The sequence below is a fragment of the Rhinolophus hipposideros genome, assembly GCF_964194185.1.
Source record: "Rhinolophus hipposideros genome assembly, chromosome: 19".
Classification (NCBI taxonomy): domain Eukaryota; kingdom Metazoa; phylum Chordata; class Mammalia; order Chiroptera; family Rhinolophidae; genus Rhinolophus; species Rhinolophus hipposideros.
The window spans coordinates 9,954,009-10,098,187 of NC_138065.1; the positions used below are offsets into that span (position 1 = coordinate 9,954,009).

At 34.8% G+C, this 144,179-nt stretch overlaps 4 protein-coding genes across 11 annotated transcripts; 2 read left to right on the plus strand and 2 right to left on the minus strand.

Annotated features, from left to right (window-relative positions):
* Positions 1-10,639: 10,639 nt before the first annotated feature.
* Positions 10,640-97,181, minus strand: SYCP1 (synaptonemal complex protein 1; the record flags this gene model as incomplete). 3 transcript variants are annotated; one of them, XM_081025970.1, is made up of 32 exons in its annotated part: positions 10,640-10,777; positions 10,870-10,959; positions 11,669-11,812; positions 20,485-20,664; positions 24,130-24,189; positions 34,861-34,935; positions 35,446-35,538; positions 36,676-36,786; positions 37,211-37,327; positions 40,385-40,447; positions 40,616-40,678; positions 42,466-42,528; positions 44,889-44,970; positions 47,555-47,625; positions 48,428-48,545; positions 49,893-49,996; positions 51,105-51,209; positions 62,505-62,566; positions 68,444-68,511; positions 69,905-70,089; positions 70,580-70,674; positions 78,310-78,418; positions 82,514-82,587; positions 83,174-83,243; positions 85,082-85,140; positions 89,544-89,617; positions 93,173-93,240; positions 93,950-94,114; positions 95,357-95,413; positions 95,578-95,621; positions 95,805-95,889; positions 97,074-97,181. In XM_081025970.1, 32 exons carry the CDS (start codon positions 97,179-97,181, stop codon positions 10,640-10,642), a joined length of 3,000 nt encoding a protein of 999 aa, XP_080882096.1. The 3 variants fall into 3 exon arrangements, with proteins under 3 accessions (XP_080882096.1, XP_080882097.1, XP_080882098.1); XM_081025971.1 differs by lacking the exon at positions 42,466-42,528; XM_081025972.1 differs by lacking the exons at positions 34,861-34,935; positions 42,466-42,528.
* Positions 79,260-80,590, plus strand: LOC308487566 (growth hormone-inducible transmembrane protein-like). Its single transcript, XM_081025980.1, has one exon. It carries the CDS (start codon positions 79,310-79,312, stop codon positions 80,345-80,347), a length of 1,038 nt encoding a protein of 345 aa, XP_080882106.1. The 5' UTR covers positions 79,260-79,309; the 3' UTR covers positions 80,348-80,590.
* Positions 97,182-99,981: 2,800 nt separating the features above from the next.
* Positions 99,982-110,043, minus strand: LOC308487476 (bile acid receptor-like; the record flags this gene model as incomplete). The annotated part of the gene is made up of 10 exons (XM_081025752.1): positions 109,971-110,043; positions 107,284-107,646; positions 105,524-105,664; positions 104,028-104,167; positions 103,830-103,934; positions 103,592-103,691; positions 102,945-103,067; positions 102,376-102,501; positions 102,097-102,210; positions 99,982-100,226 (listed from the first exon to the last, which is right to left on the minus strand). The coding sequence occupies exons 1-10, from the start codon at positions 110,032-110,034 to the stop codon at positions 99,982-99,984; spliced, it is 1,521 nt and encodes a 506-aa protein (XP_080881878.1). The 5' UTR covers positions 110,035-110,043.
* Positions 110,044-134,326: 24,283 nt separating this feature from the next.
* SIKE1 (suppressor of IKBKE 1) lies at positions 134,327-141,243 on the plus strand. Of its 6 annotated transcripts, none has more exons than XM_081026459.1 (5): positions 134,327-134,583; positions 134,798-134,903; positions 135,791-135,933; positions 137,107-137,220; positions 138,989-141,243. In XM_081026459.1, exons 1-5 carry the CDS (start codon positions 134,425-134,427, stop codon positions 139,088-139,090), a joined length of 624 nt encoding a protein of 207 aa, XP_080882585.1. In that variant the 5' UTR covers positions 134,327-134,424; the 3' UTR covers positions 139,091-141,243. The 6 variants fall into 6 exon arrangements, with proteins under 6 accessions (XP_080882585.1, XP_080882584.1, XP_080882583.1 ...); XM_081026458.1 differs by having other exon boundaries at positions 134,327-134,595; positions 138,989-141,239; XM_081026457.1 differs by having other exon boundaries at positions 138,187-138,992.
* Positions 141,244-144,179: the final 2,936 nt, after the last annotated feature.

Below are 144,179 nucleotides of genomic sequence, written 5' to 3' on the forward strand. Positions count from 1 at the left end.
GCTGGTAGGAATGCAACATGGTACAGACACTTTGGAAGACAGTTTGGCAGTTTCTTATAAAACTAAATATATTTTACCATAAGATAAAGTAATCATGCTCCTTGTCATTTACCCAAAGGAACTGAAAATTTGTATCCAAACAGAAATGTGCACATGGATGTTATTAGCAGCTTAATTCATATCTGCCAAAACTTGGAAACAACCAAATGTACTTCAGGAGGTGAAAAGATAGATAAACGGTGGTATATCAAGACAATGGAATATTATTCAGTGCTAAAAAGAAGGGAGTTATCAAGCCATGAAAAGATATGGAGGAGGCCTAAGTGTATATTACTAAGTGAAAGAAGCCAATCTGGGAAGGCTAAATACTGTAAGATTCCATCTATATGACAATCTGGAAAAGACAAAACTATTACAAAAATCAGCAGTTACCAGGGTTTGGGGATAGGGAAGGATGAATGGGCAGAGCACAGAGGATTTTTTAGGGCACTGAAAATATTCTGCATGAATATTTTCTATGAAAAATATTTTCTATAGTATTTACTATGATAGTGGGTACATGTCATTATACATTTGTTAAAACCCACGGAATGTACATCAAGAGTGAACCCTAATGTAAACTGTGGACTTTAGATAATGATGTATTGATAAAGGTTCATCAGTTATAATAATTGTACCACTCTGGTGCAGGATGTTAATAGAGAGGGAGGCTATGCATGTGTGGGTGCACATTTTTATGGAACATCTCTATGTTCCACTCAATTTTGTTATGAATCTAAAACCATTCTTAAAAATAAAGCCTATTAATTTTTAAAAAGCCACTGGTGAAGATAAAATGGAATCATGCCAATATTAAAGTAATCCAAAGGAAAATAAAAACCTAGAAAAAAGGAACAATGAACAGATGAAAACGAATATAAAAAAAATGGCAGGATGGTAAAATTAAACCTATCCATATCAATAATTACATTAAATGTAAATGGTTTAAACATTCAAATAATAAGATGATTGGATTAGATTTAGAAATCAAGACTGACCATATTCTGTCTACAAGTAACCCACTTTACATATAGAGACACATATAGATTGAAAATAAAAGGATGGAAAAAGATATACTATGCAAACATTGATTTTTAAAAAGTTGAAATGGCTATATTAATATCAAAGTAAACTTCAAAGCAATACACATTCTATGAATAAGGAGGGACATTTTATAATGATAAAAGGGCAAATTCAAGAAGAAAAGCAATCCTAAATGTGGATGCACCTAAAATCAAACTTCAAAATATGTAAAATAAAAATTGATCAATTAAAAGGAGAAAACAGATAATGTACATATGATAATTGAAAATGTCAACACTTTTCTCTCAGTAACTGAATAAGTACACAAAATATCAGAAAGGATATAGAAAACTTGAACAACCCTATAAACTAACATACTAATTTACATATATAGAACATTTTACCCACCAAAAGTAGAGCGTATATTCTTTACAAATGCACATGAGTGCACATGGGACAGTCACCAAGATACACTATATTCTGGGTCATATAACAAGTGTCAAAAAAATTTTAAAATAGTGTAATGATACTGAGTATAGGTTCTGACCAAAATGGAATCAAACTAAATAACAACAGAGGATATCTGGAAAACCCCCAAATATTTGGAAATTAAACAACATACTTTTAATATTCAATAGTTCAAAGGAAAAATCACAAGAGAAATTAGAAATTATTTTAAAGTAAGCATAAATGAAAACACAACATATTAAACTTTGTGGAATGCAGCTAATGTAGTGCTTAGAAACAAATTTATAGCCGTAAATGTAAAAACTAGAAAAGAACAAAGGTCTCAAATCAATTATTTAAGCTTCCACCTTTTTTTAAAAAAAAATTAAAACCAAATTAAGCAAAATAAAGGAAAAAATAAATATGAGAACACAAATCAAAGAAATAAAAAACAGATAAAAATCAATAAAACCGAAAGTTTTTCTGGAAGAGATCAATAAAACGCATAAATGTCTAAGTAAACCGCTCAAGAGAAATAGACACAAGTCACCAAAATCAAGAATAAAAAAGAGCCCTCACTACAGATCCTACAAACATTAAAAGATAATAAGAGAATATTATTAACAGCTTTATTGGAAATACACTCAACAACTTAGAAGAAAAATACGTATTTCATGAAGAATACAAATTATCAAAACTAGTTCAAGAAAAAATAGTAACTCTAAATAGCCACATGTTTATCAAATAAGCTTACTTTATAAATATATTACCTCAAAGAAAACTCCACTCCCAGATGATTTTGCTGGTGAAGTCTATCAAACGTTTAGGAAAGAAATAATACAAATTTGACACAAACTCTTTCTAAAAATTGAGAATGAGGGAATAATCCTCCACTCATGTTATAAGGCCAGCATTACCTTGAAGCAAACCAAACAAAACATACAAAACAAGAAAACTAGAGACCAACATCTTTCAAAAACATAGATGCAAAAATGCTTCACAAAAATGTTAGCAAATGGAATGAATCCAATACAATATAAAAATAATAATATATCTTGACCAAGTGGGGTTTATCCCAGGAAAGCAAAATTGGTTTCAGGTTTAAAAATCCATGTAACTCATCACATCAACAGACTAAAATTGAAATGCCACATGATCATCCCCAAAAATGCAAAAAATGCATGAGAAAATTCAACGTTTATTCATGATAAAACTTCAAGCAAATTAGTAATAGAATGAACTTCTTTGACCTCATAAAAGCTATCTAATATCAATTTATGATTAAATAATTGGGGAAAGGTGAGGATGCCCTCTTTCACCTTTTGTATACAACATTGTACTAGACATACTAGCCTGCGCAAGGCGGCAAACAAGAAATAGAAAGCATATTGGTTGAAGACGAAGAAGTATAAATGTCTTTATCCATAGATGATGTGATAATCTACACAGAAATTCTAAGGAATCTACAAAAATGCTACTGGAACAAATAAGTGAGCTTATCAAGGTTGTGGGATACAAATTCATTAGACAAAAATCTTCAACACCCCCCCCCCCAGATATCATCATCTTCCCCCTGCCACAGGAGGGGGGAGGGCCAGACCATGCCACACCCTTGTCCCCTTTCTGGATCCTGGGTGCCGTAGACCATGCTGCCTGGGCCTATCCTTGGGTCCAGCCCCCTGCTGGCCTGCCAGCTAACCTGACTTGGCTCCATGCACCACACACCGTTCCCTGACGCCTCTAACACAGATGAAGACTGCGCAAGGCAGAGAGCACTCAACCAGTGGAGCTGGCACCAGTAGACCAATACTCCATGCCAAACGGGCCTTTCATACTGTCGCCAACTATTACTGGCCAGAACTGCTCTGGGGGAGCCGTCACGTGTGCATTTGTAGGAACTGCAACCTCCAAGCTAACATCAGTTTTCAAAAAACCTGGGAGAAGCACGTGGGTGATAATAGCTACTGGTGTCTAGCAATATGGGTTCTGCTGACACTTCAGGTACTTCCATGACAAGAAGGAGGCTTCTAAGGATGGGGAGAGACCACAGGGCCAATTTGGAGCTAGGGATCTCCTACAGTCCAGGTCCTCCTTTTTCACTCTCCCTGTTGAATTTTCACCTTCATATAGTAAGTCAAATTCGTTAAAACCCACTGAAAGCCTAGCTATCGTGGGCATTCATAACACTGATTTTATTACTAAAAATGAGAACTATTATTAGCACTTGCTTTGTGCTAGACCTTTCAAAATGTCTATTAACTCATTTTCTCTAGTTATAATCACTACCATTTTACAGACCAGAAAACTGAGCCGCAGAGAGGTCACTCAGAACTTGAATGGCAAAGCTAGGATCCCAAACTCAGCCAGTCAAACAAACCCCGTATTTTTAACTGACACACCCTACCTGTGGTCTGGCCTGAAGAATTAGCTTGGAGTTCATTAAACATGATAATCCGATAAACTATACTTGTGATTTAGCTGATAAACAAAATATACAAAATTCTCAGGTACTATTATAAGGGCTAGAGAACTTTTAATAGCTGTTAATTTCATATATGCCGACAGAGGATTCAGCACCGGCACTATGAACAATATTGTTGGTAAAAAGAGAAATTCTCTACTTATTGAGACTAGGTCATTTAATACCTATCAATTTACTGGGAAAGTCATTGGGAAAAAATGCTGCATTTTACTTTCACAAATCATAGTTCAGACAGAGGCTTCTTTAACTACAGACAGCCACATCAAGCAAATAACAGCAATAATTTAAAAAAATATATGGAAATTAGAATAATTAAATGATCTATGCTACAGTTTATATCACTTATTTAGCAGTTGTATAAGAAAATAATCTTTAATTTGTAGGATATATCTTTATAATAGAACATATTTTCAAGTTTTATTTACATAATGATTTACACATTTAATATATATTTCCACACCAGTGATTATATATTTTACTATCACTCCTAGGCAACATTTTATATAAAATGTTTAATATATATCTATAGGTCAATGAATTTCAAAATTAGCAATTTATCCTCTAGAAATAAAAGCACTAATATTAGCATTGTTTGTAGCGCAGAAAACTGAAAACTGAGTTTCCATTCTATTAGTTAAGATAGAATAGGTTATGCCAACAATAACACACAACCCCAAACTCTCAAGGGCTTAAGATCACAAAGTCTTACTTCTTATTCATATCACATGACCATGATGGATTAATGAAGGAACTTTATTCCATGTAATTTTTACTCAGGGACCTAGGGATAACAGAGGTTTTATCATCTGTAACATCACAAATTGCTGCAGCTGGAGGAAGAGTGTGATAGAGGGTCTCACGCTCTTAATCAAATACTCTGGCACAGAAGTAATTAATGCACATCACTTCCACCTAGAATCCATTTGCCAGAAGTTATCATAGAGCCTCATCAAAGTGGAGAAGTGTAATCTTCTCCTGTGCCTCGAAGGAGAGAAGAGCTAGATATAAGTGGTCATAAAAGTTTCTCCACACTCTAATAAATAACTAAATTATGGTATCTTCATGAAATATTACACAGCCATTCAAAAGAATGAATCAGAACCATAACGTTTTAGAGATTTCCGTAAGATACTAAGTAAAGCAAGACTCTTAAAAGTATTCATTATCCCATTTTTGTAAATTAACCGTGATCAGAGAACACTGTGTATATGCATGCATATGTAAAAATATAACTAAATACATTACATTTATATCTACATCTGTCGTGGGGAAAAATGGGAGGATACAGCCTACGTTCTTCTCAGAGGTTACCTAGGAGAGGGGAATTTGGTGGAGGGGAACCCTGATGTGTGTGGAGATGGCAAGAGCGTAGGTAAGGAAAAAAAGGAAAAGAAAAAGAGGGCACTAAGATTTTATGTGATTATGCATTGATGTAAATTTTGTATATGAATACAGAAATTAAGTCATTTTTAAAACCATCTTTTCCTTTTAATTTTTATTGCTTTTATAGGCCTCAAATTATCTATTGAAATTAAATGATCTTTTTAGTTCCCTCCAACTCTAAACTCTATTATGATTTCATAACTTAAATAATGTTGTCTTATCTACCTCCTCCTGTTTGTCATTTCCTATTTCTAACCCACAGTTGACCTGCCCTGATTAAAGTTCCTGATGTACTACTAAAGCCTGTGGGCTATTAATTATACTGCATTCTGGTTGCCTGAATTATGAATAATTTATTTCTAACCTTTATATCAACCAAAGCAACTTGCTCTTGACATCACTAATTTTTACATTTACATGAAGTAGATATTTTAGTAGAGAGATAAAGTTATTGATATTTTTCTTAAGACAGATATTAGATCTAATCTAAAAGTTTGGAACTTGAACTTTCAGCCTAAGAAATGTTTCCATCTCTCACCTGGACTATTTCAGCAGCTGCAATAGCCCATACTTCATACCAATTTATCTTAAATGATCTTTCTAAAAGATCTTTCTTAAATGATCTTTCTAAAACAAAAGTCTTTTGCAACTGGAGGGATAAATGACAGAGTTTGGAGACTTTATACTTAATACCCTTTTGTAAAATTTAAATTTTAAAATACCATATTTGAGATAATAAAGTCTTACTTTCCTTGCTTAAAGTCTATTCTATTTTCCACACCAAAAAAGTCCAAGCTTTGCAATATAACACACAACACCCTGTATGAAGAAACCCTGGTCTGATATTCGTAACTATTCTTCATCTCATTCTTTATATTGCTATTTCTTCTGGTTTGATTTTCTCGTCCTTTTCTTTTTTGTGGCAGTAACATTGGTTAATAACATTATGTAAGTTTCAGGTATACATTATAATTCAAGATCTGTATACACTATGGAATGCTCACCACCAAGAGTCTAGTTTCTATCCGTCACCATACATTTGACCCCTTTTGTAGATTTTGCCCTCATCCCACCCTCCTACCCCCTTGGAGCCTGTGGCCTACAGGCACCCTGAGGTGCTCATTTTTGCTTCAGACAAAACTTATATACCATTCATTCAAGATCCAGAACCTACAATCTATTTCTATAAAAATGGAATTCATATACAAACAAAGCTACCATAGATTACAGTGACCCACCAAGTGGAAACTTCTATGGGTCTCCTGTCCAGAACATAACCACCAAAGACACATCAGAGGTTCAATATTAGTATGTTGGTTAGCTCCCTCAAATTCCACTCTATTTCCTTCTCAAAATATTCTACCTACTAATCAAAATACTGGGATTTGCTAATACTCTCCTGAATTAAACTTATCCCCTCACTAGAGGACTACCCTTCCACCTGCAGGGACAAAGCCTGCCCTGTAAAACACAGCATGGAGCAAATCATGTGCCCTCTGCAGGAAGCTCCACACCCAAGAAAAAAGAGAAGCTTGCGTTCCATATGCCCGTCGATCTGATTAAGTCACTCCTTCAAAGAATGACTCAAGGACAGCAAGAGTTTCCTACCAACCTAAAAATAGGCTATGACAGCAAGAAGTAATCTTTTAAAATATAAGAGCCTTAACGAACTCATCCTGTGTTAAAGTAAGGATATTTGAAAATGTAAAGAAGTGTAAACTAATTATGACAGGTTGGTTAGTTGTCTACCTGACCCTATTCCCTGATCTCCTGAGGAGTAACTAGAAATGGGCCAGACTATCTTGAAATCGGGTGTGCTCCTCTGACTTGGTCCCAGAAAGTGGAACGTGGGTGGGGAAGCACATCCATTTCGGATCCGGATCGTTAAAAACTTCCCACGTGGATCCTCCACGGTGTCCCCCTTCGCAGCAGCCTTGGAAGCCAGTGACTGAAGATGGCAGAACTGGAAGGTGGAAGGAGCCAGGGTTCCTGAATCACTGTCTGGAGGAATGCTGCTCCCTAAATAGGAATATTTATATTGGACTTCAGACAGAGAGTAGTTGATGAAAGATTAGCCAGAGAACCTAGTATTAACTGATACAACTGTCTTTATTTTTAAATGTTTGACAATATGTAACTTTATATGTGAAATATGTTATCAAGACTAGTAATCCTCCAAGAAAATACCTGCTCAGGAGATTAATTATAAAATTCCAATTAAGAGAATAAAGAGATTAAGAGAATTTCAATTAAGAGAATCAAAAACTAGAAATCTCAAGACCATAGCCAGTAATCAAAGGCATACAAATTGAAGGAGGAATATAATTTCTGTAATGTTTATAATTTCTGCATTTCCATTTTTTCTTGGCTAATCTTTCCTACAAACACAATTCCCCACAAAAAGGGAATTATAATTCTACTACAACAAAATAGTTATTTATAGACAACTCTAAAACTATTTTTATCCATTTCTCAGTTGTTTTTATAAAGTCCATTCGCTTCCCTATTTTATTAGATGATGCCTACTCTTCTTTCCACAACTTCCAACATTTTTCCCTCCACTAGGAAAATTGAAACTATGAAACTAAAACCTCTACAAACTGCCATCCACTTTCCACTGTCTTGTGCCACATAGTATTCCCCTCCTCTTGTTACTATAGACTTCTATTCCAGCTAAGGCCCAGCACTTTAGTTTTCCACTGGAGTTCATCCCTCTTGCCTATTATAGGACATTCTACAAAAACAAAAAAGAAATCTTCCTTTTCTCTCCTCCATAATCATTTCCCCCTATCCGGAATCTTTCCTTAATTATTTAAATATGCTATTAATTCTTATAGCTTAAAAAAAACCTTCTCCATGTGGTTCATATGTATTAGGTTGGTGTAAAAGTAATTGCGGTTTAAAAGGTTCAAAAAAAAATATTGCGAAAACCACAATTACTTTTGCACCAACCTAATACAATGGAATATTATTACTCAGCCATGAAAAAGAATGAAACGTTGCCATTAGCAACAATATGGATGGACCTAAAGATTATTATGCTAAGTGAAAAGAGTCAAAGACAAATACCATATGATTTCACTTATACATAGAATCTAAAAAAACAAAATAAATGAACAAACAAAACAGAAACAAACTCAAAGAGAACAAACCTGATTCTTGCCAGATGGAAGGGGATTAAGGGGTGGGTGAAAAAGGGGAAGAGATTAAGATGTACAAAATGGCAGTTACAAAATAGTCACAGATGTAAAGTATAGCAGAAGGAATATAGTCAATAATATTGTAATGACTATGTATGGTCTCAGATGGGTACTAGATTTATCGGGGGGGGGGGTCACTGCATAAGTTATATAAATGTCTAAATCACTATCTTGTACACCTGAAACTAATAAAATATTGTATGTCATCTGTAATTGAAAAGAAATTTATTTTAAAAATCTTCTCTTAACCCCCTCCCTTTCTAGGTACTGTCCCATTTATCCTTTTCCCTTGAGTTTCTTACTCTTGATGAAGATCACTGTCTCCACTTTCTCTCCTCCCCTAATCTCCTTAACTGCCTCCTCCAATCCAATTCCAGTTCACTGAAACTGCCATTGTTAAGATCACCAAAGATCTCCGCATTAACAACACATTAATCAATTTTACTTTATCTCTGCACAGTATTTAACACAATTTATCTCTTCTTTGAAATACTTTCTTACTTCACTTCACTATCATTCTGGTTAATCTTTTGATGGTTCTTTCTCATCTTATCGTTTCTCTTTCTAGGTAATGTTACTCTCATGACTATACATGTTCTCATCCAGTCTGATAGCTTTAAATATGTTGTTGACTCCCAAATTTATATCCCTACCCTGTGGACCTGTCTGGAAGCCAACTTACCATCTCCATTTGGATGTCTAATAGGCATTTCAAACCTAACAAGTCCAAAACTACATTGTTCAGGCAAAAAATACTCACGTTACCCTTGGTCCTTTCTCTTTCTTATCACATCCCACATCTAATCTTCAAAATAGATCCAGAAGTTGACCACTTTACTCCCATGCTGCTCTCACCCTTATTCAAGTCACTACCATCTCTCATATGCATTATTAAAATAACCTCCTGTTTTCTCTGTTTTAGCATTTGGTCGTCTTTTCATAATCTATTCTCAGTATAGCAGTCAGAAAGATCCTGATGTTAAAACATGACTCAGAGCTCTTCTTTGCTCAAAAAAATCTATCAATTTCACATCTTATTCAGGGTAAAAGCCAAAGTTCTTACAGTGGCCTACAAGCACTATAAAATCTGCCTACCCCAACTTCCCATCCTATTAACTACCACGTCTTTTCTCCTTCTGCTCTCCCTACACTGGCCAAAAATATTTTCCCCAAGATAGCTACAGGCTTGTTATTCAACTGTTATATCAGTGAGGACTACCCTACATAAAATTTCAACCCCCTTCATACTCCCTAACACTTACTCTTCCCTGTTTTATTTCTCCTTAGCAATCATCATTAACCAATATATTACTGTATGTTTTGCTTATTTACTTTGTTTATTGTCTATTTCCCTCAGTAAAATGTAAGCTCTAGAAGAACAGGGTTTATTTATTTTTCTGTTTTGTTCACTGCTGTATCCCCAGTATCTAGAACCATGCTTCATTCTTAGTAGATACTCCTAAGTATCTACTAAGTAGATACTAAGTAGATAAGTATTTGCTTAATGAATGTTGAATAAATGAAGTAAGTTAAGGAATCATACTGGTGTGGCCCTTTTTCGGGCAACTAAAAGCCATCTGTCAATTTTATAAATAGGTAAAGCTGCTTCAGAACTGTGAAACTTGGCTAAAAGGATCTCATCTCAAGATTTTAAAAATGAATGTTAATGATTAGCTATCCAGATGACCTCACAGAATCAAGGAGAAGAATTTATTTGCATCCAAACTATTTTAATAAAGAATAAAGAGTATATCTCAATAATTTGTTCCTAACATTCAATGGCTAATTTTACTAATTTGAAAACTTAGCCAAAACAGTTTTCATGAAAACAAGAAAAGATAAAGACAAAATATAATCATATAATTACCTGAATACAATTACAAGTTTTCAGATAACATGTGGTTATTTCACATTAGGTCAAAATATAAATATATAAATAAATAAATAATTTACGCAAATATCATAAAAGTATCAATTTCAGAAAAAGTTTGGCTCTTTAGAAAATGAGAAAAAATTAACTATAAATTTTGTTTTTAGGCTCCATAATCATAATAACTCTTTGAAATTAAACAAATAGCTTTTCTGCTTCTTTTAGTTTCCTTTTCCTATCCATTTTAGCAACTACAGCCCAACGGTCCTCCTGCATTTTCTTCATAGCTCCAAACTTCTGTGTAGATCCAGGGGTTGTTAGAGATGAAAGGGTCTGAATACAAAATAAAAGCAAAATATGTTTAATTAAAAAATAATAATAAAGCCCCATTTTTGAAATTTTCTGAAATAAAATTTAAAAGCTACCCTTTTTGTTGTTCTGGCACAAAGATGAGAAGTTGATGAATTATTATTCTTGTATAATTTTTTCAAAGTCTCTTCCTCTGAAACCAGGGTCTTAAAAAAAACACAAAAACATAATTTTGGGGCTGCCATCATTAATATTAATGTTAATCATTAATATTATTAACATTCTGTCTACCTACCATATGCGGAGGTAGAGGAGGAAGGAAGAAAAAAGGAGAAGAGGATGGAGAGAGAAGAAAGAAGAAAGATGGAAGAAATAAAACTATGACAAAATAACCTCAATCTGCCAAACAAAGACTGTTATAATTGTCAAACAACAATACCTTGATAAAGATTTCAACCAATAAGTGGTATAAAATAAAGGAACATGTAAAATTATGCAAAATCAAGAGAGGCTCTGAATAACAAATGTGGCTGCAGCAAGATTAAAAAATTTCACCTATTTTTTCTTAAAAGAAAAAAGAAAGAAAAGAAAATGTTGTTAAAACTACTTTATAACACACTGCTGAAAAACAATATAGTTTATCTCATATGCCAACTATGCTGCATCAAGTATTTCAAAATGCCATGTTTTTTGAAATTTAGAGAAATTATTTGAACCCTAACTTTTAAAAAAAATGCTGCAAAAGCATAGAATTCTGTTACAGTAGAGCTCTACTCTACTGTATTTCAGTATTGCAATACAGTATTTCAGTATTGCAATGATAGCTATCATGTACACTTATTATACATATATATCAAGAAATAAAGTAGACAAATAGTGTAAACAAATAATAAATGTTATTTGCAATATTTTTACCAGAAGATCAGTAGTTTCCGAACTATCTGAATTAGCATCAAACTCAAAGACCATTCTTCTCTTTTTATTACTTTCTTCAATGGGTACATTCCTGTTTTCTCTCTGCTGAACACTTAGTTTTGTTGGTGTCTTCACAGTATATGCCTATCCAAAAAGAAAAGAAATACATTATCACATCAAATAAAACATACATTACTAATAAAGCAAGTTGAGTCTTTAGTAATCAATAACTCTCCATTATTATTGGCAAGTATATGAAGTGTGAACTTTGGATAAAAATTTAATTCAGATGTCCTTGGTAATAAAACTTTCGTAAGTTTCTTCAAAAAATATACAATAGTGGACTTTCTTTCTTCTTCCCTTGAACTTAAAATATGGAAAGGGGAAGAAGGATAGAGGGAGAAAAGGAGAGGAAGACACTACAGTTTCAGCAGTCAAAAATCTTAAGGGGGACTTCAATTTTTGTAACTAATAATACCAAAGAGCTGAATGAACATTGCTCTTTCTACAAAAATCCTTACTGATTTATAAGAAAATACGTTTGCTTATGTTTTGTTGGAAACTTAATTCACATTAGTCAATATTTCATATTCCATATTACCCAGTAAGTTTAATAATTTTTTTAAAAGTATCTCTAAAAAATAAGGTCAGTGACATGGGCAAAAATGGCAGAGTAAGTCGCCCCCAAAATTCACTCTCCCAGAAAGCAAAGAAAATATTGATAAAAATGGTATCAGAACTTTCGTTCTGATACTATTTGGCATAACCTGGAGATTATTTTTTAAATGGCTGAACATCTGTAAAAACAGCAATTTTATGGTATCTTAACTTTTCCTTCCCATCCCCCACTCTAGCTCCACATTAACCTTAAAAAAATAACAGCTCACATTCCTGATCCATCTTGGCAGCCACTAGACCGAGCAGAACAGAACTAGGAGTTCTTTCAAAGCTTTATTCCCAAAGAGTTGTCATTACTTGACCAATCTAGTGGTTCTCTGGAAGACCTCACTCATAAGGCAGTCTTTATTAGACCCGTCTCAGAGTTCACTCACTACAAAAAGTTTTCTCCTTGGTGTGTGTGGGGTAGGGAGTAACATTTGTCAAAAACAATTATAGGTAAGTGTTTCATCTTTGCAGCTCCCTGAGATAATGATTAACAGTTGGGGCAAATGACAGATTAACCAAAAACTTTAAATAAAAGGATAGCTAGTAAATGAGATGTCCATAGGGCCATAGAGTCTTTGAAAAGCTCTGACATATTGCTGGAAATATAAAAAGCCATGCACATGCATAGAGCTGTAAGTTAGTATAGTAAAGACCTGAGAAGGCCCTAAGCTCTTACCTCTGGCAGATCTTGAGGGTCTACACAAGCAGAAATCGAAGGCTAAGGCTGAATTGTCAACTGTCTAGCTGAGTGTTAAAGGCATACCCTAAAACACATTTATAGTCCTTTGACAACGTTTGGGAGATTTACTGGTCCAGCCATTTAAGGAAATCACTGTGAAAATATTAGCTGAACATTAAGCTAACCACGTAGAGATTTCAGTGGCACTCAAAGAATACAAGCTTTATGGAAATAGCTTAGAAAAGTAACTGAACAATAACCATGACAAATAACCAAGTAGAAATAACAACAAACCCTGAGGATAGGGAAGAATCTGATTTCCTGAGCTGTCACATTATTTTTAAGGTTCAGATTTCAAGAAAAAATGTTAAGACATGCAAAGAAAAACAAGCAATTATGGTCCATACATCACAGGATGAGGGGAGCAATCAATAGAAACTATCCCTAAGGAAGCCTAGTCATTGAACTTTCTGGACAAAGACTTTAAACCAGCTATTTAAAATATGTCCAAAGACCTAAAGAAAATCATATCTAAAGAAATAAATGAAAGTATGAAAACAATGCCTAACCAAGTGGACTATCAATAAAGAAATAGAAATTTTTAAAAAAAAAGAAATTCTGGAGTTGAAAAGTACAATATGTGAAAAGAAAAACTCATAAGAGGGACTGAACATCAAATTTGAGCAGGCAGAAGAAAGAGTCCATGAACATTAAGCTGGTTCAATTGATACTGTCCAGTTAAATCACTAAAAAGAAGAATGAAGAAAAATGAACAGAGCCTCAGAGACTTGTGGTACACCACCAAGCATACCAGCATACACATAATGGGAGTCCTAGTATGTGAACAGAGAAAGGGCAGAAGGTATATTTGAAAATATAATGGCTGAAACCTCCCAAATTTGATGAAAACATTAATCTACACATCCAAGAAACTCATCAACATCCAAGGAGATTACTAGTCAAAGATAACCACACTGAGACACATCATAATCAAGTAACTCATCACATACAAGGGATCCTCACTAATATTTAACTGCTGACTTCTCATCAGAAACCATGGAGTCCAAAACACTGTGGGTTGACATATTCAAAGTGCTGAAAGAAAAGCAACTGTTACCAAATAATTATATATCCAGCAAAATCACCTTCAAAAATGAAGGAGAAATTAAGACATTCTTAGATAAACAAAACTATAGAATTATTACCAGCAGACCTTCCTTACAAGAAAACTAAACTTCATGCTGAAATAGAAAGACGTGACACTCAAATACATGAGAAAAAAATAGTGTTGGTAAAGGAAACTGCATAGGTAATTATAAAATATAGTATAAATATATTTTTGTTTGTGACTTTTTCCTATCTGATTTAAAACACAAATATATAAAGCAAAAATTACAATAAAGCGTCCATGGACTTAAAATGTACAAATATGTGATTTGTATGACAATCATAGCACACACAAAAAGAGGAAATAAAGATATATTGGGCAAAGGTTTTGTACACCATTGAAACACATTGGTATTAATTCAAGATAATCATTTTATGATGTTAATTGTATTCTTAGGTTATCACTAAGAAAATTAATTGAAAAAGCATACTAAAAACACAAAAGGAGGCCGGCCTGGTGGCTCAGGCAGTTGGAGCACCGTGCTCCTAACACCAAGGTCGTCGGTTCGATTCCCACATGGGCCAGTGGGCTGCGCCCTCTACAGCTAAAACTGTGTGAACAACAGCTTTCCCTGGAGCTGAGCTGCCATGAGCAGCCAGAGGTTGACGTGAGCTGCCGTGGGCTGCTGAGTGTTGTCGTGGGCTGCTGTGGGCTGCCATGGACTACTGTGTGCCGCCATGAGTGGCTGGTGGCCAGAGTGAGTGGCCGGCAGCCAACGTGAGCTGCTGTGTGGTGCCATGGGCTGCTGTGTGCTACCATGGGCTACCATGTGCTGCCATGAGTGACCGGTGACCAGCATTAGTGGCTGGCAGCCAGGGCAAGTGGCCGGCAGCCAGCTTGAGTGGCCAGCAGCTGGCGACAGCTGCTGTGAGCGGCCAACCAACGACTGGCAACCGACTGCTTCAGACAGGGGGAGCACAAGGCTCATAATACCAGGACTGGCCAGAGAGCTGTGTCCTACACAACTAGACTGAGAAACAATGGCTTGAACTGGAGTGGGGAGGGGGAGGCGGAAGAAAGAGGGGAAAATACTTTTTAAAAAAGGTATTATAATGGAAGGGATTATAATGGTATACTAGAAAATACTTATTTAACAAAAAAGATGGCAGTAATGGAGGAATATAGGAACAAAAAGACATAAAACACATAGAAAAGAAAGAATAAAATGATGGGCATAAGTTCTACCTTATTAGTAATTACAATAAATTTAAGTTGATTAAATATTCCAATCAAAATACAAAGATTGTCAGAACGAATGATGAAAAAAAGCATGATCTTACTATATGAGGTATGATCAAACAATACGGTGAATGTTTAAATAAAAATAAATTTAACAGTAAAAGACACATTGCTATTAATCCCCCTCAAAATATGCCCCCTCATTTCGAACACACTTATCCCATCATTCTTGCCACTTTCTGAAGCAGTTCTGGAAGTCCTGTTTTGTGAGAATCTTCAGTTACACTGTCATGGCTGCCTCGATATCCTGAAACATTTTGACTTTCGGGAAGAGCCAGAAGTCATACAGTGCCAGATCTGGTGAATAAGGTGGATGAAGAAACACCATAATGTTTTTATTTGACAGAAACTGCCGTATACCAAAAGCGATGTGTGACACAGAACGTTATCATGATGGAAAATGATTTACAGCACACCTTAAAAAAAATTTTAAAAAAAAAATTACGTGTTTTTTTTTAAGGAGGGCACAGTTCACAGTGGCCCATGTGGGGTTCAAACTGGGAACCTTGGTGTTATCAGAACCACGCTGTAACCAACTGAACTAACCAGCCACCCCTACAGCACACTTTGAAACACACCTCTCAACCATAGCTCACACCCAACTGACTGCACCGAACAAGCTGAAACCTGTCATACACTGTTAATAAGGTTTGACATGCCACTTCCTGTATTGAAGATCCCTGCCTTTCTGTTGGACGGCACTCAGCAGCAGCATTCACTGTATTTTGTGATCACAACAGAAAGGCTCTGTGTCACACATCGCTTCTGGTATGGCAATTTCTGTCAAATGAAAACATTACAGTGTGTCCTCATCCACGTTATTCATCAGGTTTGGCACCGTGAGACTTCTGGCTCTTCCCCAAAGTCAAAATGATCATGAAAGGTAAATGTTTTGAATCGATTCAGGACATCAAGGCAGCCACAACAGCACAACTAAAACAAAAGAGGACTTCCAGAATTGCTTCAGAAAGTAGCAGTAACAATGGGATACGTTTGTTTGAATTGAGGGAGAGTGTTTTGAGGGGGATTAATGGTAATGTGTCTTTTACTGTAATTTTTTAATTTAAACATTCACCGTATTTTTCAATCACATCTCATATATTGTTTACAAAAATCACATTTTAGATTCAATAACAAGCGTAGGTTAAAAGTAAGAGGGTGGTAAAAGGTCAACCATACAAATAGTAAGCAAAAGAGAGCTAGAACAGCTATCCTAATATCAGACAAAATAGACTTTAAAAACAAAAAATGTTACTAGAAACAAAAAGAACATTTTATAAGGGTAAAAGGGTCAATCCATCAAGAAAAGATAACACTTATAAGTATATATACACCTAAGAACATAGCCCCCAACTACATGAACCAAAAACTGGGAAAATTAGATAATTCAACAATAATAGCAGGATACTTCCATACCCCCACTTTCAATAATAAAAAGAACTAGACAGAAGCTCAGTAAGGAAATATAATACTGGAACAACACTATAAACCAACTAAGTGGATACTTAGGAAATTCACAAATGTGGGAATGTGACACACTCCTAAATAACCAATGGGTCAAATAATAAATTACAAGGGAAATTCGTACTTTGAGAATAATGAAAAGAAAAACACAACATTCTTATGGGATACAGTGAAATCAGTACTTAGAGAGAACTTTATATCTGTAAATGCCTATATTAAAAATTAAGATCAAAGGGTGAACGGGTGGTTCAGTTGGTTAGAGCTCAAGCTCTGGGCAACGGGGCTGCTGGTTTGATTCCCACATGGGCCAGCGAGCTGCGCCCTCCACAAGTAGAATGAAGTCAATGAGCTGCCGCTCAGCTCCCAGGTGGCCAGATGGCTCAGTTGGTTGGAGCGTGGGCTCTCAACCGCAAGATTTCCGGTTCAACTCCTCCACTCCTGCAAGGGATGGTGGGCTGCGCCCCCCGCAACTAAGATTGAACATGGCACCTTGAGCTGAGCTGACACTGAGCTCCCGGGTGGCTCAGTTGGTTGGAGCGCAGGCTCTCAAGCACAAGGTTGCCAGTTCGACTCCCACAAGGGATGGTGGGCTGCGCCCCCTGCAACTAGCAACGGCAACTGGACCTGGAGCTGAGCTGCGCCCTCCACAACTAAGACTGAAAGGACAACAACGTGACTTGGGAAAGTCCTGGAAGTGCACACTGTTCCCCAATACAGTCCTGTTCCCCTTCCCCAATAAAATCTTTAAAAAAACATTACGATGCAGACTAAGGAGACGTGACAGGTAAATGCAGCATGATGCCCCAGGATGGGTCCTGGAAGAGAAAGAGGACATTGATGGAAAACTATAAAACCCAAATAAAGTTTGAAAGTTAGTTAATAGTAATGTACTTTTTTCTTAGTATGTTTCTTAGTTTTAACAAACGTACATGGTAATGTAAGATATTAACAATGGGCAAACTGGATGAGAAATATAAAGGAATTCTCTGTACTATCTTTGTAACTTATCTGTAAATCTAAAATTAACTGTAAAAGAAAAGTTTATGTTTTTAAAAAAGCAAGGTCACCACACCCACCAGAATGGCTAAAATAAAAAAGATGAAAAATACCATGTGTTGGCAAGTAGAACTCTCATTAGTTCACTACTAGCTAGAATGTAAATTGGTATTATCGTTAAAACAAACAAACAAACAAACAAAAGAAAAACCCACAAAATTTGCTGTGCAATACAATAAGAAATATATAGTTGGTCTTTGTCGCTGGTTTCTGACAGAACTTTTAAACCCTAGTAGTTTCCTGAGTGACAGGGGAGCTAAGAGCAACTTTTGGTATAATATTTGGTTTTTGGCCCCACTAATGTGATGAGAGAGTGTTTTGTTATTCATAATGAGCTCCTTTCAACTGTACCTGATTTTATGCTAATAACTAGTGATAAGGGGCTCCTAGATAGCTTCAGGATGGTGAGTAGTCGCCAGAAAGACCAAGGTATGATTAGAAGTTTGGAACCTTCCAGCCCTACCCCCTGATCTCCTGGGAGGGCAGTGATTGGAGAATGAATTAATCACTGAAGGTCAGTGATTTAATCAATTGTGCCAGTTGAAGAACTTTCATAAAACCCCTAAACAATGGGGTTCAGAGAGTTTCCAGGTTGGTGGACACATGGAAGTACTAGGAGGATGGCACTTTCAGACAGGGCATGGAAGCTCTACTCCCCTTACTCATACTTTGTCCTACATGCACTTTTCCATTTGGCTGTTACTGAGTTGTATCCTTTATAATAAACTGGAAATAGGTAATTTCCAGAGAACCGTGAGTCATTCTAGCAAATTACTGAACCAAATTATAGGGAGCCCCAATTTATAGCCAGTTGGTCAGTAGTACAAGTGGCAAGCCAGTGCTGCCCCTACTTGTGACTGGCCTCTGAAGTAGGGGCAGTCTTGTCGGACTGAGTCCTTAACCTGTGGGGTCTACATTAACTCCAGATACTATTAGAAGTTAATTAAATCGTATCACAGCCAGTTGGTGTCAGGAGAGTTAGTGAATTGGTGAATTTTCATGTGGCGCTAAACACACACACATTTTGTAGCAGAGTAAAAACCGCTCAGGCAGTATCTATTAAGATGGAACATATTATGTATAACCCAGCAAATTCACTCCTAGGGACATACCAACATGTAAAGCAATAAAATGCATATATGTTAAGAACTAGAATTCTTATTGCAACACTATTCAGAAAGCCCAATCTGGAAACTACCCATGAATAATACAATAGCTAAATAAACTGTGATGCAGACACATAACGGATTACTATCTAGAAATAAAAATAAAGAATCTACAACTTCAAACAATAATATGGATGAATCCCACAAACATAACATTAAGTGAAAAAAGTCAAAACAAAAAAGAATATAATTCTATTTATAAAAAATGCAAGAACAGGTAGTTCATCTAATATTAGAAGTTGGGACAATAGTTGGCCTTGGGGGAGGGTTAGTGACCAAAAGGAGGAATAAGAAGCTCTTCTGAGATGATAGTAATATTCCATGTTTTAATCTGAGTGCTGGTTATAATGTTATGTGTGGTTTATAAAAATTCATCAACTTGTATAATTAAAATCTGTGCATATATTTCAATAAAAAGATTTTAAAAAATGTTTAAAGGCCATTCTTTAATAGAGATCATTTCATACTCTGAATGATATAATAGTAAATACAACAAAATAACTTTATATAAAAGCTTCTCTAAGCTATGTGGACTAATTTTTGTAATTTCCATGAGGTGAACAACATAGATATAACAGGATGTGAGTGGGACTCTTCCTTTTGCTCTAGAATTGTCAATGGAGGGACAAAGCTGAGGGGAAATATGTTAGCAACCCATATTCTAAAGGAAGCAACCTATGATTAAGGCCAGATCCTTCTCTAGGTCTTACTAAAAAGTGGTCAAAGCAGGCCCTACAATCACCAAACAACTCCCTTCTTCTCAGTTATTTAAGAAAACAGGGAGGGGAAGACAGGAAATTTCATCTTAGAGGGGTAGAGACAGGTGGAGATAATTTTCTCCTCTACTCCCAAGACAAGTGAGAAGATAACTCTAACAGCAGCCTTGTAAAGACTAGGAGTGCCTTCAAGCAGGGAGCATTCTGCACTGCCATTTATCATGGAAAGGTTGAATGAATTCCCCGAGGATTAAATGGACATGTGGAAGATAGCTAGAACTGAGCTACTCTGATAGTCTCTGCTCTACAAGAGCAGACTGCTAAGTAAAGGATCCAGTAGCAAGATGATGTGGAATAAACAGAAGATGGAGGTAACTAGGGTGAGACTGGAAACTGTCAAGTCAGAACCAGATTTCCCACATCAGAGACCTAAGCACTGGTGAATGCTAGAAAGTTATGGAATCTGCCCAAGATGCCATCAAGTTGTAGACAGTGATTTAAGAAAAAAGAAACCATTTCATGCTGGTATCACAAAAAGTTGAAACTTTCAAGAAATTGATTTTCTATCTATGTCTGATACTAGATATTTGGTAGATGATACCAGAACTGTCTTTTTTAATTTAAAAAAAATCACTACTTTTTTTGAAATGTTAGCAACCAACCTTTGGTAATGGTGTAGGTAAAGTACTTCTGGCAGGTGTCCATAGAATGTCTCTTTTATCTTTGGATTTGCCTTGATCAGCTGATGTGAAGTTTTGAGATATATTTTGAGGAGAAGCTGCTTTAGAATCAAATTTCCGGTAACTAGTTTCACGTGTTTCCAATAAAGGTGTCTGTGTTTTCTATATTGAACAACAGAAGTGCATAAAATCATCATTAAATGTCATTTTAATTAAAGGGCAGCAACTAGTAGATGTAACACTGGAATAAACTGGAATTTACCCCAAAATTTGTTATTGATTCGATTAATTTTGAATAAATTACATAATAACTAAATGATTAAATAACAAATTAAATTTCTTTGTCACTTTAATTTCCCATTTAAGTTAAAAATGGTGTCTGCCCCTCTCTTTCTTGAGAGCTGCTGTGAGAACAAATATATTTCAACTCTCTGACCAAAAATTGAGGATTCTCTAAAAAAAAAAAAAAAATCTCTATTCTTAGTGGCAAAACACCTTAATCTGTGGTTCATTCCAATAGCCTAAAAACCAGAGGGCAATTTATTCTCATTTCTATTCATTCTCTTTTATGCTTTCATAGGTTCTCACTTACCTATTTTTAAAAATCATCCTTTTCCTATCCACCAGCTTTACTGCCTTCCAAAAAAAAGGGGGGCGGAACAAATATTATGATAGTAAAGAACTAGAGAAATTTTCAGGAAAATAAATGGTAAAATGGCTACTTGCTTCAATTCTGAAAATAAACAAATTACAAAATTACTCTAAGTACTTAGATATTATTTGAACTCAAGTTCTTCAGTTCTCTTTCTATCTTTATATATATTTATTTTCCTTCAGCACCTGACCTAGCTTTCCAGTGAAATCTAGCAATAGTTGATTTAGTGGAATCCTACGTGAAACCCATGCCCATCACATTTTTTAAAATTAAAGTTTATTGGGGTGACTTTAAAGTTTATATGGTTAGTCAAGTTACATAGGTTTCAAGTGTACAATTCTGTAAAACATCATCTATATACCACATTGTGTGTTCACCACCCAGAGTCAGTTCTCCTTCCATAACCACATATTTGGTCCCATTTACCCTCATCTACTACTCTTCTCCCCTTTTACGCCCGTACCACTTTCTATTTTACCACTTCCTTTGGTCACCACCATATCCATGAATACAAATCATGGCAATCACTCACAAGAAAGAATACAGCACACGTGTACACGTACGCGCGCGCGCACACACACACACACACACACACAGAAGGCTACTTTCAAAAGCTTAGTGGTTGAATCTGCCATGAGTTTAAATCAGGAGGATACAGGATGCAGGATTGCGCTGTGACCACGCATGCTATAAAAAACATAGAACTATGTGTCAAGTAATACACTCTTTTCTCTGGGATCTATTACTACCTTGCTGGTTGATTGTAAGTAAATCTCCAAATATCTCCAGGCTTAAATTTATCCACCTATATAATCAAGGAGCTAAAATGAGGTGATTTGTAGATTTTTTCCCCCAGTTCTAGTAATCTCACTTCAGTCCTTTTTCCAGCAGGTATGAATTTTAGCAGCATTTTTTCAGTTACATTTATGTATCTTTTTTCATAAATATTTCTACATTATAGTTAATAACACAATTTTGATGAAAACAAATTTATTCTGCTCTCTGGCTTTGTCAGGAGTCATCCTCGGAATCTTCAAAATTTAACTGCTTTCATGGACAAATTTTTCTCCCCCAAAAGGACTGAGAATGGCAACTACACCACCTTGTGGCCATGTGTGAGAATTAACATTTCCCTGGTAGACAAAAAAAAAATGTACCCCTCATTCTAAAATACTGAAATAACCCTCTTCATAACACATCATGGAAATGTATGCACTTTTCTACAATTTACATTCTTTTCTAAATGTTACATTTCCAGTGATACATATATATAAAACATTCAGGTTTTCCTCTTATTTTTTAAACAAACACTTATATGGCGTTTCCCATGTGCCAACAAGCATTATTTTAAACGCTTTACAAATATTATCTCATTTAATCCTAACAACAACTTTAGGAAATAGGTACTATTATTAACCCTTTATAGATGAAGAAACTGAAGCATGAAGAAGTAATTTGTCCAAACTCAGAAATGTTTGATAAACCCAATGATTATTATATAAAAGGCTTATGATATTTCAATATTTTTGGAATAAAGTATAGCAAGTGAAAGCCTGTTTAAATTTTTCATTTCTTTTTTCATTTTCTCATTATTTGCAACATATCTATCCACAACACCAGGTAAAATTAGTAATCTACTTGATAGCAGATAAAAAATAATAGGCACATATTACTGGAACTATACACAAATCAAAACAACTCTATAACAATATGGGATATATACTTTTATGATATATTCTATATTTAGAAACGAATACTAGAGTTTAACCAACTGATTTATCTTCATCAGACACTTCCCTTAGACTGTATCTAACCCTGTTGGCTAATTTTAATATGATAATAATTCTCCAAATATGTTTTCAAGTGCCTACCACAGTATCTGGGACATACGAAACACTCAATATTCACTCACAGAAATATACACTATTTCTTTCCTTATGCTCTTTCTTTAAACCCAAATGGAAAATATTGTAGCACTGTCTATACCTAACAAACTATTGTGAACTACTCTGTCAGTTTTAGTTTATAGGCAAAGCAACCTCTGTGGGGACTTAGAAGACTACATCACCATACAAATAGTATTTAATCATTTTAACTGTAATTTGCAATTAGAATTCTACTGTAATAATCTTATATTACCAAATGGATTAGAGGCTGACGTACTCCTTTTCCACACACCTGGTTATTTCCTTTCATGGGGAACACCAGTAGGGTAACATTCCTAACCTCTGTTTCCTCAGGGAAGAAGCAATGACTTAATGGGATTGGTGAATTTGGAAGGAGAAACTGGGCACATATATAGTCCAGACCCTTCCTGACTCCTCCTCTTGGGTACCAGAGGAAGCACAAATTCTGCTGTGTTCCTTTATGCCATATGCTTTACAAAGGCAAGCCATTAAGTGTATAGATTTGTCCCAGTCCAGAACTACCTGTGACAAAGGAGGTAAATTTGTCTAATTTGGAATTTCAGGATTAAGAAATCCTTTTGCCTTCAAATATAAGCTAAATTTTCCAATACTAGTTATCAATAATAAAGATATTATTTTGGTTTTTATTGTCTTTCTCAATTGGTTCAGACTTAAGTGGGGAAAGCAGAATATCATTTACTTAGCCCTCTCAAAACCCAAAATTAGCCATAATCTAAACATAAGCTTTAGAATGTATAATGAAAATATTTTTCCTCTAACACTGGAAATTTCCCCAGAAACACACAAGTACCTAACTAATTTAAGATAATACTTCTGTAATTAAAATTACAGAAGATTGAAATCTCTAAATCTCCAAATGACAAATGCTTTAAATTTTTAGCTAATGCTTTTAAATTAATAAGTAGCAAGAAACATGTAGGAAATGAAGTTGTGTGATATAGTTTACATGTTCTTTTCCTTTTTATGAACAAAAAAATTTGTCTAAGATGTTAGAAAAATGAATTTGTTGAAAGAAAAACTATGAGAATTATTTAAAATTCTTACCTTGTCTCTTTTTTCTTTGAGAGTAACTGTGTTTCCTTGTGCCTCTCTTTTGAGTTTTTCCTATGAAAATAAATATCAAGTACATAAATGTAGTCATTACTATTATCACAAATGAATGCTCATATTATCAAAATCTTTCTTAAGAAGTATTAACAAGAAAGAGTACTGACCTCTAAATTTTATAAATAACAATAAAAAGAAAATAGAAAAATAAATTAGTTCTTCTCTATAGAAATATGTTATTTGGTTTTAAATTACCTTTTTTAAATTCTGATAAGTCTCTAGCATGTATCTGTGGAATCTTAACTAAGTCTTGTAAAACTCTGAATCTCAACTTTCTCATTCATAAAATGAAGTGGAGAGACTGGAATGTAAAGTAAGGGATACACACAAATAATTAACAGTGAAGAGCTGCAAACAGATCCAAAATATTATGGGCCTTTAGAGGCAAAATTCACTTTTTATGTATGTGTTGACCTTGTATAATGAACTTTCAACATGAAATTAACAAAGATCAGGGATAAAAAGAAATTTACAGAAAAGTACAAAATACACAGGAAATAATATATCACCCTTGCTAGGGACTAGGGTGTGTGTATTCAGTAGTAAAAAGAAAAGAAAAATTAACCCTGGACTATAGAAAGAATATGTAGTATGCTTTAATATGACAGTCATATAGAAAACAGAACTGGTACAGCCCCCAGGGAGCCGTACAGTTCTCAGAGAAGGAAAAGGTCCAATGCACAGAAGATTAGGAAAACTTGCCTTGCTTGCCTATGATGCCTGTGCTAATATCTATCTTCACTGAATGCCTTGTGTACACCATTGTATCTCTTCCACTGTGTTGTTCCTAACCAGAGAACTCACTTCACTATGAAAGAAGATGGCAGAAAGCTGATATAACAGTAGTCACTGTTCTTATATATCCTATCAACCACCAATGGTTGATCTTCAGAACTACAAAATAGCCAGAAAAAAATTAGATGGCATTAGTAAGTCCTTACCTAAAAATAACTACTTTAAATGTAAATGGACTAAATTCTCCAAGAAAAAGACACAGAGTGGCTGAATGGATAAATAAATATGACCCAATAATATGCTGTCTATGATAGTATGCTGTCCTACACGTAAGCTTTAAAGACACTTATAGCCTGAAAGCGAAGAGCTGGAAAAAGATATGCCATACAAATAGAAACCAAAAGAGAGGAGTTGCTATAGATATATCAGACAAAATAGACTTTAAATCAGAAGTTGTAATAAAAGACAAAGAAAGTCATTATATAATGATAAAGGGGTCAATTCATCAAGAGAATATAACAATTGTAAAAATACTTGCACCTCAGAGGAGCATCTGAATATATTAAGCAAATACTAATATTTCTGAAGAGAGAAATAAACAATAGAATAATAGTAGGGAACTTCAGTACCCTACCTTCAACAATGGATAAATCACAGAAATCAGTAGTAAACACTGGACATCAGCTATACTTTAGACCAAACAGATCTAACAGATACACCTTTCTATCCAACAAAACAATATCCATCCTCAAATATATATGGAACATCTTCAGAATAAATCCTATGTTAGGTCACAAAACAAGACTTAATAAATTTAAGAAAACTGAAATCATACAAAATATGTTTTCCAACTGCAATTATATGAAATTAGAAATCACTAATAGGAGAAAAACTTGAGAATTCAAATATGTGAAAATCAAACAACACAATCAATGAACAATCAATGGGTGAAAACGAAATCAAAAGGGAATTCAAAAATATCTTGAAACAAGTGAAAATGGAAACATGACATACCAAACCTTACTTTCCTGTAAGCAGTTCTAACAGGAAAGTTTACAGCAATAAACACCTACATAAAGAAAAAAGAAGAGAGAGATCCAAGATAATGCAGTAGATAAACACCGTGCCTGCTTCCTTCTGTGAACATATTAAAATTACAACTAAATTATACAACAATCAACCTGGAGAACCATGTGAAGTCTCGCTGAACAGAAGTTTTATAACTAAGGATATAAAGAAACCACATCAAGGCTGGTAGAAGTGCTAGAAACGAGAAATGGGCTAGCCCCAAACCTCCGTGTGGTGGTTGAGAATCAGGAGGGATATCTTGGCTGCGGAATTTCCCCCCAGAAGAGCAAGGAACCTCACCTCCACACCAGGATCCCCAGCCTGGAGAACTGGTACCAAGAAGAGGAGCCCCCACAACATCTGGCTATGAAAAACAGTGAGGATTCCGACAATCCGGGTGGGACGGAGGACTGCAGGAAACCAAGATGTCCTCACCAGGAGCCCATGCACAGATTCACTCACTTGCAGGCACTCACCCTGGGCTCCAGCAGAGGGACAGTGACTTTGGAGGCATTGGAGGCATACAAGGGGCAGACTGAGGTATCTGGCCTCGAGGCAAGGGTTGGAGGACAGTTGCCATTTTTCCTGTGAGGGGCCCATCTCCTGTGCAGTCAGCAGGGGGGTGCCATCTTTCCTGTGTTGAGTCCTCCCCCACAGTATGGCCAAATCTGAATATGAATTGGTCTGATGAGCTCTGCTGGAACCCAGCCCCACCCAACTCCCCTAATGCCAGAGACACTTTCTCACCAAGCAGCCAGCCCCGCCCACATTGCACTCTTTCTTGGAAAACTATCAGAGTCTGCGGGCCCCAGGTGGGTGGCGGCTGGTCTTGGTATGCTCTGAGACTTTTCCTGCGTAGCTCCAGACTCAGCACTGGCACCAAACAAGAATCTACATTAACCTGGTGACCACAACTCTTCCCACTTTAGTGACTTCCTGAGACCCCACCTACTTCAACTTCTGTACCACACGAGGCTTTGTCAGTTGATGAACCTCAAGGGAGCCAGAAGGTGGCAACAGGTCTCAGGGTGTCCTGGGGCTTTTTACAGAGCTACCCCTGGCCCAGCACTTATGGTAGATGTCTTCAGTTCATAGTGCGGCCTCTCCCACACACCTCCAGTTTTGGCACAGGGAGTGAACAATTGCGGATTGCTTTGTAGCTCCTACCAGGTAGTCCCTGCCCAGTCACAGGCAGTGGGTGACCTGGGCTTGCACCGGAACCCCTCCCAAGAGGCCCTAGAACCAACATATTGGGTTGATGCAAAAATAATTGCAGTTTAAAAGGTTAAAAATTGCAAAAACCACAATAACTTTTGCACCAACCTAATACTTGGAGGTTTCAGACCACAGCAGAGGACGACACAATTAGCCCTACAACTGGCACACACAAAGGGAAGTCTCAACAAGCAGCAGAGCCTGCTGGGGCAAATCCCATTCAGTGGGGTAACCACCCCCACACACACAGCAGCCTGTTGATGTGGCCAAACCCCACAGCCAATCAGCCTGAGGGTCAATACCACCTATTGATGTGCTGATAGCAATAAAAGCTCAACTATAATAGGAGAGCATACATAACCCACACAAGGGACACTCCTGTAGCACCCAGAGCAGGTGACCAGAAAGACTGTGCCAGGGCCACAGAGGGCACCTACTACATAAGGTCTCCTGGCCAAAACTGGGAGATATAGCAGATAGACCTCAGACATGGACACAAACAGGGAGGCAGCCAAAATAAGGAAACAAAAAGCCACTTCCCAAATAAAAGAACTCCAGAAAACTCCAAAAAAAGAACTAAACAAAACGGAAGCAAGCAACCTACCAGAGACAGAGTTCAAAACAATGGTTATACGGACACCCAAGGAATTTACTCAGAACTTCAACAAAGGGATAGAAAGCATAAAAAAGGACACAGAAACCATAAAAAAGAACCAGTCAGAAGTGACAAATACAATAACTAAATGAAGAGTAGACTAGATGAAGCAGAGGGTCGAATCAGTGATTTGGAAGACAAAGTAACAGAAAATACCCAATAAGAACAGAAAAAAAAAATTCAAAAAAGTGAGGATAAGAGACCTCTGGGACATCAAGCTAACAACATTTGCATCAGAGGAGTACCAGAAGGAGAAGAAAACAGGGATTGAGAACCTATTTGAAGAAATAATGACTGAAAACTTTCCTAACCTGGCTTAGGAAATAGACATAAATGTCCAGGAACCACAGAGAGTTCTAAACAAGATAAATCCAAACAAGCCCACACCAACACACATTATAATTAACACGGCAAAGATTGAAGACAAAGAGAGAATCCTAAAAGCACCAAGAGAAAGGTAACTATTATATTGGTGCAAAGGTAATTGCGGTTTAAAAGGTTAAAAACTGCAAAAACCGCAATTATTTTTGCTTCAACCTAACAGTAACTTATAAGGGAGCTCCCACAAGATAGTCCTGATTTCTCAACAGAAACTTTGCAGACCAGAAGGGATTAGCAAGAAATATTCAACGTGATGAGAAGGACCTAGAACCAAGGTTATTCTACCCAGTAAAGCTATCATTTAAAATCAAAGGACAGATAAAGAGCTTCCAAGACAAGAAAAAGGTAGAGGAGTTCATCACCACCAAACTAGTATTACAAGGAATGTTAGAGGAACTTCTTTAAGATGGAAAAAAAGATCAAAATTATGAATGATAAAATAATAATTACATACCTATCAACAATTACTTTTACTGTAAATGGATTAAATGCCCCAATCAAAAGATACAGAAGGGCTCAATGGGTAAGAAAACACAACCCTTACATATGCTGACTACAAGAGAATCACTTCAGATTGAAAGACACACAGAGACGGAAAGTAAAGGGATGGAAAAAGACATTTCATGAAAATGAAAATGAAAAATAAACAAAAAATCTGGGGTAGCAATACTTATACCAGACAAAATAGACTTTAGAACAAAGGCTATATAATAAAAGACAAAGAAGGACCCAATAATCCCACCTCTGAGCATTTATCCGAAGAAATCCAAAACTCTACTTCAAGGGGACATGTGCTTCCATATGTTCATTGCAGCATTGTTTACAATGGCCAAGATGTGGAGGCAGCCTGGGAGTCCATTGACGGATGAATGAATAAAGAGGAGGTGATACATATATATACAATGGAATATTTCTCTGCAATGGAAGAGAATGAATGGGTTCTTGCCATCTGCGGTAGCATGGATGGACCTGAAGGGTGCTGTGCTGAGTGAAGTATGTCAGACAGGGAAAAACAGATGCAGTGTGATTTCGCTTATATGTGGAATCTAAAGAACAAAATAAACTAACAAACAAAACAGAAACAAACTCATAAACACAGAGAAAATTTTGATGGTTGCCAGATGGAAGGGGGTTGGGAATGGGTGAAAAAGGGGTAGGGATTAAGAAGTACAGATTGGTTGCTACAAAGTAGTCATGGGGATGTAGGGTATAGCATAAGGAATATAGTCAATAATGTTGTAATAACTATGTATGGTGTCAGAGGAGTACTAGATTTATTACAGCGATAGATAGAAGGGGTGTTAGTTAGATAGGGGACAGGGTTAAAAAAGATGAAGGCATTAAGAAGTACAAACTGGTAGTTACAAAACAGTCATGGGATGTAAAGTAAAGCATAGGGAATATAGTCAACGATATGGTAATAACTACATTTAGTGCCAGGTGGGCACTAGACTAATCAGGGGAATCACTTTGTAAATTATATAAATGTCTAACCACTATGCTGTATACCTGAAATTAATATAAAATAATATTGAATGTCAACTGTAATGAAAAATTTTAAGGTGGGGTTGAGGTTGAGGGGAGTAAGAGGTTCAACTTTCCAGGTATACAACAAGTAAGTCACAGGGATGTAATATACAGCATGGGGAATACAGTCAATAATATTGATAGCATAGTACCATGTCAGATGGTTGCTGGACTTAGGTGATCACTTCTTTACGTATATAAATGTTGAATAACTATTGTGTACACATGAAACTAATATAACATTGTATGTGGGCTATATTTTAATTAAAATCTTATTTTTTTTTAAAAAAGGATAAATTCGTAGAAACATAAACTTACCAAGACTGAATCATGAGGAAATAGAAAATGTGAACAGACCAATAACAAGTAAGGAAAATTGGTATTCAAAAATCTCCCAACAATAAAGTCCACAACCTGATGAATTTACTGGTGAATTCTACCAAACATTTAAAGAAGAATTAATGCCAATCCTTCTCAAAATCTGCCAAAAAATTTCCAACACTTCCAAATTCATTTTACAAGGCCAGCATTATCCTGTTACCAAAGCCAGAGAAGGGCACTACAAGAAAAGAAAATTACAGGCCAATATCCTTGACAAAAATAGATGCACAAGTCCTCAACAAAATATTAGCAAACAGAATTCAACAGCACATTAAAAGGATCATATACCATGATCATGTGGGATTTATCTAAGTGGAATGAAAGGATGGTTCAATATATACAAATCAATTAATGAGATGTACCACATTAACAGAACATAGGATAAAAATCATATACTAATCTCAACAGATGCACAAAAAGCATTTCACAAAACTGAACATTCTTTCATGATAAAAACTCTTAACAAATGAAGTATAGAAGGAATATATTTCAACATAATAAAGGCCATATGTGAAAAGCCTCCAGCTAACAGCATACTCAATGGTGAAAAGCTAAAAGCTTTTCCTCTAAGGTCAGTAACAAGACAAGAATGCCTACTCTCACCACTCCTATTTAACATAATACTGGAAGCCCAAGCCAGAGAAAGCAGGCAAGAAAAAGAAATAAAAGGCACCAGATTGGAAAGGAAGAGGTAAAATTGTCTCTATTTGCAAATGACATGATTTCCTATATAGAAAATCCTAAAGACATCTCCAAATATCTGTTAGAACTGATAAACAAACCCAGGAAAGTTGTAGGATACAAAACTCACATACAAAAATCAGTAGCATTTCTATACACTAGCAATAGTATCTGAAAAACAAATAAATGATCTCATTTACAACAGCATCTAAAACCATAACATACTTAGGAATAAATTTAACCAAGAAAGTGAAAAATATCTACACTGCAAACTACAAGACATTAATGAAATAAATTAAAGAAGACATAAAAACTGGAAAGGTATCCCGTGTTCATGGACTGGAAAATTAATATTGTTAAAATGTCTGTATTACCCAATGCCATCTATAGAGTCAATGCAATCCCTATCAAGATTACATTAGCACTTTTTACACAAGTTAAAAAAAAAATCTGGGGCCGGCCTGGTGGCTCAGGCGGTTACAACTCCATGCTCCTAACTCCGAAGGCTGCCGGTTCGATTCCCACATGGGCCAGTGCGCTCTCAAGCACAAGGTTTGCCAGTTCAATTCCTCGAGTCCCGCAACGGATGGTGGGCTCTGCCCCCTGCAACTAAGATTGAACATGGCACCTTGACCTGAGCTGCCTCCTGAATGGCTCAGTTGGTTGGAGCGCATCCTCTCAACCACAAAGGTTGCCATTTTGATTCGTCGACTCCCCCGCAAGGGATGGTGGACAGCGCCCCCTGCATCTAAAATTGAACACAGCACCTTGAGCTGAGCTGCCACTGAGCTCCCAGATGGCTCAGTTGGTTGGAGCGCGTCCTCTCAACCACAAGGTTGCCGGTTTAACTCCCACAAGGGATGGTGGGCTGCGCCCCCTGCAACTAGCAACAGCAATTGGACCTGGAGCTGAGCTGCGCCCTCCACAACTAAGATTGAAAGGACAACAACTTGACTTGGAAAAAAAGTCCTGGAAGTACACACTATTCCCCAATAAAGTCCTGTTCCCCTTCCCCAATAAAGCCTTTTTTAAAAAATCCTAAAATTTATATGAAACCATAAAAAACAAAACACTCCTGAGGAAGAACAAAGTGGGAAGCATCACACATCCTGATTTTAAGCTATTTTATAAAGTTACAGAAATAAAACCTATGGTAATGGCATAAAAACAGACACATAGACCAATGGAACAGAATTGAGAGTCCAGAAATAAACCCATACATACATGGTCAATTAATATTTGACAAGAGAGCCAAGAATACTCGATGGAGAAAAGGCGGTCTCTTCAATAAATGATGTTTGGAAAACTGAATATTCATATGTAAAAATGAAACAAGACCCCTGTTTTATACCACTCACAAAAATGAACATGAAATGGGTTAAAGACTTAAATGTAAGACTGGAAACCACAAAACTCCTAGAGGAAAACAGCTCCTTGACATGGGTCTTGGCAATCATTTTTTTGGATATGACACCAAAATCAAAAATAAACAAGAGGGACTACATCAAACTAAAAAGCTTCTGCACACAAAGAAACAATCAATAAATGAAACGACATTCTACAGAACAGGGGAAAATTGCAAATCATATATTTGATAAGGGGTTAATATCAAAAATATGTAAAGAACCCAACAGCAAAAAAACAAAAATCCTATTTTTAAAATGTGCAAAGGATCTGAATTGACATTTTTCCAAAGAAGATATAATGGCCAACAGGTACATGTAAGGTGCTCAAAATCACTAATTATCAGGGATGCAAATCAAAACCACAATGAAATATTCCCTCACACCTACTAGAATGGCTATCATCAAAAAGACAAGACATAACAAGTGCCGACAAGGATGAAAGGTACCCCAGTGCAGTGCTCGTGGAACTGTAAATTGGTACAGCCACTATGGAAAACAGTATAGAGGTTCTTCAAAAATTTTTTTTTAAAAAACCATCATGGGATCCAGCAATTCCACTTCTGGGAATATATCCAAAGGAAACAAAAACACTAAATCAAAGAGCTATCTGCACATCCATAGTCACAGCAGCATTTTTTACAATAGCCAAAATAAGGGAATGACCTAAGTGTTTTATGTATATATATATGTAATATGTGTATATATATATGTAATATGTATATATGTAATATGTATATATGTATACATATATATGTATATATGTAACATATACATATATATAAATACACATACATACATAAACACACACACACACAAAAGAGTATTATTCAGCAATATTGAAAAGAGGAAATCCTGCCATTTGTGACAACATGGATGAACCTTGAGAGCATTATGCTAAGTGAAATAAGTTAGAGAAAGGCAAATAATGTATGATCTCACTTATATGTGGAATTTTTAAAAAGCTATAGAAAAGGGATCAGATTTGTGATTAGTAGAGGTGGAGTAAGACAATGGGGAATTGGATAGAGGTGGTCAAAAGGTACAAACTTAAAATTACACGGTAAGTATGTCCTAGGGATGTAATGTATAATATCATGACTATAGTTAATTCTGTTGAATGGAATATCTGAAATTTGTTAAGACAGTAAATCCTAAGAATTCTTAACTCAAGGAAAAAAACAAATGTTTTCTTTTCCTTTTTTGTATCTATATGAGATGAAGAATGTTAACTAAACTTATTGTGGTAATCATTTCATAATATATGTAAATCAAATCATTGTGCTGTACACCTCAAACTTACACTTACACACAGTGTTGCATGTCAATTATATATCAAGAAAACTGGAAAAAATTATGAAAAATGAACTTCAGGAGTAGTCAAGGAAAGGAAGGATTCCTCTTCTACTGAAACAGTAGGATAAAGGCAAACATGTATGTTACTATCGCAGGTAAAGAGAAAGACATTTAGTCATTCCTTTGAAAGACATTTATTGAAAACAGAAAATTTTCAAAAGCACTGTGCTAAGGGTAAACAAAGACAAAACATAATCCTAGCCCCTGAAGAACTTGAAATATAATGGGGCACAGAGACACATAACTATTTCATATAAGAACGAAGTGCTATGAGAATACTTATATACAGTAAGGTCAACTTTGCATGATGAAAAACGTGTGAGATTTTTCCATAGGTGGAGAAAGGAATTAAATGAAGGAGACACAGTAAACAAATGCAAAGATGCTTGAAATTGAAAGTGCATGTTCCTGGCTGTTGAACAGTGATTAAAAGAACAGGATTTGGAATCATACAAAATAGACCTAGGTTTGAATTCCAAGCATTTTTATTTCTTTATTATGTGATCTTGATCTAAATAACCTAACTTCTGTAAAAATGAAGATGATAAGTATTGCTTATAGCATTGTTGTAAGGATTAAATTAGATTTAAGTAGGGAACTCAGCATAGTGCCGATAATATGGAAAGAAAAAAAGTATTTGTCATTTTAAAGTGTGAGTCAATTCACTTTGTAAATTGCAAAACACTACAAAAACATAAGACATTGTTTTCTTCAGAAACATGATGAATAGTAGCTAAAAATATATCTAAATATGTAAGCATTTTATTATGAGATAATATCAAATACTTATATCTAAAAGCACTACTACATCTAAAGTCTACCTATATTTATATGTGTATAATACCAGGGGTGCCAAAAAAAATGTATACAAGTGGACCCTTTGGTCAATGTTGCTCAAGCAGTAGTTGGCCATCATCAGAAGTGTCTAGACGCTGATGGTAACCACCTTGAGCACCTCTTGTAATTGCAGAAGTCACTGATGGTAACCACCTTGAGCACCTCTTGTAATTGCAGAAGTCAAATGTGACTTGTATTCATCTTTTGTTATTGGTATGTACTGAGTATTACAATATTAATACAGTTTTTTGCATCCTCTATTTAAATAAGGCAATATGCTAAATACTTCTCAAAAAAAGCTAATGGGGGAGAAACTGTATTTTTAATCCCTAGTTACCCAAATGTTATTTTCTAATAAGACATGTTTATACAAACAAAAAGTTGCACCTAAACCTTACAATTAGTTATTTTATAATGCCACAAACCTACTTTTTTCTCTCTTTCTATTTCAAGTTGTTTCTTAACAGACGAAAGTTCATTTTTTAGATTAGATAGTTCAATCTCCTAAAGAAAAAGAAACATGAAGTTTGAAAGTGCATATAAATGCAAACTAGTGGTTCAAATACATTTAGTTTTATAGAGAAATAAGTTCACTCATAAAATATATACACTTTAAAAGCCTACTGATATGAAGGTTGCTAGTTAAACATAACTAAAGATTTAATTTATACAAATTTTTATATTATAGTTTGCTCTAAAGAAATATTTAACACTATGTAAGTTTCTCCTCATCCTCTCCCAATCTATCCCATCCCTGCTCTCCCAATTTCATAATCAGAGCTCCAAACTTATTTGTAACTTGGAGTTTACAACTTTTCACTTGAAAAAAAAGAGTTCATTCTACCATTTCAAAAAATAAATTGGAAACCCACTTAACTAAAAGGTCTATAAGAGCACTTTAAGATCTCAGATTCTTTGATTCTATAGCTGAAAAATTATGGTTTTATTTAATATTATTCTTTAATATTGTTGACATGAAAATTGGCTTTTCGCGCTATTTGTTCCATATCTCACCAAAGATGCTTTTGCTGATGACTGTTCTTGTTCTTTGTTCTTATAAAGTCCTAATTCTGAGTCTCTTTCTTCAACCATTTTATCATACTGGTGCTATATTAAACAGAAAAAAACATTTTAAGAATATGAGAACCCAAATAGATGATGTTTTAGTATGACTGGAATCCTTGAGCATTTAATATTTGAAGAAAATGATGTTTGTGAATTCAGTAATATATATATATATTTGAACATATTTTTCTAATTTTTCAATCACATAAACAATGAAATATAAAATAACTGTCTTGGAAATAACCTATCATAAGAACAAGAAATAATTCTTTTTAATTGGAAACATTGAATTTCATACTTTTAAAAATAGGCTAGAAACACCAGGACCCCTTAGAAAACTGGATGATTCCATATCTGGGGCAGGAAACACAAGATGAGTTGACCATTTTGTCATAACAGAAAGCAAGAAAGCTATCAGGCACTGTTAAGGTCAAGTCAAAAGAATTTGCCAGCCAGTTTGAAGAGGCTCTCACTGGCCAAAGACGAGACATTTGAACATCAGCATGGATAAAAACTGTATTGAATAGAGACGTACCAAATATGTTTAAACCTATGAGTTCATAAACTTACTTTACAAGTTTTTCTAAATCCTCATTGGTTATCTCATAATATTATATCCCACCAACAATTTTTAAACATGAATAGGTTAAGTATAGCCCACCTTCTCTCCAAACCTTGATGGGAATAAGGCTTAATTCACTAACAGAATCAGAATGATTACTTTAACACAACAATTAAAAATAGAGCACATTCGCAAACACAACAAACATTAAGCTTTTCATACATTTATTCAATGATAAAAATTTATTTAGCCTCATGCATGTTAGACACATAGAGGACACAAATATTAATAGGAAACATATCCTACGTATGTACTCAAATAAATATAAGGTGGAAAGTACTGTAAGAGTCTACCAGGAAAATTCAGATAGTGAGCACTTCCATCTATCATAGATGATAAAGGAGAGATTTCTGCAAAGAAGTTACACCCAAGGTCAGCTTTGTGTGGTGAAGATTCAAACTTGGAGAAATGGGAGATCGAGGATATTCCAGCTATAATTAGTTGTTAGTGCACAGACAATAATTTTCTCTAACAAACCAGAATGCTATCTTAATGTCACCATTTTCATGCATAAGAATGGCTCCAATAATTTTCATTACACAGAAAGAAAAAATTACCTTATGTTTTTCCATAAGTGCTACCATTTCGGCTATTTTATGTTGACATCGTAAATCAATTTCTTTCTGTAATTTTACTGCTTCATCAGCTATTACTTTTGCTTTCTCAACCTATCAAATCAATTAAAAGTGTTTCTCAAAATTAATGCACACAAAAATTAACTTAAATGTAGAGACCATCTGCTCTATTTATATAAAATGCAGAAATCAAACACCAGAAAATTTGGAAAGCCAAGTAGAAAATGCATTACTGTTTTGGTTTATTTTAGGGTACTCTATCAAGTAAGATGACAGTATAACACTGTAAAGATCATTTAATCTTTTCAAAATAACTATGTATTAGTTAATACTCAAATACTTAGAATAACAAGGATACTTTCAGCTTCTATGAGAAACTAACTGTCCCTATTACGAATTTATTAAATCTTTTAAAAATCATAATTTAAAAACTAATAACTATTTTTCTCTTAAAATATTAATAAACAAATATAGAGTTTAGTATAACAAATTTTCAAACATATTTAGTTTCTCTTACCTCTCCCAAAAGATTTTCTTCTAGTACCTTTTTGTCCTCAATTTCTTTTTGATAGCTGTCAGTCATTTCTTTACATTTTTGTTTGGCACCTTGTAGTTCTAACTCTAATTTACTGACCTTTGTGTAAAGAAAAAAAACATGAACATTAGCAAATGCTGTGGATTTTCTGAAAATATTCTGTATTGATTTTGTGATTTTTGTGAATCTTGAAAGATTATTTATTCATGGTTGGATCATTTTCCTTACATTTTTCATATGGTCAGATGTACTTATTTTTCACAAAATCTATCCTTTCCCCTAAAATACATATTTAGACTTGACAAGTAATGTTTTAAAACGCAGCTATATTAAAAAAAAAAGCAGCTATATTTTAATTTTTATGAATTCCTTAACAATATTTAAATTATTCAGTCTCTGTTCAGTATGTTTTATTATAATAAGTAACTTCCATTTGGACAGAACACCCATGTGATTTTAAAAAAAAGCTTACTTCTTTTTTAAAAAAAATCTTTATTGAGGTATAACTAATATACAAAAAACTGCACATATTTAATTTATACAATTTGATGAGTTTGGACATATGCTTAATACACCCATGAAACCATCACCACAACCAAGGTAACAGACATACCCGTCATGTCCAAAAGTTTCCTTTTGTCCCTTTGTTTTCTGTCATTAGAACCCTTTAACATGAGATGTACCCTCTTAATAAAACTTTATGTGCACAATCCATTATTGCTGACTACGGGTTCTATGCTGCACAGATCTCTAGAACTAATTTATCTCACATAACTGAAACCTTACACAAATTGAAGAACAACTCCCCATTTCTCCTTCCCCCCAACCCCTGGTCATCTCCATTGTTATCTTTATTTCTATGAGTCTATTTTAAGTACTTCATATATATGAAATCATGCAGTATTTTTTCTTTTGTGAATGGCTTTTGCTGTTGAATTAGACGTGTTCTTTATATATTCTAGATATTGGATCATTACTAAATATGTGATTTGTGAATATTTTCTCCCGTTCTGTGGGTTGTTTTCTCACTCTCTTGGTAGTGTCTTTCAATCAAGATAGTGAAAAGATTTCAATGCAATCTCTACCAAAATTCTAACTGCTTTTTTAAAAATCAGAAATGGAGAAGATGTCTCAAAAAGACAAATAATATATTTTTCTACTTATATGAGGTACCTAGAGTAGTCAACTTCATATGCCAGAGAATGGTGGTTGCCAGGGACTGTGAGAAGGAGAGAATGGGGAGTTGTTTAATGGGTATAGAATTTCAATATTACTACTAGATGAAGAGTCCTGGGAATTGGTTACACAACAATGTAAAGGAACTATATAGTTAAAAAAAGGTTAAGATGTTATGTGTATTTTACCACAATAAAAAATTTAAAAAGACTTGAACAGACACTTTAAAAAGAAAATGCACAAATGACTAGCTCATGAAAATCCGTCCAACATTATTATAAGAAATGAAAAATAAAACCACAATGGGACATCACTATTCCTAAGCAAGACCTAAGGGGAGACATCTAGTTAAAAAATTATTTAAAAATTCAAGATAACAACACAGCAAGGAAGTTACATGACTACACAGGTCTCATGCCCATGAAGCTGGGCTCTGCCCACAACGACGACTGAAATTAAAAAGACTGAGAACACCAGATGTGAGTGAGGATATGGACAAACCAAATCTCTCATACATTGCTATGAGAAGTGTAAAATCACTTTGGAAAATGATTTGGTTGTTTCTTATAAAACTAAACATATATCTACTATATGACCCAGCAATTCTTTTCCTAGATATTTACTTAAGAGAAATAAAAACATGTCCATTAAAAGTATTGTACAAGAACATTCATAGCAGCTTTATTCATATTGATTTTAAAAAACTGGAAACAATTCAAATGTCCATTAACAGGAGACAAGGTAAACAAATTAGTTCTATTTATACAGTGGAATATGACTCAGCTGTAAAAAAGATTTATTGATACCTACAGGAACACGGATGAACCTTAGAATATGCTGAGAAACTAACCCATAAAACAAAAGAATATATTTGACGTGATTACATTTAAATGAAGTTTTAAAATAGATAAACCAATGTATAGAAACAAAAAAAACACTGGTTGTCTTTGGGGAACGGGTTTCAGACTGCAAAAGGACATGAGGAGAACAAAATGTGGTACATATATAGAATGGAATATTACTTGGCTGTAAAGATGAAATACTGCCATTTGAAACAACATGGATGATCTTGAGAATATCATGCTAAGCAAAATAAGTTAGACAGATAAAGTCAAAAACCATATTATTTCACTCATGTGAGATATAAAGCTAAAAGCAATAAATGAACAACGTAAACAAACAATCAAAAATTCATAGACACAGACAACAGTTTAGTGGTTACCAGAGGATAAGGAGGGAGGAGAGGTAGTAGAAGAGGGTACAGGGGGTCAAATATATGACAATGGAAAGAGAACTGACTCTGGGTTAATACACAATGCAACATATAGATGATGTATCATACAGAATTGCACACTTGAAATATATAATTTTACTAACCAATGTCACCCCAATAAATTTAATAAATTTTTTTTTAAAAGGACAAGAGAAAACTTTCTGGGATGATGGAAATGAGCCTGTATCTTTATTGTTGTTACATGGTTGTAAAAACATTTATCAAAGCTCATCAAACTGTATACTCAAAATCATGCATCTTATTATATGTAAACTGTATCTCAAGGAATTGCGAATAAGATGACAAACCAAATATAGCCTTGACCATTATGAGTTTACACTCCAGGATTTTAATGTTTTCTACAAAGTCAATGGTTCTCAAACCCCTTGTGCAGCAGCATAGCCATATGGTGTTTTCAAAATGCAGATTCCAAGGCTCCATCCGAAACCTACTCAACCTCAATTTTCAATAATGGGTAAGGAGTCTGAATAGACATAGACATACACACACACACACACACACACTTTTAAGCTGCTTAGATGATTTTAACACAGCTAAGTCACAAATGAGCATCTATTACATTTAAAAGGGTTGATTCCCACAACCTCAAAGAGGATGTTAGAAAACAACTGCTACAATATAAAGGGTATAAAATTGCTCATTTCTCCTCTATTTACTTATATTTTTAAAATAAAGATTCCAAATACCTTAATCTCATAAACATTCAGTTGCTTGCTTTCTGCTGTACCCTTTTTCTTTAAGGCCTTATTCTGTTAAAAGTTAAGAATAAAGAATTATGTTGAGTACCAAAATGATTCAAACTTGTACTGCCACCTGAATTAGACTGAAATTACTAAAAGAAAGGAAAGCATTATTCTATAAAACTGCAGTGAAAAAAACATTTTTTTAATAGTTTGATATTGAAGATCAATACATACCTCCTGTTGGAGTTCTTCGATATGCTTGCTTTTATTTTCAACTTGTTTCCTTAAATTGTTACACTAAAAAAATATAATTATCATTGTTTTATTCAATGTTCCAGTCAAAATAAGTAATTTCAAACTAATAAAAATATTACATAAAATAACAGGTCACCTCAAAAATCGTGTTATTAAATACTCCAGTAATGTCTAAATTTATGTGAACAAGTACAAATTTTAATAAAGATTATCTCAATACAAATGTGAAATTCTTAATTCTTAATCTACTTAAAGAACATCTGAATTCAACTACTTTAAAAACAAAGTGCTATACACACATGCACACACGGGGTGCCAATAAAATGTATACACATTTTAAGAAGGGAAAGGACAATTAAAATTACGCTGATGGTAACCCCTTTGAGCACTTTTTGTAATTGCAGAAGTCAAATATGACTTGTAGGTATTCATCTTTTGTTATTGGTATATATTGAGTATTACAATTTTAATACAGTTTTTTCCTTTCTTAAACTGTGTATACATTTTTTTGGCACTGTGTGTGTGTGTGTATGATAAATGTACTAAAATGATAATGACATCAGAAATACCAGTATTAAATGTCATTTTGACTGCCCCATCTCACTCTTCCCTCTTTCTGAATAAGCTAATGAAAATTAAAGTAACTTAAGTTTTCAATCCTTTTAATTTAAATAATCTCAAAACTTAGGACTAATTAAGATAAATATATTTTGTGGAATGCTCACAAAATTCTTGAAAAGGTTTTAAACTATAACAGTTTATTTTTAAGTAAAATAATTCTTGTGCATAAAAACTAATTTTATTCACCAAACTTCTGGATATAAAAAAATTGGTGTTGATTATTATAGAGGTCAGAACTTCAGAAAGTGAATTATACTTTCCAGAGGACTACTCACTATATAGAATGTCAAGTTTAGGACCAGTGTGTGGTGAGGTACAGAGAAGGAAGAAGTGAACTGGGCTGAGCAGCCAACATAAATTCTTTCACATAAAGAAAGCAGAAATTTTTCTGCAGCTCTCTTGAGAGATAGGAGAGATGTCTAAGAATGACTTTTCAAAGCATCTTCTTCCACTCTTAAAGATACCTACAACAAGTCAGTGAAATTATATGGTTCTCTGCTTTCTCTGTCTGATTTATTTCACTTAGCATTATACTCTCAAGGTCCATCCATGTTGTCACAAATGTTCCTATATCATCTTTTCTTACCACCGAATAGAATTCCATGGTGTATATATACCACAACTTCTTTATCCATTCATGTATCGAAGGACATTTTAGCAAGACAAACAAATGAGAAAGAAAAACTCATAGACACAGACAATAGTTTAGTGGTTACCAGAGGGTAAGGGGGGTGGGGGGTGGGAGATGAGGGTAAAGGGAATCAAATATATGGTGATGGAAGGAGAACTAACTCTGGGTGGTGAACACACAATGGGATTTATAGATGATGTAATACAGAATTGTACACCTGAAATCTATGTAAATTTACTAACAATTGTCACCCCAATAAATTTAATAAAAAAAAAGATACCTACAACAAATGCAGCTGCTGACAGTATAAAATTTGGGGAGAGGGAAGAGATAGTTAAAGGAGAGTTTAATGAAACTTTGCTCTTTAAAACATTGTGCAAAAGTCCTGAACCCACAGCTTCTTCAAAGAAACCAACACTAAAAACTCTATCTTGTTTCCTCAAAGCCTTCAAAAGACAATTAAGTTTCTTTGTGTAGAAGCTGTTAAAAGTGTAAAGACTCACCCTAAATAATCTAGTCATCCATATATTGCTATATAAAGTCTCTATTCCCAAACATTTTTACAATTTGACAGTACCTTGTTTTCTAATATCTTCATTAGTTTATCTTTTTTCAAAACTTCACCTTCAATGCTTCGAGCCTAAAAAATATTATTTGACATCAGACTGTTAACAGAATTACTATTTTCTTCTACAAGTATTTTTTAGAAATGGAATTATAAAGCTCAGTTTTATGTTTCTACCAAAACAGTTACCAGTTTTCCCAGTTTATTCCAGTATCCTTTTAAAAAAATTGTCTTTGTGTTAATGTTTATATATTAATGTTTGTCGTTCGTATCTTAACCCAGTATCACTTTGCAATATTTTATCAGCTTTCCCAATTTACCTTGAATTTTTAAAAACTGTCTTGTATATAAATGTTTATAATCTTTCAAATACATCTTTCACAAACATGTATTAATCTGAACCTTGTAACAACCCAATAATATAGAAAGGATAGGTATTACCTCCATTTTAGAGATGAGAAAATGCAATGAATTTCAATGTCAAAATATCTGAGAAATGTTTGAAATGGATTCTTTCTGGAAAACTGTTTCAATAGGTAAATTGAAATCTAACAAGGGAAAGTTTAAATATGCTAGCAACTTGTCTTTTTTTCTTATTTCATCACTAATATATTTACATTCTTAGTGGAGAATTTTTATTTTACATTAAACATCAAATTCACATTTTTCCCCATCACAAACAATAAGATTAGTGTTTTGAAGTGGCCTCTGATATAAATTTTAAAGTAGTAAATTGCATACTAAGTCTTGAGAAAATCAAATTCATTTTTCCTGGTTGAATTTAATTAATAAATATGAAACTAAAAGAAAAAATTGCTTTTTGAGAGGAAAACATTTGGAATAGTCTAAAGAATGTTAGAAGGTCAGCTCTACTACTTCTTAGCCATGTAGCCTTTCAATTTTTTTTAGCCTTTGGAGGTCCGATTATTTCATAAAATGACTATTTTATGATTATTTCAACAAAAATGACTTCTAGTTAAATAATATATAAAAAGAACCTAGGTCTAATGTAAGCCCTTAAAAATATTATCTCATCTCATCCTTGGACTAATTCAAGTTCCTAATGTGTAAATATAATTATGACACTCCTCAGATCAAAACTTGTCAATAACCACAAACTCCTAAATATAGCTTATGAGGCCTAAGTGACCTACCCTCATCTCTTCCCAATCTCAGCTTTTCCTACTCTTTCCACTATCACCACTCTCTTAAACTCCACTACTGTCTTAAAAGCCAAGATGAACTTTTTATAGTTGCTTAAATATGACAGGTTCTGTCATACTTCTGAGCTATCTCAAACTTTGTATATAATGTGTCTGTGTCTGTGTCTGTGTGTGTAACCTGGAATACTCTTCTTCTCCCTGATATACTTGTGTCCATTCCTCTGCCCTCACTAATTCTTCTGTTAATCTAAGGTTTCAAACTAAATGTCACTTCTTCCAGGAAGCTTGTCGTAACTCAACTTTGGATTAGATGGCCCTTCTATGGTCTCCCAACAGCATTTATACAGAGGATCTGTGTTTTGGTCTGGCCACAATCCTTTCCTGCAAAGACTCCTTTATCGTAAATTCCACAGTAGTCCTGCTCAGTCCACATAGTAGTTTGATGGAGGCTGATCTGTCTCCAGAAGTGGACACACAACTCAGGCTTGACCACATTACTTACTACATCCCCTAATCACAATGACTGGCTCAGAAATAAGTAAACTAAACTAGGCCAGGGTCCACTCCAAGACTTTTTTTCAGGGCTTTCAAGACTATTTTTTATAGCCTTTCAACTGATTCCACTTCTCCCCGTTCCATACTTCAAAATTAAAAATGTCACTTTCCTAATAAAAAAAACACCTTAATTGGATCACCACGGTCTACCAAAACAAATAAAATCCAAACTCAGTACCCAGAACAGTGTCAGGCACATAGTAAGTAGTCAATAATATATGTTGAATGAATGAAAAACACCGTGAAGGTATTTATAATCTAGCTTGACCTATTTTGGCACAATTTTTTCCCACCATGTATGTTATATACTATAATCATGCCACAAAATTTGTACTATTCTACTTTCATATTCTTCCGTAAAAACCTTCCTATCCCAACTTTTAAAACCAAATCCACCAAAGCACAACACAAACTTATTACTCAATTTATCAATATATTCTATATTACTAAGAATGAGCCTTTTGTTTAGCCTAAAAAGTAAATCAATAATATTAAACATTTATAAAAGAAATTTAGAACTGCCAATATTTCTTCTAGATATATACCATATAAGCAAAATAACCAAACTTTGCCTATACTTTAAAGGTCAACAGCCTAGGTTACTAGGCTAGATTACTATTTATACAAGAGTATACATCACTTTATTTTTTTTAGATACATGCTATTGCCTTATGATTTGAAATTTTGTGATACGATCTATTATTAAATATAACGTACATTTTCTTCACTCTTGTTCAATTTGCATTCAATTTCATCTCCTTTCTGTTTTAGTTCTTCTCTCACAGATTCCAGTTCATTCCTTAAGGGAAATGAAAGAGTGACACTGTATAAAATTTATATTTTCATTTTATCCCCTTTCTGGATTTCTAAAATAGTTGACTATTATTTTTTGTTGGTTCGTTTATTTTCATTTTGTTTGGGAATTTTCATGCATTCATACACATATGCACTCTTCATTCCTATCTTTAAGTTAATTTATACAATCACTGAAACTAACATAAAGTAATATTGAAAGTCAACTGTTATTGAAAATAAAAAAAAATGAAAATAAAATAAAACCCACAAAAAACTTATACATTTATTTTGAAATTATCTGGACCTTATCGTCATTTTTCCATTTACAAAACTCCTGGAAAAAAATATTTCATATTTAAGTTAAGGTTTCACTTTATTGTTTTGTTACTCATAAATCAGTCATCATTCTAAGACAGTCATAATTTTATAATAGAGACACAAATACAAGTGATTTTAATGGAAAACTACATGACTGAGGTATTTGCACATACATATACCTTTATATATGTAATAGAGTATCTCTGGAAACATACACAAGAAGCAGTGATACCTCTGGGGAGGGAAATTAGTAGGAAGACAAAGGGCAAGAAACATAAGTTTTCTTTCCTCATGTGTTCCTTTATCCCTCTGAACTTTGTACCATAAGTATATAACATCCTTTCAAAAAATTTTAAGGAGGTTGGGAGAAGGTAAAGTGGGTAAAAGAGAACCAATATATGGTAACAGACGGAAACTAGATTTTGGGTGGTGAGCACGCAACATACAGATGTGACATAACAATGTACACTTGAAATTTATATAATGTTATTAACCAATGATACCCCAATAAATTAGAAAACTTTTTTAAATTACAAATCTGTGTGTTACACCTGAAAACAGTGGAGCTTTTGTCTCAGATGGACACTTGAAGCTATTTCTAGTTGTACTCTCTCTTATTACCACTAATATGTTTCTGGGTCTAACCTGTATACTCAATTGTGTGGAATAACTGGCCTTGTGCAAACTGAACCCAGGATATTTATTCTTAACTGAGTATTAAATCTTTAACTAGTATATACTTATAGCATATTCTTACTTTTCCTAAAAATATTTATATTTAGAGTTTTATATGTTCACAGAGTAGGTAAATGTACAAAAAGATATTATCCCAATAATTTGTGTTCTCTTAAATAAAAAGCAGCCTCTACCTAAAATATGTCTCACTTTTTATCCCCAAAATGTACAGCGGTTTAATCACAGAGATTCAATCTATACATAACAGCTACTTCTGAAGAAGAAAATTGAGCAAAAAGAACAAAAGCCATCATTAGAAGCATAATAAAAGATGACTTTCCAAATCTGCAAAACAGTAAGTTATATGCCAGGCACTGTGCTCAGTACTTTATTAACATTAACTCACATAATAAACAAACCTAGGAGGGAGGTATATTAGGTTTAAAGGAGATCTCAAATAATTTAAAATACAAGTTAGTTTTAATGACCACATTCTTTAACCAAATATAAATAAATCAAAACTTAATACTTCAGAATATAAGTACAAGCAAGAACTCCTACAGGTTTGGGAATGATCTAAATACTAACAGATTATTTAAAAAATAATAAACATGAAAACAATGCGTATCAATAATCAGGTCATAGACCCACAGTTGTGTTAAGGAGAGGGGTTGTCACTTTGTGAGTGGTGTAAATGTCTAGACATTACATTGTTTTGTAAACCTGAAACTAATTTTTAAAAAAAGAAGTAAACTGATCTCTTGAAATATTTTTATTATTTGAAAAAGAAAAAGATAAAATTTTAAAAAGAACTAAAGCTAAGATCAATATTTGATTTCAGGCAGGCAAAGAATGTCTAAGTATAACCAATGAGAAAAATGAGAAAAATTACAAAAGGAAGGACAACTAGATTTAATATAAAAACCAAAAAACTTTGGTATGACAAAAAAATTACCCAAAGTAAAAGAAAAACAACAGGTTGAGGAAAATCTATGCTGTAAATAAAACAAGAGAAAGGATTAATATATTTTAGTTAAAATTAACTAAAATTAACTAAAAATATATTTAGTTAAAGCTTAACTAAATTAGTAAAAAAAAAAATCAAGATCTCAAAATATGAGTGGGCAATAGGTATAAGTAACGTTAGAAAGAATTCTAGCAAACATGAAAAATTCAAAAGCTTACCCAAAAAAATGAAAATTACAAATCACAAAAACAGTGTTTTTATCTGTTATAATATCAAATAAATTAATAATAATACTCAAAATCAATTAAAACATTTTGGAACCAGCATTTTTATACAACATTGGATATGATTAGTGTACCTTCTTAATTAGATACATATTAAGTATTAGAAAGTTTATGATGCTTAAGAATTAATTTTTGCCTAATCTCACTATTTCAACACTAATTGTAAATTAGACATTATTACAAAACTTTATTTTTAAGCAGGATTCCAAAGCAGTAATTTAAGTCTAATTTTTTACTTTATATTATATTCAACATAAAATAAATCTAAATTAACTTTAACAAGTTAATAGAAAAGAAATGCTAAATTCTTTTGCCAGACAAAAAGGCCAACTCATCAGTCTTACCTTAATTGTGTTTCTGTTTCTTCCAGATTTCCTATTTGTTTTAACATCCTTTCCTCTTGCTTTTTGTGGTTCTAAAGAAATAATTGATGTTGTTTATATTATTTTGTTTCAACAAAAATAAAATCGAAACTAATATTTAAGACCTTTATCTGTCACCATAAAATACATTAAGTTATATATAAATTAAGAGAATGAGCTATTTAACTTGCATAGTTCCATACTACTTTTCCAGTCTTTAATTATTCTCCTAACAATCTCTATACAGCAACTAACAAAACAAGCCTTACTTGCTGTTTCCAGTGATACTTTAGACTTATATCTTTTGTTTATATTGTTGTGGCTTCAAGGAATGCTTTTTCACTCATTGTTACCTACTGAACTCATAATTATTCATCTTTTAAGGCTAAAATCAATGGTATGTTCTCTCTGAAGACTGCTCTTCTACTTAGGCAGAATTGATCCTGTGAACTCAGATAACATTTTGTCCCCAAAACAACACATATACTATTTTGTTTAAGCTATTTGAACATTTATTTTTTTTCTACTGAGTTATAAGTGCCTAAAGAGGAAGGATGGTATTTTACTCATCATTGTATTCTCCACTATATGATTTACTTAATGAATACTTGTTGAATAAATACTATATAAAAATCTTGATGCTTAAAATTAACATTATCAATGGGTAACATCTATATTGTTGCCCATTATCACCATCTAAGATCAATGTGCATATTTTTCTTCTAAAACAAAGTATCAGCTCTAAAATAACCAGACTTTCAAAGCTAAAACAATCTTTTAGAAGTCATCTATTCTAACCCCCTAATTTTACAGGTAAGAAAACTTAAGTCGCTGGTATTTTCTTTTTCAACTCACATTATTATCTTCCTGCTGCTTCTTGAGTTCTAGGGCCATCTCACTTGTTTCTTGTGCTAGTTCTTTGTTCTCCAGAGAAAGCCTGTTGCAGCTTGTGGTTAGTTCAGTGTTCTTAAGCCTGTTTTTTAAAAACATGCCATATAGCATCCTGAGTAAACTGCTTATTTCTTATTTTTATCGAGAGCTAAAAAGCAACCAAAAAGGAAAACTCATGCTCACTACTACACTGGCTCAACTTGAGTTATTTCATATGAAATTACATGATACGAAATTTAATTCAAAATAATATTAGGAGAAAGGGATGAAGGGGTATAAATGAAATAAGATTGCCATTAGTTAATAATTTCTTAAGCTGGGTGGTTAAGTACATGCTATTTCCTTACATTATTACCTCTACTTTGTACACATTTGAAATTTTTCTATAATAAATTTTTTTCTCTTGTATTTTTTTTTAATTTATTAGTTTCAGGTGTACAAGACAAGGTAATACTTAGACGTTCATCATTTATATCCCTCACACTGTGAACCCCCCTCCCCCCATCCACTATCCCTCCGACCTCGCACCAAATTAAAAAATGGGCAGAGAACTTGAGGAGACATTTTTCTATAATAAATTTTTGAAGAGGTCATGTATTTCCTTGCATATTCTCCACACCTTATCCCACATACTCTTCCACAAATTTTGAAGAGTGTATTATTTTCTTCATATAATTTTTTCCCTCTAGTAGACTGCCTCTTAGATACTGTCTCAAACTTCTGATGATTTGATTAAAGTAGTACATAAGGCATGAACTATTTTTAATTAAAATAAAGAAAATTAGGTTTAATCTTTGGGCAGACACAAACTGCTCTTAACAAGGTCTCAAATGCTCTACACTGGAAGAGAGATTACTACTGTTATTGGTTGCAACTGGGATCAATTTTAAACGAAGGAAAGGGAATGTGTGGCTCTATAGAATGATTTTGGAGAACCTATTATCTCCTACTTTACTAATACTGGAAAGTCATCAAAAGGTAGGTAAAAGTTTTCATTAAAAAATTAAAGGTTGAAAAAGCAAATACACCAAAGATAACAAATTTATACTAAAGTGTAAATAACTAATCAGTCTACTCATTAAAAGGGATTTTGGTCAATAGGGGAATTTTACCCTGAGCCCCTAAAAAAGTACTGCTAAAAAGCAAGGAAAGAGAGCTGAAAAGGAAGAAACAAGATGCTGAATAAACTACTTATTTCTCATTTTTATTTAGGCTGAGAAGCAACCAAAAAGGAAAAACCATGCTCAACCATGTTTATGTCAATGATATATATTTTCATTAGAATGAAACTGATAAATTATTTTGATCTTTAGGAATCACAACTTTAAGCCCATTCAAATATTGAACATAATTTACTAATTTATTATTAACTACCATAAACCTTAGGAATTGAATACATAAGCTTTTGTATGATAGGTAGAAAACATACTTTTCATTTTCAAGCTCAGTTTTCAGCTCTTCAACCTGTTTTGAATACTGTTGTTCACTTGTCACAATGGCAGTTAATTGTATTTCCAAATCATGTACTTTTTTCTGGAAAATAAACATGTATAACCACAGCAAATGTTTTTACAATTTTCTCACTTAAAATTCTTGGTTACTCTATGTAATAAAATCAGATATTTGGCAAAAATTTAGTAAGAATACGTTAAATTTTTAAATTTAAGTTGATTTAATCCCATAACCATTATAATTTTAAAACGAACAATGACAAATGCAATAGAGGCTGAGAAGCAACCAAAAAAGAAAAACCATGTTGAACCACTAGATTGGCTACTCTAGTTTACTTTTCTCTAAGTAATAACACAATAATTATTTTCTCCCACTTTCTCTCGAAATTAAACTTACTGAGTAGATGAATCATTAAATATTTTATTTGGACAATATAAGGAATGAATTTGTATTTTGTCATTTCATCAATACAAACCTATGCAATAATTTAGCAAAACAACCAAAACAACTGGTTACAATTGCAAATAATTATTTTCATGAGAAACCAAATAGCTCCAAGAAAAATAACATATTGATCTAAAGCAGTTTTCAACTTCATGATGTTCTGAAGCTCAACCCGTAAAACTGTATTTATATATTATAAAATATTTTATCACTTATTCTACCAAGTAATTAACTTCAATTAAAATGTCATACTATTAAGAATATATTAACTAATAAAATCAGGTAGTATCTTAAAAACTAAGTTGTTCTTACTATAATAAAAAGACAGTTACAACAGAATACCATTATGGACTGAAAACATACTTTTTCAAATAAAAAAATTCTAAAATTATAACATGAGCACTATAAAAACTATTGTAAACTAAGAACTTAATGAAGGCTAACTTTTCAATGTATCAATTAAAAAATACTCAAGACATTAAGAAATGTAATTGTTATAAGCCATGGCATTATGCACATACTATTGATATTTTAAATGCTGACCTTCTCTCCAACATTATACATAATGTGGAGGTTCTCAGGTATGTTTTATATCAATCGTTAGCATATTAAATGTAGCAGGAACACACTTTTTAAAGGAATTTTGTGAAGAAATCTTTCACAAAGCTAATAGCTATAACAGTCTATTCTGTAAATCTGTACTAACGAAATATGTGAAAGAAAAATGTATCCTTTTTAAACAAACCTCTCTAGTTTGGAGAAGACCAGTCAGTTCTTGTTCTGTTCCTTTTAATTCTTCAGCAATCTTCTCAAATTGTTTCTTTTCATCTAAAAGCTTTTGATTTTCTGCCTATTAAGGACATCAACAAATCAGGACAACCAAAGCACACAACATATTCAAAATAATCAAACCGCCTAAATAAAACTGAAGAGAAAATTATGAGTTTCTCTTTGGCTAAAATTTTTTAAAAACAGAAAACAAGTCATTATAAAGTAAAATTTAAAACTAAATATGATGATCGAGGATTTAATGGACAGAGCCCAGTTTTTTTATATAAAAAAAATCATACAGGCCACTGAAATCAAACCTTAACTTATGCATAAATCACTCCAATTTATTAGCATGTATTAGTCACTCAATCTTCTATCAATCCTGTTTATCCTTATGTTAACAAAAATGTGCTTCCCTGTAACTTTATGCAATAATCATTTTTCTGCCTTCTTTAATCACATAGAAGTCTAATTCCTCTTTCATATAAGTGATAAATATTTGAAGAGAGTTATCACTCCTTAACTTTTCTCTTAACTATTCTAAAATCCTTAATTCTTATTATCATTCTTCCTATGAAATAGTTTTAAATTACCTCATACCATCAGGATGGGCTCACTTTGTCAATATACCATCTTAAATAAGGTGCCAAGAATTAAATTCAATGTTCTAGACAACCAAGGGTCAGCAAACACAGCCCAGAGGCCAAATCCAGCCATTGCCTGTTTTTAACAAAGCTTTACTGTAATATAGCCAATCTGTTTGTGTATGGTCTATGCCTATTTTGCCCTGTAACAGCAAAGTTTAATACAGCTGCAACAGAGACCACGTAGCTCAAAAAGTATACAATTTTACTACAAGGATAACAGGGAATTCTACAAACAACTCTATGCACATCAAGTTGACAACTTCAGTTGTAGTCGCACAACAGCCTAGTCAACTGTCCCTCCACGTCTTTCCTTAAGGAAAGAAGAGTCTGAGAGATTGCGTCTTTCTGGGACTCTGTTCCGTCCTTGTGTTTACACCTTATGTCTCTCTGTCTGGTCCCCAAAAGATGGTTTGCAGCCAAAGACGGGTAAGATATCTCACGGGAGATACAACCTAAGCCAGGCGGAACCGAGTGGGGACCCCCAATGAGCTGCCTTAAACAAATATGGGAAAGGGCCTTGCCTCCCCTTGCCCCTGCTTGGGAAAGTCTGTTGCCGGCTCTGGCTTTTCCCTCACAGCTGTCAGTTAGAAAAATAATGAGGAGAACAAAGACCAGTTATCTCTAATATATGAGAGACTTGACATTGAGAAGATATATACCTTACGTAAGATATCGTGGGACCTTGTACTTCAGCTGTTTAAAGATTAAAATAATTGGCTTGGGATGTTTCTATGATAAGTGAGTCTCACAGACCATGCCATAAAACACTGTTACTCCCTTGCATACTCATCAATAAAAGCCTCCAGTCGGCTTTGTTCGGGGCTCCAGCCCTCTGAGCCTGAGAGACCCCTGGCCTTCGGAGAGATTTAACTGCCTTAAGTCTCTGTTTGTTTCTGTCTTAAAAACTTAACCCAAACCGCCCCTTCTTGCATCCTCACTGCCCGTGTTGCGATGGACGTGACATTCAGTGAAATGGATTAATTCCTTAAAAACCACAAACCACAAAAATCACCCAAGACAAAACAGATAACCTGAATAGCTCTATAACAATGAAAGAAATTAAGTTCATAGTTTACAATCTTGCCAAAAAGGTATTTCTAGGTCTAGATGTCTTCACTGGAGAATTCTACCAAACATTTAAAGAAGAAATAACACTAATTCTACACAATCTCTTCCAGACAATAGAAAGACATGCTTCCCAACTCATTGTATAAGGCCAGCATTGGCCTGATTCCAAAACCAGACAAAAACAATCCAAGTAAAGAAAACTACACATGAATAGTTCTCATGAATACAAAAACAAAAATGCTCAACAAAATATTAAAACAAATTCAACAATATAGAAAGAGTAATACACCACACAAAGTGGGGTATATCCCAGAATGCAAGGCTGGTTCAGTATCTGAAAAATCAATCAAGGTAATACACCATATTAATAGTATAAAGAAGAAAAATCACATAATCATATCAAGTGACAAAGAAAAAGCATCTTACATCTGAAACTAATGTAATAAAAAAAGTATGTAGATCATGTATTACAGAATTGTACACCTGAAACCTATGTAACTTTACTAATTGTCACCCCAAAAAACTTTAAGAAAAAAAGTATAAAAAGAACCATCTGACAAAATTTAACACAAATTTATAATAAAAAGTCTCAACAAAGTAGGAATAGAAGAGAACTTCTACAAAATAACTGCAACTAACATCATATTTAATGGTGAAACAACTGAATGTTTTTCCCTTAAGAACAAGTTATGTACATCAAAGTTATGTACATGCTCATTACTCCTATTCAACATTATACTAGAAGTCTAGGCCAGTGAGTTAGACAAGAAAAAAATAAATATAACTGTCCCTATTTGCAGACAAAATGATTGTCTACAGAAAATTACAAAAAAATTGAAGGAAAAAACTCCTAAAACTAATAAGTGAATTTAAATTTAGCAAGATTGCAGATACAGGTCATTGCACACAGCAATCATATTCCCATCTACTAGAGATGTACAACTGGAAAAATATTCTAAAATACTACTTAAAATACTTTCAAGAAAAGAAATATTTAGGTATGAATATAACAACATGTACAGGATCTGTACATTGAAAACTTAAAAATGCTAATAAAAGACTCAGTCGACATCTATATAAATGTAGATACCATGTTCATATATTAAAAGACTCAACATAGTAAAGATATCAATTCAACCCAGGTTGACCTATTGGATTTCACACAACTCCAATCAAAATTCCAGTAGGATTTTTTTAGATACAGACAAGCTGATTCTAAAATTTTACATGGAAAAGTAAAGGGACTAGAATACCTAAAACAATTTTGAAAAAGAATAATAAAGCTGGACCTCCGCGGCGGGGGTCACGAGCGCAGATGCCTGAGTGGAGGAGACAGAGGTACTGCTGCCGCCGCTGCCGCTGCCACCCAGGATGGCTGCTCTACACGCAAACCACCTGCGGCTCCTGCACGCGTCGCCTTCTCAGTTGCCCGGGTAGGGGAGAGGGAGATACTCTGCTGGCATCAGGCAAACAGGATCACAAAAACTCACTCTTCCAATGAAATATTCCTTCATCAAGCAGAAATCGACTGAAATGAATGGCGGCAGCGAGGTGGTCTTCTTGAGTTCTCCTCTGGAGCTTACCACAAATTGAACTTCTATAACCCATCAAAGGACTCTCTGCTCATCACACAGAACACCTAAGAGACTTGTACGAGGATTACATGAAGGGCCCAGCTCAAGAGGCACAAGATTCAACACACCCAGAGGTCAACTCCAGACCAAACCAGAGTACTACCGGGTTTGACCTACAAGTGACACACCCAGAGGGAATTCTCTTCAGGCACAAGAGCCCATAGAGGCCAAGCCTCGTTTAAGCGTTCAACCCTCACGCAGCAAAACATCCTGCTGTGGGCAGAGCCAAGTCTCACAACTAGTCAGCCTAGGAGTCAATCCCACCTACTCACAAGCTAAAAGCAATTAAAGATCAACTTTAACAGGACAATATACACAAGAGTCACCTCTGGGACACATGCAGAGGAGAAAAAGGAAGTGGTCCAAGTCAAATATAAAGGACACATATTACATAAGATAACTCAGCAAAAACCAAGAACCTTAGGGGATCTACCTAATACATTGAAGCAAACACAGAGAGTCAGCCAGAATGGAGAAACAAAGAAACATGTCCCAAATAAAAGAACAGAAGAAACCTCCACAACTGGAACCAAATGAAATAGAGGTAACCAACCTATCAGAGACAGAGTTCAGAACACTGATGATAAGAATGTTTAAGGAGCTTAATGATGACATAAAGAAGGATGGAGAAATCATAATGAACAACCAGTTAGAACTAAAGAATGCAATAACTGAAATAAAGAACACACTTGAAGGAATTACCACCAGGTTAGATGAAGCAGAGGATCGAATCAGCGACTTAGGAGACAAGATAGCAGAGATCACCCAAGCAGAACAACAACAAAAAAAAAATTAAAAAACAATGAAGATGGTTTAAGAGACCTCTGGGATAACATCAAGTGCAACAACATGCGCATCATAGGAATGCCAGAAGGTGAAGAGTGAGCAAGGGATCGAGAACATATTTGAAGTAATAATGTCCAAAACTTCCCTAACCTGGTGAAGGAAACTGACATACAACCCCAGGAACTGCAGAGAGTTCCAACCAGGATAATCCCAAACAGGTCCACACCAAAACACATTATAGTTAAAATGGCAAAGGTTAAAGACAAAGAGAGAATCCTAAAAGCAGCAAGAGAAAGACAGTGGGTTACATACAAGGGAACTCCTATAAGACTACTAAATGACTTTCTTACAGAAACATTGAAGGCCAGGAGGGAGTGGCAGGAGATACTCAAAGTGATGGAAAACAAAGGCCTACAACCTAGACTGCTTTATCCAGCAAGGCTATCATTTAAAGTTGATGGAGAGATAAAGAGCTTCTCAGAAAAGAATAAGCTAAAGGAATTTATAACCACCAAGCCAGCATTGCAGGAAATATTAAAAGAACTTCTGTAAACAGAAGAAAGATGAAAACAATCTAACTACAAATTTTTTTAAATGGCAATAACTATGTACCTATCAATAATCACTTTAAATGTAAATGGATTAAATGCTCCAATCAAGAGACTGAGGGTGGCTGAGTGGATAAGAAAGCAAGACCCTTAGATATGCTGTATACAAGAGACTCACCTCAGATCAAAAGACACACACAGGCTGAAAGTGAAGAGTTGGAGTAAGATATTTCATGCAAATGGAAATGAGAAAAAAGCTGGAGTTGCAATACTTATATCTGACAAAATAGACTTTAAAATGACTATATTAAGAGACAAAGATGTGCACTGTATAATAATAAAGGGATCAATCTGACAAGAGGACATCACCCTATAAACATCTATGCACCCAACATAGGAGCACCTAAATATATAAAACAGATATTGACTGACATAAAGACAGAGATCAATAGTAACACTATCGGATTTCAACACACCTCTGACAAAAAGGGACAGGTCTTCCAGACAGAAAATCAATATGGAAACAACGGCCTTAAATGACACATTGGACCACTTGGATTTAATCCCCAAAGCAGCAGAATACACGTTCTTCTCAAGCGCACACGGAACATTTTCCAAGATAGACCACATGTTAGGCCACAAAACTAGTCTTGATAAATTTTTAAAAATTGAAATCACACCAATTGTCTTCTCTGACCACAGTGCTATGAAATTAGAAATGAACTACAGGAAAAAAACTAGGAGACACCAATTCATGGAGGTTGATTAACACATTACTAAGTAATGAATGGGTCAACCATCAGGTCAAGGAAGAAATCAAAAGATATCTCGAGACAAATGAAAATGAAAACACCAACGACCCAAAATCTTTGGGATGCAATGAAAGCAGTCCTAACAGGGAAAATCACAGCATTACAGGTCTACCTAAAGAAACAAGAAAAATCACTGATCAACAGTTTATCTTCATGCTTAAGGGATCTGGAAAAAGAACAGCAAAATAAGCCCAAAGCGAGTACAAGGAAGGAGAAAATAAAGATTAGAGCGTAAATAAATGAAATAGAAACCAGAAAAGCAATACAAAACATCAATGAATGCAAGAGTTGGTTTTTAGAGAAGATAAACAAAATCAACGAACATTGCCAGACTCATCAAAAAAAAGAGAGGACCCAAATTAATAAAAACAGAAATGAAAGAGAAGTGACAACAGACACCACAGAAATACAAAAATTTTTAAGAAATTACTAAGAGCAACTATATGCCAACAAATTTGACAATCTGGAAGAAATGGACAATTTTCTAGAAGCATACAAACTTCCAAGGCTAACTCAAGAAGAAATGGAAAACCTGAATAAACTGATTACCACCAGGGAAATTGAATCAGTAATCAACAATCTCCCAACAAACAAAAGCCCTGGACCAGATGGCTTTACAGGTGAATTTTACAAAACATTCAAAAAAGAATTATCACCTATTCTCCTCAAGCTCTTCCAAAAAATCCAGAAGGAGGGAAGTCTCCCAAACACTTTTTACAAGGCCACTATCACCCTGATCCCAAAATCAGACAAAGACACTACAAAAAAAGAAAACTACAGGCTGATATCTCTAATGAACATAGATGTAAAAATCCTCAACAAAATATTAGCGAACAGAATTCAGCAATACATTAAAAAGATCATACACCACGATCAAGTGGGATTCATTCTTGGTATGCAAGGGTGGTTACATACACAAATCAATTAATGAGATACACCACATTAACAAAATAAAAAATAAAAATCATATGATCATATCAATAGATGCAGAAAAAGCATTTGACAAAATCCAACAGCCATTTATGATAAAAACCCTTAAGAAAGTGGGAATGGAGGGAACAGATCTCAACATAATAAAGGCCATATATGATAAACCTACAGCCAACATCATACTCAATGGGGAAAAACTAAAACCATTCCCCTTCAGATCAGGAACAAGGCAAGGTTGCCCACTTTCTCCACTTCTATTCAACATAGTGCTGAAGTTCTAGCCACAGCAATCAGACAAGAAAAAGAAATAAAAGGCATCCAAATTGGTAAGGAGGAAGTAAAATTGTCATTATATGCAGATGACATGATACTATATAGAGAGAGCCCTAAAGACTCCACCAAGAAATTATTAGAGCTGATAAATGAATTAAGAAAGTAGCAGGATACAAAATTAATATTCAGAAATCAGTTGCATTTGTATATACCAGTAATAAAATATCAGAAGGAGAAATTAAGAAAACAATCCCATTTACAACTGCTTCAAAGATTATAAAATACCTGGAAATAAATTTAACCAAAGAAGTAAAAGATCTGTACTCAGAAAATTGTAAGACACTGAAGAGAGAAATTAAGGACGAAAAAAATAGATGGAAACACATATCATGTTCATGGATAGGAAGAATTAATATAGTTAAAATGTCCATATTGCCTAAGGCAATATACATATTCAAGGCAATTTCTATCAAACTACCAGGACATTTTTCACAGAAATAGAACATACAATCCTAAAATTTATATGGAACCATAAAAGATCCCGGATAGCCTCAGCAATCTTGAGAAATAAGAACAAAGTGGGAGGTATAACAAGACCTGACATCAAACTATACTACAAGGCTACGGTAATCAAAACAGCATGGTACTGGCATAAAAGCAGACACATAGATCAATGGAACAGAATAGAGAGCCCAGAAATAAATCCATGCTATATGGTCATTTAATCTATGACAATGGAAGCAAGAATTTATGGTGGGGTAAAGACAGTCTATTCAATAAATGGTGCTGGGAAACATGGACAAACACATGCAAAAAAATGAACCTCCTTACACCATATACAAGAATAAATTCAAAATGGCTTAAAGACTTAAATGTAAGATCTGAAACCATACAATTCCCAGAAGAAAATGTAGGAAGAAACTTTACAGACATTACCCGGAGTAAGATTTTTACTGATATATCCCCTTGGGAAAGGGAAGCAAGAGAAAAAAACAAATATGTAGGATTACATGAAACTAAAAAGTTTTTTCACAGCGAAGGAAACCATCAATAAAATAAAAAGGGATCCTAATGAATGGGAAAAGATACTTGCCAATGATATATCCGATAAGGGGTTAATATCCCAAATTTATAAAAAACTCACTCAACTCAACTCCAAAAACAACCCAATTAAAAAATGGGCAGAGGACACGAAGAGACATTTTTCTAAAAAGGACACACAGATGGCAAACAGACATATGAAAAAATGTTCAACTTCACTAACCATTAGAGAAATAAAAATAAAAACCACAATGAGATACCACCTCACCCCAGTCAAAATGGCTATCATCAATAAATCAACAAACAACAAGTGTTGGCGAGGATGTAGAGAAAAGGGAACTCTTGTGCGCTGTTGGTGGGATTGCAGATTGGTGCAGCCACTATGGAAAACAGTATGGAGGTATCTCAAAAATCTGAAAATGGAACTACCTTATGATCCAGCAATTCCACTCCAAGGTATCTATCTGGAGAAATCCAAAACTCTAATTCAAAAAAATTTATGTACCCCTATGTTTATTGCAGCATTATACACAATAGTCAAGACATGGAAACAACCAAAATGCCCATCGATAGATGACTGGATTAAGAAACTGTGGTACATTTATACAATGGAGTATTACGCAGCCATAAAGAAAAAAAGAAACCTTACTATTTGCAGCACATGGATGGACCTAGAGAACATTATTTTAAGTGAAATAAGTCAGACAGAGAAAGACAAATACCATATGATCTCACTTATATGTGGAATCTAAAGAAAAGAATAAATGAATGAACTAATCAGAAACAGTCTCAGAGACATAGAGGAAAAACTGAGGGTTGCTAGATGGTTGCGGGGTGGGGATAAGGGGTAAGGTGAGGGGATTAGACAGCACAGTCAGTAACCACAAGATTGCCATGGGATTACAAAAGTCAATTTGAGGAATGTAATCAATAACATAAAGATTTTGTAGGATATCCGATGGACACTTGTCTCATTAAGGAGACCACCTCGGGGAAGATGTAGATGCCTGATCACTTCACTGTATAGCTAAAGCTGAATAATAATGAATATCAAGCACAATTTTTTACATATATATATATATATATACATACATACATACACACACAAGAAGCGGAGTACAGCATTAGGAATAGAGACAGTGGAAATGTAATGGCTATGTATGATGTCAGAGGGATACTGGATGGGGGAGGGGGATTGAAAGTGTTTGAGGGATATAAATGATAAATGTCTAACATTACATTGTTTTGTGCACCTGAAACTAATAAAAAAAAATTTAAATAATAATAAAGCTGGAAGAATCACACTACCCAAATCTAAGTTTTACTATAAAGCTACATGAATCAAGACACTGATACATTGGTGAATGGATAGACAAATCGATCAAGAGAAACAAAAACAGTCCAGAAATAGACCCACACAAATACAACCAATTGAGTTTTTATAAATGTACAAAAGCAACTCAGTGGAAAAATGAGTCTTTTCAACAAATGGTAATATCGCCCTACATCAATCCAAAGTGTTTAAATCCTAATTATCTGTCAAAACCATCTACTTTTTCTCACTACCACCTCTCAGCCTAAGCTATAATCATCTCTCCTCTGACTAAAGTGATTGTCTCTCTACTCTTAATTGTTCTATCTTAATATACTGTTCTCCACATTGCAAGTCAAATGAGCTTTTCAAAATGCAAATGTGACCCAGTCACTCCCTGCTAAAATTCTTTAGAACTTCCTCTTTCTCTTAGGATAAATACAAAATTATCTTGATATGATTTCAAAAGCCATGAATTGCCAGACTCCTACTACCTAACTCTAGCCATTTTGAACCACTCTTCTTTCATTTCATGCTGTACTCACCATACTCCTTTCCATCAAAGAACCTTTGCAAAAAATATTTCTTCTACCTGATAAGCTCTTCCCTTCCTCTCTAGATTTCAGTTCAATCTTTACTTTTTTAAAAAAGCCTCTCCTGACCTAAGTAGCTCAAATCCTTTTATTACAGGCCTCATAGTATTATGAACTAATCCTTATTGCCCTTGTCACCACTATAATATTACCTTTGAATGACTGCTTGTATTTAGGTGTAATTGTTTCATGACTGTTCCATGAAGGTAGAATATGCATCTGATTCCTCCCCACTGTATCCCCAGAGTACAGCATAATAGGAACTCAACAAATGTTTGTTAAATGAGTAAATGTATTTTTATTTATCCTTCACAACCACCCTGTAAGATATGTACAATTATTTTCCCCATTTCATAGATGGAAAAACTGAGGCATCCAGAGTTTAGGAAAATTGCTCTAGGTCATACAGCTAAGAAGTAAAGAGCTGAACACCAATCAAAACATTACGACCAAGAAATTAATTATGCTCTATTGCTGTTCAAATATAAGAAAACCCTAAACCAATCCTTGTCCATATATGAGTGAATCCTTATAGTAAACTAGTGCTTTAGTATTCATTCATTGGACAATTATTTACAAAGTGCTCACAAAGTACCAATAACTGCACTAAGTACTGGGGTTACAGAGTAAACAGGACATAGGTTCTTAGACCTTATTGGAGCATACGTTCATTCCACTATTTATTTACTGAGCCCCTACTATGTGGCATCTACTTTGCTAAGGGGGAGTCCAAAGGATAAGTATAGCTTTAAGTAATTATACCAAAAATAAATTATTTTCATTTGTGTAAGTACTATAAAGGAAAAGTTCAGAGTGTTATGGGAACAAAGAATTGATATTTAAGCTGAGACTTGAAGTATAAATATGCATTATCAAATTTGAAAGCAGTGTAAACATGATGATTATTTGCAAGTTTGTGCAAAAGTAATTCAATGCAGAAAGGATAAACGTTTGGAAATAATGCTTCCCAAGAGATGGAAGAATTAGGAGTTACAAAATCAAAATCAAGTAGACGTGATAGGTTAAACCCCAAATCAAATATCTGTAATCATAAACAATATTGTCTTCTGTAGCAAAGGTTAGCAAACTATAGCCTACGAGACAAAATCAGCCTTCAGTCTCTTTTCGTAGGCCCCTGACCTAAGAATGGTTTTTACATTTTTATAAGGTTGTTAAAAATAAAAGAGAGGAAGAGGACAAAGAAGTGGGTAGAGACATGGAAGGGAGAAGGGAAGGACAGAATTAACACTCTGTATATGCATATACCCCACAAAGCCTAAAACATTTCTGATCTAGTCCTTTACAAAAAAGGTTTGCCAACCTATGATCTACACATTGTAAACAATTAAAATATAATGAAGCCTTATCCTAACAAATTCATTAAACATGATTCTATAGGTACTAAATATATATCATACACATCTTTTTCAAAATTGCAGCTCTGTGTCTCAAAGGTATCAAAGGTACACCAAATATACAATCAGACACATAACATGCATATTCGATCTTATTTAGACATACTTTCAACATGTGTTAAAACAATATAAAGACACCAAGACAGTTATCAAGATGTATAAAAATTAATACAGATAAGAATGTGGCTTCACTAAAAACCAAATGTAATTTTTTTTATATTTTAGCTGAAAAACTAGCATGAAAAGTGTGAAAGTCTAAGTCAGTGGATTTAAAAAGTAATTGCTATATATTAATAAGAGAAACTATATCCTTACCAAGATTTTTTTCAATTCTTCAAGTTCTACTTCTTTGTTATTTTTAAGCTTTTCCATCTCTTCTAAAATAAGCAAAAGAATATAAATGTGTTAAAAGCTGGATTAAAAGAATAGGAAAGACAAGAAATAAGAATAATACCATTTGAAAGGGGAAAAATTTAAAGAGATGGATTAATGCAACTAGAGTACCGTAAAGCACAGAGGAAACCCAAATGAAACTATACAAAAATAATAATGGATAAATAATAATATTTCTACAAAGTTAATTCCACAACCAAATGAGCCCAAAGTTCATTAAACAAAATAATCAATCCATATAAATGTGTTCTTGGAAATAGGTCACTCAGCATGTGCCTTTACCTGCAATTCATCACTATCTAAACACCTGGTCTTTTAATCTTCACTCCAAACTTGAAAAACGTGATCCACTTAAGTCAAGCTAACTATTGTACTCTGGGTGCCAACATTCCTACCTCCTCAGAGACCTTAGTTGTCATATTACCAATATACATTGACTCTCTGTAGAGAAATCTTTAAATACCCCTATCACATCTATTTGAATATAAAACAAAAATATCTGATTGACCTTTCTGCCCTTTCCTACTACTGTCAAATTTCTTTTTTGTTTTGCAAATTCCTATTTATTATCTATAAATTTCTTTCTTAATCTCATGCAAAACTAATGCCTATCTTCATGACATCAATAAAATTATGATCTCAAAGATCACCAATAACCATTTAGTAGTGCAATTCTTAGTCCTCATCATTGTGGACCCTCCTGGCATTTGATACTATTAACCACTCTACTTCACTCCCTTTGATTCTCCAGACCTTACATTATTCAGATTTCTTCTTTCCTAACTCCTGCTTCTGTTTTCTCTGCTGATACCCTTCCTTCTCGCCACCCTAAATAACAATGCTTTACAATACTTTTTTCTTTACTTCTATGAATTCATCATTAGGCTAATGAATTATAAAATCTTTCCAGCCCAAGCCTCCTTTTTCTCCTTTCTTACATTTTTTAACTGACTACAAAGTTCACAAATGATATCTAGCTGTTACCTAAAATTTTATTACATCTGAAACATTATTATTTCCTCACCATTAGGGTTATTAATTATTGAAGATATAGTTGTACATTAAAAACAAAAAAACTTGTAATAATTGCCCCCAGTTTTTAAGGAAAAAAATCAACAAAACATGAAATGCCAACATAGAATCTAAAATAAAAACCTGTCACATGAAAAGCTTATTTAATCACAAAGTTTCATTTTAGGTAAAAACAGTTAATTTTTTAAAATGCAAGGATTATAAATTATAGAATTGTACACTTGAAACCTATATAATTTTACTATCATCACCCAATAAATTGAATTAAAAAAAACTCAAGGACTGGTTAAACATAGTAGACTGAGCACGTCTCCACACTCTCATTCCCAATCATAATTTTTTTAAAGACAGAAAAAAAGAATACATATACTCTTTATATATATTCTTCATATATATATATATATATATATATCCTTTGTATATGTTATATACCTATATATACACATACATATATAATATACACATAAAAAGACACATTACCATTAACAAACCGAAAAGTTGAGGATTCCTTGTGGGGATGAACCCCACATTAATTCAATGAAGGCTATGTGGAACAACAAGACCAGGTGACCACATCTCCCACCACGCAGCCCACCTCAGGTTAAATCAAGTATTCTGGGCATTAGAGCTAAAAGTACGTGGCAGTGCCCCAAACAGCTCATGATCTCTAAGCAAGATCAACATCCCCTATACCTAAAAGACAAGGATCAAGCCCACCCTTCCTTACAGCATCTGCCATCTCTCCTCCATAATCAGATGAAGATTGTAACATACCATGTTTCCCCGAAAATAAGACCTAGCAGGACAATCAGATCTAATGCTTCTTTTGGAGCAAAAAGTAATATAAGACCTGGTATTTTATGTTATATTATAGTATAGTATAGTGTATCTGGTCTTATAGTAAAATAAGACCGGATCTTATATTAATTTTTGCTCCAAAAGGCACATTAGGGCCTATGTTCAGGGGATGTCATCCTGAAAAATCATGCTAGGGCTTATTTTCCGGTTAGGTCTTATTTTCGGGGAAACACCGTACGATTTCAAAAACAGCAAAATAAACATAGCTAAAGATTGAATTAGCAGGGGAAAGTCAAAAAACATTTTTCCCCAAATTCCCAAGAAAAAGAACTAAAAAGTAGAAAGCGTAAGAGAAACACTTAAAAACATGAAGAATGGATCCAAAATTTCCAAAATCTACCTACAAGGACTTACAGAGAGAGAGAACAATGATGACACTAGAAGAGAAGAAAATTTTTCAGAGCCCAAGATAGAAAAACTGTCCATAGATTAATGGCTTCACCAAATGCTAGCAAAAGTGTAATATGATTCCATTTTTCACAGAAATCCTCTCATACCTGCACCACTCAAATCTGATTTGATTTCTCCAATTTGATTTCTGTCAATCTGATTTCTCCAATTCTACTCTTCTCACTACCATTCCCCACCCACCACCAAATTTATCTGCGATACAGAAGTTAGTGATCCTTTAAAAATATAAATCAGATTATGTCTTTCCTCTATTTAAAATCTTTCAATGGTTTTCCTTCACTATTAGAATAAAATGAAAATGTATTTCCTTCACCCCAATTTGGTCCAAACTCATTTCATTCCCCTTTCAGTATCACTTCTTACGCTCAGTCACAAAGGCTTTCACTCAGTCACTTGAATTAACTAAGTTCCTTCACACCTCCGTGCATTTTTACATGCTTTTCCTTCTGACTGAAAAACTCTCTCCAACTCACATGTCTTACCTAACTAAATTTCACTTATTTTTTAGGTCTCAGCTGAAGGCCATCCCTGACCACCAAATCTAAATTATAAATTAGGCCCTATTATTTTCTTACATTGCATCATTTTCATTTCCTTCATGGTACTTATCCCAATTTGTAATTACATATTTATTTGTGATTATTTGTTTTAAGTCTCCCCAAGTAGATCTCATTAGAACAAAGACCATATCTGTTATGTTCCTAATTATATATCCCAAGCTAATTGAGGAATAAAAATCTTAGTCTAACTTCAATAGTTATGTTACCTAATATCAATATATTATCTAATAAGAATGAGCAGCAGAAATAGAAAACACTAGAGGGGGTATCTGTTACATAATCAGAGTGGAAGCAAACACAGGTACAAAGACAGAAAAATGACCACAAGAGCAAAACCTATTTAGAGCAGTGCCAGACTGAATTCAAGATGGGAGACGCATAAGAATGAAAGCAAACTGTACCAAGAAACTGAGAAAAAATTATTTGACAAAGATTTTGTATTTACAGTTGGCTTTAACTAACTTGGAATGCACTTCTTCACTCTTTAAATGAACAATGAAAAGCTGATATTTAAAGAGTTTAAACTTAGGCAATGAGATGGCTCTTAAATTTGCAACACAGCATAGTCAGATCTGTTAATTTTAAAGAAACAATCTAGCATCAGTGCAGAGAAAGAACAAAAGGTAGACAAAACTAAAAACAAAAAGATGAATTCTCAAGCTACTACAATTAGTTCTGGTAAAAGATGTCTAACGCCAAGATATAAGAAAGGGGTAGAGGAGGCTGTATCTGAGAAGTACACAGAAAAAAGCGATTTTAGAATTAGTCAATAAATGAGACTGCTGAGGGGACAACGCAGGCAGACGAAGGAATACTCAAACCAAGACATAAGCCTAAGAAAATACCATCAAGGAAGAATGCAAAGCATAGCCAGGAAACAAAGCAGTAAGAATGAGGGCTATTGCAGTAAGAAAGACGGTTAGGAAGAAAAAAAAAAGGCAAAGCAAATAAAAGCCTAATAAATATAACGAGGAATGAACAAAGAGGAAAACAAACAAGGGTAATCTGAAATAAGGTTTGATGATTAATCTGCCAAATACAACTTGTGTTCCATTATGTCATTCACATGCATCCCTCCTCTGCTAGGCTAAAAGAAATGTGCTTGAAACTGAAAACCAGGAAAGAGGAAATGAGAACTAGTTAGATTTTATGAGCTAGATATTTAGAGTTAAACACAACAGTGCTGGATAATCACCAGAAGTGAAAGGAACGGGAGAAAGAAGAGTACAGAATATCCTCCAAGACGTTTGGTTTTGAGAACTACTGTAGAGCATTAGCCAAAGCAGGAAATGAACTAATGTTGAGCACTTACATCCCTGTCAGTGCTTCTGTCCTACACATAATGCTTCCATAGTCCACCATTCTCTACAACTATTGAAAGCCTCTCTATACCTTAAAGTCTACTTTTGAAATCTACCTCTTCTTAAAGCCTTTTCCAACTCTGCAGTCCACATTGGTATCCCTGGTTTCCTCTTGTTATCAGCATTAACACGTCTTCATCAATAAGAAATCTCTGAGCATTCACCCAAATATATAAATATATCTAAAATACATTTTATATAAATTTGTAAAATATAAATGTGCATTATATTATTCATTATAAAACATGTAAAAAAGGAAAACAAAAAATATAAAAAACATATCTAGAACATGAAAAATAAATAGAAATAGAAGTTCTAATATTTACTTCCCTTCTGATAGAATTCTTGCTCACCCCCTCATTTTGGAAATACTGTTCTAATGGTTTTATGTGTTCAAACTTTCTCCGACAGTAATCAGAGATTTCTCAAGAGCATGGTATTTTACTTCTTGTTTATATTCCCCCATCATCTTAGATAATGCAAAGAAGAACATACAGAACTGTTCCACAGTTCTTGAATAATATACTATTATGAGAAAAAACACATTATGCATTTGATTTTTTTAAATATAACAATAACAGTCACTTAATTTCAATATCATACTGAATTGTTACAAATATGTATCCATTAAAGATATTTTAAGGATTAAAATTATTCCTTAGTCTATAATAGTCAATTGAACAATTCTAAAGAAAGCAGATATATGCAGTGATTTACAATAGTATTTCATGCTCTAAAGGAAGATTTAAAAATTGGATGAAAAATGCATTTACAACCACTGTAATATAAAATAATACTAAAATAATAAAATAATAAAATTATTTATCATTGGATAGTACAATTTTGGATGCTCAAAGGTCAGTCTATAGTGGAAAATTAAGCATTACAAAAGGAAAATAATAAATGGGATTTAAAAATTCAACGAAACATCCTAACATGGAAATATCACTCATTTACAATTATTTTAATTATACAAGTATTCAAAGCATATAATAAAGCTTACAGAAAGTTATTGGGATATTCAAGAATAACATATGCCAATTCATGAATTATTTTAATTTACAAAAATAATTCTTTTCGCCAAAATCGGTTAAAAAAAAAGCTTTTTATATTTTCATAAATTCTCCACATTTGTAGATATGAAGGTTTGTAAATATAAAGCATAGAGTTATTAAAATTATCTAACTAAATGGTCACAAATTCACAGAGTAACTATAGAACTTCTGTCTCTTTTGTCCATGAAAGTTGTTGATTAACATCACCACATGGTAAAATAGGATCACATTTTCCTATAAATAGTTCATAATCCAACATGACTAATCAATGACATTTCAAAATTCAATTAAAATATAACAGACATTTCTCACTAAGACTTATTAAGGCCTCTGAATCTTAAAATAAGGAAAACAGACTATAAATATCCCTTAAGCTCCTTTTACTTCTAGGTTCCTATGAACTGTGTAATGAAACCGAATAGTCTTTCTTAAGGTTCAAATTTTCTATATTTAAAAATCAAATATAAAATTATCAAATAATCTCTATTGGTAAATAACAGAAACTATATTTTATTCTGAAATAGTGTTTATATTTTATAATTGGCTAATATTATCATGTACACATATTATTCTCTAAATCTTACCCAGTTCACTTGATTTTTTCTGAAGCTCCATGGTAAATATTTTCAATTGATCTTCACTTTTTTCCACTCTGGCAAAATATATTAGTTTACAATGTAAAATATTCTTTTAGTCAGAATTCATCTAGTAACTAAAACTGGGGCAATTTAGCAATAATATATCTTAGCACAGATTCACTCATTCAACTATTAAACATTTCTGAGCACCTACTCTGTGCTTGAGTGTAACATTTCAAAATAAGTTATTACTATTATAAATACATAGTTGTATATTAATTAAATCTTCATAAAACCTTAATTAAAACTTGTAGTCACAATTTATCTCTTAGCTACTGATGATAATCAAATTAATGCATCCTAGAACTTCAAGAGTGATTGAGTATGAAACTATTATTATACTGAATTCTGCCTTAGGAACAATATAAATATGAAAACTTGTGCAATTTGCTTAGCCCTTCTGGCTTTTTGTTTCCTTGCTGGTAAAACTGAGGTAATTGGAACAGATGATATCTAAGGTCACTTACAATTTTAAAATTTGAAAATCAACTGGACAGGTCAATCAAGAATATACAGAAGATTAGCTAAGCTAGAAAAGCTAGCTTTTCTTCCTTTACCATACATGAGCAGTAGAGTATACTGCTAGGCCCAGGTCATGACTTCAGAGGGAAACTTGTTTCTCTCTTTCATCTTATTTAATTAACCTTAATGCTAATGGGACAAGAATAATTATGTAGGCCTCATAACACAGCTTTATATGAATTTTCCCTTAATATAAAATAGCGAAAAACAAAGCAAATTTTTAACTCAAGTTTTAGACAAACTACTATTTAGATGAAATGCAAATGAAGTTTATTTTATATGTAGTTAATCATATTCATTAACCAATTAATTTAATAAAAATGTTTAAGTACCTACTTTGTACCAGGCTAGTTGCTAATATTATAAATCAGAGAGGTTACAGACCCCAGTAAAATAAACCTCACTTCCCCATAGGAAGTTATTTCTATGACGCTAATAATAAACAAGAGTTCAATTAAATATGTCATATCACTGCATCAGCACTTATTAGCTTGTTTATTTAGCTTGACTCTGGCAATGCAGGCATGGGAACTATCCTAGAGAATACTGTCTTTTCCTAGGATACCTGCCTATCCAATACAAACTTTTAAAATGTACTCCCACTTTATACATTAAAAAAAAAAAGATTTCGTTATGGTTGTTAGAAATTACAAGTCAATTGACAATGAATAGAAAATAGCACTGAATGTTATAAATAAACTGAATGTTATAAATAAACTGAATATTATAAATAAACTGAATATTATAAAACACTATATTTTATATATTATAAATAATATATAAACTGAATATATTTTATATATTATAAACAAACTGAATATTATAAACTGAATATTATAAATAAAATATTATAAACTTATTCAGATAAATAAGAAATAGTTTTACCTTTGATGTTCTGTTGTCAATAATTCTTTCAAGTTGGAGATAGTAGTTTTAAGTTCAGTAACCACAAATGCGTGAGCAGTTTTAGCTTTATTAAATTCTTCTATTTGGGCTTCTTTTTCTCCAGTGAGCTGATCAATTTTTGTTGTTGCTACTTGTAAATCTTCCTCTAAAGCCTTTTGAGTACTCTAAATGAAAAGTACAAAACAAAAGCTATGATCCAAGAGCCTTAAGAAAAAAAGCTGAACTCATCTGCTTCTGTAATTTGCTGTCACTGCCTCCCTCCCTCATCCTCTCCTCTACACCATCCTGGCCAATCTGGAATGCCCACCCAACCACTCTTATTTCAATTCACCATTCCTCCAAAGCCCACCTATATTCCCAGCCTCTCCATGGAGTCTTCCTAGCCAATCTAGCACATAATGTTCTTCCAATTCTTGTAACTATTGTAGTAATTTTTGCCTGAATCACACTGTCAGTACCTAGCATGGTCTTGTATTTTAGTTATACTTTTGATGTGTTTTTATTCAATGTCTCTAATTAAACTATAACCAGTTTGTGGACCTGATTGTATCGTCTGTTTCAAACTCTTGTACCTAGTATTATCATTCAACAAATATTTGTTGACTGATAGACAGTGTGAGACTTATCACACACTAATCAGATTTTAAATCATACCGCATTTCTTTGCAAAGACATTTTAGAGTCTTCTAGTTCTGATGTCAAATGATCCTGCTTCTTATTTGATTCTTTTAAGTTTTCATCCTGTAATTCTGAAAGAGAAAGTTGCAGATAGGTAATACTTAATAGGAAACACATACCAAGAAAACAAATTATTTGTAACAATTACTTTTTTCCTCCATTAGATACTCCACAATGATGGAGAATTATGCAAATATAGATGCATTTATATTGGTCATCACCAACTTTTATTGACTACTCAAGATTGTTATCTCCCAAGCACTCAAAGGTAAATGATTTTTGGCACTACATTTTTAATAATAGCTAAACATTGAAAACAACCTAACTATCCACGGGAGATAGATTATAGTGGTACACACATACAATGGTATAACATGTAGCCACTGTAAATATACAGACTTTATTTATTGATTACTAATTTAGATATTTATAAAATATCATAGAATAAAAAAGGCAAGTTAAAAACAGTACTTACATAAATAGTGCACATGAAAGGAGAGGGTATGTGCAAAAATATTAAAAGTAATTTATCTCCTAATTATGAAATTATTCATGATTTTGTTTTCATTATTGCTATCTTGATTTTTAGATTTTCTAAAATATATTTCTTTAAATATTATTTCAAAAAGCTTTTGGGGCAGCCGGTTAGCTCAGTTGGTTAGAGTACAATGCTCGTTAACACCAGGGTTGCCAGTTTGATCCCTGCATGGGCCAGTGTGAGCTGCCCTCCACAACTAGATTGAACAACTACTTGACTTGGAGCTGATGGGTCCTGGAAAAACACACTTAAAATAAATAAAAGTTTAAAAAATAAATAAAATAAAATAAAATAAAATAAAAAGCTTTGACTCCAATTAATGCTAATGTTTACTAAATACTAAGTGTCAGGCGCTAGTCTCTGTGCTTTTATGTGTGCATTCACTTTTTTTTTTAATTCACGTTTATATTTAAGTATATATACAATCGTATATCGGTCACATTAGTTTCATGCGTACATTATAGTGATTTGACATTTTTATACCTTACAATGTGATCATCTCACTAATTATAGTAATTATCTGTCACCATGTAACCTTATCACAATTAACTGTTCCCTTCCCCCTTTTCACTCATCTTCCCACACCCTCCCTTCTGGTAACCAGACCTTTGGTCTCTGTTTCTATGAGCCTGTTTGTGTTTTGTTTTGTTCATTGTTTTTGGTTTTGGTTCTTTTCGATTACACATATAAGTGAAACTATATGGTATTTATCTTTCTTTTCCTGACTTATTTCACTTAGCCTAATACCCTCTAGATCTATCCATTTTGTAACAAATAGCAAGATTTCATTCTTTTTTATTGCTGCACAATATTCCATTGTGTGTGTATATGGGTGTGTGTGTATGTGTATATATGTGTGTATACATGTGTATATATATACACATACATATTTACGTGTGTATATATCACATACATATACATTAAAAAATATATGTATGTGTGTATATATACACATATATATACACACATACATATTTATATTCTGGGTATTTATGCAAGGAAAATGAAAACATTTATTCAAAAAGGTAAATGCACCCCTTTGTTCATTGCAGCATTATTTGCTGCAATGAACACACACATGTATATATATATATACTCAAATCACATCTACTTTATTCATTCATCAATGGACACCTAATTTGCTTCCATATCTTGACTATTATAAATAATGCTGCAATGAACAAAGGGGTGCATTTACCTTTTTGAATAAATGTTTTCGTTTTCCTTGCATAAATACCCAGAATTGGGATTGCTGGGTCTCATGGTACACCTGTTTTCAGTTTTTCTGAGGAATCTCTATACTGTCTTCCACAGGGGATGCACCAGTCTGCAGTCCCACCAACAGTGCACAAGGGGTTCCGCTTCTCCATGTCCTTGCCAACACGTTATTTGTTGCCTTTTCGATAATAGCCTTCTGACAGGTGTGAGAGAGTAGTTTTTTCTGCTTTTGATTGGCATTTCCCTGATGATAGTGATGTTGAGCATCTTTTTGTATGTCTGCTGGCTATGTATATGTCTTCCTTGGACAAATGTCTTTTCATGTCCTCTGCCCATTTTTCAATCAAATTACTGTTTTTGCTATTGAGCTGTATGAGTTTCTTATATATTTTGGATATCAATCCCTTATCAGACATATCATTTGCAAATATATTCTCCCATTTAGTAGATTGCCTTTTTGTTTCGTTGAAGGTTTCCTTCTCTATGCAGAAGCTTTTTAATTTGATGTAGTCCCATTTGTTGATTTTTGCTTTTGTTTTCCTTGTTTGAAAGAATTCAGTAAAATAGCAGGACACAAAATTAATATACAGAAATCCATTTCATTCCTATACACTAATAATGAACAATTAGAAGGAGAAATGAAGAGAACAATCCCTTTTACAATTGCATCAAAAAAATAAAATATAATACCTAGGAATAAACTTAACCAAGGAGTTGAAAGACCTATACTCTTGAAACTATAAGACACTGAAGAAAGAAACTAACGAAGACACAAATAAATGGAAGGATGTATCATGCTCATGGATTAAAAGGATTAATATTGTTAAAATAATCATACTACCCGAAGTAATTTATAGATTCAATGCAATTCCTATCAAAATACCAATGTCACTCTTCTCAGAACTAGAACACGTAATCCTAAAATTTATATGGAACTACAAAAGACCCCGAATAGCCAAAGTAATTTTAAGAACAAAGTTGGAGGTATCATGGTCCCTGATCTCAACCTATACTGCAAGGCTATAATAATCAAAACAGTATGATACCAGCACAAAAATAGACACATAGATCAATGCAACAGAATAGAGAGCCCAGAAATAAACCCTCATTTATATGGTCAACTAATCCATGACAAAGATTGGTAAAAATATACACTGGATAACGACAGTCTCTTCAACAAGCACTGTTGGGAAAACTGGACAGACATATGTCAAAAAATGAAACTGGACCACTCTCTTACACAACATAAAAAATAAACTCAAAATAGGTTAAAGATATAAATATGCATTCACTTTTAAACATCATAAAAACACTAGGGGGAAAAAAGTCATGCGTTCAATTATTCTATTTCCTCTTAATAGTTACCTAGCCTTAACCATGATACTCAACCAGTCTGACTCTACTTTTCCCACTGGAAAATAAGAATAATAGTTACTCATATCTTGAAGGACTGCTGTTAGGATTAAACAAGATAATGCAAATTAAGATGTTTAACCACAGCACCTAGCATATAGTCAGTAAATGTTAAATACAATGATGATGATGATGGAGGAGGAGGAGGAGTATGCTACAAAATGAACCTTAAAATTCATGGTATTTACAACATACTCGGGCAGGCAGATCAATAATCAATGATAAGTGCTGATGGGTATTCACTAGGAGTTCTGGAAATATACATAAGGGGATACCTAAGCCAAATAGGATCAGCAAGGGTTAGAGATAAAGGGGAGACAGACATAGAGAAGGAAAATTCAAGGAAGGCTTCCAGAAAGTGACAGCTGAATTGAAACATTTGAAAGCCAGTAAGAATTAACAAAAGTTATGGGAGCCAGGAGGAGAAAAGAAGACCACAAACAGGTAAAAAAGCATGTACAGAGGCAAACATGGAAGAGAGAGAATGATACATTCCGGGGTCTAAAGGAAATGTATTTCAATAGCATGAAATAAAGTATGAGGGAGGAACCATAGCACATATGATTGGAAAGATAATAAGGACAAGATCATAACAGGGTTTACATGACTTGCTGAGAGGTGCAGGCTTCATAAGTCAGGAAGACCATTAAAAATAAAGTATGTTTAGTAACAGAATGATCTTATGTTATATTTTTTTTTAATTCCATTCTGAAAAATTTGTGTAGAAATGAAAGGATTAGTGGTCCAACTCTGGAGAAACAATAGGGAAAGCAAATTTGGAGAGAGGAAAATGATAACACTGTGGTATCCATTGTATTATTCATCATAGTCTGGTAATAAATGTCTCCTCTAGAAATCATAATCACAAATTAGTGCTTAGGCACATGCAGGAACTGAATTTATGCTGCCTGAATGTTCTAAAAACAAGCTCCAAGCCAAAACTTAATTTGAAGTGCCCCTAAGTTCCCCCAGGATCCCAGAAGGTACAAATGTAAATTTTCTCTATAAAAATATAGTTGCAACCCAGGTCTTAAAAAGTTTCTACAGATGAAGTTACATGACCTCACAATCAAAACTCACAAGAGGAAACAAAGCGCCACAAGCAGAGTCAGAGAATGAACAAAAGGCAGACTTGGACCTTCAAAAATTTGAGATGTTAGACTTACTGCCTATGGATTTTTAAAAATAGGTATTATATCAATCTTCAAATACTAAAAGAGGTAAGGAAGATGTCCATATACTAAATAAAACTTCTAGAAATGACATATAAAACTGAAACTGAAAACCCCATTGGAGTAATGGGTGAGGTATGTCACTCAAACATTCCTCTAAAAAGAAATGAAAATTCAGGATCAAATATTAAGAATATTAAAATCATTAAACTCCTGACGAAAGAAGAAAGCAAAAGTCAACCAACTCTCAAGGAGATTTGCAGCCCAGGTTCACATCACCTGATTGGTCTAAGAAACCCCAAGCTTTGAAACTAATTTAAGGTTGTACCAGATTATTCACCATGTACATGGCAAAACTTTCTCCTGGAAGGATTCCTATTTAGCTAAGTTACCTACATTCTAAGCAGGCCTTAAATCACTCCTACAAATAATTTTTGCAAGAAAAGTCATGTGCACGGAGTCACAGACAACAAGGCACACAAGAAAACAAGGCACTTTGACTAAAAAGTATCAAAAAGAAAAGACAGAATGAGGATTACAAACATTTAAGATGAAGAATGATCAGAAAGGAACTTTAAGCAGCTATTCTTAGAATGTTTAACAAAAAAAAAAAGCCTTGAAAATAATAAGAAACAGAAAACCACATAAAGTAGAACACATTTGAAAAATAAGTTAGAAAGACTTTAAACATCTTAATAACTGAAAATAAAATAGAAATGTTCATAGTAGATGAGGACAAGTAAAGAGACAATTAGTGAACAACAAGAACAAGAACAAGAACAAGAAAGGTCAAAAGAAATCCAGAATAAGGCACAGAAAGACAAAACTGAAAAGATGGAAAACAGGTTAAGAGTCACAGAAGACAGTTAGAAAATTAACATATGGTTTTACTCAAAGCTCCAGGAAAAGAGGAAACAGAGAATAGACCAAACACATTTAAAGAAAAGCAATAATAAAAGATACTAATTTAAAGATTCAAGAAGCTGTAAAATAAAATTAAACCCATATGTGAATGTATCACACTGAAAATACTAAAAATCAAAGGTGAAGAAAACCTGAAAACCACAAGAGGGGGAAAAGATACCTTATCTTCAAAGGTTCAGCAGTTAGATTGACAACTGACTTCTTCAAATCAACAAAGGAAGCCAAAAGAAAGCAAGATGATATCTTCAGTGTGCTAAAAAAAAATTTCTAGAATAACAAATAGTGCACCAACCTAGAAATATGTCTTATTCAAAAATATCTTTTACAAATGAGAATAACCACATTTTTAGACAAATAAAATGGGAGATCATCACAAGCATATTTTTACTAATGGATATTCTGAATATTCCTTTTTAAGGCAGAAAGGATATGATCTGAATGAAAGGTCTGAGATACAAAAAAAGAAAAATTAAGAGCAAAGAAAGAGGAAAATACATAGGTAAAACCAACCACTGTCTACATAAAACAGTAATAATAATAATGCCTTGTTTATAGAATTTAAATACAAAACAAAAATAGGAGAACTAAATATAATTAATGTTCTAAAGTCTTGAATAACCCAAGAAGGTAAATGTACTACTGATTAACTTTATATATTGAAAAGTAATCAATCAATGTTGTAACATCTCCAGTAATTACTAAAAAAACAGAAACAGATTATATAACTTTCAAAGTAGTCAAGGATAAAATTGGAATAAAAAGTAATAAAACTAGGACATCCACTTTGTGGAAGATGAAATAGGTATACTTTTCCCTATTCCTCCCAATTACAACAAAATCCTCAACATTATATGTAAACAAAATATAAGACTTTGAAAGGTTGAGAGAAGGAGGACCAGATTACAGGCTTCTGGACCTGAGAAACAAGGGGTATGACCCCTGAGGGTAGGGTGTTGTTTCAATTTTTTGTTTGTATGTTTGGGATTTTGTTTTATTTTGTGTTTGTTTGCCTCACACATCCCAGACTTAGAGCTGAAGAAGCTAGCAACCGGGAAACACCAATGGGAACAGACATAAAAAGCTCAAAACGAAGTCCACTCTCTCTAGCAAAAGGACAAGAGAAGGGGCAGCTTAGGAAAACTCTACAAAACCTAACACCACAGAAAATGTAACCAAGAGCATCATGGTGAGATAGGAAAAACATAAAATGTAGGGGAAGTTAAACAATTTCAATATATCTGGCATATAGAATGTAGTAATGACAGTAATGTGAAATGAATAGGTATAAGTTAGCAAGAACTAGTTCATTATTTGCTACATGAAGAAGTTTTTAAAGAGAAAAGTGACAAATGCCACAAGATCCCTATGATGTTCTGAAAGGTGCAGTGTTTCACAAAGTATATTATACCTACCAAGTGCCCTGCCACTTGAACAAATTCAAAAAAATTCCATAAGATAGTCTACACAAAAGAAGTCACACAGAAGAAGTTGAGAACCATATAACTTCACTCATATGTGGGATCTAAAACTGAAAGCAACAAAGGAACAAGACAAACAAAATATCATAGACACAGACAACAGTTTAGTGGTTACCAGAGGGTAAGGGGGAATGAGGATGGTAAAAGAGGGTAAAGTGGGTCAAATATATGGCGATAGAAGGAGAACTGACTCTGGGTGGTAAACACACAATACAATATATAAATGATGTATTATAAAACTGTACACTTGAAACCTATATAATTTTACTAACCAATGTGACCCCAATAAATTTAAAACTTAAAGAAGAAAAAGTCTAAACGTAACTGACATCCAAGATCCTTCATAGTCTGATCCAACGTTCTTTTCCAATCTCTTCTACCTGAGTTCAAGATATAGGCACACCAATCAGTGTTTCAAATGTTATCCTGATTTTCACACTTCCATGATTTGCACAAGTCATTTTTCCTGTGTACACTCACTCCTCCAATATACTTTCTAGTGAACCTTTAGTGATCTAAGGTCTAGTTCAACATGCAGTTTCTCCCTAATGCCTTTTCAAATGTCTTGTTCCAGGAATAAGCAATAATTCCCTCCATCATGCTCCCAGAATATTCATTCATTCATAAAACATTTATTGAGCGCCTAATGTGTGCCAGGTGTTGTTCTTAAAATACATCAGTGAACAACAACAACAGAGAAAAAAAAAAGACATAGATCCCTGTTTTCAAAGAGCACGTCGTTGAAACTCAAGAAGGTTAGAGTATGAAAAGGGAAAAGAAGAACACATGTACTTTGAAAAAGCTCCCAAGGTGACTCTGTTATGTCCTCCTTGAACTGGTTCACCAGTTGGGAACTGTAGTACTAGAAAGCATTACAACAAAATTGTAATGAAGCCAAAAATTAAAACATAACAAGAGGAATATATAAGACACGTTGTTATATTTTCTTATATAAATTCTTACTTGTTTTTTCCTCTAATTGATTAACTTTATCTCTAGATTCCTCTAGTAGAAATGTTAAATCTTTCATTTTATTTTCTTTCTCGGTGCTTTGGATCAATAGCAACGACACCTAAAGTAAAATATTTAAATAACACATTATAGATATGAAAAATTAAATATGACACCTTAGCATTTATCATCACTTACAATTATTTCATGTACTTGTTTATATGCTTTTCAGCTGGCTGTGGTTAGCATTTAGTACACGCTTGCACAATAAACTTTTATTAAATGAATGAGTGAACAAACTACAGCAGGTCCTCAAAAATGTCATTTCTTTCAATGTTGTTTCATTATAACTTTGATAAGATGCTGTAGAAACTTAACTTTTTTTTTAATTTAAATTTATTTATTGGGGTGACAATTGTTAAAGAAGAAACTTAACTTTTATTTATATCAATTAGCCTATGATAAAATTGGTTTCATTATACATTGTTTCACTGTAGTCCCAAGAACCTATCAATGACATTGAAGACTTACTGTAATGTGATATACCCAATATTATAGTATGCATTTTATTAGAGATTATATAATAAAATCTACTTTGTTCATTTATACCATAAATAATATTGAGCACCTATACCTTTCCAGAAACCACAATGAGCATTAACTATACAGAGATGAGGGAACTCACCTTCAAGAAACTTGTAGCCTAGACCAGGAGACAAACTACTCTACTCGAATATTAGTAAAATGACAAAAATGTTACAGGGATTGGGAAAGGAACACCTATATCACTCTTGGGGGATGTAATCAAAAATTAATCCTTCTCAGAAGACTGAATCAAGTCTTGATAGACAAGTAGAAATTAAGCAGGCAAACATGAGAAAATACACTTTTTAGACTCATATAAGAACACAAAGCGTCAAGAGATCATTAAGAAAACTGAAAATAGAGGAACTACGCGCACAGACAGTAAGGGCATTTTAGATCTGCTTGGTAAACCTGGTGTACCACCACCATGCTGGCCACAAGACTTGTGTGTCTCCGGACACTACCTTCCAGGGTTTTCCACCCAACTTTCACCAAGGCATCTCCTGTTGTAAAGAATTCCCTCACGAAGAATCAATGGCTCTTAACACCCAGCAGGGAATATGCCACCAAGACAAGAATTGGGATCCGGCGTGGGAAAACTGGCCAAGAACTCAAAGAGGCAGCATTGGAACCATCAATGGAAAAAATATTTAAAATTGATCAGATGGGAAGATGGTTTATTGCTGGAGGGGCTGCTGTTGGTCTTGGAGCATTGTGCTACTATGGCTTGGGAATGTTTAATGAGATTGGAGCTATTGAAAAGGCTGTAATTTGGCCTCAGTATGTGAAGGATAGAATTCATTCTACCTATATGTACTTAGCAGGAAGTATTGGTTTAACAGCTTTGTCTGCCCTGGCAGTGAGCAGAACTCCTATTCTCATGAACTTCATGATGAGAGGCTCTTGGGTGGCAATTGGTGCAACCTTTGCAGCCATGATTGGAGCTGGAATGCTGGTACAGTCAATACCATATGACCAGAGCCCAGGCCCAAAGCATCTTGCTTGGCTACTACATTCTGGTGTGATGGGAGCAGTGGTGGCTCCTCTGACAATATTCGGGGGCCCTCTTCTCATCAGAGCTGCGTGGTACACAGCCGGCATCGTGGGAGGCCTCTCCACTGTGGCCATGTGTGCACCCAGTGAGAAGTTTCTGAACATGGGCGCTCCCCTGGGCGTGGGCCTAGGTCTCGTCTTCGTTTCCTCACTGGGATCTATGTTTCTTCCACCTACCACTGTGGCTGGTGCCACTCTGTACTCAGTGGCAATTTATGGTGGATTAGCTCTTTTCAGCATGTTCCTTCTGTATGATACGCAGAAAGTAATCAAGCGTGCAGAAATAGTACCAGTGTATGGAGTTCAAAAATACGATCCCATCAATTCGATGCTGGGAATCTACATGGATACATTAAATATATTTATGCGGGTTGCCACTATGCTAGCAACTGGAGGCAACAGAAAGAAGTAAAGTGACTCAGCCTCTGACTTCTTTAAGGCATCAGCTATCTTTCTTGTTTAATAGAGGCAGGTATTCATTAAATAGTTTGTTCAAGCAACTTTTGTTGAAGTTTAGAAGATAAGAAGTTATCATCATGTTTCAAATGTTCCAGTAATGTTGATGCTTCAGGTCTGCCTTTTCTTCTGGAGAATAAATTCAGTAGTTCTCGTCTAAATAAGCATACACATGTCCAATGCTCATGTTTGAGTGATTCTGAAATATTTCAATGAATGTGAAAACAGATTTGTGTTGTGAGAATTTAAGTGTTTTATCTATTTTTAAATTGATTTGGTTAAGTATTATAAAAATTAGCAAACTTCAAAAAAAAAAAAAGAAAGAAAACTGAAAATACTCAGATGCTTAGAATATAGAGTGCATGTGAAGAAAGGTAAAAGATAAACTTAACAAAGATTAGCTGAAGACTTGCAGATTCAAAATGGCAGAAAGGCCTCTCTGTCCTGTTTTTATCTCCGAATCACCCAAAAAATAACCAAGAAAACAACAAAGACAGACTTCATCTTCCATGAAACCACGAGACTCTATAATCCAAACCACAATATATAAAGAAGGAAAGCAGTTGGAAGGAAAGGAAAATGATTTAGCATAGAAACCCAAGGTCAAATCCAAGAGCCTGCACAAGGAAGGATACTAATGAGAAGCAAGGTAAGTCCACCCCCAAAGAACTCCACAATGTTTCAAGAATTAGAGACAACAGATACTGTGGAGGGTAAGTATGAAAAAGGAAACTAAGAATAAGGAGAGTATATCGGAACGTTTGTAAAAAGAGTGGAAGACCTCCCAGGTTCACGTAACCCTCCTTTCCTGGACTCTAACTTCCTGATAGCCAATGTAGGCAGAAAACTAACCCCACTCTATCTTTGCAAGAGAAACAGGCACAGTGAAATTGAAAAAGAGAATCTCTAAAACAGGGTATTTCAGGCACGGGGGTGGGGGGTGGGGGAGAGCATATCACCAAAAAGACAGCATGTGGAAGGAAGCGACTCAGCCTGCCTTCCTGCCCTGCCAACTCAGCGCCAAAACGCCATCAGCCAAGTCTATATCCCCAGGCAGAAATCTGGAGAACTCCAGGAAAAAAATCTTAAAAATAATGACATTAGGAGCCCCCAGCAAAAACACTAACTGGCCACACCATCGTTTTACAGGGAACAATAATGGGTTCTGCCCACGCACCTAGAATTCCAACAAGCTTTTTAGCACTATATTCTATTTTTCTGTTCTTTATATTAAGCACAAGTTAACTTTTTAAAAGACCTCCTTTCAGAAATTAGGTTTAAAATTTAGTTAAAATACAGAAAATTGTTAACTCTTTCAAAATATCTAAGCATAACACATAAATTAGAATTCTATCATTTAACCAGAAACTTAAAGAAAACTCTATCTTCTTTGTACTTTCAATTAAGTTTTGTTATTATTGTTTAAGTATATATCCTTGTTATGTACCATGACAAGGTATCTTGTGTGCAAATCAGAAAAGAAAAACTGATAAAACAGGAAAACAGAGAGAAGTGGATTCCTTTCTACATATTGATTTCCACTTGGGAAGCAGAAGGCTTGAAACTGATAAAGGTGGCATAATAGTAATCTGAAACCAACATTCTTGTGACTATCAAAGAACACAGACTCACCATTTTCAAGTCTTACATTATGTGACATTAATAGAAAGTAACAAAAGAGTGTTTTAGTTCACCTTCATTTATGTCATGAATAATATATTTCAAAATAAACTATAAAATGTGAGATGAGTGGTCAATGATCATCTTTACATTTTATGAGGTTTTTGTCTGAAAAAAAGTTCTCACAAAATAATATATTTTTGCAGCAATGTCCTATTACCCACTAATATAAATACTGCAGAGACCCACTGACTTTTTAAAAAAAAAACGCTAGCGTTCAAAAAAACCCACAAAAAACAGAATGCTAGCATTCATTGTGTGTGCATATCTGAGTCAAGGAAAGTTAATTCTGCTAGGCAAAAGACTCAATATTTAGATATGTATAATATTAAGATTACCTAGTAGAAATTTATCACGCAGTTAGCAAATACAAATTTTTTGAAATTTTAAATATTTTGTAAATCAGCACAAAGTATACAGAGAGTTGATTTTTAAAACATACCTGTTTTTCTTTGTCATTTACTTCCTTCTTGTATTTTTCTTCAAGGTGTTTGATTTTTTCATAATCTTCCTTTACTATAAAACCAATATAGTTTAATATTTTAATATAATTATATAACAAACAAAAATTAAAGTTTCTGGTATTTTATTTCCCTTTCTTATTTATCTAGACATTAAACCCCAAAGGTTTCTAACAAACTAAATTTGCAGTTTTATTGCTAACTTCAGTAAAATAGTGAACTTAAATAATATCAAAGTTACAATAACTTAAGAAATTTCTTTAAGTTTTGTAATAACACATATGTAAAAGTTTATTCTTTATAACACACTAATCTGAAATAACAGCCTTTAAATATAGTTATCTTTACATGTAATTTCACCAAGAAATATAAAAATAACACCAAATCACACTTCTGAATATTTAAATACAAACCATAAGAAGTCTGATTTCAGGGAAAATGTAGCTTTGATGCCAAAAATGTATTTTTAGCATAAATCAATACCCTGCCACATTCCACACGACGGAGGGGCTTATAAAACCACATACAATACAAAATTTAAAATAGCTGAGGCATCAAACTGAAGGTATGAAAACATTAACAGAATCTAATAAAAGTATAAACAGCAGAAGAATACTATAAAAATTAAACAGGATCCCTACATTTAAAATGCATTTCCAGTCTGGAATTCTCAGCTTGCATGTGAAGTTCCTCAAAAGCTATTATCATTTTCTGAAATATAAAGTTTAACTTTTAAGAATCATACTTAGACTTTTTAAATAAATTTCTTCACACTATAAAAATACTAACAAATTTGTTTCATATGGTCATTATTTAAAACCACACAACTTTGAATAACGAAAACTCTATTACTTTGAATAACTGAACTTTCTAAAAACTTATTAAAAGTGCCTATAATGTTAGCTTCCCAAACACTTAAAGGTACTGGAGACATGTTATCTATCACCTAACAGCAGCAAAACAATTGTTAGTATTCTAGTCATTTACTCAATAGCTTGTATCAAAATCTGTAATTTTCTTTATTTTTACTTATTTAATATCTGTCTTCCTCACTACAGCATAAACTCTCTATGAGGTCTCGTCCCACAGGAGCGTTGATTACACATCCACCATCTGGCAGTATGAGTTCATTCAACATTCAACAAGTCTTGATTTGCAAAATTGGATGAATTCATTTATATAATTAATAGTTACTGAATGTCTACTATGTGCTAGGCAATGTTTTAGGCACTTAGGATATAAGATAAAGTCTTTATCCTACTGGAACTAACTTACATTCCAGTGTAAGAATATGCATACACACACACACACAAATAATTGTCATGTAGGTTTTTTTTAATTTATTAAACTTATTGGGGTAACATTGGTTAGCAAAATTATATAGGTTTCAAGTGTACAATTCTATAATACATCACCTATATATTGCATTGTGTGTTCACAAAACCCAGAATCAGTTCTCCTTCCATCACCATATATTTGGCCCCCTTTTCCCTCTTCCACCATCACTTTACCCCCTTACCCTCTGGTAACCACTAAACTGTTGTCTGTGTCTACGATTTATTGTTTGTTTGTTCATTTGTTGCTTTCAGTTTTACGGTATATGCCACATATGAGTGAAGTCATATTTTTTAGACAGAGGGAACAATATTACATGGCCATAAGAAAAGACGAAATACTGCCATTTGTGACAGGACTTCTCTACTTTTTCTGTCTAACTTTTTTCACTTAGCATGATAATCTCAAGATCCATCCACGTTGTCACAAATGGCAGTATTTCATCTTTTCTCATGGCCATGTAATATTGCTCCCTCTGTCTAAAAATTGTGTGTCCAAGATCTTAGGCAAACTCATAAGTTTCAATGTGCTTTTACATTACCCCACCCTTACTACGTTCTCTAAAATATCTCTCTGTTCAATTATTGTTTATCTCCTCATCTCATTTAACTTTTCTGAAGAGCACTTCAGAAAAGTTAAATGCTCTTCAGAAAAGATATTTTACATATCTTATGTACTACTTACATAAGTAGTAAGGGAGGTAATAAAAAAGCAGAATGAAGTTTATGAATTTGGCTAAGATCTTGGAGAAACAAAATTTCTAGACAGAGGGGACAAATTCAAAGAACCAAAATCAGAAAGAGCATAGCAAGTTTGAGAAATACAAAAAAAAAAAGAGCAACTATAGCAGAGAAGGAAAGTGGAGAACAATATAGGATGGGATAAGACAGGTAAGTAGGAACCAGACACAGATTAAAATACTTTGTACGTTTTTCAAATTAATGGTTATATGTCACAGTGTGCTAGTTTCTGACAAGAGAGTTAATAAATATTTGATAAATTAAGTTAAATGGTGTCACTAACATGTTAATTCAAAAGCTAGTAAACAAAACATTAACACTCTACAGAATCTTGGTAATTTTATTGGTAATTCATATGCCAACAAATAAATAATAATCCATTTAGCAAGAACAGTTTTCCATCTCTGTAGCTATCATTCTACTTGGCGTAGAAATGCCTCTGTTTAAAATATTCAAATTTTCATCACCACTTACCTCAATGTTATTATTTAGATCCCCATAAACTTGTCTAGTTTCTTCCCGCTCATATTCATCTATTATTAATATAAAATATTTCAAAATTAAATTTTAAAATAATTATGTCAACAATACCCAAAATGCCTCAAAAAAACATAAAAATATTTAAAATTCTGTGTTAGTGAAGGGCATATCTTTTCAGTCTTCTAAAATAGCATCAAAAGCAGTTTCATAATAAGGCATGATTGTACTTCATGATATCAACCTCAAAGCGTGGTGCTGTTCAATTAGTTCTAATTTCCTTTTATAGAATTACTACTCATGAATTTATTCAAACTTTGAAAACTGTATTTATAGTTTTAGCCTTTACCAGAAGTAGGTATTTAACAACTACTCTATAAAGTATTTTTCCCTTTGTATATATCAGATTCATGAGGTACTCATGAAAGGTAAAGCTTGCTCTTGTCTCTTGCTCTATCTCTGAGGAGGCAGAAAGGAAAAGAAGCATCAAGACAGGAAGAGCAAGGTTAAGAATAGGTGTGGCCCCAGGGCGAAATCCCTTTTGAAACCTCTATGATCTTCTTTTTTTTTTTTTTTTTAGGTTTTTTATGTGAGCAATTATTCCTTCTGCTACACTCCAGCCTTCTGTAAAGTCAGTAAGAATTAGTGTTGGTAGGAAGAGCTATAGGGATTAAGGTACAAGGCAGGAAAAGAGAATGTGTCAGTCCCTTTATCATTCCCCCAAATGAGGTCAGCATCACATTGAATTGGAGAGTATTAGTCCCAGATTCTCAGTACAATTTGCAAAACCAGAGAACGGCAGCTATTACAGACTCAAATGTCTATGAGGCGCCAAACAGCCAAAAAGAGGGCACATGAACTGGCTCTGGAAAAATACAAGTATCCTAACCCCTCAGAAAAACTGGAGAGCGCTCTGGACTTACAGCACATGGAACAAGAGCTGAACCATTTTTATTTGAATATTAAAGGGCTGGAAATTTTAAGGAAATAGAGGCAGAACACATTAGCATTTCAATAGAAAGACAGTTCATACTTCTTACTCCATCTGTTCACTCTCATTTTCACTATCTAACACAGTTAACAACAAACCTTAATTCCTCAGAAACTATTTGCACTAAAGAATTGCATTCTCTTGCCAATACCTCCAATATTCCCACCACCACCACCACCAGTACTTCTTAAAATACCCTCCAGCCATTCTTTCAACTGGCAAGTACTGGGAATCAAATAAATAAATAAGACTGCAGAAAAGAAAGGAAACTGATGTAGATACATTTTGCAGTTGTCAGGAGCAAGCTGCTCCAGGTGGCACAGGAAAGGGATTCTGGTAGCAGTGCTCTAATGTGGTGACATAATACTGTAAAAATATAAGCCTACCTTTTTGGTTTTTCTTCTATTTATCCATCCATCCATCCATGTATCTATTTCCCTACCCCCTCACCTCACTCACTCTCTTCTTTCTCCTCCTCTCTCTCTCTCTCTCTCTCTCTCTCTTTCTCTCTCTCTCTCTCTCTCTCTCTCTCTGACACACACACACACACACACACACACACACACACACACACACACAACCTTACTTTGCCCCAACTGGGGCAACTATATCTTGCAGCATTCATTGACTTAAAGAAGAGATGATTCAATCAAAAGCGAAGAAAAAGTTTCAAAAACCCAGATTGGGGCTGGGAAAATGATTCAAGACATAAACAAGTAATAGATTTTAAAAATATATAGGTCAGAACAAAGCTTCCCATCCTCTAAACCTAAGAAAGATTTACTAGTTTGTGAAAAGGCCTTTAGAAGGGGAAGTTGAGAACTTATTAGATTCTGGCAGATACTTAAGAAGGGGTGCCCTCTGCACTCACCAGGCTAAGCTTCAGGGTTGGGGACCACAGAGACCACAGATAGTTTGGGAAAACCAAGAGCAGAGTCAGACTGAGCTTTTTTTAAATTCAGTAGGGCTCAAGAAAGATGACAAAACCTGAGAAGAAATGGCTGTGAAATATACCTAGACAGACGGGGCTTTAGAGAGCGTCACAGTTTCCCTTGTCACAACACCCTGCACAACTAACTGAGCGTGGTGGAATAAAGCACAGTGGACCTGAATGGGCTTGAGGACAGGTATGAGGAACAAGTCAACAGCAGCTCATGTGGGCCAATAACTGAATACCAATCGAAATGATGAAAGTCTCAATGGACAGATGACTGAGAAACAAACATGCCTCTCTACCACATGGTACTATATGGGCACCCCCAAATTTAGATACAACCCCAGGGAAAGGAGGAAAATTCCCAGATTTACTCAGATTAAGTTTTTCCATGCCAGCAGAAGAATCAAGGCTTTATGATTTTTAAACATGAAGATTTTTTAAACATTTTTAAGATGCAAAAATTTTGTGCATGATTGAGTTTGTTGATTAAAATTACTCAAAATCATGCATTCTACAAAATTTATCAGAGCCCCAGAAATCCATGCAGAAGGGACAGAAAGAAGATGATGCCATGATAAGAAGTTATTCAAGGTGAAAACTTTAGAATCTGTTCAATGACCTACCATACAATTGTAAACATGAAAAGGGGATTCAACCATTGAACCAGGGGAGATAAATTAGGACCTGTTAGTTTATCACCTAGTTTTTTTTTTATTTAGTCTGACTAGTTCTTGACTTTTTCACTGATGTGTGTATTGGGAGAAAGCCTACATGATGCCATGGAAAAATAATGTCAAACAAAGGAAAGGAAACATGAAAGATGTTCAAAAGAACAGCCTATCTCTGAAAATGAACTCTAGAGAATCCATATGGACATTTCAGAAAACTACTCGGTATTCTAAACAGAACCAAGAAAAATTGGTGTCAACAAAAGAGGGAGATACAGTCATAATGAAAGAACAGGCCACACATATAATAAGGTAACTATTAAGATTTTTACCATGTTTCCCCAAAAATAAGACCTAGCCGGACAATTGGCTCTAATGTGTCTTTTGGAGCAAAATTAACATAAGACCCAGTCTTATTTTACTGTAATAAGACCAAGTCTTATTGTACTAAAATGAAATAAGACCCAGTCTTATTTTACTATAAGACCCAGTAAAATAAGTAAAATAGTAAAATAAGACTGGGTCTTATATAATTTAGCATAACATAACACCAGGTCTTACATTAATTTTTGCTCCAAAAGACGTATTAGAGCTGATTGTCCAGCTAGGTCTGATTTTCGGGGAAACACAATTAAGAAATAAAAATCTAAGTGTCACATCAAAATATGCTATTTAGTTCATTTAAGAAATCACCTAAAAATGTTTAAAAGATTTTTCAAACTACAATCTGATTGCTGACCTCAAGAGCCTAAAACTAAACGGAGGAAAGAACTAGCAGACTGGTGTCTGTAGCCCCGGTTACTTTGGTCAGGGCAGTCAATATACTATCCCTCTACCCCCATCCATATACTTTTTACCACTTTTTATATCTAGACAGAAAACTTAATCTTGAAAGTTAAATATACAGGATATAGTGGAGGAACTGGTAGTGGTGCCGTACATACTAGAAAATATATATAGTTCTAAAAGCAAAGTACTATAGGCAGAACCAATAATTATTAATTAATAAACAGGATTAGCGAGATTACATAATTTATTCAATTATCCAAGTTCAAGCAGATAGCAACTGAAAATCTGAATTTGAGCATAGGCTGTCTAACTCTTAATCCCAAACTCTTAAGCAGTAAGATATGTAATGTCAATTAACATTTTTAGCTAAGAAACATAGCGCTATTCTGAAAAAGCAGGTAGAGAGTATTTCCCAACAGATTCTTGGCAAAAACAAACAAAACAGAGCTAGCGCCAAATTAATAACAAAGATAAAAACTACTAGTTTTGAACATCGGATTTTTCTATTTTCTTCAAAATGAAAAAAATTCCTACTTTACAATTAAAACAAAAAAATGCATAAAATAAAATATGCACTTTACATAAGTATATATCATAACCTTATTATAATAAAGAGTGTTTCTTTAAGAGAAATTTAAGAATTCTACTTAGATTGGAAATAAATATTGCACCACTATTCTTAAGTTCTACAACTTCGGCATAGCCCTCCATCAGTATTTTCTACTTGAACATGGCTACATACAATATTCTTGATTCAATTTCCTGGTTATTCCAGACAAATGAGAAGGTTAGTCTCAAGATCACACTTTGAGTGAAATTAACTACAAATGCCAAGTATATACCTTTGAAATATATTATCTTTCAAAAAGCTTTGCGCTGTGAAAGCTCAAAAAATTGGAAACTTAGTTACTACACATATGTAAAGAAATGATATATGAGGCACATATAACTTGTTTAAATCAAACCTGGTTCCAAAATATAAAAAGACAATTTCTTCCCTTTTCCACCCCCACCATTAAAATAATAAACAATAAACTGATTTTTTAAATCACATAGAATAAGAAAGATATTTACATTTCTTTGTCTTTTCTGCAGATCTGGCACAGGTTTCTTTGAGTAAATTACATAAATGCCTTGTAGCATTATTCCTGAAACAAAGGAATGAGTCTGCCTAAGTATTATCTGATTACAAAGAAAAATCATACATAAAAGTTATGAATATTGTTACCATTTTAAAAGAAATTCTTAAACATTATATTTTGTATATATTACATATTGCTCCTAAATGACTATATGAAGAAAAAATGGGTTGACTTTACTATTAACGAACTATAGAAATGATCCCTGAAAGTATAGTCTTGGTTGACTTTACTATTAGAAAAGATGAATTAGTAGCTGTCGCTCTTCAAAGGTAAAAGGTGTAACTCATTAACAAGTTTCTACCCAAGTAGCTATCAACAACCTTTTAGTAAACAGTTCCAGATGTGCCTGAGGAAAAAAATTAGAAGAGATGATTGGGCTTTTCATTTACTAATTATCCTCAGAAACACTGTCTTACCTTTAGAACATAAATAGGTAATTTTCTGATTACCCATTCATTATGTGAATACTAAGACCTCATCACCTCAGTAGATGCTAAGAAAGCATTTGATAAAATTCAGTACTCATTTATGATAAAAAGTCCCAACAAAGTGGGTATACAGGCAATGTAACTCATAATAATAAAGGCCATATATGACAAGCCTACAGTAAACATCATACTCAAGGGGGAAAAGCTGAAAGCTTTTCCTCTAAGATCAGGAAACAAGACAAGGTGCTCACTCTTGCCACTTTAATTCAACATAGTATTGGAGAGCCTAGCCAGAGGAATCAGGCAACAAAAATAAATAAAAGGCATTCAAATCGGAAAGTAAGAAGTAAAACTGTCACTATTTGCAGATGACATGATATTATATATAGAAAACCCTAACGATTCCACCAAAAAACTGTTAAATTAATTCAGTAACGTTGCAAGATACAAAATCAATATACAAAAATAAGTCGCATTTCTGTACACTAATAACAAGCTATTAGAAGAGAAAATTAAGAAAACAATCCCATTTACAAATGCATCAAAAAAGAATAAGATATCTAGGAATAAATTTAACCACAGAGGTAGAAAACCTATACATGAAAAGTGTAAGACACTGATTAAAGAAACTGAAGAAGACATAAATAAATGGAAAAACATTCTGTGCTCATGGATTAGAAGAATTAATATTGTTAAAATGTCCATACTACCCAAAGCAATCTAGAGGTTCAGTGCAATCCCTATCAAAATTTCAAAAGCATATTTCACAGAAATACGTAGAACAATATTAAAATTTGTATGGAAACACAAAAGACCCTGAATATCCAAAGCAATCCTGAGAAAGAACAAAGCTGGATGCATCACACTTCCTGATTTCAAACTATATTACAAAGTTATAGTAATCAAAACAGTATTTATTGGCATAAAAACAGACACATTAATCAATGGAATAGAATAGAGCCCAATAAGACTTGTAAACCCAAGCATATATCGTCAGTTAATTGATGACAAATGAACCAAGAATATACAGTGGAGAAAGGACAGCCTCTTCAATAAACATGACCCACTCCTTAAACTTCAGAAATCAATCACCAAGCCCAGGTTGTTACCTGTACCGCTCACAAAGTGGCTATAAATCAGAGGTTCCCACAACTTCCTTCTTGAGTTTGATTAATTTCCTAGAACAGCGCACAGAATTCAGAGAAACAATTTACTTACTAGATTACCAGTTTATAATAAAAGCATATAACTCAGAAACAGCCAGATGGAAACGATGCATAAGGCAAGGTATGGGGAAAGGATGAGGAGCTTCCATGCTCTCTCCAAGTTCACCACTCTCCCCAAATCTCCATGTGTTCACCAATCAATATACAAAAATCAGTTGCATTTCTGAACACTAATAACAAGCTATGAGAAATTAAGAAAACAATCCCATTTACAAATGCATCAAAAAGGAAGCTCTGTGAACACTGTCCTTTTAGGTTTTTATGGAAGCTTTACTACATTGGCATGATTGATTAAATCACTGGCCATCATTGACTGATTCAACCTCCAAGTCCTCTCCCCTCCTTGGAGAAGGGTAGTGGGGAGTGGGGTCACTGAAAGTTCCAAACTCCTAATTACTTGGTAGATTCTCCTGGCATTCAGCACCCATCCTTAGGTGGGGTCCAAAAGTCATCTCATCAAAATAACAAGAAAAATGACAAGTTTGTTGTCACTCTCAACACATAGGAAATTCCAAGGGTTTGGCGGGATGAGTCAGTATCTAAGATAGTAGTATAGGAACTCAATCACATACCCACGTAAAAGTGACCAGGAAGTAACAAACATACAATAGCCACACAATATTAGAAACTTCCTCTTTTCTCTCCTGTCCCCCTAATAGCCAAACCTCATTTAGGCAGGAAAACAATTAAGGTGTAACATTTAAATTTTATCTGGGAAGTCACAAGTTGTCCTTCAATTGGGCTAAAACAATCTATTGTAATAGCATTTTTCACTTAGAAACTTCACTAATAAGGTGATGGGCTTCTGGAACCATGTTTAGCATTATGTTTAACTTAAAACAAGTAGTTATAAACAAATTTAGCACTCTATGTGGACCCACCCATACATTACATTCTAACTATTCAATATTTACTTGGCAGATGTATTAATTACATTTTCTATTAAATTCTGCATGATATAATCTGAATGAGGTGATAAATGTATAAAACAAGGCATAGCTAAAGCTTAGAACAAAAGAAAGGAAAAGTCAAAGATGATACTCAAGTTTTAAGTAAAAATAAAGGGGGGGCCGGCCCAGTGGCTTAGGTGGTTGGAGCCACTGAGGTCGCAGGTTCAATTCCCACATGGGCCAGTGAGCTGCACCCTCTACAGCTAAGATTGTGAACAACAGCTCTCCCCGGAGCTGGGCAGCCATGAGCAGCCGAAGGTTGGCATGAGCTACTATGGGCTGCCGAGAGCTGCTGCGGGCTGCTGTGTGCTGCCGTGGGATGCCATGAGTGGCCGGTGGCCAGCGTGAGTGGCAGGCAGCTGGCGAGAGCTGCTGTGAGCAGCTGACCAAAACCGAGCGACCGACTGCCTGGGGGGACAAGGCTCATAACACCAGCATGTGCCAGGGAGCTGTGTCCTACACAACTAGACTGAGAAACAACGGCTTGAAACAGAGTAGGGGGGAGGGGAGGCAGAAGAAGGTGAAAAAACAAAAAAATAAGAAAGTAAATGGAAGAATCACTGGACTACTGGCAAAAACAGGAATTTGAGAGTAAGAATTAGCTTGGAACTAAGTTGAGTCCTATTTTGCAAGTACTGCACCTAAAACAATAGTCAAACAGAAAAGTAGACAATACATGTGAACAGCTATAGCTATAGGATTATCAGATACCTTTTTCACACCATGTAATGGTTTCTCCTTCCTGACATTTTTTAAATGGAGACATTATTAGCAGTCAGTGACCACAGTTTGCCAAATGCAAGAATGTAAAAAAAAAGTATGTCTTCATTTTCCACAGTACCCAAGTAGAATTCCAAATATAAGTTAGTACTATGTAACAGAAAGTGCTCAATATATTTTTGGAAATTATTTTAATAATAAATTTGGAAAGAACAAATTCATTAAATTATTACTTACTCTTTTATTAAATCTTTATTTTCTTGAATTCTTTCTTCTAATTTCAAACTTACTTTTTCATTTTCAAACTAATTTACAAAACAGAAGAACAGTTCATCACATTTTGCTTAGCAAAATAAACATGAGTATAATCATTAAGCAGCATTTCTTTGCTAACATGCTACAATAGTCTTTATAAGAATTCTTCATAAGAACTTTTTAGTCACAGCTTATGGATTTCCCATAAGAATATCGGTCTCACTTTCATCAATCTAAAATCAAGTTTGCTGAATCATTTTCAAAACAAAAAAATCCAACAGTATTTTAATGTAATATTATCTTCCCTAAACATTTTGAAATGATGTTGTATCTTTGTCCTAACCCAATGTTGCATTTTCTCAACGTTTTTCGTCACTATGCCATAATATTGAAACTAAACAGTTTCAAAAAATGTCAAGTTTTATCTATAAATGTCATATTGCAATAAGTTATTTATATCAAACAAAACATCATCGATAATAAGAATAAAAATGAAACTCAATAAATTAGTCATTAAATCAATCTTTATCTAAAGTAATTTATTGTTTCCCTAATCATCTGCATTGTTTTGTGCAACTTGCCCTCCCTGCTCATTGTAAAGTTGAAATGCAACTAATAACGTAACTTCAAAAAACCACTGTCCTTAAAATCCACATCACAGAAACAAAATAAATGCAACTTACCCTGAAATAATACTCTATTTTAAAAAGTATTAGAAGATTTACCATACTGCATTTTCAATTCCAAATCTCCTCATACCTGTAGTTCCTGAATGGCTTTCCGCTGTGCTTCAATTATCTTTCTATTTTCTTGCAACTTATTTTCTTTCTGCTTCAGTTCAGATTCTACATTCACTTTCCACTTCTTGATCTTTTCAGCCTCTTTATACAGTTTTGAATATAGTTTGCTCATTGGCTCTGAATTCTATTAAAATAGGTTTTCAAAGATTGTTAATTGTTCAAAATTTTAGTATAACCAAACTACATCGGCCTATTGAAAATATCCATGAGTAATAGTATCTTGATAGTTAAGACCAAATCTCTCAATTTATACCCTAATAGCATACTGAAAGCTACACTTTTTTAGACTATTAAGGCAGTACTCGCTATTTCACTAAAGTTATTGGTCACTTGACTCAATTATACCTTGCAGAATAAAATCAAACAACTTCAAAATGTACCTAAGCCAGAAGTTAGAAATATTTTAGTCAATGAGTGATTCTGGCTGGTTAAAAGCTAAAGTAATCTGTAAGAAATCTATACAAATATATGGTGATGGAAGGAGAACTGACTCTGGGTGGTGAACACACAATGGGATTTATAGATGATGTAATACAGAATTGTACACTGAAATCTATGTAACTTTACTAACAATTGTCACCCCAATAAATTTTAAAAAAGAAATAAATAATTTTAACAATGGTCTTGAGATATTCTGGTTACATAAACAGTTTGAAGATTAACTAAAGGACATGAAGCTTAAAATAACATGAAAAACAACAGTGAACACAAAATCTAACTTTAGTCTGAGGTTTTTTTTTGGATTTTATTTGGATATCCTGCATTATCCATTCCCACATTATAAGGTAAATGACGGAGTTTATTTTTTAAAAAATGACAGTGATTTCAAAATATATAAATAAGTTCCATATTTTTAAATTCTGTGACACTAAAACCACAACCATACAGAAGAGTATCAGGCCACAGAATTTCTCCTCATTTTAAAGATACCTATGTGCTATTAGTAAGAATGTTTTTTATAACGAAAATCAAAAATATAGCATGTCCTACAAATTTCTTAGACAGTAAACAAGCCAAACATTCATACCTACATATTAATTTTTAAAAATTGTTTGTAAAATACTGGTTTGATTCTAAGCCTTTTCACATATTGCATCTATCTCCCCTCTTCCATTCTTGATTTCTGTGGTTTAAAATTAAATTGCCCCTAAAGAAGGGATGCTTTTATAACCCAGGAAAATACAGAGGCCTAGTGTTTCAGCAATTTTAAAAGAAAAACACAGGGGAAGAAAACGTTTTAAAGGATATAATTAAAACATTAACCAAATATTAATCCTTTTAAAGCTTCAAAAGAAAAATATATGCAAATAATAATAAATGGCACTCTAATGACTAGAAATTTCATAGGGATGGGAAATCTTCTGACCTCAAAATCAGAGTCTTTTAGTCCTTCCTGGTAGTGACAACTGTCAGAATTATCAACCTAAAAACATGAATAAATGATTTTTGTAAGAAAATATTTCTGATGAGTTTCAAATAATAACAAATACTGGAAAACTAACAATCCAACACCTAAAGAATTATTTTTCTTTTTCAAGCAAGTAATTCAACACCTAAACAGATTGTATCTATACACCCTTAACTAACCTGTTCAAGCATGGGCAAAATATTAACTTTTTGTAAAGCAGGATCTGCAAGATAAAAGACAACTGGTATTAAACATGTCAACATTTTATTTTTCATATTAAGTATGACATCTAGCTTTATGACAAGGCTATCAATATAGTACCTATGTTATATTTTTCAGTATCTAGCAAAGCGTATTTTTAAAGAGCTCCTATGTAATGTGATATATTGCTTTTCCAGTCTCCTACCTGAATCAATGTTTTCCACATTTTTGGAGAGATTAGTCATTGCAAATGGAAAACCAAAATCATCTTCAATACTTTTGCTGAAACTCTAGAAACACAAAGAAGTTCTTAAACATACTGTCCCATTGATAACATGCAGCGTAGTATGTAATTACATGTGTATGTCTGATTAAAGTGACTATTATAAATCCTTTAATTTATATGTAGTATTCAAAATATCAAATGTCACCTGAAACTAATATAAAACAATACTGAATGTCAACTGTAACTGAAAATATATATATAAAATAGCAAATGCTTTTTCTACATAAACAAAGCAAAAAAATTTTAATTAGGTATTTTCACTTACAAGATGAAACTAAATTATAAATTACACAATACATGCATTGTAAATATTCAAGAATGACGTTAGCAATTTTAAGCAGTAGCATAAAGTACTAGTTTTCTTCTACTTCATTATGATTTTTCCCTTGATAAAACAGAATAATCTACTGAATAGCATTTTAATGTTATACTCTTGGCTAGAGACATTAGAATTTTTCTACAGCATATAAAATTTAAATATTTATTGCTTCTTTCCATCTCCAATGTAGAATTCAACATGAAAAAGGTTTTAAATAATTTAGTAGAGAAAGCTGATTTGCCTGAGTAACCTGGTGTAATTCCTCCTTTCCCATAAGAACTCTACTATATAAGTGAATTTCCCTTTTTATCCTGCTCACCGGGAAGCTCAGAGTTCAATTTTAAGCTGTCACACACTAATTTTTACCAGTGTGTCAACATTTTAGTCCCAACGTTCTTAATTTTCCTCGATCCTAATATTCTCCTAGTTTATATTTTAGTACCATGTTTCCCCGAAAATAAGACCTAGCCGGACAATCAGCTCTAATGCATCTTTTGGAGCAAAAAATCAATACACGACCCAGTATTAATGTATATTATATATTATACAAGGCCCGGTCTTAAATTATAATAAGACTTGGTCTTATACTAATTTTTGCTCCAAAACATGTATGAGAGCTGACTGTCCGGCTCGGTCTTATGTTCCGGGAAACACGGTATATATGCAAAGTTCTAAAGCCAAAATGGTTATTTCTTGAAATGAATGATGCCTGTGTACATGAAATATGCTCAGTATTTATTCCAAGCAACGCTATTCAAAATTCTTGGGTAAATCAGACCACGCTTACCGAAAAAAAATACTTAGAAAACATTTTGCCTCCTTCACCTAAAGTTAAAAAGAGCGAAACGAAGACTCCAAGGCAAACTTACCTTGAAGGAGTTAGCATCTCCTCCCAAGGTCTGAGGCTTCACGGCGGACACTTGACTGCTACTTAGTCTCGGTGGTACAAACAATGTAAAGGGCTTCTGCTTTTCCATTTTCTCTCGTCCAGATGTGATGACCTGTGGCTCCAAAGGGGGCAAAACACATGTTTCCCGTGGTTCGTGACTACACTCGTTTTCATCCTTTTAGGAGGTGATGTTTGTGTACTCAGTGACCATCTAAAGGAATGCATGGAACCTTCGCTACCATGTCCGCCTACAGCGTCGCCTGTCGCTGGGGCGTCCCAGGAACAACACCCCCATTTGCCTGTGTTCCCACCACCCCCGCCCCCCCCCCACCAATGGCCGCGCGAGCGACGGCAGGTCCATGAGAACCTCGAACAAGGGATTCCACTGGGACCTCCTGCCACGAGAGCCCGTTTCCTTGTTCACCAGCCCTATGAAACTGCACCGCCTCGCCAGGAGGAACTGCCTTCGGTTCTCGGACGACCACCGACCACCGAGAAGGTACCGGCGACAGCGGCCTGAGGGGGGCCGGCGCCATTTCCAAACCGGGGGCCCCGCTCCGGTTCCGGTCTCCAGAAAGGAATTCCGTCCACCTGCCCTCACCTTTCAAGTCCACGCGAAGCGCCACCTGCCGTCTATGAGGGCAGCACAAAGAACCAACGAGAGCTTCGACCTCCGAACCTCACAAAAGGCGGGAAGCCGCTCCAGCTCCGCAGCCCGCAGGGAGGGGTGGGGCGGGCGGCTGCTCAACGGCGGAAGAACGGCCAGTAACCGTCAGTCATCCGCGTCCACGTGCCAGGCTCCGCCCCTCTGGTCTCGCGAGAGTTCGCTTTAGGTCTCGGCCAATTCCTTCCCCGGTTCTGTTGCCCCTTGGTGTTGACGTTGTTTAAGTTTCTGTGGTTGCCAAAGAATGCAAGGAAAACCCTCAGGTGCTCTGATAGGTTGGAGCTGAGAGTGGAAAATCCATTTCTGTCCTCCGAAAGCTCCTCCAAGAGCTCCCAGTCTTAAGAAGGAAACATGTGCAAACAAACAGTCCTAGCCACGTGTAATCATTTAAAAGTGGCAATCTTTTAAAGAGAAGAGTCATTAGGACATAGGGAAAGCGGCTCTCACAGTGGCTTAGGGGGTCAGGAGAGGCTTCAGCTTCTGGTGTGCTTCTGCTACTGCTTCAGCTGAGACTCAGTGGGTGAATGGAGAGAGAGTTGGCTAGATCGTGAGTGGGGGAAAGAGTATTCCCGGCAGAGGGAAGGCAGGCAAAGGCTCTGCAATTGTGAGCGAGATTCCAACAAGAGTGACGGGGGTCCAAGAAGTGCAGGGTAGGTTGTGAGGGCAAAGTGGGAAAGTGGCCAGGGATGAGTACTAGAGATTTAAGAAAGCAGGGTTGAAGACCTTGCAAAAGCTTTTGGAGTTTACCCTTTATGGATGGGAATCCTGAAGAATTTTGAGCAGAAAGAGAGGCATGATCACGTTCAGAATAAAAGTTGTAGTATGCAAATGGTGTAAGCTTGAGACTGGAGTTGGGAAGAGTTTTAATAGCCTGGGTAAGGTATAAGGACCTAAGCTATGACAGTGGCAGTGGAGATAAAGAAAAGGTGTCAGATGTAAAAGATATTTAGGAAGTAAAGTTAGTAGGATTTGATGGCTTCTTCATAGTGAGTAGCAAAAGAGAGAGAAAAGTTTAAGATGACTGCCTGGTTTCAGGCTTGGGAGACTAGATACCATAAACATTGTTCTAAGTACCTGTTTGAGCAATGAGATGATATTTGAACATAGTGACTGTGTTTTATAACTTTCTCCATGTACTATAATTGATGCTTTTCTAAAGTACTTGAGTAATCTTTTTAAATAACCCATTTTGTTTTTTAAAAATCTAGTCTACCAGAAATACTAGTTTCTGTTAAAATTACAAAATTTTTGAGCTGGAAAGGATGATCCAGTGTAACACTTTCATTTTACATTTTAAGAAAACTGAGTCTAGATACCCTAAAAAAGATAAAATACTCCCTACAAGAAATGATACCAAGAATATGCACAAGATACCCATTGGGGGCAATAATTGATACATTTAATTAAGATATTTTTAAGTTGTGGATATAAATTCAATATTCCAATTTTTGTTTTCTTTGCAACAGTAAAAAATTCAATTATGGTCTTTTTTTTTTCTTTATTGAAAACCAAAATGCTACTCCTGGCATTAAATTAACTTAATTCACAGTATTTTATTTACTTTGCACCCAGTCTTTCAAAACAATAGTGCCACCATAGAATTTCTCACTTTCATGTATTTCACATGAAATTTATTTTTAATATATAACCATCCTATCCTTACAAGGACAAAAATATTTGTGGAGAGATTTTTAAGACCTTTATTTAAAGACATTAAGAAAAGGTAAGACTGAGCAAAGCTTTGTTCCTCTTTAATAATTCATAAAATTCTATAACTAAGAAATAGGTTTAAAATGTTAGTTCCTTATCCATCAATCTCGCCCTAATAAGATTCACAGACTGCCTTTATTCTAATTACATTGTCTCCACTAGATAGCCTGTCTCATGTCTATAATAAATCTATATATTTTCATTCAATTTTCTACTAAATAAGAAGAGTTTCTTCAGGTAAGAACTCCATTTAGCACTGTTCCCTTTGGAAGGAACCATGCAGTAACAATAATCATTGCTTCTTTTGAGTAGAATCTTGGTAAGAATCTTAGATGTCCTTCAAGTGGTGCTCTTATATTCCATAAAATTTGATGAGCCCTGATGATGTCCATTTTATGGTGATATATTGGTAACATAGCAATGCTACTCATGTTTTTTCAAATCAGTCATCCTATAATAGTAAACAATCTAGATTTAGGGCTTTTAAGACAAACCACAACATTCTAAAATTTCATCAATGTGAATACAAATACCATTTCTCAGAGAGCAAACTAGCCAATTTGGGATCCTTTGTTTTCCAAATGCTAAGGATTTCTGCATGGTTGTGACTCAGTGTCCTCAGTTCTGTAAGCCTCCCTATGAGACGAGCAAAATGCTGTAGGTCTTCTGGATGATAAATTTTTGAATATTTGTACAAAATTTGTAAAATTGGTTCTTGTAAATTTTCCACATGTTGCTTATTTTTAAGGCATGGACGATCTGAAAAACATTATCATATATATTTTAATGAATACTGGAAAATGGTAGAACATAACGAATTAATTTAAAATAATACAGTTTTTAAATAATACAGATAGCAGCTATTTACTGAATCATTAATATATGCCAGATATTATGCCAAGTAACTTGCATCTATGCATTATCTTATTTTATCTTCATAATACTCTATGAAGAGTAGTTCTTGATTAGGCAGCATTCATTCATCTACTCATTATGCTAGAGAGATACAGCAGAGCTCATAATAGACAAAATTTCCTGCCCTCATTGAATTTATATTCTGGGTCTGGGAGAAGTAGGGGAGATAAGAGACATACACACATTTTTTTAAGTAAAAATATGACAGTGGTAAGTGTTATAGAGAAAAATAATTGGGGAAGGAGATAAGAATTTGGGGTGGAGGGTCAGTAGCTATTTTTAAAAGGGTGATCAAAAATAAATGATATTTAGCAGAGATCCACAATGGTAAAGGAGGGAGCCATGTAGCTAATATCTAGGAAAAGGGCTTTCCAAGTAGATTTGTCGAGTACAGTAGAACCTGTGACAGGAGCCTGCTTGAAATTTTCAAGGAACCATATGCATCTAAAGCAGTGTGGCTGTGGTGGTATAAGCAAAAGGGATAGTAGTAGGCAATGATGGAAAGAACTTTGGCTTTAATCTGTGTAAGACAGGAGGCCATCAAAGGGTTAAGAGCAGAAGAATGACATGATCTGGCTTACATTTTCAAAGAATCACTGGCTACTGTATAGCAAATAGAACCTAGGGATACAAGAGTAGAAACAGGAAAGTGAGTTAGGTAGTAGTTCTCTTTAGGGTAGTAGGGACAGAGACAGTAAAAAGTGGTTGAGTTCTTGATATATTTGAGGCTTGAGCCAACAGGATTTGTTGCTTATTTGATATGGATATAAGAAAAAGAAGTTAAAGGGTGACTTCAAGAATTTTGGCTTAAGCAACTTAAAGGATGGACTTGCCACTTAGTAGAGTTGAGGAAGAATATAGGATGATCAGAGATCAGTTTACCTTTCTTTGGACACATTAGATTTGATATGCCTACTAGACAACCAAGCTGAAATCTTAAATAGGCTATTTAATGGAGTTTAGGGGAGGAGTCCACGTTGGTATATAAATTTGGGAGTTATCAGCATTTAGGTGGCATTTAGATACATGAGATAGGATGAAGTTTCAAAGGAAGTGAGTTTAGAAGAAAAGAGAACTGAGCCCTAGGGCACTCTAACATTTATCAGTGTGGGAGTTGAGGAGGAAATAACAAAGGAGATAGAAAGAGCAGGTAAAATAAAGAGAGTGTGATGCCCTGAAAATCAAGGGGGAGGGAAGCATGACTAGGAGGTCCTAATCAACGGAAGCCAAGTGATGAAGTATTCTAAGAGAGAGGGAACGATTGGCTCTGTCAAATGTAGCTGATTTGTCAAGTAAGATGAGGACTAAGAATTGACCACTGGAATCACAATGCGAAATTACTGAATATCTTGACAAGCAGAATGGAAAGGAGGGGACAAAATCTGAAGTATTGGGTTCAGGAATGAATGGGAAGAGAGAAATAGAAATGGCGGCAGGAGTGTAGACAACTCTCAAATGAAATTTTATTTTTCTGTACTGTAGAACAAAGAAATGGGAGAGTAGCTGGAAGAGGGAGATGAGGTCAAAAAGGCCTTTTTTTAAGAGGTAAGAAATTACAGCATGTTTGTAAGCTGACAGGAATACTCTTAAAGAGAAGGCAATTTTGATGGAACAAAATTGGTACATTTGGCATCAATGAATAATATAATGTCCACAAACTTCATGATGTCATTGCCAAACTTAATCCATCTTTTTTCTGCTGAATGGTTTTTACCTGAAAAAAACACAGTTGTTGCTGCAAGCACAGCATATTCAGTGTCTGTAATATTAAGCTCACTCATTCTCCTGTAGAAGTAAAGCAGTGTGCTAATAAATTCTTCAGAAATACCTAAAAAATTAATATCAAATATATTTTCGTCAGAACATAGTGCAGAAACAAATGTATTACCATTATCATTTCTTTCTCAAAGAAGTATAAGAAAATGAAACATTATATCTAACCAATTGTTTCCATCTAATTAATGTTTTGTGTTAGATGTTATTAATACATTACCAGTCAGCATAGTAGGACAGTCTCCATTGCCAAATGTTTCCATAGAATAAATAACACTTCCATTACCACTTTGATTGTGGTAAGTCAGTGAATGATATGAATGATTTAATATTCTCATAGTAGTACCTAGTAAAAGGGAAAAATATAAATTCTGATTTTTTAAAAATTCTTACACAGATAGTAAATTTAATCTTTCTAATCTCTGTTAGCCAGGAAATATTTCCAATGGTAGGTAGCTTTATAATTTTTATTATATATATATATATATATATATATTTATTATTTCATGAAGCTAGATTAGTAGTTCATATTTTATATAAAGAGTATAGACCCTCCCAAAATCTGTTTTCCATGATGCTATATAGTAAAGAATGGCTTTCTTTAAAAGGAAAGCAAAAGCTAGATCAATGAATTGGAAAACTGTAAACAGTTATTATAATGTTCTTATTCCTTCACTAACTAGTAAAATTAAAATATAATAAGAAAAAATAGCTCAATGTTATATCATTTATTTCTAAATGTAATAGTACTTATGAACATTAAGACTGAGTTAATTGGCCTTTTTTTACTTTCAGAAGCTGATGAAAGACATTTGTTCTGATTGTAGAGTTGGGCCCCATGAAGGAACATCACTTCAGTTCTTGATTCCTTCCATAATGCAGTTTGATCCTCATTGGTCAAATTTTCAAATCCTTTAAGAAAAGATCACATAATTGATTCCACATGGCAATATTTTGGGGCACTTTCATCAGAACTGGATAATAATACTTTCCCATGGCAAGAGCAAGTTAAACATAGCTTAGCTTTAAAGAATTTATTTCTATAGTGAGTTATCTGTACATGTAAATATAAATAAATAGCTAAGTTTCTGACAGCAGTGGCTTGATTTTTTTTGTAATGTATAGGGAATTTTGTTTGTTTCATGTTTTATCTAAAAAACAAAAGCAATTTATTTTCCAAAAGTAAAAATAAAATAAAACATACAACCAATCATATTGTCTTAAGTCTAAGTCTTTGAAGTCACTTGAATAATATTTTCAACTATTTCTATTTTTACCCACCTGATGAAAGCAGACAAAATAAACATGTTTTTGCATTTAGAAGCAGTTTGGGTGGTAAAATAGAGATTTTGGTTTTCCTAAAATGTCCCCTTCCTTTAAAACAACAAACTTTTTGAAAATTAAGTGTTACTTTTTTTCCAAAGTAAAGTGATTACCTGGGAGTCCCTTGGTAAAATCCATTAACCCCTGTATATGTAGAACTACTATCTCTGAGAGTCGCAAAAAGCTCAGTTCAGGATTTGCATGGTCCTGCAGCTAACCAACAAAAAAGAAATAAGACTAATAAAAATTTTACCTTCTGTCAAATAACTGTTTAAATTTTAAACTTTTATGTTTATGCTCTTATTTTCTAACATAATTATAAATTATTTCTTGCCAGTAATGTATACATACAAATGTCTTTGTTTCCTCTAATTGAGTTTTATATTTTTGATGAGCAGCCACAATGTTATTAATGAGCTGATGTTCCTCTTGAGTCAGTTCCATGCTCTCCTGAATCTATAAGAAAACATAGAAGGAAAACTATAATGCATGCTTATTAAACAAGAGATCATAATTAAGGAAACAAAAACCTCATAAAAAGAGTCTTACCACTTTTCCAAATCTAGTGGTGGACGATACAAGCTTGTTATCTACTCCTTCCTCTTCCACTTTGATGTTAGAGTGAAAACTATTCTGCGTCAAGTTCTTTCGAAGTCTCTTTGATTTGCATTGGATTTCTGTGAGCAAACCTATGATATTACAAAACTCATATAAAGTGTTTTGGGTACAGCAAAGAACATGATTGAATTGGTGAAAATTGTCTTATGCTGTATACATATATGATCATAGACTTGTCTTTTTACAAAGAACATTTTTTGGCAAGCATGTACACAGCAATTAAATAAACTGCATTACTTGCTCCTTTTCGTTGCACAACACCTGTCTACTTAAAAGTACATAGTCATCCTTGACATAAATTAAATATTAATTTTACATCTCCAAGTTATAAATTTAGACATTTTTATATAAGAGAAATTTCCACATTAATTTTATCTTGGAAGCAACATAGAATGTTAATTGGTACAGCAGTTGACCTATTTCATCTATGGGTTTTTATTCTGGATTTTCTTTTAAATGAGCTATGTCAATTTTTTCCTCACAAGATAAGACGATGGTGTTTTTTATAGCAGCCCTAGTAGACTAAGACAGGAATAAAGGATTCAGTCTGGTTGAACAGGATAACCTTAACATCTACTCCAACTGGGGAATTTTAAATAATAGGAATCCATTTGGTGAAGAACTTTGACTAGAGTTTGATTATAAGGAGTGTAGTATAAACAGAATATTGCATTGGTATTTATTGAATAAGTGTATAACTTAATAAAAATGGAAGATTATTATTTTTATATATTAATTATATAATATAATTATTATATTATTATAGTAGTTGAAGGCATAGTGAACTAAAAATAAGCAATGGAGAAATGGCCATGGAACTAATAATACAAGTGTAAGAGAATACGAGCTTGCATAAGGCTAGGTTACCACAAAAAGAAAACATTACTAATACTCTACTAAAGAAAAATGAAGTTTAAACTTACCGTGAGATTTTGAGACCTGGGGTATAGGAGGAGTTGAGGAAATAATGCCAAAATCTTAGTACTACTACCGTGAGGATCAAATGATATCATGTAATTTATTAAACTAAAAACACAGTGAATGTAGAAGGAACTCAAAAAACTTAGGTACTCTTTTGACTGTTGAGTTGAGTTTTGACATCTACAAGTTGTCATTAGTGGGCTCTACATACCCAGGTATCATGTAGGCTTTTAAAGATAGATATAAGACCGAAGAGGGGGAACTGCTTGTTTAAAATTCTGCTGTTATATGAAAATACAAGGATTTCCAATTAAGAAGAAAATACGATTATGGAAATAATTACCTACATTGGTAACTGACTGTCCTAACTTAGCAGTTGCTATAGAAATAGCAGACAAATATGACTTCAAAATGACAACTTGAAGAATGTATTAAGTTCTCAGTAAGGTAAGAAAAACTAAAATCTCCCTCAAAAAAAAACGAAAAAAAGACACAATGCCACTTACATTCTGCCAGCATTCCTACTGCCTTACACTTTTTCAGTCTGCACTCTTGACATTTTCTACGCATGTACATGTCCATTTCACAGTGACCACCATTCTTGCAACTATATACTGCGTTTTTGGTGATGCTACGTCGAAAAAATCCTAATAACAAAAAATGTTTTAATTTTACTATTAGGTATTTTTCAGTTATTTGTTTTTATTAACATATACCTTCAAGTAGAGTTAAGTAATCAAGTTAACTGAATTTTTTCAATGTTTTTCCCTCAATAAGAAGATTTGATTTAATACACATTTTTTTCTGGATAATTATTTAAACCTCTCCTGTCTGATATATTCTGCTTCAAGATTGTGCCTTTCAATAATCACATCTGGAAATTAAACTAAATAGCTCCATCACATTAAGACAACTCTATTTTACTATGGTTATATGTCACCTAAAAGCATATTTAAAACTATGTTGGGCAAGATATCAAGATTGCATGAAGCATCTCTCAAGGTTCCCTTGAAAGAATTTGTGCTTATATAAAATAAAACTATAAGGAAAACCTTTCTTTTTCTCTTCTCACATTTGTACCTCAACCCATAAAGGAACAGATATTCTTCCAAACTTACTCTTCTGTCTTTCTCCCTTTTTCAGCACATCCTCAGGTGAGAAAGTATTGCTCGTTTATTTGGTCTGAAATGTTAATGGGCCTGTTTTGTGTGTATGTTTGTATATACAGGAGGGATGGGGGTTCTATGTTTTCTCTTTCACTTCCTAAATCCATTTCCTCTTTCCATTTCCTCTTTCGTTTTCCATCCCTATGCAATATTTCCTGCTGTCTTCCTCTTATCTCATTCCAAGCAGTGAAGTTGATAAGCTTAGTCAATGCTCTCCCCTCTTAGAGGCCTGACATGGGTTCTTTTTCTGTAGATACATTTGAGAATGGGAGTTTCATGACTAAGATTCAACAGAGTAGAAAGCTCAGCTTAGGTTTCCAGAACTATGCCTCCTCCTTCAACCTGGTTTTAACAGCAAGGCCCTACATTTTGAGTCTAGGCAAATACTGGCCCAGCTATTCTATTCATAAAGCTGATTCTTCATTTCCCCTAGTCTTCATTTGGCTTTTCTTGGTGGGGGGATTGAGTTGAGATTCTGACAGTAAAACTTCACCTAAACTTCCAACACATATGTTTACCTACTGCTATATTCGCTTAATCACTTCCAAGTTCTCTCCCAACATTGCATTTGTGAATAAAGGCAATGCAGAGGTGTTTTAAAAGCTCAAAGGTCAAGGATGATTTCACTCTGAAAATAGCATTGTCAATGCTGATCTTCGGTTGCAGACCTCTCATTTGTTTCCAAATATATTCCACACAAAAAAAGTAGACGTAGAATCTTAGAAGTCATTTAATTTAAATTTCCTCCTAATGCATGAATTATATCAACCACATGAGTTGTAATAGTTAACATTCAGATCTTTTTAGAAGTCATTTTCTATTCCAACATCAGATTCATCCAGGAACATGGAAAACTGCCATATAAATTATTGAATTTTATATTTAAATGTAAAAGTCTTCATCGAAAACTGAAACAAAACTTTATTACATTCCATTTGCATGTCTTTGATCCCACAGATTGATCACCTTTAAACGTACCAATGGCTTTCCTTGCTTTTATGTTTCACATTGTAAAAAATAAGAGTACTCATACATGCCTCAAATTTCATAACTCTTCAGTGCACATTTGGATTTCAATTTTGTTTTAACTTTATCCTTACCTTTGCAACCTTCACAAGTAAGCGCATTATAATGATATCCTGATGCTTTATCGCCACAAACTACACAGAATTCTTCCTGTCCCTTAATTCTCATGGAAGAAATAGTTAGTCTGGACCTTTTTATCCCAGGGTATCCATCGTCAGCATCGTGGGCAAACACAGTAGTGGATTTATTTAATTCACAGGAAGCGAGTCGACACTCTCCACCACTGAACTGTGGATCCAAACTATAAGTGTTGAAATGACTTTGTAAAGATGGGGACTGTAGAGCTGCAGGAAACTGGACAGTAGAATACTGGCTATAAGGTGATTCTTGAAAATCAGTGTCGTGCAGCTGATGATTGATTTGTTCTGGCAAAATATCTAGTTTTTATAATATAAAAAATGGTAAAAAGTCAGTTTCATATTGTTTTCAAATTTCAAAAATTTTTATGCTCAACAATTTTAGTTCAACATATGCACTACATTCCCAGGACTTGCTGTTCAGCCGGAGGGACAGACAGTAAGCTTTCATATCAGTCCAGTCTTCCTCCTTAGGGAGAAATTAATATTTCCCAGTTTGGAATGAAAGACAGTTTTCCCCACCTTCTGCATTTCCCTTGTTGTGGATACAACTGTTTTCAGTGCAATCAGGTTAGTAAAGAGATGAATTAATAAATTATCTCTCCTCCCCCAAGAAACATGAAACTAAAATATCGTTTTACCAGTTACCTGGTGTTAAAGAGAAAAACCACAGGCCCAAAATGGAGTCACTTGTGCTAAAGCCCATGACACCAAACCCAGACTTAATACCTGACCTACATGCAGTTTCAACTGTCTTTAGGAATGTAATCGTAATCAGTCAGTCTGGAATATTCTGGTTAGTACCAACGAGGTAATCTGTCACATGGGCCCTCTTCATCCTACCTCCCCAAAGGAAGCTGAGGCAATCTGCCTGATAAGACCCCTAAGGGACAATTTTCCCTAAGGAACAATTCTTTCTTTTCTTTTGCTAATAACTTTCTTGTTCCACCCAGTTTCTGTCTATCAAAGCTTTCCATATTGTACAGCTTCTCAGAGCACCTCTCTACTTGCTAACTGGAATGGTGCCATATTCATGAATCCCTCCATTTGCTCTATTGAATTTTTGTTCTTTAACACTGGTTATTTCAAGCAAAAAACAATGTTTGAACTCCCCATTTAATATACCTTAACACTCTTCTTTGCCATTCGTAGACCTGATTTAAATTACTATTAATGGTTTCTTTTTTGTTCTGTTGTCTAGCAATTCTAACTAGCAATTATCTGGGGATCAATTTACCCACAGGATTACTGTAAGGAAAATGAAATACGGTATTCAAAAGCATGTATAAAATACAAAACGATACAAATTTAATGAATATCTGTTTTTTTTTTATTTGTTATTTTATTATCAGAAACTCCCAAACACCAACTTACTTTCTGCTTTCAGGAGAATTACTAAATCTAAATGCATAAAATGGGCTCCAAAAGGACTCAGGAATACTTAGTTGCTCTATGTATGTAACTAGTAATATTTGTACTTTTCATGGTGGTGAGGTGTTGAATCACCAGGTGATGAGACTTACTCTTACTCTCAAAAGTCTACTACCAAGATTAGTAAACAGTATAATTTTTATTAATTCAAATAAACCATTTGCAATCCTAGAGTATCCAGCCTAATGCAAAGTGTTCAATAAATACCAATGACACCCTAATATAAGAAGAAAATTTATCAGTAAAAACAAGTCCTTCTTGGATGATTATCAAAAGACTGCAGAATACTGGCTAATGTTCCATTGGCACAGAAATCAGACTTCAAACTGTAAAAACTGCATTTTAAATTAAATTTATATTATAACCTTAGCCTTTTGGGAGAAAATTCCTATTGTGTCCTGCATTTTTTTTCTATTTCTTTCCCTAAGATAAAAATCTTACATAAACATTAAAATTTCAAGTATATTGAAGAGCTTCTCTGATCTAAATTTACTAAGTTTCATGTGAACTAGCTCCTGCTAAGCCCCCAAAATAACTTCACATTGCATGTTAATTCTATTTTTTTTCATTGGATACAATTTTAGACTTGTGCTTTTTACTTCTTTACATTTGATTCTGGCTTACATATTACTGATTTAAAATTTAATTATATTCTCTTGTAGGGAATAATTTAAAGTCTATGGATAATTTGTTTGGTGTGTTTTTTTTTTTAAAAAAAAAAAACCTCTGTAACAATCATTCCCACAAAAAACGTTTTAATTAAATTTAATTCAAGCTGGTTCATATGCAGTTTAGCAACTATAATTTAATATAGAGTATATAGAATATATTCAATATAGCGTATATAGAGTATATTCAGTATATTCAATATAGTATATTGAATTCAGTATGTTCAATTCAGTATATTCTGAATATATTCTGAATTCAGTATATTCTGAATTCAGTATATCTGGTATATACTGAATTCAGTATATTCAATTCAGTATATTCTGAATATATTCTGAATTCAGTATATTCTGAATTCAGTATATCTAGTATATACTGAATTCAGTATATTCAATTCAGTATATTCAATATAGAGTATATAGAGTATATTCAATATATTCAATGTTTGCGTTCAATATACTTGAAATTTCAATTAAATTAAGTAATATTTTATTGACTATTATACCGTCATTGTTTTTGTTACTTACCACAGTATTGCACTGGTTCAGCAAGGCAGTAGCCATCAACTGCAGTGACATAAGTATTTGCCATTCTCTGATCCAATTCTCACTTCTTCATTAATGAATGCTGAAACAGAACCTGAAAGAAACTAAAATTTTGTGGATTATTTGAAAGTATGATTATCAAATCAGTTTGATTTTATAAAAGTAACATACTGTTTTTGAAAAATAGTTTAACAGAATTTGTACATATTTATACATTAACTGGGAAAATACTGATTTTTCACATCTCTATACACCAATTATTTAATTCTGCCAATTTCTTATTGCTTAGCTCTTTACAAATAACTTAATAAATCTTGCTAATAATCATTGTGGTACTTGCAAGTGTACCGAGTTTTGGAGTTAGGCTTCATACGCTGCTCTCACACTTATTTACGGGGCATTTATTAAATCTCCCTGAACCTTAGTTTCCTCATTTGTAGAAGAGAATAATTAAACCATCCTATAAAAATTGTTGGGAGAATTCAATTTATATAAATTAAATTAATTAAAAAGCAGAGTTCTTGACTTAATAACTGATTCCTGTAACCTTTATTCAAGATCTCAGTGTTCTAAATTTAGATAAATTAGGAAGAAAATCATACTTGTTCATGAAGAAAAAGAGTACGGAAAAAAATGGCTTTCATACCACTTTTGTGTAATCTTTTAAGTCCTCTGTAAGTATTTGTCTTTCATAGAACTGTGATATGCCAAACATTATTAAAATGGTAATTTTGGGTCTGTTTGACTAATGAAAATAGTTTATTGATTACTGAAAAAGTGTTTTATTTTTCAATAGTAAAGCCTAAAAATCATAAGCTGTTATGAGGAAAAGTTATTCAAAATCTAAGACAATCCCTTATGGGAAAAACTATTTTTGTTATTTCCTAGGAACGAACTCCAAAAATAATGCATCTTTGAATAGACTTAAACAGGAAATCACAGTTTAAGGAATTGAAAGTTGTTAGAAGAAAATAAAGGTCCCTCTAGAGTCCATCATATTTTTCAGCTTTATCCTCTCTGTTAGAAGATAAAGACTGTTTTCATCTTTGAAAAGAAACAGAAAAGAAGAAAATGAGTTTTAAATCATGCCAAAAAATAGACATGACAAATTTCTAAGGTAGCTTCTGTGATTATATTGAAAAATCTTTTGTTTATTACTAAAATAAATATGTGATAGGTTCATGGCTAAGGTTTCTATATCCATGAAGATGATTCAAATAGCAATCTCTCTGAAATTTGTCTCCTTTATCATGTCATAGGATCTAGGTTCCTTTAAAGCACTTGAATTACCCACTCTTCTCTAACAGTATAGCAGCAGTCGTACAGAATTGGATCCAACAGATGAAACAAAAGCAGTACCCCCAAATAAGTACAATTTCAATATGAAGTTTTTCTTGACAAATAAGGACTAAAATCAACAGGATCAGTCAGTATATACTTCTTTTTTTTACTATATTACAACAGGTTAATTGGCTATAAATACAAAAAGAATTCTGAATGCTATTGGTTTAATTTGTGTGATACTTTTTAGCAATAGTCCTGTTTAGTTCTTTCCAAACTTCTCTTTTAAGTCCCAGTTAGATTCTAAAAACTGACTAATAAATGTGAAAACTTGAAGTTGCTATTCACCTTTCAAACTTCTGCGTTTCCCATTAGGATTCAGATAATATAAGTATCTACAGAAGAAAATTAAAAAGTGTTTGGTACTGCTTAGATATAGACTTTACTGAGTGAGAGTTTATTTGAGAAATAATATAGAACAAACCAGAGGTAACACATGAAAACTGGTAACATCCTTGCAAACACACACATAAGTATCTTATAATAGGGTTCATATCATAAATAACAATATTTTAACACCAATTCTTTCCAATACTGGTAAAGAAATACCTAAAAATATTTTCTAAAGCAGACCTGTTTTTATCAGTTTATGGACTAGCTATATTCCAGGGTATATATGGAACATATACGTAAATAAGCCTCTGATTTAAAAAACTATACCTTTTAAATTATGAAATATTTATCTCTTTCATATGTTCATAGTAATAGTTGCATTATTTTCTACATAAAATTTTTCACGAATTAAATTTTTCTTCATACTTAAATGTTTAATAGAAGTATTATAATTAGGTATGCATAACAAAGAACTTTCAGATATATTCATACAATTAGTTTAAAAACATTTAAGTAAATTATTAATAACATCGAGAGAGGTATGTAATCAAAAACTGTCTGTCCTGTTGAAGTAAAGAGGAAAGTTACAATGGGCCTGGAATGATTCTGTTTTGTTATCTTTTCTAGTAAATATTTATTAAAAACAAAAATAACTTAGTTAAGAGAGGAGCTTTATCAAGAGGATCAATTTAGCATGGGCAAAATCTATGTATTTTTTTCTTTAGCAAATATAACTTTATAAAAAACTGTATTTTTCACAGATTATAATAGCTATTCTACTGAAAACGTGCTTACTTGCATAAACAAATTTGCCTCTCCTCTACCTTAACCATAAAGTTCTCTTAGTAAATCTTCATATATCTAGAACTTTAACAGAAAAAAACATTGATTCCTGATAACTACATCTATATGTTAAATAACTTTAGTTTTTAGATTTTCACTCTTTCAATACATGTCGTTTGAATCATGAATAATGCTTTGCTTAAAATTGATATAACTGCAAAGTTCATTGCTTCACAAGAAAAACATTTTAATGTTCGTAGTAGCGTTTACTAAAAAAATGAATGATAGGGCTATGGGATACATAATTGTAAAAAGGTTTTTCATGGTAGGGCTTCTTTGAGCCAAAATTCTCTGAGCTTATTGGAACCATGGAAAATGAAAAGAATATATTTGAATAACAAGACAAATTAAGGCTTCTTTATTCCTTCATAAGGATCTATCCTTTGACTATAGAATATAAGGAGAGGGTAGAAGAGGGTAAAGGAGGTCAAATATATGGTGATGGAAGGAGAACTGACTCTAGGGGGTGAACACAATGCAATACATGACTATAGGTGGTGTATTATAGAACAGTATACTTGAAACCTATGTAGTTTTGTTGACCATTGTCACCTCAATAAATTTTAATGAAAAAGAATAAAGGGAAAATTTTACACTGTGAAGTCCTCACATATAGTTTTATTATACAGCTTTATTGGGATGTAATTTATATAACATAAAATTCGTTCTTTTAAAATGTAAAATTCAATGGTTTTTAGAATATCCACAGTGTGCAACTATCACCACCATCTAATTCCAGAACATTTTCATCACCCCAAAATGAAATCCCAAGCCCATAATTAGTCATTTCCCATTCCCTTCTCCCCCTAATCACAAGCAACCACTAATCAACTTTCTGTTTCTATGGATTTGCCTATCCTAGACATTTCATGTACATGGAATCATACAACTCTGTATACAGTTTTAAATGAAAAATGATTCAATTTATAGTATGTCAAGTAATTTTCACAGCTTAAGAAAAATAGAGAAAATATATAGGTTTAAAAATTCATGACTATGAAATTAATATTTAATATACTTCAGAAATGTAGAAATATATTTTGTGTCTATTTCCATAATCTGGAATAATTTTCGTATTCCTTTTCACTGGAAGTATAATTCCCTGACTACTATACCTTTACCAGAATATACTTCAAGTTGCTTTGAATTTACAGTATAACCTATTGTTTAGAAAAACAATATATTTTATCAATAAGTTCTTGATTTAAAAACAAGTTTTGTTTTTAAAATACGCGTATAACAATGAACATCATTATAAAATGACTTATTACATCAAATATCAAGTCCAACTACAGTCCAAAATTGCCTTTAAAAGAGAACCAAATTACTGTGTAATTTACTTAAGTAAGTTTCTTATTTTCAAAGCTTTTTATAGCCTTGACTATCTTAGTAACAGCAATTGGCTTATTCACTTGGCAAAAATTAATGATAGTGGAAACTAACAATCTCAAAAACATTATTAAACTGTAAGATGTTAATCTTATTAAGTTAAGGTGTTAATCTTATTAACATCTTACAGTTTAATAATAGTTTAAAGTAAATAATTTTAACAACTTTGCCAACAAAATTAACATTCATATTTAAATTAGGCAGCATAAAATTATAAAATTAGTTTAGGAAAGACAAAATACTCACAGTTAAATGATGTTACTAGGTATTGTCTTTATCCTCACAGAATGAATAGAGACAGATTCAGCAATGATTTTAAGTTTCCAGCTGGAGCAAACTGTGCCTTTTCCTTGTTTATCATGGAATGGAGAGGGGCATTCAGCATAGACTTAAGCTCCAGACACTCTGCAGAGCAATGCTTCAGCTCTATCTCAGAGACAAACTTCCCACACAATCCTCTCTTGGGTCAACACAAGGGCAGTGACAAGCTGACATAAATCAATAATAACCAGATCATCAGGCCTTGAGGCCTTTGGGACCTTCAGGTCACACTCTCCCAGAGCTCCTTATTGTTTACTTAATAAATGTTTTGTTTTCTTGATTGAATTTGACATTCTCCCATTTTGGTTACAAAACAGTGGGGCTCTACAAACTACTAAGTAATATATACAGGAAGAAAAAATACCCTCATTAACTCCGCTAATACAGGCGCTGTAATAATTCAACTTTGCATTCATTACCTACCAAAAAAACACAAAAATAATTTGCTAAAACAATTAGAAACATCAATAATAATTCATAGTTGGTACAATGTTAGATGTGTACAAGTCATCTAGTCCAATCCTCTCATTTTTTGGCCAAGAAAAAAATGCAATACAACTAGAAACTACTCCTTGTCCAAATTGTCACAGCTAGTTAGTAGCAGAGATAAACTCAATGAAAATCCAAGTGGAAAAAAAAAAAAAAAAAAGCGAGAAAAGAAAATTAAACAGCTGAACAGGATATATAAATAACTTCATTATAATTTTTTTAATGTCATGTACATAAACAAAATCTGTTGGATACCAGGCTCATGGTCTTATCCCTTTAAGGCATTTCTAAGGAGGCAAGGTTATAAACATGTCCCACCACTAAATTCCTATTCTCCTGGTCCCATCTCCTCTGACCTGATGACTCACTTGTTTTTTTGTGTTTGTTTCATTAGTTTCAGGTGTACAAAACAATGTAATAGTTAGACATTTATACCCCTCACAAAGTGATAACCACCCTCCCCTAACCTACTACCCTCTGACATGGTAGATAGCTGTTACAGTTCCACTGACTCTACTCCTTATGCTGTACTCCACATCCTATAAATAAATATATATGTAATATATATAATATGTATATATTTGACATATGTATACATGTCAAAACAGTCTCAGAGATATAGAGAAAAAACTGAGGGCTTGCTAGATGGGAGGCGGGTGGGGATGAGGGAGAAGGTGAAGGAGAAAGCGCAATCATCGGTGACTCACTTGTTTTATCTGACTCTAGGTTCTGTTCTCAGTCCTGCCCAGCTCTACTGTCCCCTCTACACCTCTACCTTCCGGGCATCTGATCTTTGTCCACATCCAGTTCCTACTATATCCAGAATTCACAACTACTATATTAGTGCTGAATTCTTCAAAGGTCCTCATCTACTACAGGGCAGAATTTATGGTAAAATCTGCAAGTCATGTCACATAGAATTTTGTTTACCTTTTTAAATAATAGGCCCTGTATGTATGAATTTTAATCAGTGAACTAAAGAATAGAAATCACAGGATTATAATTCTTTTATGTTGATTCTAATATATTCCAAAGCCAGGCTCCAGATTATATCTTAAGAGAAGTGACCCTCTACTGGCAACTTTACATTGAAAAATAGTAAAGCAAACATATAGTACTTGATATTTTTTAAAAGCAATGCTTAAGTTCTAAATATTTATCAGGAACATTTGTTTCTTAAGAGAAGACATTTTTAAAAGCACTTCAGCCCTTTCATTATTAGTATACAAATAGCAGGGACAGTTTATAAACTACTTTTGCTATTAGATAATTCTCAAGTTTAACCTCTACTGATAAACAGAATTATAAGTTTCTGTACTCAAATGAGCACTGATTCAAATTTTTCACTATGTCCTATCATCTTGACCACTCATACCCTTAATCCCACCCTGATTATAGCTGAGATATTACAATTCATTGGCAATCACCTTCCTTGTTTAAAATCACAAAGAATAATGCATTCAGAACTTTATAGCTATAATTTTTTACATGTACTTCCCCGGTTTACAATAACACCTTTTACTGTGACATTAGCATACTACTCATTCCAAGTTACTTAAAGATGTGTGCAAACATATGTTAATATTTTAAAATAGGGAAAGCAGAACAAATTTTAAAAGGCTACTGTCACCTGTATATTCTATTTGTAATCACAGAGTTCACTGATATCCTTTAATAAGCATAAATGGAGAAATCACTTGAGGTTTATTCTTTTTTATACTGTCACTCAATACAGTTAGCCTATACAGATACATACCATTTAAAATATATATTAACATTGTTATATTATCAGTAACAAATAACCTAAAGAGTTACAAATCTAACCCACTTGTTCGCTGTACAGTTGGAAAGGTCGATAGGGAAGGTTTAGGCAATCAAAAGTGCCCGCCATGATGACCTTGACACGGACAGCTTTAATAATGTGAGAGGAAAACCAGATTGCAGAGGACTGAAGAGTAGATGGGAGACGTGGTAGCAAAACATAACAGCTAGAAACATTTTCTATTCATTTGGCTAAAAGTTCATCTGTGAAGGGGAGCAGAGAAATGGGATGGTATCTCGACTGTAAGATTTGTTATTGTTGTTTGCTCAGTTCCAAGTCCAGTTGCTGTTCATGCTATGCAGGAATCAAACCAGCAACCTTGTTAAGAGCTCCCGCTCTAACCAACTGAGCCATCCGGCCGCCCCACCAGCAACTTAGCTCAAGTCGTTGTCTTCAATCTAGTTGTGGAGGGCGCAGCTCACTGGCCCATGTGGGAATCGAACTGGCAGCCCTGTTGTTCAGAGCTCGCGCTCCAACCAACTGAGCTAACTGGCCGCCCAAGTTGCTGTTGCTTTAACATGAAGTGGTAAACTATGTTTGTCAGATGATGGGAATAATTATAGTGAAGAGGGGAAACTAACAATGCAGAGAGGAAAGGGAATGGACAAGAAGGCGCTGAACAACCCATGCCCGTGGGTTCTGGCCGGCTTGTGGGCTTCCCTTTCTGACCACTTGCGATGGACTTTGGACTTGCTTAGGCAGCCTCCACAGTTGCAACAACTAATTCCTTGTAATAAATCCCTTGAAGGCCCTGGTTCTGCTTCTCTGATTGAATCTTGACATATAATTTGATCCTCAGAAAGTCCCTGAAAAGGCAATAAAGTTATGCATTCATTTCTAAGGAATCAGAGAGGAGGTACACTTGACCTGGGGAGGTGGGTGAAGACTTGTGGAGTGAGATTTCACTTAAACTGAGTCTTAAAGTATGTTGACACACAAACGTCCAAACCTGTAGAAAATTTTTATAAGGTTTTGTTTGAGCCAAACCAATGACAGTGCCAGGAAGGGAGATCTTAAATGCTCCAGAGAATGACAGTTTGCAGTTTCCTTTATGCCCTTGGAATTGAGAGAATTTATGGAAGTTTCCATGAAGGTGTGAGAAAGCAAGGCGGGGACTGGATTACAGGATAGTTAACAAGATTATGTGCTCTCTTGAATGTATGCTTTTGAGAGGTCTGGAAAAGTTAATTACTTCTGGCATTTCAAAGGTGTGTTAACCTAGATTCACCAGAACAATGGTCAGGGCTGGCTTAAAATTCTTTCACAAAAGAAGATATAGGCCCCGGGCATGACTACCCACCATGACCTGCCCAGTTAGGAATTTACGATCAGGTCACTCTGTGAGGTTACTTTTGATTAGCTTTACTACAACACCCCCTTTTTCTTCCACAAGAATTATTGAAAGTTAGTAAGGCAAAGCAGGAGCGGCAGCTGTGGTGAGCTAGCAAACCAGCTCACTGGAAAAAAAAACAAAAAACTTGATTTGAAACATTTCATCATTTCCTTGGTGTATATATTCTCACCATGGCCAATTTCAAGCTACCAACTTAATGTCACAGAACAGAATTAGAAAGAGAGGCACACAATTGGCTTTCATAATTTAGTATGAATCCACACCACTAAGTAGAAGGTATAGGGAGGGGGAACAGCAGGTACAATGGGGAAAGTAAATACCAAACTTCTTTCTTCTACAATACACTTGATCATAAAGAGAAGATTTAGTGGACACCCTTCCCCACCCAGTTGTCACTGTAGTAAAAGAACGCAGCTCAGAAGCATAACTGTAGTTTTGGGCAGCATGCCAACAGTCAGCACCATAATGATTAATTCAACTAAGAAATTTCTAGATGTTGTTCTATAGAAGCCATTGTCCTATTATGTAATTTTCCTGAGCTCAATTGCAAGTAAATGCAGAGATGTGATTCAAACTCTAGGCAGTCTAGAGAGAATCTTCTTTCCACTGTAGAATGCTGCTTTACTGCCATATCCTGGTATAATAAAAACTTAACCAGGAGACTACAACATGTAACACCTGGAAAATCTTTACACACACCCATTAGTCCGTAATCAAATTTTTGAGTATATTTGTGGTAAAATGGAACTGTCCACTTGGTTTTGCAGTAATTTAAAAGCCAGTTTCTAACCCACACCTCTATGGCTAATTGATTTTTGACAAGTGTGTCAATACCATTCAATGGAGGAAAGAATAATCTCTAACAATGATTGCTGAGACAACTAGATATCCTCCTGCAAAACTAAGAAGATGGACCCTTACCTCACACAATATAAAAAAATTAACACAAAATGGCTCAATGACCTAAACAGAGGAGTGAACACAACAAAACTCTTGCAAGAAAACATAGGCGTAAATTCTTTTTTTCCCTTCTTCCGCCTGTCTCCCCTCACCCCCACTCCAGTTCAAGCCGTTGCTTCTCAGTCTAGTTGTGTAGAGGTAAAATCTTATGATCTTGGATTTGGGAATGGTTTCTGAGATGTGACACCTAAAGTATAAGTAACAAAAGAATATATTACTAGATAAATTGGACTTTGTAAAAATTAAACACTTTTATGCATCAAAGAACATTACCAAGGGGCCGGCTCGGTGATTCAGGTGGTTGGAGCTCTGTGCTCCTAACTCCCAAGGCTGCCGGTTCGATTCTCACATGGGCCAGTGGGCTCTCAGCCACAAGGTTGCCGGTTCAACTCCTCGAGTCCTGCAAGGGACGGTGGGCAGTGCCCCCTGCAACTAAGATTGAACACAGCACCTTGAGCTGAAGTGCCGCCGAGTTCCCTCCCAGGTGGCTCAGTTGGTTGAAGCGCGTCCTCTCAACCACAAGGTTGCCAGTCAACTCCCGCAAAGGATGGTGGGCTGCGCCCCCTGCAACTAGCAATGGCAACTGGATCTGGAGCTGAGCTGCGCCCTCCACAAATAAGACTGAAAGGACAACAACTTGAAGCTGAACGGCACCCTCCACAACTAAGATTGAAAGGACAACAACTTGACTTGGAAAAAAGTCCTGGAAGTACACACTGTTCCCCAATAAAGTCCTGTTCCCCTACCCCAATAAAAAAAAAATCTAAAAAAAAAAAATGGTTGATTTTACGAATCTCAGCTCATTTTAAAAACAGGAAAAGCCAGTCTCTATAGTTGGAGTTCATATTAAGCAACCGAAAAAATATCTCCTGAAGTTGTACTGATTTTCATTTTATGTTAGGATCAAGTGAATTCCATTTTGTGTTTTGGAGCTGTTTCATTGAATTTGAAAACTAAACAAGATGTAGCTTTCCATCCTAAACAAAACAGTAAGAAATAAAGTTGCAAGATAGTTCAGTTGTTGTTTTTTCTCAAGTATTTTAAAACATTTTTGAGGTTTTTAATAGTAAAAGGAAATCATATTTGGTACAGCTGGATCATTTCCACATAATTGGCTTTTCATTTTTGATCTGGTTTTGAACTGTTTACTCCATTTTAGTAATTAACCATTATCAGCTTCATTAATGAAACAGAAACCACCTCCTCTAATCATTTATAAAACACTTGTCAAACAAAATTTAAACAAAAATAGGATCTGGGCAAAGTAAAATTCTTTAAAAGCCACTGCAACTAATTATAGGAGTATCCTAGTTATTTTGTTGTTGTTTTCCATTTATTTTGAAGGAATCCTGAAGACCAAGAGCATTTCTCTTGACAGAGTTATCTGAATTCTTTTATACAAGAGTTATTATTTTAACAATACTTTTTATCCACTGATGTGAAAAGCAGAATTGTCAGCCGCTTATTTGTCTATAAATTACAAAATTGGATTCCTACGTAATCAAACCACCTTTAAAGGCATTATTTTGCAGTCCACTTAATTTGTAGCTGACTGCGTGAAAAAGAGTTGTGGGAGGTAGTGTAAGATCTATTTCTTAGTTTAAGATATACTTATGAGATTACACAAGCAAAACTATCAGTTTGTGTTTCCACAAACAAATTTAGGTTTAAATATTTAATTCTAAAAGATTGTTCTACTGGGATTTAATGAAAATGCCACAAAGTTTTAAGTGATTTATATGAAAATATGCTCCTCTCTTGTAATACTTTTGCTCCAAGGCTTCATGTTTTATAGAGTTGAGAATATTACTAGTTTAGAGAAGATAATGATGAGATATAAGCTTTATATACACAAATGATGCTAATGACTGATCATCTATTGAGCATGTTCTTTGAGCTTCTTTTCTAGTTCATCATTGTACTTTGCTGGCTAAAGGAGTCAATTGGTAGCTGTGGAGCAGGAAAAGGCTCATAGGGTGATTCAATCCACCATCTTTTATTCATTACTCTTCAGTTAGACTCTTGGTCTGCAGCTGTCTTCTTCACTTTTGTGTTCCCAGGGTGCATCACAGGTCCGACCTCATAATAGACACTCAGTAAGTATTTCATTAACGAATAAATGAAGAATGAATGGCTGCTATGCTCACCAACTGAGCTAACTATCCAGAGATTAAAAATAAAGATGTTGGGCCGCCCCGGTGGCTCAGGCGGTTAGAGCTCCAGTCTCCTAACTCTGAAGGCTGCCGGTTTGATTCCTACAGGGGCCAGTGGGCTCCCAACCACAAAGTTGCCGGTTCAACTCCCACCAGGGATGGTGGGCTGCGCCCCCTGCAACTAGCAACGGCAACTGGACCTGGAGCTGAGCTGCGCCCTCCACAACTAAGACTGAAAGGACAACAACTTGAAGCTGAACGGCACCCTCCACAACTAAGATTGAAAGGACAACAACTTGTCTTTGGAAAAAGTCCTGGAAGTTCACACTGTTCCCCAATAAAGTCCTGTTCCTCTTCCCCAATAAAATAAATAAAGATGTAATAAAGTAATGCCTCTGGCATTCAAGAAAACCAGAATACTTATTTAAGGAGTTCATTATCTTACACCTGCTGTTTTAAATTCAAGAATTATTTATTCTTATTTTGTAGGAGGAAAACTGAGCACTAGCAGTTGACATTTTGTTTATACATCTTTTAGTGCTTTTTATCTCCCTGGGCTACAATTGTTTTCATTCATGTTTATCTAATGAATTAATCATATATACCTTATTTGCAGAGATCATGTTCATTTTTATTCCCATGGAGCTTAATAAACTAATTTGCATATAAGAAATACTTAACAAATTCTTGTTGAACCCCAAAATTGACACTTTTTCTAAAACATTTTCCTCTTCATTTTTATGTTGTTTCTAGTACATTAATGTAGCACAGACCTTTCAGAATACAGAAATCTGTAGATAATCGCAGGGATATTACTACCTATTTATAATTTATACTTAATAGATTTTTGAAATCTTACTCATTAGCACTGGTTTATAAAGAAACAAATTCACAAGCTTATGGCTTCTAATTAACATTAAATAACATTTTATGAAGTTTCTTCATTCAGCTTTTGCAGAATATTACACATTTTTAAAAATCATATTAATAAGATAACCAATGAGGAAATTAAATCATATAACAATCTCCATTTCAAGGGCAAGAAAATTTTCCAAAGTGTTTTGGTTACAAATTTTCTATCTAGAGAATTTAGAAAATATTACTGCCCAATATTTTCTATAATACCAGTGAAAATCTGTAGAGAAAAATATTACTTTTTCTCCAAAATGACAAAGGTCTAGGAGCCACCTGCTGCGGGTCCTTATTCTGAGGGAGAAGAAAAATCACCTGTTTTAAATAGCCAGGTAAATCTCCTTTGTATGAATGAAAGAAATGAACAGTATCAGGGAGAATTTAGGAGTCATAATTTATGACACTCTTTACCTGGAAATTTCAGTTGGTTTTATAAATGCATCTTAAAATATAGAATTAAATACTCTAAGGCTTATTTTATTATACTTCCCCCTTTCCTTACTCAATATTATGTTTGGCATAATAATTTAGAAATACATATGATTTGTGCATACTCTTTTTGTCATTTTTAGTCTGTTTTGTGTAATGGGGCACTGACAGATCAGCTCAGGCTCTAACTGTAGGATAAACAATTATTCACATTTTTGATGTAGTGTTTATGACTACTTGGAACTTCTCTTTGTATTAATGCCAGAGTTAGAATGAGTATTTTTAAAGTTATCTGTGGAAGAGGATAGTTGCTCTTTCTTGTTTTTTTGACTAAATCAAATAATTCTTTGTTAGCTGCTCTTCTGAGTCCTGCCGGAATGAACTGTATCATTTTGACAATATGCAGAAGTGGTGCTAATAGTTATTAAAAGCATGAAAACATTAACCTTTAGCAACCCCATTTTTCACTTGGCACCCATGTTTAAGTATTTTATCAAACTGTGGTTAAACACTGAAAATTAGAGTGAACAACTGATCTATTCTCTTCGGCCTAAAAAGAGCCAATGTGATAGAGGAGGAAGACACAGTGTAAATAGTTGTTCCAGTGAAAATTAATGTAATTCTAATCACTGATGGCTGGAGGAACTAAAGTGTCAGAGAGGGAATTGTTCTAGAAACATTCACTACAATGATCATTTAATCTTCAGAATTTCAAGATTATAAAATTGATAGTATTGGGACTTGAGTATTAAAGATTATATGAGAACTCTAAATGAAAGAATTTTCAGATTAGAATATTTTAGATAGCAGCCCGTCTAATCACTAATTAAGTTCAATTTACAGCCATTTACAGCACACCTTAGTGGGAGGTTCTCGACAAATATTAATGAATACCCCAAACCTCTTGCCACCTGACTATAAACTAAGCACTTCACTGACTACTAGAGGAATGCAAAGATAAATACAACATAATTCTTTTTTAGATGGGGGATAGGATGTACATGTAAGTAATTATTACAAGGGGAGAACGTGATAAGTGCTATGAAAACAAATAATTATGAAAATATAGTAAGGGAAGAAATACATAATTAGTATAGCCCACAATAAGCATTTGTAGATGACATTTATCATTCTTTCTAGCCACCTGGTATCTGCAACTTTACGCTGTTTATAAAGTTCCCTCTTTATGATTCTTAGTAAGGCATTGCCCAACTTCCACCATGGAAACTAAAAGTGCCTTTCCATCATCCCTTGCAGCTAAAACAAAGGCCCATGACTTAGGCTCAACTGATCAGCCATTAGCCCCTCCCCAACTCTGCTCAATAGCGAAGACTGCACAGAATTCTCTCCATGGTAGTGGGTACAATTGCCAATACATTTCTGGAGCAACTGCAGCAGAGGTATTCGAACACTGTCTGCAGAGCAAGCTGAAGCATCTAGTGATAAGAAAAGTTGTTGCAATGTGCTCACTGGACAAGTTCTGCAACAGGATTTTGAACATTGTTCCTGGTTGCACACCTCTGAACCTGATTCTCCAGTCTTCCTAATGATTCTGTCTGCAAACCAAGGTCCTTAAAATAAATGATTCTCCATTCAAACCACCCAGAATTTGTTTTGATAGCTACCAACTAAGAACCTTGGTGGACACAGCACAGCACTTATAAATAGTAGCCAGCTTTTCTTCTCTCATATTTCCACCTGCCAGCTCAGCCCAGGATATTAAGCAGGACACTCTATCACATATAATGTAGTTGCTGCAATGATCCTCAAGTCCGGCTAACCATCAAAATCAAACTGAGGAGCTTTCAAATTCAAGCTGATGGAATTTGGTCAGGAGGACCAGAGGACATCATTCATTCTCTACAATATTTATTGATATTACTACTATTTGTCAGACACTCTGCAGGTGCTAAAGATCAATGGTAGCAAAAACAAACTATCTCTTTTCTCATGGAGATTACCGTCTTGTGGGGAAACAGAAAGTAATCTCATAATCATCCTCATAATGATGAACACATCATTATAAATGAAATAAATGTTCTGAAAGTGCAGTTTTATGACAATACGTAACAGAGGAAATCCAACAAAACTGAGAGGTTTCCAAAGGCTTCCCTGATGAAGGATGGTTTGAGTTGAGATTTAAAGGATGAGAGAAATTTGATTTAGGCCTTGAAGGATCTCAGGCAAAGATGCAAGAATGAAAGTATCAGATCAGTAATCAGATGTGCTGCCTCATATCCTAAGCTATGAAAAAGTTGAAGACCAAGAGGGAGCAGCCACCTCTTTTTTTATGTTTCTTTTTATTATTATTATTGCGATATAATTGACATAAAACACTATGTCAATTTCAGATGTACAATATAATGATTCAATACAGGTATACATAGCAAAATGATCACCACAATAATCCAATCAACATCCATCACCACATAGTTACAATATTTTTTCTTATGATGAGAACCCTCGAGATCTACTCTCCTAGCAACATTCAAATATATAATACAGTAAGTACTATTAACTATAGTCATCATGCTGTACAGTACATCCCCAGGACTCATTTTATAACTGAAAATGTGTACCCTTTGACCAACTTCACCCATTCCTCCCCACCTCTGGTAACCACCAATCTATTCTCTGTATTTATGGGCTTAGGGGTTTTGTTTTTGATTTTTTAGATTCCACATATAAGAGAGATCATATGGTATTAGTCTTTCTGTGTCTGACTTATTTCACTTAGCATAATGCCTCAAATTCCATCTAAGTTGTCACCAATGGCAAGATTTAATTCTTTTTATGGCTGAATAATATTCCACTATATTTATATGTACCACTTCTTCTTTACCATTCATCCATTGACGGACACGTAGGTTGTTTCCATATCTTGACTATTGTAAGTAATACTACAATGAACGTGGGGGTGCAGATACCTTTTTGAGTTAGTGTTTTTATATGCTTCAGATGAATACCCAGAAGTGGAATTGCTAGATCAGTTTTTAATTTTTTGAGGAACTGCCATACTGTTTTCCATAGTGGCAGGCAGCCACCTCCTGAGAGAGTTCAAAGGACCCGCTATTACTATCAAGGGAAAGCCAAGCTTCAAAAAAGGGAGGGAGATGAAAAATATAAAGAATTCAGGCAGCTAAAGAGTTTGTTCACAAAAGAAAGGATGTCTCTGAGGATACAGTGTAAATCAGTGGTTTCCAGACAAGGTTATCGGTACTCCTGAAAATGCATGAAAACATCCAAACATCCTTACGTCATTCAAGGACGTTTCTAGAAGTCAATTTCTAGATCTTCAAGAAGCATTTTTTTTACCATTGATCTGTGTATGAATTAAATACATATCTGTTATCCAGCCCATCTCACTGTGGTACTTTTCCCTGAGTTATAAATCCAGAGCATCAAACAAAAGCATAAATAAAAATACTAGTTTTGGAGAAATCTCCCTTAACAGTAAATCAAAGCACACGAATTGGTAGACTCCCTATCTTTCTTAGTAAGACTTGGAATTAGAGATTGGGTACTTTGACCCTCACTGGAACATTCTGAATTCAAAACAGATGAAGCACTATAAATTAGTGAGAACTGTTCTTTTAAATAAAAATGGAATATATATTTAATATATGTTATATATATTTGTACATATGTTATGTTATATATATATCCGTATATTCTATTTACGTGTAATATATAAACGGAATATTTGTGAGATTCTCAAATTTTTTGAGATATGCTACAACCTACGAATAAATGATACGCTTTTTTCAATTAAGTGTTCAAACCAAATTTATCAAGTCATGTAATTAAATATTTGTTTGTCAATTCTCATAAAATGTTTACTATTTCCTACCTAATTTTATCAAAAAATAAATGTATTTATATTTATGGTGAAAAGTCATAGACAACAACTTTAAAATAAGTAGGTCAATATTTTTCCAAAATTCTTGTAGAGATTACAGAAACACAAAAGTGTCGAGAAAGGCTTGTGCTGCCTTCGAGTGAGCGTAAACGGTGACCACCGCTTTATTAGGCAAGCGCTACTTCAAAAATGTGTTTTTAATCCGAATGTCTTTAGAAGGCAGGGTGGTGGGGGAGGCATGCCAGAAGGTAGTTGTTGAGAGGCGATTCTCCCAAGGGTCTCTCACATTTTTGCACATCTTTCAAGCAATGCACTTACTTCCCTTGGTTGGTACTATCTTTTCAAAGATGTTTGATTAGCAAATGGCCCTCAAGGATAAGATAGTATCTCTCTGCAGAGCAAAAGGGAGGCTTCTTACCATTCATTAGAAATGATTCATATTCCTTAAGTTCCAGATGTGTCTCTCCTATCTCACCCACCACATGTGCTGGTGTCATGTTGCCCTCTTTACGTTACCTTGTGGGAATTGAGGATTGAAGGATCAGCATAAACGTGCTGATACTCTGGGTACTGCTGTTGTAGAGGGTAATAAACCCCTTCATCTCTGACCCAGGACTTTTGAGCATGGTTCCTTCTAATCTTTTAGGTGGCTCTGTCCCCAGCCTCAGGCAATTTCCTCAAATGCTTGTGCTAATCGGTACTTGGCTTAAGAATTTAGGGGGACACTTTGCAGATCCAGAGCCAGAACTAGGGTGAGGGAAGCGAGATGCCCAGGGCACAAAATATAAGGAGACCCTCACTCTCAGGGTCAAGCAAGAACCTAAGAATGAGTGAGTGGTTCCTTAAAGTTTATGGTCTGGGCATCCCTCTTGTCTCACCCTAGTCCCAGCCCTGCCCAGATCTCCAGATCTCTCTCTCTCTCTCTCTCTCTCTCTCTCTCTCTCTCTCTCTAGCTCGCGTGCATGCGCGCGCTCTCTCTCTTTCATGTATCCAACTAAAATCTAGGTATATTCAACTCCAAAGGCCATTCAATGGTTTAGGAGGGATTGGTTAACACAGAAGGTAAACTGGACTATCCACCTCAAAACATTGATTGCAATATGTATGGCCTGGTGACCACAGAAAACAAACAAGTCTGAAACTGTTAAGGTCTAGAATCGACCTCCCCTCAATTGGACAGAGGACACACGCGATAATGCAAGTCACACAGCGAGGTTTATTTCCAGCTAGCTGGGGTCCAAGTATCTGCCCGAAGCAGCGGGTTTCAACAAGGACCCGAGCACTCAAAGCCAAGGGTTTATATAGCATCTTTAAAGCATCCAGTAATTTTCCATAGCTTCAAAGAGTACATATCATGGGCTTGTTCCACATTCTGGGGATTTGACAAGATAAGCTGGCTTGTACCCCACCCAGTCGGCAGTTAACAAGATAAGCTCTTTTCAAACAGGGCATCTGGTCCACACCCTGTTAAGGTCATTCAGAAAATGGCTTCCTTTCTTATGCTAACCTACTCTTACAAAACAAAAACGTAATCCCCATTTCCTAGGAGCAGCCTATTGGAATTTCTTGGCTTGTCCTTGAGCATGGTCCATCTCATGCAAGACCATCAAAAGAACTGATAGATGAAACTGAGTGGCCCACCAAGGCGGTATCAAGACAAGAGTTTATCAACTGGGACATGCAACTATCTAGCTCATCAACTGGGACATGCAACTATCTATCAGGGAGAAAATCATGGAATTGGGCAAAAGAAACACATGGAAGCAAAAGTCCATGGGTATCTTGCAAACAGATTTAAAAAAAAAACAGATTTAAAAAAATATATAGAATTCCCTTTTTTCAATGAATTGAGCAGATAGTAAAATGATGTCCCATACACCCGCTGCTCCCACACATGCACAGCCTCTCCCATTGTCAACATCCCCACCAGAGTGGTATATTTGTTACAATCGATGAGCCTGCACGAACACATCATTGTTACCCAGAGTCCATACTTTACATTAGGGTTCATTCTTAGTGCTATACATTCTATGGGTTTTGACTAATGTAGAATGACATGTATCCACCATTATAGCATCAGAAAAAGTAGTTTCATTATTCTAAAAACCCTCTGTGTTCTGCCCATTCATTCCTCCTTCTCCTGATCCTCTGGCAACCACCGTTCCTTTTACTGATAGATTTGCCTTTTCTGGAATGTCATATAGTAGAAATCACACAGTATATAGCTTTTTCAAATTGGCTTCTCTCACTTAGTAATAATCATTTAAGGCTCCTCTATGTCTTTTCATGACTTGATAAATCATCTCTTTTTAGTGCTGAATAATATTCCATTGTCTGATGTACCACAGTTCATTTATCTATTCGCCTAGTGAAGAACATCTCGGTTGCTTTCAGGTTTGGGCAATTATGAATCACTATAAACATGTGAAAATTTTTGTGTGGACATAAGTTTTCAGTTCCTTTTGGTAAATGGCAAAGAGCTCAACTGCTGGATTGTACGGTAAGAGCATGTTTAGTTTTGCAGCCTTTAAGGGATACAGGAATGGATAGTTTGACTCTCTTTTGGTCACAGATGTCTTCTCTGTTTTAAATTCATGGAAGAAGTTTAGTAGTTGGTTGGTATGAATGGTCTTACCAACATTACATTTAAAGTTGTTGTCCTTTTGGTCTTAGTTGTGGAGGGCGCAGCTCAGCTCCAGGTCCAGTTGCCGTTGATAGTTGCAGGGGGCACAGCCCACCATCCCTTGCAGGAGTCGAACCAGCAACCTTGTGATTGAGAGGACGCTCTCCAACCAACAGAGCCATCTAGGAGCTCAGCGGCAGCTCAGCTCAAGGTGCCATGTTCAATTTTAGTTGCAGGGGACGCTGCTCACCATCCCTCACGGGACTTGAGGAATTGAACTGGCAACCTTGTGGTTGAGAGCCCACTGGCCCATGTGGGAATCGAACCAGCAGCCTTTGGAGTTAGGAGCATGGAGCTCTAACCGCCTGAGCCGCTGGGCTGGCCCCAAATGATAATACCAAAAATGCCTGCTTCCTGGATTCTCTCCTATTCATTCGAGTAAAATTAGACTGTTTATTTTTTTTTAATCCACCAGTTATCTCCTTTGTTTATATTTTTTAAAAATTTCATACACGAAGGAGAAGAGGACAGTACCAATGAGGTTCTGATTTTATCAAAAAACAAAAACAAAACATCCCTACACGTATGCATCAGTTTTCTATTTTGTTTATTGTCTAGTTGTTTGTTGTCATCAGTTGTCTAATTTGTTTCTGTCATAACAAATTAGCAGTGGAGTTTTAAAACAAGAGTTATGGAGTCCAGAAGTGTGAAATCAAGGTGTAAGCGGGGTTGACACCCTTTGGAGGCTCTGAGGAAATCCGCTCCGTCTCTCTCTCCTAGCTTCTGGTGGCTGTGGGCAATGCTGGACATTCCTTGGCTTGGAGACACACCAGCTCTGCCTCCATCTTCACATGACCTTCTCCCCGTTATGTCTCTGTGTGTCTTCTCATTTTCTGTCACTTTTAAGGACATCTGCCATTGGATGTCTGGTTCACCCTAATCCAGGATGATCTCATCTAGAGATCTTTTTCTTAATTACAAATGCAAAGATTTTTTTTTTCCAAGTAAGTTCATTCACAAGTAAGGTCATTCACAGATACCAGGAGTTATGGACATATCTTTCGGTGGGGCACAATTCAACCCATAACAAAGTATATTTAAATCTTTTAGAAAATAGGGATGTCAATTTAAATATTATTACCAGGGCATTAAATTAAGTAAAACAATCAATCAGAATTACAGACGTTGTAGATATTAAAGTTTACTTTTATAGGCTACAGCAACAATATCTAAAGTCAGGGTGTCTCTTAATTAGAATTAACATTCACATGGAAAATTTTATTATACAAACTAATATCTGCTTTTCTGACATTCTAGAAGACTAAACATTTCTCCCTATCTTGTTGAGATTTCTTGCACCATAATTATGAGGGTCTGTGGTTTTTCAAGGCTGAGTCCTAGAAAGCCATTAGTTAGCAGCAACAGGGAAAAATAGGTCTGAGAGTTCAAAATTCACCATATAGAAAGAAAAAGGAGCAAAATAGGGTATTTAATAAATGCAATATGGTACATATAATACTGTACTTCCTAACAATAGATTCTAAGTATCTATAAAGATTTGCATTTTGAATTATTTCAAAGTATTTCCAGAGTTATCAAAAGGGTGAAATCAACAAGGGACAGTATGGATGTGTGGCCAATGACTGAAAGAAGCTGTGGGGGTACTAGGGGTCAGGTAAAGTCGAATATCTTTGCCCTTGTCTCTGTTGTGGACCATTGGAACCACCATCTGCTCCCAGAGCCCTGTGTTCTCACACCTCTGAGCAGAGTTTCTCAGGTTCAGGGACAGGAGTAAGTCTGTTATCCTGTCTGTGTGGTATGGCTACAGCAATGGGCGTGGTACTAGAAGAGGTATTTCTAGTAAAATGTCCAAGTGTCTCCCTCCCTAGAGGTCATGTAAGTGTGTAGGAGTCACATGTGGCATTTGGATCAGCAGAGGATCACTGGGATAAGGTGTATACTCTGAGAGAGGCACAAGTAGAACTGCTGATAGGGCCATCTGAGAGCTGAGAATAAAGGGAGGGAGACCCAAAATCACTTCCTGACCCAAAAGAGTAAGAGTGAAATAATAAAGAGGAAATGGAACCAAGAAACAGGAGCCAGATAGAAATTAGGTCAGAATGGAAATAAGTCAGAACAAGCAAAAGAGGTCTTGGGCAGTTTGTGTAATACCCATAAACAACACTAGAAGTGCTTGAGCTTATCTTATTGGTTTATTGATGGGTGGGATGCAGAAATATTGGGAAGGCTTGAAAGTTACAATTCCCTTCAATTTCGTGTTTCAACATCTCAAATCCATATTTGTATCTATCCTTTTTATTTTCCTTCGAATTAAGGAGAATGAAATGTTTCTTATTCTATTCAAATCCAGATTCTTCAGCTGTGTTCTCTACCCTATGCCCACCATCTCAATAAACATTCAACAAATGTTTATTAAATAGCTATTATGTCCCTTCTCTTCCCTCGAATGTCCTCTACTCTCTTGTATCTATTTCTTTTTTCTTTTTAAAAAGATTTTATTGGGGAAGGGGAATAGGACTTTTATTAGGTAACAGTGTGGACTTCCAGGACTTTTTTCCAAGTCAAGTTTGTTGTCCTTTCAATCTTAGTTGTGGAGGGCGCAGCTCAGCTCCAGGTCCAGTTGCCGTTGCTAGTTGCAGGGGGCACAGCCCACCATCCCTTGCGGGAATTGAGGAATCGAACCGGCAACCTTGTGAGAGGACGCACTCCAACCAACTGAGTCATCTGGGAGGCAGCTCAGCTCAAGGTACCGTGTTCAATCTTCGTTGCAGGGGGCAAAGCCCACCATCCCTTGTGGGATTCGAGGAGTTGAACTGGCAACCTTGTGGTTGAGAGCCCACTGGACCATGTGGGAATCGAACTGGCAGCCTTTGGAGGTAGGAGCATGGAGCTCCAACCGCCTGAGCCACTGGGCCCGCCCCAGGATCTCTTTCTTGATTAGATCCGTCCTCTATAAAGCCTATAAGCATGCTCAAGACTTATTCATAAAAACAAAATCAAAAACATAAACAATAACCCTCCCTTATTTCTGTATCCCCTTTTAACCACTACTAGAATCATTGGATTGGTCAAGGGTTAGAGTTAACTGCTTGCATTTGGCTTAAAAAGAGAGGTGCAAAGAAATTAGGGATGTTAGAAAGACAATGGTTCAGGCCGCCAATCATAAGAGCCCAGTCTGGTCAGGGAAAGAAAATTAGACCACAAGAAAAGAGTCTGAAATATATGGTGACAATAGGTGGTCAACACACAATGGGATTTATAAATGATGTAATACAGAATTGTACACCTGAAATCTTGTAACTTTACTAACAATTGTCACCCCAATAAACTTTAATTTAAAAAAAAGAAAAGAGTCTGATAGGTAGGGGGAATATTGATATATTCAGAAATCGAAGAGCTGGATGATGTCAGAGATAGTAGTGGGATAAAGGGTTACAAGAACTAGACAGATTGAAACAAAGAATTAGATGGTAAAGCATAAGATTTCTGACGAGGAACAATTTTTGGTAAATGATCAAGGGTTTGGCCATAGATAACCAAAAAAAAAAAAAAATTGAATGTCTCTAGAACTGAGGAGGCCAAGGAAGGATAGAACATTAGATTAATTGTCCACATGGATTAATCAAAAGGTGAGAACCACACATGGATTAATCAAAAAGACTATAAGCCAACTCCTGAAATTTTCTATGAATGAAGGGGAATATTCAAGGTAGAAGGTCAATCATTGGTAGTCAGAAGGAGAGATAGAAGATTCTTCAGCTGGATGATACAAACTTTAAATAATGTGGAAGTTTTACATCCGTAAGTAAGAGTAATTGTTTATCAGTGTCACTGGGAAATTAGTATGACCAGTCTTGCTCTCAGTCTTAATGTGGGTGGTACATAGAAAGATAATTGTGTTCCGATCGATGTGGTGATGTCGCGAAAAAAGGAAAAAAGAGAAAAAAAAAGAAAGATAATTGCCTGCCACTGAAAGGGCAGCAAGGGGTTGTGGTAGAGTTGTGGAGATGACTTGAGGTAGGGAGAAGACCAGCTGGAAGAGTGTTGCTTCATTTGGGTGAGTAGCAGTGAAAATACAAAGAAGGAAATATCTCCCAAAGATATAAAAGAGATAGGTTGCTTTGGTAACTGATAAGTGTAAAGAATTAGTAGGAAAAGTAAGGGATGACTTCCAGGATTCTGTTTTGAGCAAATAGGCGTATAAATGCCCTCTTTACTGAAACAGGAGAAGGAAAAGGTTTAGAAGCAAAGATAATGCTGTATTTCCAGACACGAAACAGTTCCTGAAAAGAAGAAGGCTCTCCAAAAATATTTACTAAAGTAATGAATGAAAAAGAACAAAGTTTGACGTACAAGCTTGGCGTGGTAAACTCATAAACCATTATAACAAGCAGCACAAAGGTCATTGCTCTTCTGGTTAAATTTATCCTCAAATTATTAATTGAATTAAAATAGGAAATATAGGCAAACAGAAAACAATGACTCCATCTCACACCTATTAAGATGACTATCAAACAACAACAACAAAAAAAAACCCAGAAAATAGTGTGGAGAAAAAACAGAAAATAGCAAGGATGTAGAGAAATTGGAACCATTAAGCACTGTTGATGAAAATGTCAAATGGTGCAGCCACTGTGGAAAACATTATGGTCGTTCCTCAAAATTTTTAAAACAAGAATTATCATATGACCCAACAATTCCACTTCTGTGGACACACCCAAAAGAATTGAAAGCAGGGAGTCAAACAGATATTTGTACGCCCATGTTCATAACAGCATTATTCACAGTAGCCAAAATGTGGAAGCAACCCAAATATCTATCAATGGATGAAGAAACAAAATGTGAGATAGATAGACATATTCAGCCTTAAAAAGCAAGGAAATTTTTTTGTGATGTGGATGGATGAACCTTGAGGACATTATGTTAAGTGAAATAAGCCAGTCACAAAATGACAAATGTGATTTGTATGTGTCCACTTACATGAGGTACCCAAAGTAGTCAAATTCATAGAGACAGAAAGTAGAATTAGGGGTTGCCAGGGGTTGAGAGGAGGGCCAAAAAGGGAGTTAATGTTTAATGGCTACAGAGTTTCAGTTTTGCAAGATGAAAAGATTTCTGGAGATAAATAGATGGTGGTGATAGTGGCACATGGTGAACACAGTTAATACTGTTGAGCTGTACATTTGAAAAATGGTTAAGATGATAAATTTTAGGTGTATTTTACCACGATGTTTCAAAAACTAAATGGGGGGGGGTAAAAAAGATGACTTAATAACAATCCACGTCTAGCAAAAACCAATCGGGAAAGTAGAAACTGGGACCGCCCAGCCAAAACTCCACCACCGCTGTGGGAACAGGAAACCAAGGGCGTGGCAAGGGCAGGCGTCCGGCTCCGCCAAGGGCGGGGCCGCGGGGAAGCCCCTGATGAAAGCGGCTCTTGGATGCCACCGCGCAGGCGCATATCACGGCTGCCCCGGCGCCTTTCAAGCGGTCCCGGAAGTGACGTTATTGACGCTGAGCCAGGTTCGGGGAGGATCCCAGCGATTCGCTTAAGTGAGCAGCGCTGAGCTGCGGTCCTGCGGCCGCGATGAGCTGCACCATCGAGAAGATCCTGACGGACGCTAAGACGCTGCTGGAGAGGCTGCGGGAGCACGATGCGGCCGCCGAGTCGCTGGTGGATCAGTCGGCGGCGCTGCACCGGCGGGTAGCCGCTATGCGGGAGGCGGGCACAGCGCTTCCGGACCAGGTCGGGCAGAGGGTAGGGACGGGTCCGCGTTCCCAGGTTCTGGGCCCTTGACAGGTGGAAGGCGAGGTCACGTGGGAACTCGGCCTGGAATTTATTCTGGTCCCAGAGGGCGGCGGTGAGACCTTTCTGCGGGAGCCCCGACTCCTGCCTCGTAGGTTCCTGCGTCTGCGGCTGTTGTGGTGACGGCGCGCTTCGTCTGTCTCTGTTTGTCCAGTATCAAGAGGATGCATCCGATATAAAGGACGTGTCCAAATACAAACCTCACATTCTGCTGTCCCAAGAGAATACGCAGATCAGAGACTTGCAGCAGGAAAACAGAGGTTAGTCAGCCCTTTTCGTGCAGTTACTGTGATGTTGTTATACCCGGTAATACTTCAAAAGTTCTTGCAGACCTGCCAGACTGTTCACAAACGTGCACACGCCGTATGTACGTCCAGGTCACTACTTTCAATAAGAGCGTTACCGTGCTGGCCCACGAACAATCAAGTTTGTCACGTGACTCTTTTCAAGGTTGTCCGACTCATTTTATTTGCAGGCAGCTTATCAAACAGGTGCTTAGCAGAGTTGAATTGTTGCGTGGCTCCTTTAGGCCTCCCCAGTTGGAGGGTTGCACAACAAAAGAATTAATATCCTCAGGGGATTAAAATTCAATGTTTAAATTTTAATTGCAGTAAATACTAAAATTAAGATCGCAGGTATTTTTAATGTTTTTGTGCAAGGTGGGAGAGCTGAATTGTTTACTTTAGGGTATGTATTCTTGATCTGGATGAGTGCATTATTAATGATAGTGTGAATAGTCATTTGTATACTCGTTGACGGAGGGTTCCCACGTAGGTCATCCCATTGTAGCCTTATATCTTCATTTTGAGTTGAAACAAGCTGGTGTTATTACAATGCAGATACGAAATAGGTTCAAAGAGGTTAAGTGATTTGCTTAAGAGCATTAAGCTAATAACTCACAGAACTGAACTCAAGCCCATGCCTTCTGATTCTCCATCCCATATGTCTACCAAACTATGCTGCCTCTGCCTAGAAAGTTTTGTTTCACGTAGACCTTAACTGTTGAGTTTTGTGGACCTGAACACTGATTTACAACTGTGGAGTAACAACAGCTCATGCCATAAAATTCTAACTGGTAAGAATTTGGCTTGGCTTTGAGAGCTATCTCTCAGGCATCACTGCCAAGTTATTTCATTTTTTGATACAGAGCTATGGGTTTCCTTGGAGGAACACCAGGACGCTCTGGAACTCATCATGAGCAAGTACCGGAAACAGATGTTACAATTACTGGTTGCTAAAAAAGCTGTGGATGCTGAACCAGTCCTGCAAGCTCACCAGTCTCACTCTGCAGTAAGTCACTTTGAGGAGTAAATTCTCAGTGAACTGAGAATTGAAGTCTTGGAATTGTTTTCGATTGTGTGCTTGTTTCTGAGAAAAGTGAGTGTGTTTTCCTTTCATGTTTATTACATTCGCTGTTGATTTTGCTATAGCTTTGTCAAGATAGGAATAGAAAGAAGGAGTTGAGGGGTTGCCCAAGTCCTTTTATTTGAGGAGGACTAAGGTTCCTCCCTCCCTCACCAAGATCTCTTTCCAAGATGTTAATGAATGCTTAGTTCTTCCACCAAACATCATGCCAGTTAGTGTTGAAGGTGTTGAGTAAATACTTGATTGGTTATTACTGCACATTTCACTAAACTGTGAACTCCTTGGCTGTAAGAAGTATGAATTCATCTCTAATTCCTAACATAGTACCTGGCACATAGCAGGCAGTCAGTAAACCTTTATTAAACTGAGCTACATAGCACACTCTCGTTAAGAGAGAGAAGTGTGGTTTAAAAATACATACGTGGTATAGTTTCTACACTTTGGTTGTTCATAACTTAATTTGGGAGACCCAGTAATTGTTCTCCTGTCTGTAGAGTGCTCATAGTTGTCATTGTATATTCACATGTACTAAATCATTTAATCCTGGATTAATAGAACGGTGCCTCACTATTCGCTACAGTGGAATTTATGAAAAGTTTTCTTAGGTTCTACTGAAAACAATTTACTGACTTAACAAAAGTCTTAGGGAACAGGGATGTTTTCAATATGTTTATGGCTTTCATCTAGAAGAGAAAAATAAACTTTATTTTCTTTAGACTAGAGGAGAAAACTTGAAACTTGAAGAACACAGAATTTAGCTCATGAAAGACTTGCTAAGAGATAAGTACATAGACAGAATAAGGTACCTTGGAATAGACAGAGCTTGCCAATATTCTAATTTAAGTTAAACAGCCAGTTAAGAGATACTGTCCAACATCCAATGGATGGTTAGACTAGAATTGATCTTTTGAAAACAATTTATTTGTGAATACCACAAGATTTATCATGGCTTTACCTCTGAGGACTCAGTGAAACTCCTGTGTAACCTGTAGCAGAATTCAATGAACTTTTTAACATCGTATTGCACGTGTTCTCATGAACTTCCTATCTGTAGGAAAGATGACTTTTTCACCTTTTTTTGTGTTAATATCTTCCCAGGAAATTGAGAGTCAGATTGACAGAATCTGTGAAATGGGAGAAGTGATGAGGAAAGCAGTTCAGGTGGATGATGACCAATTTTGTAAGATTCAGGAAAAACTAGCCCAATTAGAGGTAAGATTATTGCTGTTTTGAATTCATAATATTCCATGGAGTTTTCATAGAGCCTGGAAGGTATACCATTACTATCTTATCATTGCAATGTATGGATGTTTTCTGTGTGCTCATGGTTTAAAATTAAAACTCCTCCTCCATACCCTTTTCAAAAAAGGAAATATAATCAGTGGCAAACAATGAAAATGCCAACTATGTATTGGCTAGAAATTGAAATATTATAGATCAAGAGGGTAGAGAGAATGGAAGGGACAGATTACATGTGAACTAAAACCCCTCATCTGCCATAAAAGGAAATTCACTAGATAATGTCTAAAATTGATGATCAGGAAATAGCAGTACAGGGATATTATTCAAAATTATAGAAGTAAATACCAAAGAAATAGATAAAAGTATTAAAAGTGGTTACCTTTGGTGAACAAAGCAAGGAACTACTGTTTATTTTATAAGCCATGTAGTCTTGATTTTTTAAAAGCTATTTTCATGTACTACTTTGATTAAAATAGAAATAATTTACAAAGAAAGACCTGGGTTATTAGTGTGCCCATAAAATTGTTGAGGAAAAACATTATAATAGATGGTTTGAATGCTGCTTATTACAAGATGGTATCGTGGGCCCTTTGAGAAACACTAGAGAGAAAAAGGTAAGGTCCCTGCTCAGAGTCTAGTGAAAAGGAATAAGACTAGTACACCAGGCCATCGAATAACTTTGTTTCGTTCCATGTTGTTTTATTATAGCGTTGATGAGATACTATCGGAATATAACTCTAATCAATTAGCCTTTGGTAAATCGGTTTCTTTATACACTGTTTTGCTTAAAGTCGCAGTACCTATTGATGACGTTAAGTGAGGACTTAATGTATGATATGAAATGGTACATAAACGCTAGGAGAGAGACACAAAGTACTGGAGGAAGCACTTTATATGGTAGAAGATTTAATGACTCTGACTCTTTTTTTGTTGAAGCCTGAAAAATGCCAGCATTTACCAGAAGTTCCTGCAGAGGGAATAAGGAGGAAGAGTGCAAACTGCTCCATCTGGAAATCAGAGAGAGTGATAAGGTCCCAATTAGGAATTAGGAGTTAGTTCAAATGATAGAATGACCTTGTCTCCACTATTCCTGATTTAACCTCAGTTATGGAAACAGCCATAAGGAAACGTGAGACAAATTTTACTTGATAGTTTAAGTGGAAAAAACATGGATGTTAGATTGAGAGCTCGGCAATACGACATCCAAGTTGTCTGAGTTTGGACAAGTTTTTGGACTTTTATGCACCACAGTGTCTTCATCTTAAAGAGATACAGTTATAGGTAGTGGTACCTGCTCTATGGATGATTGTGAGGTAGTGTGTGCGATACCCACATGGTCCCCAGTTATGTGGCCAGTAAGTAGTTTCTTCTCTCTCCTTCCTTCCTTTCTCCAAAACTGCACGACATCTAAGAGAGAAGATTGAGCAGAAAAATATTATTAGGAATTTGAAAGATAGAAGAAACAGTAGCAAAACTTGTGGGAACCATGAAGAGAATGACAAGCCATGAATTCCTCCAGTGGAGTGGGACCTTTGTAATCCTAACACGTGGCATATAAAAATTGCTCAGTAAATGTTTGTTAGATGAATAAATAAGCAGTGTTTTAGGAAATTCTCGTTTCTTTGTTTTCTTAAAACTTTCACAATTAATATGCTTTCTGTTCTTGGCCTAAAACACTGTGTTGTGATGCAGTTTGACAGTCAAAATACCTGAAATAAACATTTCCTTTTTTTTTCAGCTTGAAAATAAGGAACTTCGAGAATTATTGTCCATCAGCAGTGAGTCGCTTCAGGTCAGGAAGGAGAACTCAATGGACACTACTTCCCAAGCTATCAAATAACTTCAGCTTCTGAATGATAGCCGGAGATTATCAAGGAAGGAAGTTCCTGTCTTTCTATTCGAGTATTATCTTTTCACTGTCTTCCCTCAGACTTGATTTAGTGTTGATCAAAGGAATCAGTGGCAATTTAGAGTTGGTAATCAAAATTGGCTGTCCACAAAACAGTTTTTGGGTGTTAGGGAAAATACACAGATTTTCATCATTCCTTTCTCTGAGAGACTACTTTTAACTTTCATGTCTGGGACCTCTATTTATATAAACTATGTTTTCAGTTCATTTTGGTTTTTCACATCTCTGAAACTTTGAGCATTTTATTATAAGGCAGCGATTCGATTATATATAGGAGTGTAAATTGCAATTGTAAAAAAATTTAAAAAGAGATTACCTTTTTAAATCTATTTGGAATAAACCTGGATTATTTAACATTTGAGAAAAGTAATACAAGTCTGCAGAACTAGAGTGGCAAATTCTCTGATTTGTAATGTCATTTACCTTCCATGTAGTCTCTCTGGTGCTAAGAGTTGGCACTTTATGGCCTCGTGTCTTTACTCTTAATTTGAGAGAACCTACAGCTAGTCCCCAGGAAACATACTTGAAAATAACTCAGCTGTATTTTTCTGGTAGTAGTATAGTCATCGTATTCAAAGGATGCTGAGAAATTTGTCTCATGCATATACACATGCACTCTTAGTTCACATGCTAAAAGTAGCTGTTATCTGTTCTATTTGATATTAGTAACCAATTTTTCAATTTTGTCTTACTAGGAAATCTTCATCTTGGGTAATTCACCAAATGCAAAGAGCATATGATAGGTTTATTCACATCATAGTTCTTCGGTACTACATTCTACTATTTATATGTAACTTCTATTTTATAGTTAAGAACTTGGATGTCTTTCATTACTAGTAGTACCAGTAGTTGGCTTCCTTTTAGATCTATTTTTCACAAGGAAGCAGAGTTTTATCACTTAACGAAAGTTACTGGGTGGGAGATGAGGGTAAGGGGGATCAAATATATGGTGATGGAAGAACTGACTCTGGGTGGTGAACACACACTGGGATTTATAGATGATGTAATACAGAATTGTACACCTGAAATCTATGTAATTTTACTAATAATTATCACCCCAATAAATAAAAAAAAAGAAGAAAAAAAAAGTTATTACATTCATAGTACTGTGTAGGCAACAAAGCAGTGTTGAGATTCAAATGCTTAGTGGTCAGCTAGGCTCACTGAGCAACTCATTGCCCCAACTGAGTTTACTCACATTTCAAATTTACAAATTACTTCATGTGCTATCAATTTAGGTTCACCCAAAAATAACAAATAATGAAACTGAAATAACGAATGCCAACCTGTCAATATTTTCTAATATTGGAAGAGACACAGTATTAAAAAGAGTTTTTGGTTAGTGTTTTGTATGATGTAAAAATTATTTTTTTATTGCCGTAAAAAATTAACTCCAATTAAAACAACACAATCTCCAAGATATCCTAAAAGCATCTGATCCTACTAATACTATTGGACTTTGCCTATAATGGTGGGCTTTAATGAATAGGTATATATCGTTTTGGAATTTGTCAAATTTCTATTCAAAGTCCTGCATAGAATTTGAAAAATACTTCTACCCCCAAGTGTGGGCATTTTTATCTCATTTCTCAAGAGTAAGTAAACTTTTAGCCTACCCATTTGCCTTGAAGTATATGCCCTAAGTGCCACCATATGTCCCACATTCCAAGGTACCCTATACCATTTGTCAGCTGCCATAGCGAGTTTTCAGTGAAATTGATAATCAGATGGCTCATTAAAGTATAACATGGTGTCCCTTTATCTGCCTTATGTTCCTTTGAGTTGTTTATAAAATTCTTTATATCTCAGATATCAGCATAAATCTATATGTTAAGTTTTCCCCTTGGCAACCAAGAGCTTGAAGTATGAGTCTGAAGAGCTCTCAGCACCCTACATAATATAAATTCTGACTGGTGTTAATACTATGAAGATAATGTGTTGTTAAAATATTGAAGAAGGGAAGAAATGTTTTTGATTTGCGTGAATATTAAAGTTTCTTTTGCGGTACATGGAAGAACTTGACTGGTTTGCAAAATCTTAGGACAAATTTTTCTAATAAAAATCTGATTTTGAGAATACCAGCTAATTTTACTCAGTAATGAGTCTAATAGGAAATGCAAAGGTTTATGTTTCACATGCATAAGCAACCTGTCAAGCACACAGGTTTTCTTAAATATTTTATAATCACAGTGTAGTCAGCAGTGTAACACTATAAATAATTTTTTCTTTTTTTTTATTGGGGTAGGGGAACAGGACTTTATTGGGGAACTGTGTACTTCCAGGACTTTTCCAAGTCAAGTTGTCCTTTCAATCTTAGTTGTGGAGGGTGCCGTTCAGCTTCAAGTTGTTGTCCTTTCAGTCTTAGTTGTGGAGGGCACAGCTTAGCTCCAGGTCCAGTTGCCATTGCTAGTTGCAGGGGCGCAGCCCACCATCCTTAGCGGGACTCGAGGAGTTGAACTGGCAACCTTGTGGTTGAGAGCCCGAATTCCAACCAAATGAGCCATCCGGGAGGTAGCTCATCTCAAGGTGCTGTGTTCAATCTTAGTTGCAGGGAGCAGAGCCCACCATCCTTTGCGGGACTCTGAAGAGTTGAACTGGCAACCTTGTGGTTGAGAGCCCACTGGCCCACGTGGGAATCGAACCAGCAGCCTTTGGAGTTAGGAGCATGGAGCTCTAACTGCCTGGGCCACCGGGCCGGCCCTATAAATAGTTGTTTCTGAAATGGTTTTAGGGATTTCCTCATGATTAGAACTCATAAATTATATGATTACAAATCAAATTATAAAATTAAAACTAAGTTTGGAAGTATTTCATAAAATGCTTAAGAATTATTGATATTTACCTTTATTACCTTGAATTTACAATAATACCTTAGGCATAATTTGATTCAAACATTAAAGGTCTATTTCAGTGTTACTTAAAGTGTGGTTCACTGACCTACTGAAATAGAAATTTGGAAATGGGATCCAGGAATTTGTGTTTTATTAATCGTCCCAGATAACTTTTCAGGACACTAGTTTGAAACTGTCTAGTCTATGTACCAGGCACTTCATTTGGAGTTAAGAATGGAAAAAGGGTGGAGGGGAAGCATTGACACTATTTTCAAAGAAAAATATAGTAAAAGGGACAAACAAGTATACATATAATTACAATTACAGTGATAAATCCACTATAAAGATATATAGGATAGAGAGATGGGACTATATAAGCTTGAGAGACAACAAATGGGTACAAGAAGAACTAGAAAGTTTGGTGCTTTCTAGTCATTATATGATCTCCATTTCAACTGCACCTCATGTTATAAATATTCAGGCACAAGAAAGTTACGTTATTTGTCCAAACTGGGTTCCACTTTGGACAAGATTCAAACCCAGCCAGACTCAAACATAACTACTAAGTTAAGATGCCTTTAAATGCCAAATACTGTTCAGAGTTCAAGTTGTTTTTGATTAATCTATTTTAACTAATAGTGCAAAAGAAACACCACAGCCCATACGTGAAAACACAAATTCAATAAATGGAGTCCTAACTAATGACACATAATTTTCATCTGTTTTCTGAAATGGTGTAGCTGAGAGTATGTGTGCATACAACTGAACGGAACAGCACTTAATCAGTGATCTTAATTATGTATCAGAAAGTGCAGTCCTGTCTTAGAACTCTGCTTCCATAGCATATTGTTTTTCATCCTTCATGCTATTTCCTTGTGGTTGCAAGAAGGTTCCTGTGCTAGATGTCATATCCATGTTGAAGGCAGAAAACGTGACATGGCCTGTGTCAGCTATATGTAACCTTTGGGAGGAAAAGCAAAGCTTCCCCAGAAATTCTAGACAGATTTCCCCTTGTCTCTTGCCTAGTCTGTTAAATGCTCACTTCTTGTAAAAGAGGCTGGGTACATACCTGCCCAAATAAAATCAGTGTTCCATTATTAGCAAAGAGGAAAGAGTATTGAGAAAGCAACTAACGATGTCTGACACAAGTCCTTTTATTCTGGGTTTTTAACAAGTGAAAGCATTAGCTGAAGGAGTGTTATATTGAATAGCCAAAAGAATGGGCTGTGGCAGACATCTGTCCTTTTTCCTTTGGCTGCCCAATATCCTAACTGCCATGTTGAGGAAATTCCTCCTAAAACATTTGGAAGTGTCGTATACTTGTTTTTCCAGCCTCTTTTGCAGCTAGGAAAGCTGCATCTGCCTCAAACTTTAAAGTTAGTGATACAAAGAAGCACAGAGCTATGCAGAATTCTTTGAGTAAAGGTGGTGACCTACAGCTGGCTACGACATCCAGTTCCCCAGAGGAGCAACAAAAGTGGCTTTAATGACAACATCCAGTATCCAATGTAAGCCAAATCAGTGGTGTAACCTGCAGTGTGTCTCTTCCCACCAGTGGACACAGTGGGGTCTTCACTGATGCAATTATCTGAAGTGATTAGAGGCTAGATATCCTCTAATTCTGGTTTTCTGTCCCAGACATCCCGAGGATTACTTATTATTATTATTTTATATATATATATATATATAATTTTTTTAATTTTTATTGGGGAATATTGGGAAACAGAGTGTTTCTTTAGGGCCCATCAGCTCCAAGTCGTCCTTCAATCTAGTTGTGGAGGGTGCGGCTCAGCTCCAAGTCCAGTCACCATTTTCCATTTTTAGTTGCAAGGGGCGCAGCCCACCATCCCATGCAGGAATTGAACCCACAACCTTGTTGAGAGCTTGTGCTCTAACCAACTGAGCCATGCGGCCACCCCTCTGAAAACTCTGTGGCAGCTCATTGTCTTCAATCTAGTTGTGGAGAGTGCAGCTCACTGGCTCATGTGGGAATCGAACCGGCAACCCTGTCGTTCAGAACTCACGCTCTAACCAACTGAGCCATCCGGCCGCCCCTACTTGTTATTCTTTCAATAAAATCACTTTTTGTTAAAATCAACCCAAATTGCCTCCAATTAAGAACTCTGACTGATAAAATAAGCATAATTTAAACCATGCAAATACAAATTTTGTCAACACTTTATGCATAA

Bases quoted from the DNA above. Each gene is read 5' to 3' on its own strand.
- SIKE1 (XM_081026456.1), top strand. From the start codon at position 134,425: ATGAGCTGCACCATCGAGAAGATCCTGACGGACGCTAAGACGCTGCTG. The intron at 135,934-137,106 runs GTAAGTCACTTT...ATATCTTCCCAG, and splicing joins CTCACCAGTCTCACTCTGCA to GAAATTGAGAGTCAGATTGA. The intron at 137,221-138,186 runs GTAAGATTATTG...TTTTTGTTGAAG, and splicing joins AAAAACTAGCCCAATTAGAG to CCTGAAAAATGCCAGCATTT.
- LOC308487566 (XM_081025980.1), top strand. From the start codon at position 79,310: ATGCTGGCCACAAGACTTGTGTGTCTCCGGACACTACCTTCCAGGGTT.